This window comes from Denticeps clupeoides, chromosome 2 (genome assembly GCF_900700375.1).
Source record: "Denticeps clupeoides chromosome 2, fDenClu1.1, whole genome shotgun sequence".
Lineage (NCBI taxonomy): Eukaryota > Metazoa > Chordata > Actinopteri > Clupeiformes > Denticipitidae > Denticeps > Denticeps clupeoides.
This window is the reverse complement of record NC_041708.1, coordinates 24,210,335-24,354,513: the sequence shown is the minus strand read 5'-3', so window position 1 is coordinate 24,354,513 and position 144,179 is coordinate 24,210,335. Positions and strand designations below refer to the sequence as shown.

At 42.7% G+C, this 144,179-nt stretch overlaps 3 protein-coding genes, 1 long non-coding RNA gene and 1 pseudogene across 14 annotated transcripts; 2 read left to right on the top strand and 3 right to left on the bottom strand.

The window, feature by feature from the left end:
- Positions 1–6,233: 6,233 nt before the first annotated feature.
- On the top strand, positions 6,234–13,415 carry LOC114784616 (uncharacterized). Of its 2 annotated transcripts, XR_003748889.1 has the most exons (5): positions 6,234–6,392; positions 9,711–9,771; positions 10,067–10,204; positions 10,527–10,880; positions 12,918–13,415. It is a non-coding gene; the product is annotated as an uncharacterized LOC114784616 (long non-coding RNA). The 2 variants fall into 2 exon arrangements; XR_003748888.1 differs by having other exon boundaries at positions 10,067–10,880.
- Positions 13,416–32,720: 19,305 nt separating this feature from the next.
- On the bottom strand, positions 32,721–36,714 carry bambia (BMP and activin membrane-bound inhibitor (Xenopus laevis) homolog a). The gene is made up of 3 exons (XM_028969665.1): positions 36,211–36,714; positions 34,126–34,395; positions 32,721–33,598 (listed from the first exon to the last, which is right to left on the bottom strand). The coding sequence occupies exons 1-3, from the start codon at positions 36,284–36,286 to the stop codon at positions 33,162–33,164; spliced, it is 783 nt and encodes a 260-aa protein (XP_028825498.1). The 5' UTR covers positions 36,287–36,714; the 3' UTR covers positions 32,721–33,161.
- A 6,723-nt stretch (positions 36,715–43,437) lies between these two features.
- LOC114784983 (uncharacterized) lies at positions 43,438–43,584 on the bottom strand (annotated as a pseudogene).
- A 1,608-nt stretch (positions 43,585–45,192) lies between these two features.
- Positions 45,193–68,729, bottom strand: waca (WW domain containing adaptor with coiled-coil a). Of its 2 annotated transcripts, none has more exons than XM_028970543.1 (13): positions 68,401–68,729; positions 68,089–68,122; positions 66,848–67,040; positions 63,437–63,528; positions 60,469–60,584; positions 58,556–58,668; positions 58,011–58,274; positions 50,170–50,292; positions 48,932–49,083; positions 48,218–48,336; positions 47,751–47,946; positions 47,507–47,634; positions 45,193–46,850 (listed from the first exon to the last, which is right to left on the bottom strand). In XM_028970543.1, the coding sequence occupies exons 1-13, from the start codon at positions 68,439–68,441 to the stop codon at positions 46,781–46,783; spliced, it is 1,641 nt and encodes a 546-aa protein (XP_028826376.1). In that variant the 5' UTR covers positions 68,442–68,729; the 3' UTR covers positions 45,193–46,780. The 2 variants fall into 2 exon arrangements, with proteins under 2 accessions (XP_028826376.1, XP_028826377.1); XM_028970544.1 differs by having other exon boundaries at positions 48,932–49,080.
- Positions 68,730–71,862: 3,133 nt separating this feature from the next.
- mpp7a (MAGUK p55 scaffold protein 7a) lies at positions 71,863–118,970 on the top strand. 9 transcript variants are annotated; one of them, XM_028966798.1, is made up of 21 exons: positions 71,863–72,054; positions 94,319–94,393; positions 97,391–97,562; positions 102,765–102,883; positions 103,794–103,871; positions 104,740–104,820; positions 104,938–105,069; positions 107,095–107,176; positions 107,265–107,350; positions 107,503–107,577; positions 108,454–108,650; positions 109,725–109,789; positions 111,667–111,687; positions 111,804–111,815; positions 112,332–112,373; positions 113,657–113,827; positions 114,108–114,188; positions 114,464–114,557; positions 114,798–114,906; positions 115,066–115,209; positions 116,161–118,970. In XM_028966798.1, the coding sequence occupies exons 3-21, from the start codon at positions 97,526–97,528 to the stop codon at positions 116,338–116,340; spliced, it is 1,806 nt and encodes a 601-aa protein (XP_028822631.1). In that variant the 5' UTR covers positions 71,863–72,054; positions 94,319–94,393; positions 97,391–97,525; the 3' UTR covers positions 116,341–118,970. The 9 variants fall into 9 exon arrangements, with proteins under 9 accessions (XP_028822631.1, XP_028822638.1, XP_028822630.1 ...); XM_028966805.1 differs by lacking the exon at positions 94,319–94,393 and adding an exon at positions 86,757–86,827; XM_028966801.1 differs by lacking the exon at positions 71,863–72,054 and adding an exon at positions 79,411–79,428.
- The last annotated feature ends 25,209 nt before the right edge of the window (positions 118,971–144,179 follow it).

Genomic DNA, 144,179 nt, shown 5'->3' with positions numbered 1-144,179 from the left:
CTAAAATTACACTAAAATGCCATCCGTTCTTAGTGACAAAAAATAAACTAAAATATTCATGGATAATTCTTGCTAAAATGCTCAAACTTGACTGAAACTTGACTGGACTAAAATGAGTCTGGGTGTGACTAAGACTAATGATGACTAAAATGACAGCTTGACGAGTTCCTCTGACCAAGGGTATAGGTAAAAATAACGCTGGAAAAGAGAGAAGCGAGAAAGCGATGGACAGAGCAGGGGGAAGAGTGACACGCAAGCGAAGAAGCTACATGTGTCGGCCTGCTCCCTTATCAGCCGTGGCGCTGCTTTATCTGCGTCTGGAACGACTGAGAGGAGCTCTGTTGGGAGATCAGAGTTCGCACATTGATAATATCTGCATCCACATGGCACGCAAACACATGCAGCAGGAGGCTGGGATCATGTGACTCTCACTTCCATTACAAAGACCCAAACTCGCTTACACGACCGGCCAGAAGTTCAGACCCCCAGATCCACCTTTTACCTCCATTTTTTTTTTCACAAGAAAAAGCAGCAAGAATGTGGTTGGAAAAAGCCAAAAGTGTGAAATTTTTCCAGAATACCAATTCATTGGATTTACTTCATTGAATAATGGTCATTGGTTCCACGTGATTCATTTGATTTAGGTTGTTCTAATTTCTATTGCTTTATTACAAACCATACATATTGTGGCGCTCAGGGGCTGCTGGGCTCCTACCGCCAGTGCTGCAGCACCTGATTAGGGCGTCCAGATCAATCCAAGCTGAAGCCAGTTAAAAAGCATTAATGTGGATCTGGACTTTGCTTACCTTGTGTTTGTTCTTTCTGTTTATGTTTAATAGACACACGCCTTCGGCTTGATTTGAGGTCCTTTTATGTGTTTCGGTTTCTTTTTTTTGGCCATCATGCATGTTAAATTCTGTTTTAAATTAAATCCTTATGCCAAGATGACTCGCTTCTGTGCCTCCTACTCCACATGGCCCCAAGCCGTCACAAATATTAAGTTAGTTCATTTGGCATTTAATCCAAATTCAACATGTTATACAGTAAAAAAAAATTACTTCATATATCATACATGGTACAGAAACACTGTCTTAACATAAAATAATGTGCAAATTCCATTTAGCACTGCTGAAGGTTCGAGGAAGACACTCATCTAGACTCTTCTCTGTCTTGGACCCTAGGTGGTGGAATGAACTTCCCCCCGAGGTCAGAACAGCACAGTCGCTGAGTATTTTCAAATGGCATCTTAACACCTTCCTCAATAGACAATAGTTAGACTAAGTTGAAACTTTCTTATAGTCTGAATTATACAAGAAAAACTACGATCGAGCAAATAAAATGATTGTATTAATGATTTGAGTCCTACTGAACCAGAACTGATGGCAACATGAAAGCAAGTTGGATAAGATGAAAGTACATGAAAGTAAGTTGGATAAGGGCATGTGCTAAATGCCATAAATGTAAAAGTAACAATGTAAAATATTTGTAATTTCAGAAATGTTATTGGTCATCGTCATGATAACAAAATATGCAAATAGAGACAAGCACTGTTTAATCCCTCTAAACTGTTTAATTACACTCTCATTCACTCAGATTGTGGCTGAGACCCACAAAATGAACACACTTCTGTGCAACTGTGTGAGATGTACAGAGCAGTCATTTCCCATGGGCAGTAAGAATGAATACAGTGTGTTTTTGCACTGTACGTGTGATTAACTATGTGCGAGCTCCTCTGTACGTTAGCAGCCTGGTGAGTGACTGCTGGCCCCTCATCGGCGTAAGACGAGTACCGTACTCCGGCTGTTTCCGACGCGATCTTTTACGGCTCCCTTCACGGCTTTCACGGCCTCCGCAATGCTCGTAAAACAAGGCGCACTCAAACAATGTGAGCCTTATGAATGAGTGAAAAAACAACTGCCCTGTCAGTACGGAACAATGAACGCAACGTTTCCACTGCTGCCCGAGGTGCGTGTGTTATGTGTGAGGGGATTTTTAGACTATGACCAAACGCTATAATTTCTGTGATCTGGTGACACATTTAGTGTGCGATTATAAACCTTCATGCGTGACATGTAACTGTACTCTGAATTCAGTAGCAGCTGATCTAATTGGGTTCAACATTGTAACAGAATACTTATAATAAAAATTGTTACAGTAAATCTCAGCCGGCACTTTAATTTCTGGCTTTCACAAAGAGAAATATTATCCTGCAATTCATGACATGGAACCTGCCATGATATGGATGCCGTGGGTGCCTCGCAGCTCCAAGGTTGTGAGTTCGAATCCGGATTCGGACCTTGTGTGTCCAGAGTTTAGATGCTCTGCCCGTGTTGGGATGGATTTCCTCAAAGTTCTCTGGTGTCCCATGATGAGTGTGTGCAGCCATGACCATGAGTAGAATGACTGAGGACATGTGGGACTTGGCACTGATTGAGGTATGAGTTGGGCGGGACCCTACGCTCTACAAACTGCATTACGAGATTCTTATCACGGTACAGGTCATGGTGATGTCATGGTGAAGCTTCATCAAAAGACAATCTGCTCCAGCATTAAATGGGAGTAGCAGGACAGTATGAGATGAGATGGTGTTAAGAACAGATTAAGAACAAGAACAGACATCATAACCAGGAAGTAAATAACCATGGGTGGTAGTAGCCTAGTGGGTAACACAATCGCCTATAAACCAGAAGATCCAGGTTCAAACCCCACTTACTACCATTGTGTCCCTGAGCAAGACACTTAACCCTAAATTGCTCCAGGGAGACTGTCCCTGTAAATACTGATTGTAAGTCGCTCTGGATAAGGGTGTCTGATAAATGCTGTAAATGTAAATGTAAATTTAAATGTAATAAATTGGGACATTTAGAGTCTGGTTGTGATGTTGAACTAATAATTATGGCTTATGTGGTTTCACATGTGTTGCTTGTATAAGTATCACCTCTGGTCCTTATGCCTGCATTTGTCCTGTCACCCGGTGAGTGGTCCCAGTTGTACACCCTATCTTGTTATTAAACCCCTTCTTTGTGTTGGGATCGTGCGATTGTGTCCTCCTTGTCCTGCGCTGACATGACAAGAACACATTTTCAGTCAGATCTTAACATTTTTAATGTTCGGAATGATGATGATAAAAATATGTGTTACTAACAGTGTGTTTGTGCCAATTCGAAAACTTTAACTTTAAAGTTTTTTTAGCGCCATCATGAGTGGCACAACTCTTGTACAGAAAAATAAGGGGCTTTGTTATGTCATTACACAGGGTTGTGGCATTAAGAATATATGTGTGTATACCCTGCAAATCACTGAGGGATTTGCGCAAGATGGACAGGAATAAAAAAAACTGCTTCTCTGCCTCGCACACACACGCAATAACACACACACACATACATACACACAGACTGTTGGGATGCAGCCTGTCCGTCGCCTCCTGCTCTGTCATTACAGCGCATTACAACCCCAACCCTGGCTACCGCCAGCCCTGCTGCACCACATCATTACCTGGGTTCAAGACAAAAAGGTGCAGTGTGTATGTGTGTGTGTTTATGTACATGGAGAAAAGAAAAAAAAACGAATAATTGAAGATGAGTTCCAGTCCTGTTTCCGCCTGGAAAACAGAGGAAATAACAACACGGGACTTGGGGGAATGTTTATTGCTTGGGATATGAAACAGAGCGGCATAACGAAGCGGTTTATTATTCTGGGCTTATAATGAACTGTGGAGACAGAGATGATCTCATCATGCACACAAACACACACACACACACACACACAGTTTCAGATCTCAGCAGGTGTGTGTGTGTGAGAAAGAAACAGCGCCTTGTAATTACCGTACATGGTGAGATATATAGAGCAGAGGACAGAAACATCTGGAACGCCAAGGACTCCTCCCTCTACAAGGACAGCAATTTTCTTCAAGTTTTCTGAATTATAACCAGTCATCACGGGTCTGGTGTCTCATCAATTGTTTACAATCACATCATACACACACACACACACACACACACACACACTTGCCTATTAGCCATGCTTGTGACAATCACAAGCAAATAAATGAAAATCAATTCTGAAACTGAAACTTATTAAGATGTTGTGAAGATATCCTTGTAACTGTAGAGCAATGTTCTTCTGTTTTCACATGAGACTCAAACATCAAAACAGCAAGACTTTCACCACGTTGCTTACTGATACACAGTTGGGTAACAATAAATAAGACTATGGAGGTGTTATCGTCTCGAGATTATGTGACCTCTATCTATATTTTTCATTATAGTGTTAGTAATATTTACAGTGTTGTATGGCAACCGTGATTTACCATGTGTATTGTAAAATATCCTGCGATGTATATGGTGATGACTGATGGGTGAGTGCTCCGTATATTCTTTTGGCTTTTAAATAAGTGTTTAAATAAGGTACGGAGTTGTGAAAAGAGAAGGTCATTGTGATTCACTGCAGTACAGCACACGGTGACACAACGAAATGTGTCCTCTGCTTTTAACCATCAGCCTTGGTGAGCAGTGGGCAGCCATGACAGGCGCCCGGCGAGCAGTGTGTGGGGACGGTGTTTTGTTCTGTGGCACCTCAGTGGCACCTTGGCGGATCAGGATTTGAACCGGCAACCTTCTGATTACGGGGCCTGAACCGCTAGGCTACCTACTGTATCTTACGAACCACCACTGCCCAGAGAATATCAATGACCTCTGACATCGTAGCCCAGGACTAAGTCTGATGAGATTTTAATGTGACCCCTGTTATGGATATGACCATGCTCATAAATCAAATTAATTTAGGCTCGGATGGATATATAAACATGCAACGGATGTGTGCGCATTGTGCATCGTGTGCACTGCCTTCAGTCCTGTGTTGTCCAGGTTTCTGCTGTGTTGTCAGTGTGTGTGTCTGTGTGTGTGTGGATGTGAGCTGTGTATACCCTTAAGCCACACTTCTGCAGACAGACGGGGGGACGCTATGTTTCCGGGAACAGAGGTTACTGTTTAACAGTGCGCCTGACCTCTGGGTCCTGTGATCGGTACCGACCTTGGGTCAGAGAGACCCTCAGACCCTGTTGCATAATCATCCAGTCACATGTGTTTGGTTATCGAATTAGGGACAAGTTTGCAAATAGCTTTGTATTAAGAATGACCCATACTTATTATCTGGATGACCTGCAATCAATGCAAGGGAAAAGAATTGAATGAACCGATCATACTGCCCTTCACCACAAACATAAAGGTATCAGGATGGAACTCAAATCACAATTAATCACACAAAACAATTTTCAGTTTTAATTATTTAGTATTTATTAAGTTTATGAACCTGTAAAAAAAAAATCACCATAATCCTTCCTTCCCCCAGAAACATTGTGCAATGCAAAGTGTGGACAGCATAAACAAAAGTGAGTCCAAAAAACAATGTCAACAGTGGAAAAAAATTAGATAATTAGATAAAACATATTAGCCATACCACAGTATATACAAATTGTTGAATTTTGTGCTTACCCTTCAAAAAGCAAAAAAACACAATTGAAAAGAGAAAATTTGATGAAAAACACAATTACTAAAAACAAACATTATAACTAATGTAACATAAATACAATCTAAATTATTAATATAATGAATATAAATATTCATTCATAAATATAAATAAAGTGGAACAGTAAAGTTAAGTTAAACAGTAAAGTGGAACAAACTCTTATTTTTCAGCTGATAACATTTACATTTAAAGCATGTATCAGACGCCCTTTTCCAGAGCAACCTACAATCAGTAGTTACAGGGACAGTCCCCCCCTGGAGACACTCAGGGTTAAGTGTCTTGCTCAGGGACACAATGGTGTAGTAAGTGGGATTTGATCCTGGGTCTTCTGGTTCATAGGCGTGTGTGTTACCTACTTGGCTACTGCCACCCAATAATGAATTCCCATATGATCCCAGTCCCAGATCAAGCTCTGCTGTGTTTTATATGGATTATGAAAGACAAAAAAAAAGGAGAGACAGAGGAAGATGAATAACCAGTGTGCCCGACCGATTGAACACGCATTACAACCAGATGTCACCACAGACATTTATGTTTTCCGTGCTTCGGATGAAAAAAAAAAAAAAGAGAGCGAGAGACGTTTTTGGGGATAGCCAGAGGGGAAAGTCTGCAGTATTCCTTCGATGGAATCCGCTCTCTGCTCCCCCTCCCCTTCCCCCCCTCCCATCCCTCGCTCGCAGAAACGCCAGTCAAATACCAGCCCAAAGGCCGAGGGTAGGAACGGAGCGAGGGGAGCCAGGCTACTTATTTTCTTTTCATTTCACCATGTGTTGGCAGACGCGGGCGCTCGTAAACACGCGCCGGCTGCATCGGCTCCGGGCCGCGGTGGAGATTGCCACTGGGTGATGAGACGTTTGCGATGGCCGGTGAGTCTAAAATAACATCCTCTGCGTCTCTGCGTCTCCTCGCGGCCGGTCACTTCTTTTTTCCTCTAGCACTTTGCCCTTCGTTCACCAACGTTTACTGCCAATCAAACATGAGTAAGGCCTTGTTCTGGGCACGTTTATCCAGGTCTCGATCACATGGGGCCTTGGGCACATGGCAGTAACCAACTCTGGACAGGGCACCAGTCCAACACACACAGGCCGCAGCCAGTGTAGCGTCACCATTTCACATCACCTGTCCATCTCTGAGAGCTGGACGGAAACTGGAGCACCTGGCGGAAATCCACAGGAGCGCTGAGGGAACGTGCAAACTTCACCAAGAGGGAGTCCAACTCAGAAGCCAGACAGGAGACTTTATGGGACGTGCAAAAACCAGAACCATAAACTTGACTTGAACACAGCAGGGATGCTGATGACATTCCAGCACTCCTCCTGGTCATAGCTGAAACATTTTTCTGTACAGTTATTACAGAACGAACATGTCTTGATATACATGATTTATATTTTTTCATGTGAAGGAAAAGGCACATCTTGAAAATGGGTGGTGTTTAATAAAGAAAAAATGGTCACAGCACAGACTATAATGAAGTTACAAGTTAGTCTAAGTATTGTCTAGAGAGGAAGGCCACAAGGTGCCGTCAAACTGAAATTTGACTTGTTCTTAGCTGACAATATTGTGCACATGACACCTTGTACAGCACCTTTGTAAACTTGAACTTGAACTTGAACTTGAAATTACTCCAAATGACTGTGCTGTTCTGACCTCCAGATGAAGTTCATTCCACCACTTAGGGGTCAAGACAGAGAACATAGTCATAGAGACCAATCCAATCTTGGCGGCTCGGGATTCAAACCGGCAACCTTTGGATTACGGGTTCGCTTCCACTTCCTTACCCGCCAGGCCACCACTGCCCGTCCACTGCCTTAAGGACCGGCAATCAGTGTATCACAATTCAGGCATCACAATTCATTAGAAATGAAGTTAAAGTTTTGGATGATGGCTGATTTGGATGATGGCTGAATTGTCAGAACCTTACAGTCAATTTGTAAAAGGATTCAAAGTGCAGTCAACAGTCAACATTTTGTGGGATAATTTTGAAGGGTTGAAGGTTTTCCTTTTGTGCCAAAAAAAATGTCCATCCGTGTGTAAAATCACGACCCCACGTCACACTTATATGCTTAAATGACAGTGCGTCGGATTAGCTGGGTCCTGATCTGTCACTCTGCTACCGGGCAAGTTATGTGGAAGCGGTAACCATGCTGCTAGGTTTAGTAATAATTACACTCTTCACACGTCGCAGGTGACAGACAAGGCGTCAGGGGCGAAGCTGTGTCTGAGAGTGTGTGTGTGTGTGTGTGTGTGTGTGTGTGTAATGGATAACTAAAGCTCATGAACATCCAATCAAAACCAGAGGAGCAAGAAGTGAAGATGTTTTTAAACTGTGGCCTGCAACCCTTAAAGGACTGGCATTACAGGTTGGGCTTGTGGCTGGTCTGTTCATTCACATTGTGGGTCAGTTTGTGCAAAAGTGGAAGATTTGTGTAAGACAACAAGTGTGCAGAAATAGGCAAAAGGTCATCATACAAGTGTCACTGCATGATAATTCTTGCATGAGATCTCTTTTGGGATTCCAGAGGGAGGGGTATGAAAGCTGGAGAACCACTGGAAATGGACAAGAGAGAAAGAGAGAGAGAGATTGAGAGGTGAGGGCAGCAGCTGAAAGGGCCATACTCATGTTCCAAACTAATGACCCGGGGTCAGTTTTCACATTCCACTTATCAGGGTGGAGGTGAGGAAAGAGGCTCCGCTAGCTGATCACTGTCCTGCAGTTGGACAACTGCATTCCTTACCATTTCATTTAGCAATAAAGAAAAGTGGAATGAGACCAGGAGGAGTCACCATGCTTGGACGTTTGGAAGTTGTCAATCCTAATGACACGTATTACAACAAATTTTGCTGTTTTGTTCAGTTGTAAACATGGACCCAGACCACTACTGTTTAAATGCTTCCAATTCATTATGCTCAGACCTCTTCAGTGAGAATCGGGTTCCTCAGTACCTACCTGACTGCACAGACTGTACAATGCTCGTAATTCCACTTTTCCAAGTGGTCATCACAAACAAACCAAGCATTCTGACAGATTATCCATTCTTTCAATCAAGAGCAATCAATCATGGGCAAACCAGAAAAGCCAACATTTGCAAACACATCCAATCCATTTTACACAGCACCTACTCCAATTGTATAATTATGCGATACAATGCCAAAGGGAATCAGATAATGTCACCAGTGACACCTCTTCTTGTCTGATAACTATATCAAACAACAATAACAAAAAACAACAACAATGTGTAAGGATGTGTGTAGGTGTTATTTGTACAAGTTATAGAATGTACAAGTTATAAATATATATACTGAATATAAATCTATGTATGAATGTACATAGGTCTATGTATAGATGAACAATGTGCAGTACAATATAATAGAGAAAAAATTTAATCTTATAAACACAGTGTATATACAGAGTGTACATAAAGTGCAGTGTGCAATGTTAAGGTGATTCGCAGTGTGACAGTTTCAGCTGTTTAGGAGGGTGGTCCTGGTCTGCAGTCTGAATACAAGAACATTCTTGTCCAGAGACGATTACAAACACTAGTTAGAGCAATAGTCCAACTGGAGCAACCCAATATTAATAAGTAGAGTACCACCCGGCAAACGCTTTAATCATCTGGTTCACTAGGCTACTAACAGAATGATATTTAAAGGGACAGTACCATGAAATTTTACCAGGTCATGATCCCTCCAAACATTGCAACCAGAATGTCGTCGTTTTCAAGGTTTTCAGGAGCATTAAAGAACATTAATTAGTGTGACAGTTTCCTACGCGCGAAATACATTAGGAAACTGTATGATATGTGCTAATTAACACAAGCTGGTGCATTGATTCAGAGCTGCCGTGACGTGGTTTATCAATCGGGTGTTTGCATGTGTCAATGGTTCTAAAGGTTGTAATAAGAACTTTTGACTAACCAACCAGCAGACCAACGGAACCAAAAATTCAAACTCAGCTTGCAAATACCATTGTGTAAGGCCCTTGAGCAAGACAGTATTTTATATAAAACATGGGGTTTGAAGCAGTAACAGAACTCTTTGAAGCTCTGAATGGAACAATATTGTCTTTAAATTTTATGAATTTAAGGCTTTCGCAAAATATTGTGTACAGCTGGGTTCTGATTCGTTGTTGAACTCTCTCTGCCTCCCTCTCTCTCTCTCTCTCTCTCTCTCTCTCTCTTCTCCAGAAAAAGAACAGATGATGTCCTTTACCCAGCAACCCCTTCACCCCTCCCCCGCCAGCGCAAGGTCGCAGACGCAGTCTCAGAGATAGGCCCTGGCACCACATGCACAGATAGCTGCACACAATCACTCACACACGCACACACACAGTCACAGATAACCGCTCGCACATACACACACACACACACACACACTGATAGCTGTAGACACACACACACACTCAAACTCACACACATGTAGATAAAATGCATGCATGCGCGCACACACACACACACAGATAATGAGACATAGTTGTCTGGAGCTTCACTTTCCCAAGGTCTGGGGACTTTTTTTGTAAACGCAAATCTGTTTCCATTATCAGGCCAGATAGAACCAGAAAAGACGAAGATGTGAACACGACTGAGACCGTGGGATCCTGGAAGTGACGTGCTGCAGACTGTACATTCGCAAGTACCAGTGAAAATAAGATTTAAAACATAACATGATACACAGTATCACAGTAAATTATGCATGAGACTTGATGTTTTAAAAATACTTTAATTTCTAAATAGCCAACAGTTACATTCATACGTAACAACAATAATGATAGTGATGCGGCTGAATGTCGAACGTATTTTTGCAGCTCAAATTCCTGCATTTTATGTTTCATTCTGATGTCATGTTGTTGTGAATGGATCCACCATTCACATGAATGAATGAATGAAATAACTAATTAATGAGCTAAGACACATCTCTCTTCTAAAGATGATCATGTCTGCCTTGAGCCAGGATTTCATTGCTCCGTTTCCTTTGAGCCGTTCTCTGTCCTTTTCACTTATCAGCCCATCTTTCCGTCTCGCCATCATTTCATCCCCCGCCTCTCTCCTCCCTCCTCACTCTGCAGAGGTCGGCCGGACCTAAAGAGCTGAAAGAAGGCGGGGGGGATCGCCAAAAATGGTAAAATAACAATGGGTTTATTGAGAGATGGAAAGCGAGGGATGAACGCTTTCTCAGGAGGAGGACAATGGGCGCTCTCCTCCACCCACCTCCCTCTTTCATCCTGCTGAGGCACAAGGCAGCCGATTGTTGGGGTTCGGCGTTCCACAGGGCAACACATTGCGTTTAATTACCAGCTTCTAACGATCTCATTACTGCAGACTTCATCCGAGAGGTGAACGGAGGGTCAGTGGAGCAAAGTGAGTATACACACACACACACACACACACACACATGCACATATACATATAAATATACTCAGCCATATACACTGCAGACACACACATACAGTCTACATGTCTGTTTATGTCTATACAGTACAGGCCAAAAGTTTGGACACACCTTCTCATTCAATGAGTTTTCTTTATTTTCATGACCATTTACATTGGCAGATTCTCACTGAAGACATCAAAACTATGAATGAACACATGTGGACTTATGTACATCAACAAAAAGTGGAGACCTGGCCTCCACAGTCACAGGACCTGAACCCAATCGAGATGGTTTGGGGTGAGCTGGACCGCAGAGTGAAGGCAAAGAGGCCAACAAGTCCTAAACACCTCTGGGAACTCCTTCAAGACTGTTGGAAAACCATTTCAGCTTCTTGAAGCTCATCGAGAGAATGCCAAGAGAGTGCAAAGCAGTAATCAGAGCAAAGGGTGGCTATTTTGAAGGAACTAGAATATAAAACATGTTTTCCATTATTTCACCTTTTTTTATCAAGTACATAACTCCACATGTGTTCATTCATAGTTTTGATGCCTTCAGTGAGAATCTACCAACTTAAATGTCATGAAAATAAAGAAAACACATTGAATGAGAAGGTCTGTCCAAACTTTTGGCCTGCACTGTATGTCAGCAGGTTTTGGCCATCATCATTCATCATTCTTTCACTTTTATGTCATTCTGGCTGTAATCTGGTGTAACTGGAACAAACACTGGTGACAGAGTATATTTGATGTGTGTGGATATGAATGTGAGTGGCAAATTAAAAATCTCTCCTTTCAGGGTGTTTTCCCAAGGCGGGCAGTCAGATTCCTGGACAAGACAAATTATTCCTAGGTGGCACGCCTGTTGACACAGACACTAAGTTGCTAGCCTAGGCGTAAGGTTTCTATAGCCATTGAAAAACTATCCGTTTTTCCGCCTGGTCTGGTTCAGGTCTACCACGCTCTGATGGTTTAAGGAGCCAACCACTTATTTATTCCACTATTAAATGGCAAAGCAGGTGAGCGACAGCGGGCGTCAGTAACCCAGGAAGGTCAGGGGCTTTTAGGATAGAACAAAATAAAAGGTGTGGTCAAGACAGCATTCCCCAGAGTGGAAAGAGTCCATTGTATAGGCACAAAATGTGTTAAATTCAATACACTGGGGTGCAGTGTATTGCACCACTAGATGCCCCATGGAGCAGCTGCATCACTTCTCATTTTATTTATTTGTGGCCCCGCCCCTGGTGTCCAGCTATGGAAAGTACAGCCTCAACACATGCCCCTAAAGTGCTTGCATGTAACACTGTGATTTAATGATTTCGGGGGACGTTTCTGAGGTGCTTATAGTATGCTGGGTGCTTGCGAGGGTAACATGCACCAGTTCGCCTATCAGAATGCTTGAATTTAAGCACTGATAATCCATCTGAGTGTATGGTCCTAGTAGATACTGCCGTCTTGGGATAGTTAAAACAGAGGAGAGCTCCTTCCTTTGTTCAAGCAAGCATGTGAAAGTGAAGTGATTGGCATTGTGAAACACTGCAGCACAGCACACGGTGACACAGCAAAATTTGCACTCTGCTTTTAACCCATCACCTAAGTGAGTGGGCAGCCATGACAGGGGAGCAAGTTGTGGATTTGAACCCACAACCTTTCGATTACGGGTCTGCTTCCTTGCCACAAGCATAGTGATTTCTGTTCATCCCAGTGCTTTTTCTAACCGGCTGAAATCCCTCAAATACCATTGCAGGATGCCAAGACGACAGTTTTGTTTTTTCTCACCACTATATTACGATAACACTATGCAAACATTTTTTTACTTTGTTTTTCATAGCTGGGCATGCCTGAAAATGTTTTGCTTTGGTCTGACATCCGAGAAGTCGCCCAGCATCACTTCATATCGAATATCTGTACACGCTGATGTGCGATAGGAGAGACGACATGATGACGAAAGGGCATTTAAAGAAGTGTGTTGTGCCGGGTGTGGTCCTGCTCTGCATATAATCTTTCTTGTCTCTTAATTCATTAAAGGTCGAAAGGCACATCCTGTCTGCGGAGCGGCTGAATAGGGCTCCCAAAAGCCTGATCCAGCGTGACACATCTGCGCTGCCCAGACGCCTGGATCAACAGTCTGTGTTATTATTCCCGAAAAGCGGCGCAGCTCTTATCCAAAAACATTTCCTCTTCTTCCTCAGGAACGGTCGCCATCCTTAATTTGAGTGGCAACTTCGCACCAGCAGCCATGGCTGTATAACCGTGTCTGCTTGTGAGGGTGCTCATAAAACATACTCTGGCAAACCTTTATCACCCCGTTGTGTGTAAAGGAGCGAGCTAATGAGCAGTTTTTGAACAACTATAAATGCTTCACTAACTTTTCTGCATGGCTATAACATATAATTTATGATTAACAAACACACATTTTGAGTAAAGCTGAGATTATTGGGATTTTTTTTCACACTTTTACTTTTCATAACTTCAGATTTGTGCAAATAGCAATACAATGTTGCAATGAAACAAACATTTATATAAATAGAGCAATAAAATGTATTTTGAAACAAACAAGAATGACATTAAAAGAAATGTTTTATAGGAATTAAATTATTAAATTGTAAGTATTAATTAAGTATTAAATTGTAAAACAGAATAAAACAATGCAACCCAAACGCTCATTTAAATAATAAGCATATTATGAAAACTGATGTTTACTTATGTCCCTATCTTGAATAAATGGTGAACAATCATCCTCGACTGCAATATCACAGGGGTTCATGGTTGGTCACAGATGGCCGTTCTGAACCTCAGGAACCTGGGTATAATGTGACCTTTCAATAAATCAATCAGTTAAGCACTCTCTGTTTGAACAGTGGCACGTTGGCATAAAGTGGCTCACGCTGAAACAATGCTGACGACCGAAGGTGGCAATGAAGAAAATCTCCCGGGGAAAAAATTAGGAAGAGGTAATAAGGCTCAGAAGCTGGAAGCCCCACCCTTCTGTGCTCAGCACCACACGGCCCTGGGTTGTCCATGTGAAGATTATACTTATAAGGTCGGTATATGACCCATCTTGGAGTAGAATTCAGATGTGAGGAGGAGAATTCTGGGAGGCCATGGTGTCACAGTACCTAAATCACTCCGTTGGGTCAGTGGGATCTGTCCAGACCACGCCTGTACCTCTTCTTCAGTTCTGGCTGGGCCCAACCCTGCTTAGCGTCTGATGATCGTGAGCGCCAAGGTGTTGACTGAGATCTGCTCTAAAACCCGGGATCGCGCTTTAATCCTTCACAGGCATCATATTGCTGCCGTGCGAGTGTTATTCCCTGTCGCTGCCATTGCCAGGCCCGGCTACGGCGGAATAAAAAAAGAAAAAAAAAAAACGTCGTTTACGCTCTGCCTGCCCTGGCCTGGCGCCAGCGGACCTATTATCGGCTAATGGCGCACGGGCAGGACAGTTACGGCGTAAACACGCACGTATCACACACTCATAAAGGCCAAACAAACGGCGGCTAGTGGCGAGCTAGTTAGCGCGCTGTTCTTCAAAAGCCGGTGTTTACGCGACAGGGCTTTAAGGACCCCAGAGGAGCGTGCGTGCAGCCACTCGCCCACGCAGCGCAGCGTGAGTGGGCCCCGTCGTACGGGTGTGTTTATGTGCACTGGGACAAGCCCGTCTCAGCGCGTGATGGCACACACTTACACACCAGTTCACCCGACAAGAGGGACCACGAGCTTGTCAGTCAGATCAAATGAAGTACAATGTGTAATGGAAGCCATGACATCATCTAGAAGACGGAAGGTCTTGAATTGATTATTTTGTGATCGTGGCTGCTCACCATGCGAAATCTGAAATTGTTGTTATTATAGCATCAACGTTTGGCCACTGTGAGAAAAAATGACATGTGCCTTTAAGAATGCATACACGTCAGTTCACCTGACATTTTAACATGTACTGGAGCAACATTTACTCCGGGTTTGGGCACAAGCAGAAGCCTTTAATGGTGCTGCCTTCAGCAAGGCCACTCCAAAACGCCCGAGGGGGGAAATGTTAATGGCCAGAGTCAACACAGTTGAAATAATGCACCTAAGCCCCCCAACCCAAAACACACACACACACACACACAAACACACATCTTTAAATGGCACTTGTGCCTAAAGCGGTCCAGCCCTTGTTTGTGGTTGTTAATTTAATGTGCATGCTCAGACTAAGAAAGCTTTCATCTGTCGCCACACTGTGTGTGTGTGGGTGGGTGTGTGTCTGCAGGATGTTTGCTGTTCTTTATGTCTAGCTGTCTGTCTTGGTCAGTGAGTCGTCCTATATTGGCGATGCCTGTTGTGTCAGAATATAACTCTTCTCACACAGAAAAAGATCAACCAAAAAACATTATTGATGAATGAGTGTTAATTAAACATTCTTAAAAATCAATATTAGCTGTTGTTAACTGTTTTATTTTTTATTAGGTGGTAGATTATAACTGACAGATGTTTTTTGGTGCTTAATTAATTAATATGTGCCCGAAATTCCATCCAGTTTTAGCGCTTTCTTAAGCTGCTGTCAGATACAATAAATGCCCTTTAACTATACTATGTCTATTAATAAAAAATAAGAAATGGATACAACAATTAAGAAATACATTTTGATTAATGAACTGATTAATGCATATTATATATATTAATAAAATAATAATTAATAATAAAACCTTTGCTTTCTGAGTAGTATCTGCACAGGACCTGTAACATGGAATGTACATCACATGGAGATAATTTCAGTTGTCTTACAACAGCCTGGACATTGAAAGTTTGGACATTGAAGAATGCTAGAATTACTCACATCAACTTGGTGAGGTAGATTATGACTTTAGAATAAAATTAGAATAGTATTACTTGTCTGCGCACATGCTATAAATGAGGACAATAGGAAATTTCCAGGGGTTCAGCCACGCAGAAAGTTTACCTTGGAAGCAGAAACCACTCAAAACCCACAAATGAGTCAAATGAAGGATTTCTCCTTCAACTACGAGGAAAGGGTCTTATAAATACTGCATGTGTAGTGCAAATAGACCCTATACCTCATCATCATATAGCATCAGTATTATCACCATTTTGGCCAAAGATGGAATTGGGTTTGACTGACCTTTAGGGTCAGAGTTCTCTGTGTTTTTTTGAAAGTGAGAACACACACACACACACACATATGCACAGGCTGGTCCAAACCGGTCCAGCGGTGGCAGGCTACAGCAGGCTGAATTGCAACGGTTGCCGGAATGCTAAATTACCCCCGTCATTACTGTCACAATCCTTACGTTTAGCTCTGTGACTGTAACTCTACGCTGAGGACTCACAGGGGGCAACATACAATGGGCCCAATGTCATACATAGCCATAGAGGGGGTGGCAGGGTGGAGAGATTTGAGTGAGCGCCATCGAGGTTACAACGGCATATGGTTGTTCGTTTCTGTCCGAATCAGTCTGAGAGCGAGGCACTCTTTGTCAGACTGTAAGTGGAACGGGGGGGGGGGGGGGGGGGGGGGCAGCATTTCATCCAACAACTTCCCGGCCAAATTCCTTTGAGGTCTAGTGGCGTTTGACACAAAAATTGCCTGATCAAATTCCCCCGAGAACATTAAGATCTAATGATTTTTCTTCGGGGAGGGGGCTGGTTTTTGTCAGCGGATGAGCATGTCTAATGTCATGATGTGCACTGCTGTCACCGAGAGTCTCACCTGACCTATGCGATTCCATGTATATCCCAGTTATGTTTGGGTTTTAAACAGAATTTTCAAAAAACCCCACTCCAGTTTTGAGGGTTATGTTTTCCTGGTTATGGCACCTGGAAAACTGGAATACTTTTGCATTTTGCCGTCAATGTTAGCAACGGTGGCAACAACCATTTTTATTGTTAAGACAAAGTAGTCAATAACCCAAGAACTAGGTTACGTTGGGTTGATATTTTCAGATGAAAATTCCACAAATGAATCACTAACCTTGATACTAGTATTTTATATATACAATGATTTCTCTGTATCCATCTTCACAACATCTCAAAAATAATCAAAAACCAGTATACTGGTCCACACGTCAACACATTCAGGCTTAGAAGTAAAATAACACCCTTACATTATAAAAAGGTGAATGAGGACACAGCAGAACCTTCAAAAAGTACTAAAGTGGTCATCAAAGTTGTTTCTTGTTATTGGGTAACATCTGTTAGAGCACACACGAACACAGATTAGCACAAAACATTGAACCCAGCACTTCTGAAACAGCTGTTGACTGTGTGTGTGTGTGTGTGTGTGTATGCACGCATGCGTGCGTGAGGACCATGACCCAGTCACCAGGTGTGTGCTGATGTTGTTTACTAGCTTTAATTACAGACAGTGAGTTCTCCCAGAGTCTCTCCCAGGGTCGTTCCCACAGCTCTTCCTGGAACCAGCAGGTGCTGCGGTGCAGCTCGGCATGGAGCAGCTTGGCCGAGCGGAGCTACAGCTTTGAGGTCAACGGTCACCAACCCCAGCCAAAGTCCTGTTCTGTCTCACCTGGTCCGAATAATCGGTTCTGATCCCTGTTTGGCCGGATACGTGCGTAACAGAGGCGCCGAGTTCTACACGTTCAGTCTCAGCATACATTCCCACTGATGCTATTGCTTTTCTCCTTTTTCAGCCACAACCATCTATTTACTCATAATGAACACAGCATATATGAAGATTTTCTAATGCCCACAAAACTCTGTGGATATCTTTCTTCTATACAGTTTTGAAAGAAATGTCCCCAAAATGAGTAAGGGTTCAATTTTGATGCCACGTCATCCAGTGCGAAGGGTAAGCGGAACAGAAGGGGGTTTTGTTAAACACAAAAGAAACTGAGGCATGATGGCCCAAATGGTCAACTGATGAATTTGACATTTGCAAACACTTCCCATATTCTATGTCTTCTATAGTGCCTATGAAATATCCCTTTAAACAGGTGGTAGTAGCCTAGTGGGTAACACACTCGCCTACGAACCAGAGACCCAGGTTCAAATCCCACTTACTACCATTGTGTCCCTGAGCAAGATACTTAATCCTAGGTTGCTCCAGGGGGGACTGTCCCTGTAACTACTGATTGTAAGTCGCTCTGGATAAGGACGTCTGATAAATGCTGTAAATGTAAATGAATGCATATGTGTACCACGCATGGCTGCGTGACACGCATATGCACAAGACCCACACACACACTTCTGTCTTTGCCATTGCCTAATCCTCTAGACGCAAAATTGGACTAACCCCCCCGTCTTAGCTGAGCGTCGGGAGCCAGAGAGCTTTCCTTCTCCAAAGAAGACAGCTGGCATTTACTGAAATGAAAATAATCATTTTATCCAATTAGAAAACTTGCAGCTATTCCATGTCATTTATCTGTCCCACAGAGATCACAGAGGCACGGTTTGTTTCTTGGAGGTGGGACACGATCTCTCTGTCGGCTCCCAGGCCTCTGGCTCAAACCAATCTGACATGGCTGGCCCTGAATGTCCTCTACTCAGCACACAGTTACCATTGTGCGTTGTCCTCACATGTGTGTCTTTCTCACCAGTAGAAGGTACTGGAAGGTAAAAAAAAAGTTTTTATTGTGAGTGTTGAGCCCGGGCCAAGTCAAAGAACCTCTGCACAACCTGAACTCAGCAAAATACCATCCCCACACACTGCTCCTCGGGCGCCTTTCATGGCTGCCTACTGCTCACTAAGGTGATGCAATAATAATCACTTCATTTTCACATCAAACTTTCCTGGGACCTTTATACATAGAATACACAAAATGTATTCTAATTTCAGGCCATCAAAGGACAAGCAGTGCCTAAATTTTTTTAAATATTTCTGGAAAAAAAAAGGCCTCGGTTTTTATCAGAAGAGAATAAAACGTGAATATGGATGTGAAAGTGAAAAAGTGAAAAAAGTGAAAGTGAAATGATTGTGATTGACTGCAACACCAGACAAAGTGCACACAATGAAATGTGTCCTCTGCTTTTAACCATCACCCTAAGTGAGCTGTGGGCAGCGATCTTGGTGCCTAATGGCAGTCAGGCTACCTCTGGCGAGCACATGGAGGGCTGTGCGGCCTCCCAAAGAAATGCCACCCCACACCACTACTGACCCACTGCCAAACCGGTCATGCTGGAGGATGTTGCAGACAGCAGAACATTCTCCACGGCATCTCCAATTTCTCACGTTTGTTACATAAGCTTAGTATGAACCTCCTTTCATCTGTGAAGAGCACATGGCGCCAGTGGCGAATTTGCCAATCTCTGCTAAACACGCTGTTCTTTATTGGGCTGCAAGGACAGTCCCCACATGTGGATGTTGGGCCTTCATACCACCCTCATGGGGGTTGTTTGAGCAGACACATGCACATTTGTGGCTTGCTGGAGGTCACTTTGCTCCTCTGTTTCCTCCATGCACAAAGACGGAGGTAGCGGTCCTGCTGCTGGGTTGTTGTTCTCCTACAGCCTCCTCCACGTCTCCTGATGAACTGGCCTGTCTCCTGGTAGCATCTCCATGCTCTGGACACTACACAGACAGACACAGCAAACATTCTTACCACAGCTTGCAATAATGTAGCATCCTGGATGAGCTGCAGTACCTGAGCCATTTTTGTGGGTTGTAGACTCAGTCTCATGCTATCACTAGAGTGTAAGCGCTGCCAGCATTCAAAAGTGATCAGCCAGAAACACAAGGAACTGATATGATATCTGTGATCACCGCCTGTAGAACAGTGTGTGCACAACAGTGTGTGAAATTAACTGTCAATCAGTGTTGCTTCCTAAGTGGACAGTTTGATTTGACAGTATTGTGGGTGATTTGGAGTTACACTGTGTTGTTTAAGAGTTCCCTTAGTTTTTTGAGCAGTGTATATTAAAATATGTGTATATATTACACATATTGCACTCTGTACATATATACATGTATTCTTTGTATACATAGATACAGATGTTTTATATATTCACATATATACATAAATATGACATACACATATATACACTACACTCATATTTATATATATTTACATTTTCAGTATTTTCAGTTATGATTGTTTTTTTGATACTGTATTTTTGGTATAATTTTTACTTACCAATGTCCACGTGCTATGCAAATATGCAAATTTCCCGCTTGTGGGACTAATAAAGTATTATTTTTTCTTATCTTGGAATGAATGGGACCTGAAGGTACTAAAGAAAATGTAACAGCACAGAGATTGAACTGCTCCAAACTATTTTGTTCCCATTGTTACTGGTTACTGTTGTCTTTAAAATCCAATGTAAAAACATAGAATAATAAAAGAGTTACAGCAAGAAGCTGAAGAACAGTTGGTTGGAATGTGTAGAAGGACAAGTTTGGCATGGTGTGTGGTCCTACAAAATTGTGGTGATGGGGTGGCAGGAATGCTGAGGGGTGGGGACTCCTTGCCATCATTTCTGGCACAACCAGCACAACAGTGGCAGACCCGCTCCCTTTAAAGAAAATCTGGGACTGTAATTATCTGCCACCATACGTTCCTGCTAAACGGCCCTCGGTTAGCTTATTAAAAAAATTTTGGGTATCTCAGAAAAGAAGGTGACAGGGGGGTGTGAGGGATAATTTCACCTGCCACTCAAAAGAAATTACCCTTGACCCCCTGCTGCTTCATTCTGTAGCTTGAGTGTTTATAGGTTCTCATCGCCTAGTTACAAAAGTACACCATGAAGAGCCTGTTGAGAGATCCACACCTTTATGTAATCACCCTTTATTTATAAAGATTAATAATGCCTTTTCTTAATCAACTCACTATGCATTAGAACCTTTCGAGGAACCTGATTGAGAGGATGAATGAATCTAAATTAACAGGGCTCTAGACTAACTTTTTGCCCTGGTTGCACTGGTACGTCTAAAATTTTCACCAGCTTCGCAATTAACAAGGCAGTTTGAAATGATTAAATAAAATCTGGTTATAAAGTTCTTTATTTGAAGCACAATTCTACAAGAAAGGTCATTTACTGAAAATGTGTTTGTGCTTAAAGAGCTGAAATTAAAGCAAGATGCATTAAATAAAAAGAAAATCTAAATTAAAAGTGCAAGTATTTTGAACTTGATTATCATCTCGGCCTGATCTGCTTTTATTGATGCATTGTGCTTTTTCTGCATTTAATTTCTATCATTTTAGTCAGGCTTGGCTAGTGCGGAAAATGATTGGTCAGTGATGAATTTAGATTAGTGTAAAAATGGATGCTGATGCCGTGAAACAGATGCAATTATGTTCTGGTTGTACTGGCAAGTCTGAGGTGTGTGTTAAGAAATTCATAAAAGACTAGTAACTAACGTGAAGCATGTTAGTACAGCCATGTTGGCTGCCATATTAATGTCGGGTTTGGGCTTTTAAAAAGCTGTACTTGTCGGACTCATGTCTAATTAAAGCTCTAAGCCGTGTTGACATCTATTCTGTCTATCTGAAGGGTCCAGGCTACTCACCTCTCGCTGTCTTACTGCAGCCCGTGCACTTTCAGAATATCAGGAATATCTGGACCACGGCCCATCAGAGACGGGCCCTGCACGTCACGATCTCTGATTGATTTAGAGTATGATATGGGACTAGCGTGTGTCTGTCGCTTGAGCCACAGGGAGATTACAGAAACATTTTTGCCCCGAGTGGCTGGTCGCACCTCCAATTTGGTTGCACTCCAGAACCCTGATGAAGTGCAAGTGAAAGTGAAGGGATTGTCATTGTGAAACACTGCAGCTCAGCACACAGTGACACAATGAAATGTGTCCTCTGCTTTAACCCATCACCCTTGGTGAGCAGTGGGCAGCCATGACAGGGGAGCACTGTGTCGGGGAGCAGTGTGTGGGGACGGTGCTTTGCTCAGTGGCACCTTAGTGGCACTTTGGCAGATTGGGATTCGAACCGGCAACCTTCTGATTACGGGGCCGCTTCTTTAACCGCTAGGCCACCACTGCCCCTCTTATGATTAACATAAGGTGCAAATTCTCAACTCTTCATGAATCTACTGGAGAGGTGAAAGCCATTCTTCTCAAAACATCTCCCTAATGTGTCTGACATGTTGCCCCAAAATCTCCTACAGGTGTTGGGGTTCAATGATGCTGGGATGCAGCAACCCCATCAGGATAGAGGTGTTTCATCACTTTCATCACGATCCAAAACATTTCTTATGTCGTCAGGAAGAGAATAAATGAAACATGTTTTTCCAGCCAGCTCTCCGGCCCCTCCCCACCCTGACACCCCATCCTGCCTCCTTTACTATGAAAGCAATAAAGAGTCTGCGCAGCCACAATGACACGCAGCCATTCAGGGACGATTAACAGAAAAATAAAAATGAATGAAAGCCGAAGGGCAGAGACAGAGGGAGAGGGAGGACTAAAGGAGGGGAACGCCGGGGCCGTTCGTTGCGTGTCTGGCCGTCCTTCAGGCTGTAACCTGAGAACATAATGAGCTGTGGCTCCCGCTGGTTGCCAGGCCCCCACCCCTGAAACACACTGCCGCGTTTAGCGCCAACATCTGTCTACTCGTCTCGGCACGGCCAGAGACAGAGGAGGACATTCATCGCGTTCTACTTGCTGGTTCCTTCCCTCTTAAGGTGCTGAAAGTGTCTCCTACGGTTCATCATAAAAAAATATTTTCACTTTCTCCTTTCATTTAATATAAAGTATTTAATGTTGGTTAGGTCTCTAATTAAATTCCTGGTTTGAAGGAATTTGGAAGATTGTGAAGTGCAAAGGAAATGTTCATTAAAAACTATATTAGACTGAGCAAAGCTTTTTACCACACTACCAAAAATGACATACTCAACATAGTCAACTTGGTGCTGCTTAGTGTTATCTACTCAGAAAAAGTCCTCCTGCCAATGACAGGCGACTGAAGTTGAACATGGAGTGTGACGCCAACTGAAACAGCACTTTTATCACTGAATATATATGTACGGTACAGGCCAAAAGTTTGGACACACCTTCTCGTTGTGTTTTCTTTATTTTCATGACCATTTAGATTCTCACTGAAGGAATCAAAACTATGAATGAACACATGTGGAGTTATGTACTTAACAAAAAGTGGAGACCTGACCTCCACAGTCACCTGAACCCAATCGAGATGGTTTGGGGTGAGCTGGACCGCAGAGTGAAGGCAAAGGGGCCAACAAGTGCTAAACACCTCTGGGAACTCCTTCAAGACTGATGCAAAATCATTTCAGGAGACGACCTCTTGAAGCTCATCGAGAGAATGCCAAGAATGTGAAAAGCAGTAATCAGAGCAAAGGGTGAAACTAGAATATAAAACATGTTTTCATTTATTTCACCTTGTTTTGTTAAGTACATAACTCCACATGTGTTCATTCATAGTTTTTATGCCTTCAGTGAGAATCTACCAATGTAAATGGTCAATGTAAATGGTCATAAGTGTCTTTGTGAATCAGATTAAGCAAATAAATAAAAAAATTGATTTTCTCCTGCGGATTTAGACAGCTTTGTGCCAAAAGGTAAAGCACATAAGATATTTGGAGCTCCACAAGTGCAAGCGAAGCAACTCTGGACTGGAGCAACTTAAACCCAGGTAACAGAGGAGTGAAGATGAGAATTTAAAATGTCCTCTATGCTCAAATGTCCTCCTTTTCACAACAGAAGAGCCTGGGTGGAGAAGAAACATGTGAATATTCCCCCTCTGCCCCTTGCAGGTCGTGGGAATACTCAAACCCGTCATGGAGACTCCCTGCAAATTCAATTAATTAAAAGTTTCTTCAGGCATTGAGCTGTGTGTGTCAATATGGCCTGCCACAGAGTGTGTGTGGTGTGTGTGTGTGTGTGTGCGTGTGCGTGTGCGTGTGCGTGTGTGTGTGTGTGTGTGTGTGTGTGTGTGTGTGCGTGTGTGTGTGTGTGTGTGTGTGTGTGTTTTAGACTCCATCAGTTCAGCATGAAACTATGGGAATGTGTGAGGACAAAGGGAGGGATATCAGTTCTTAAAATGGCTGGGACTTATTCTTTATGCATCTTTGTCTTAAGCTGTTAACTCAGTAAGACTCAGTTAGTGACATATGCTCAATGTCTAGTGGCAGTAATGTGACACTATGTGAACTGGCGATCCCATGCCATTATTTAAAAATGGCTGCATGTCTAGGTGGCATATGAGAGAGCAAATTATTAATGTGTAAAATAAATGCCACCCATACAATTATTTCCCAACATCACATACTGATATAATGTGATGTTGGTAAATATGATGAAATTTCATTTTGGGCAACTTTGTCACACTTAAAAAAGGTTACTGAGTGACACGCGAACCGGGACCAGAATGAGAGAGGCGTGTAGGAGGAGACGAGAGACCTCGGTGAGGCAGGTAAGTTCCTCCGCGTTACTCTGCGAACGCGGACGGCGCGACCCGCAACACCACGCTGAGCCGGATCTGACAACGGGTGTCATTCAATGACCGAGCAGCCGGCAGCTGCTCTCTCGTCAATTTATAGGAGACACGTTACCTCGTTTCCGTGTTGCTCCTAGTCACATGATGGAATCGTGTGACAATGAGTGGTTTATCTTCAATTATTCCCTTCCATTATTACTCATCCCTAAGGAAGACATAAATAACACGCCATGTTCACACATGTTATTATTGAACAGAACTGAAAAGGACTCCATGACTCCAAAGGAAGTTGTGCTTCTTTGTGCTCTTTGGACCCGACAGACCCCAAATAGCCCCCATGAGTGTGCACAGGTCCGTCTTAGGCCTTTCTTGGAGTTGTGAGGTTTGTGACTTCATTAGTAGGAGCAGTCGTATGATGGAGGTCAGGGGGGCAGACGGTGTCAATGCACCCCTAAACACACAGACTGTATTCTGGGGGTACTGCTCAATTATGAAAATAAAATTGTACTAAAAACCTACAAAAGTACACAAATGTATCTAAGCAGGATAATGGAATCCAGTGCATTTCCCTCCAAGAGAAAGTAAATGTTTTGTAATTCCTCCAGCTGCATTATGGTCATGCAGGCCTTCATAAATCACTTACATGAATGAATAAATACAATATGATTTACAATATGGAAAAAAAATCAAAGCAACCCGACGGCAGACGTCAGCTCAGATCTTGAGGGAAAGCCCATCCTCGCCGCAGGTACGCACTCGCTTCCACACACAGGAATCTCGTTGTGTTTGGGGTAGTGGGGGGGGGGGCACGTTGGACTTTCTGGCATTACAGAAGTATGCTGTCTCCCCACGTCACCATGGTGACCTGCGCTTGATTTCTGCCAGAGAGTGGAAACTGAGACGATGTGTATGAGTGTGTGTGTGTGTGTGTCAGTATGAAGTACAGAATGAAGCCTTACACAGAGCTTTTAGATTTAAAAGCGCTGTCGGTCTCCTCACACTTACCTATATCCAAAGGGTATTAAAATATTTAAGAACAAATCGTCCCGGAGGGCAGCGGAAGATTCCAAACACAATGTGACATGAAGCACCGTGGCTGTGGGTTCCATCACCCTAATCTGCAGAGATGGTTATTTCTTGGTTTTCTGCTGCGGTCTGGTTTTAAGGCACAGATGAAGAGGGGGAGATGAAACGTTTGTGTGGAAAGAGCAGAAGAAACGAGGCAAAGCATCACTTCCTGTCTCAGATGTCTAGTTACAGTGTGACCCTGGGGGTCCTTTACTTCATCCATGCCCACACACAAGCACAGCGGTCTGGCTAGTCTTAAGCAGACAACCTTAATGTGCTTTTCATCATTTAATGCTCCAACGAGGCACGTCCCGACTTGCGAATGCATCGAGATGTTTCCCTGAATTTGTCTCTACTTGATGGAGATTACTTCAGTAAAGTAAAACACACAAGTTCGATGGTGGATGTCCTTGTTGCCACCAATTCTACGTCAAAAAATTTTTGCCTTCTTCTCTTTTCGGCAGTAAAAAGAGTTTCATTGTCATAATGTAATACATCATATCATCGTCGGGGTAGGAATACAAAAATTTAAGTTGTTCTTCACGTGTACATTTGTTTAGTGCCATGTGCTGAACATGGGGCTTGTTCGCTAGTATAAGGCCAAAGGTGTCCTGAGGGTGTATGTGAATGAAACAAGACAGAATCATATTGTGTAGTGATGTCTGCAAATATCCGAAAGCATCGCCCAGAATGAGGAAGCATTGTGCATGGGAGCGTTGTGTAGTCAGGCTCCTCTCATTTTAAAAACATCATTACAAACCGTGTTCCGGGTGTCAGAAATTACTACACACCAAAAAAAAAAAAAAAAAAAAAAGGTGGTTTCTCTTCTTCAACTGTCGACTTCAACTTCTTTCCACTTTCCTCACTGTTCGTGTAAATCCTGAGGACGCCAGGCCGTGGTTAGCATGTAGCGCTGAGCTTAGCGCCAGGCAGAAAGTCGCCTGCATCTGGTCACCAGTATTAACGGAGACAGATGGTCGGGCCGTTAACAGCGCGTGATTCGGAGAAGTTTAGCAGTCGTGTGATTATTATCATTATTTTATTTTTATTTTTTTTCTTCGTACACGCGAGCTGAACTTCACAGAGCCTTCTTCTCGGCTTACAGCCTCCTAATCCAGAGGATCTACACGTTATAACGCACACACACGCACATCGCTCCGACTGCCAAGTCAAGGTGCGTATTCGTGCAGAAAAGCATGAAAAACACACACACACACACACACACACACTCTCTCAGGCAGCGGGCCAGCTGTGCTTTGTCAGGCCCGTGATTAGTGCCTCGCAGGCACACAATTTTATCTTTCCTTTCTTGCGCTCCTATTCTCCGGCTTAAATCCCCCCCTCCCTCTCTCCGGCCTTTTAAACGTTTATTAAAGGCAGGTGTGTGTGCGGTGAGGGGGCCGGGGACAGACGAGCGCCGATGAACCGGAAGCGGCCCGCGGTACGCCGGGCCAGTTGGTTCCGATGGATGTTTGGGTTTGACGTACATACTTTGGCCTGCAGCACGGGCGAGGTCGCGGGGATAAGCGGCGGGGGTTGGGCGGTGTTATCGGAAGATCAGCAGCTCTGGAACCTCTCGCTGCTCCTGTCAAGCGTTGCCTTAACGTTCTGCGGGCCCCTTCGCTGCTGGCCCCTCAGGTCGCCATCCTGGTTCTCCAGCGTGGAGACGAGCGCGGAGGGAGGGGTTCGGAGGTCCCACCACACACCGGCGGAAATAAAAGAAGGGGTAGCTTGGAGGCTGGGTGGGTCTGACTAAAGCCTTTTAGTGTAAAGACAAAGCGCACACACACACACAATCCCAAATTCCCTGGCATTACTCTCTGAACACACACTTTGCATCACACACACTTTGTGCACATAAACAGGCATTAGCAATGGTTTAGGGAAATAGCAAACGCTGGAAACAAAGGCAATGTTGGACGTAATGAACAGTCGTAAAATACATTACGTATTTGTTCTGGTTGCTTTTAATAACTTTATATAATGAAAAAAAAAACATTTACATTGAAGAAGTATCCAATCAAGCTATATTAAAAAGAGCTAAAAGACATTGACAATATTTGTTCCATAACTGTTTGCTGCTCATAAAAGTGAGATAAATAGAATTTCTTACCAATGTGTTATGGCTACAAAATGTAACCGTATAAATTAAGTTATGTGTCATGAAGAGCCATTTAGTACTTAAATTATGCACAATTTCAACCTCAGTGTCAGTTTTGTGTGCCTTCTCATGTTTGTTTCTATACAGAATAAAAAAGAAGGTGGTTTACTGTACCGTAAATTAAAGTAATATGGTTTACTTTTTTTCCGATGTGGGTTTCAGATTTTTCTCTCAAACCTGTACCACTAATCTTTGCAAGGTGTGCCAATTTGTTGTGGAGTACCTTGAAGGGCCAACCTATTGGTGAAGCTCTTTCAAAATGACACAGATGCATTATTTGAGATTGAAAGGCTGATTTTTGTATTATTTTGCACTCCCTGGCACACCCCTGTAAGGCTCCACCCATGTTACCACCGATGGAGTTTCGAATCTCCGTCATTCAAAGTTCACTCCCTTAACCTGCTCGTCTTGAAGAGCCTTCTTCCAGCAACACTGACTCTCGGGCGGGGTCACCGGACCCCTGAAGCCCCTCCCCCTGCACAAGGCTGCATTGGAGGAAAGGGTATTGTAAACACTATTCGATTGTGTTGTTATTTTTTGTCCTTGGCCAATTTATATCTAAATGTTAACATGGCGGCAGGGTAAATGTTTAGACGTGCGGAAGGTGAATGGGCCTGGTGTTTTAGAACAACTCGATGCCCAGAGAGGAAGGGGTGGGGTGGTCCTCTGTCCCATTACCCAAATATTTACTGCTCCTCTGAATTAAATGGATGCCTGACAAGAGAGTGACACATGCCAACAGTTTAATCGTGTTGTCGGCCTGGTCCGACGTCTGTGAACATCTCTTTCCCGTCCTGTCTCCGCTTATTTGAGTTGTAAATAGGATAAATAACCTCAACCTTGAGTTTCACATGTTTTTTTTTTTTTTTGTGGGGTTTTTTTAGGATGTTGAAATATTTGGATTTTTTTTGTCTTGGTTCTGTTAAATCTTCTTTAAATGTGTTCTTCAAACATTTGTTGAGCTCTGCACTAAAATTTTAATTTTGATGACCAGCCATAACATTATGACATTACTTTTTTTCTTCTTACAGTCGAACAGTGTTTTGGGACTGTAAGGACTGGAGTGAATCTGGGACCAGGACCAAATTGTGATGGTTGTGATTGCTTATCGTTTTTCCAGAACTGCAGTTCTAGCAGAACGTTCCTGGTATGCAAAGATCAGAATTTACCAAAGGTGGTCCAAGGGAGGGAAACAGGTGAAACAAGAACAGGGTCATGGGCTGCCAAAGCTCACTTATGCATTTACATTTTTGGCACTTATTTAATATAAAAAAATTATATTTGTCTCAATCAGAGAGCTTTGGCTGTGCTGGCAGCATTTCTCACTCTTGTGTTCTCTCTTGGAGAACAGGGACGGTTTCGAACAGGTTTATGCTGAACACTTTCTTATCATTCCCTCATGTTAATAAGCATCTCATCAAGTGGCTTTCGATGATGACAATACAGCGGCCAAGAGTTTTGACACAAATACTAGTTTCGTTTTTATTATGGCAATTTTGTTTTTATTATGGCAATTTGCATATACTCCAGAATGTTCTGAAGATTGATCAGAAGAATTGCATGGTAACCATGGTTACCTGCAAGGCAACGCGTTCAGTTATTGTTTCGTTGCATAGAAAGGGCTTCACAGGCAAGGATATTGCTGCTACTCAACAAAAACTTGAAGGAGAGAGGTTCAAGGGAGAAGTGAAGAAGGCTTCAGCGTACTAAAGTCCAGCAAGTGGAAAAGTGATAAGTAATTGGCTCAAAACATTGAAATTTTACATTTACAGCATTTATCAGACACCCTTATCCAGAGTGACTTACAATCAGTAGTTACAGGGACAGTCCCCCCTGGGGCAACTTTGGGTTTTTAACTGTCTTGCTCAGGGACACAATGGTAGTAAGTGGGATTTGAACCTGGGTCTTCTGTTTCACAAGCGAGTGTATTACCCCACAGTTTTGGGTCCATGACGAGGAAACTCCCCAGACATTAATTCAATTGACAACTTGTGGTCAATCCTCAAGACAAACAAAAACCCACAAATTCTCCAAACACTGATTTTGAAGGAATGGGTGGCATCAGTCAGGATTTGGCCCAGAGGTTGATTGACAGCATGCCAGGGCGAATTGCAGAGGTCTTGAAAAAAGGGCTTACTTCCATATGCAGCAAACCTATATTTTTTATTTGTGTCAGTATTTGTGTGATTCTGAAAACTTTTGGCCACGACTGTAGAACAAGGCAGCCATGAAGGTAAAAAAAAAAACAACACTGAAGAATAACAGATTCATCAAACATACATTTTTCCTGCCACAACAATATTAAATGTTTCTTCTGCTGTATTCTTCAAATTATATACGTGTACACTTGCTCAGATATTCTTTTCTTTCTCCAGCTCTAAATGAATAAGGATTTGTTGTGTTCACTTGAGGTGTAAACCACTCCTGATGTGTTTGCATGCCCACACATTAACCACTGAATCCGGCGTTTAAGCCCATCACAGGCCCGCGGACGCGGCCCGTGTGGGGCTGCTTTAAATCACGGCCGTTAAGGAGCAGCACGAGTCTGGGAGGGATGATTTGTGGAGACGAGGACGGCTCTGGTGAGATGGGCGTCGTTAAAGTCGGCCATTCGAATTGCAAATGAGCCAGTTTGAAGTCACTGGTAAACAAATTGGGCCTTTGTGCATTAGCATGAGAATACGGCTGCGGAGCGGCCCGGGTTCTGCTGAGAACAGACACCACGCTAAAATGACACAGAACACACAATTTTTCACTTGCCAAATGCTTGCGAAATTTAGGTGCCATTCTGTAACATTTAGACACCATGTGACACCAGTAGTTCTGAATTTGTACGTATAAAAACAAAGCTGAAAGGGAAACCGCTGCACCCCCTCCTTGCAATGGGTTAGAAATGTAATTTTACCTTGATCTTTGATCGTTAATTTGAGAATTTAGGAATATGATTTTATACGTCTTCAGATGAAAAGGTCACATGGTACATGTCCCTGTGTTCACAGGGCTATTCTTCATGCCCCAGGGTGGGATTACAGCAGACACTGGTCATTTGATCACTTTCTGAAGGCTTTATATTCGACACGCTGTAACAGGCATCAAGTATATGTTCACAGAAACAAACAAGACATCACTGCTTGCTAGCTATCTGTATCTTGTAGATCAGGGGACATAAATCCTTTAGGTAATTTTTTTCTCCATTAATGTACACACAGCACCCCATATTGACAGGAAAGCACAGCATTGTTGACATTTTTGCACATTTATTAACAAAGAAAAACTGATATCACATGGTCCTATGTATTCAGACCCTTTGCTCAGTATTTGATAAAAGTGAAAGAAGTGAAAGTGAAGTGATTGTGAAACACTGCAGCACAGCACACTGTGCACAACGAAATGTGTCCTCTGTATTTAACCATCACCCTTGGTGAGCAGTGGACAGCCATGAGTCTTTTTGGGACAAGAAGTTTTTCACACCTGGATCTGGGGAGGTTGGATGATAAAAGTTGGTGGACATTTTTAGGTCTCTCCATAGATGTTCACATAGGTCTCACATGGCTGGGCCACTCAAGAACAGTCACAGAGTTGTTGTGAAGCCACATCTTCTTTATTTTAGCTGTGTGCTTAGGGTAATTCTCTTGTTGGAATGTAAACCTTCAGCCCAGTCTGAGGTCCTGAGCACTCTGGAGAAGGTTTTCATCCAGGATATCCCAGGACTTGTTCGCATTCATCTTTCCCTCAATTGCAACCAGTCGTCCTGTCCCTGCAGCTGCAAAACACCACACAGCATGATGCTGCCACCACCATGCTTCACTGTTGGGACTGTATTGGACAGGTGATGAGCAGTGCCTGGTTTTCTCTACACATGCCACTTAGAGTTAAGGCCAAAAACTTATTTCTCACAGTCTTTGAATCCTTCAGGTGTTTTTTTAACAAGCTCCATGCAGGAGCTTTTCATTTCATGTGTCTTACATTGAGGAGAGGCTTCTGTCAGGTCTTTCGACCACAAAGCCTTGAGTGGTTCACTTTCTACAACTTTCTCCTATCTCCCAACTGCATCTCTGGAGCTTAGCCACAGTGATCTTTGGATTCTTCTTTATCTCTCTTAACAAGGCTCTTCCTTGATAGCTCAGTTTGGCCAGACGGACAGGTCTAGGAAGGGTTCTGATGGTCCCAAACACCTTCCATTTAAGGATTATGGGGGCCACTGTGCTCTTTGGAACTGTAAGAATTTTTTATAACCTTGGCCAGATCTGCGCCTTGCTACAAAAACTTAAGGGAGTTATTTGACCTCAAGATTCTCATTTGCTCTGACCTCCATCGTGAGCTGTATAGACAGGGGTGTGGCTTTCCTAATCAAGTCTAATCATTAAAATCAAACAACGCTGGACTCAAATGAAGGTGTAGAACCATCTCAAGGATGATCAGAAGAAATGGACAGCACCCGAATTAAATATATGAGTGTCACAGCAAAGGGTCTGAATACTTAGGACCATGCGATATTTCAGTTTTTCTTTGTTAATAAATCTGCTGTGTGTACATTAATGAGGGAAAAAATTAACTTAAAGCAAATGGCTACAACATAACAAAGAGTGAGAAATTTAAGGGGTTCTGAATACTTTCCATACCCACTGTAAAGTCAACAGAACATCAGTGTTGGCAAGCACATACCGCTAAATCCATTCTAAAAATATATGCCACTAAACACCTACATAACTGTACCCCATGGTTTTTGTATAATAAATAAATGTGGTCTCACTGTCCCAACGCATAACGAAGTCCGGTAGCAGTCGCCTTTTGTTGCACTCGCTATGCCGGAACCTTCTACAATAAGTAAATGTCATGATGTTCATGTGATTGCTACCGAGCTGTTCATTATCCTCTGTGCAGTTGTTGCAGGTAGTAAAGACTGAAATGGGAAGCAGGCAAGGGAAGCCATATTCGGACTAATCGTTCAGATCCTTCGATATTTAATTCATATTCAGTACAGTTTATGTTCCGAAGAACCCATTAAACTGTTAGCAATGGACATTTTTGAAGATTCGATTTTTTAAACAAAGCCTTTTTATTGTGCAATACATGATGCGACCTAACCTCACCCAGACTCTGTGGGCCCCAGCTACTTTGAGTTTGACACCCCTGTTGCAGACCCACCCAGCCTTATCGAGAGAAAAAGAGACGTATACCCAACAAACTGAATGATGACTGAATTTTTTTTTTTTTTAAATAAATAAATGAACACGCAGACAGATGGCAAGTACATCAACACTGAATCGTTTATTTAATACAACTCCTCAAAAGATAAGGAAAAATGTTTTTTTTTTTTTTTTTTACCCTGGCGTCAGTGTGAAATTATTTAAAGCACAACACCCTATTTTCCATCAGTTTGTGTTCATTTCAGTTTTATACAAATGTGCAAATAAGAGATGCAGGACCCGTTAGGATCCACAGGGCTGAGCGGGAGTGGACGGGTCCAGTCTGCCCGCCACACGCCACTCAAGATTCAAGTAAAGTGCTCCTTAGACAAAAACCACAAGGCTTGCGTCCATCTTCTCCGTGTCCCTCTCTCTTCGGGAACAAAAAACGTAACAGTGGTGGAGAAAGCGTCTCTTTCGACACCGTAAAGACGAAAGGCTCGATGAAGTCTTATTTTCTCGAAAGGAAAAGACATGTAGTAGTCAGAAGTCTGCCCAGTCATACAAACTCCAGCTTTCCGTGTCCACTGTAGACCCCCCAGTGCACTAGAGACAGGAAGCGGTCCCCTCCGGCCGCCGAGGCCCCGCCCCCCAGGTCCGCCTGCCGCATCTTGTCGCACGTGAGGCAGCAGTTCTCGTGTCCGGACACCGGCACCATGCACTCCAGGTCCAGCTTGGCCAGGTGCGGGCCCTTCTTTGTGTGGTTTCCATGGAAACTGTAGTGGAGGCGCGACAGCATCTGCAGCCGCTGTGCCTGCAGGCGCTTGTTCTCGCTGCGGAGCATGCGCAGCGCCAGCATGATCAGCAGGACCAGGATGAGCCCGCCCGCTATCGGCACGGCGATCACCGCCGCGCGAAACCACACCTCCTTCGCTGACGTCAGGTCTGGCACCCGTGTGATTATGTGTTTGCCGTCAGCCGGGTACCGTCCATGATCTGAGGAACAGAGAAGGAAACAGGCATAAGGCTTGAAACTATGTACATTGTTAGGGATGGGGTGGGTGGGGCTTCAAGGTCTTCTTATTACACTACCGCAAAAATTACAAATTGGGGTGTGGCCAGATTTCAGGTAGAGATCAAGAGACAAAGATCACAGGACCGAGAAGCAAAAAAAAAAAAAAAAAATTTTTAATTTAGGTGTTTCCACAAGAGAGTGAAAGATGGACACAGTAGTCATTCAAGTTCCTTTTTTATATATAAGGCATTCACTGGCTCAACTCTGCGGAATATGGGATGCTTGAGAGCCACCGGTAGACGTGGGAAAAGCTCAAATGCAACTCCGCCGCACGGACGGTAGTAAATCTATAATGCAAATGTCCACTCAATTCTATGCCAATCACAACAGCCTGCAGTTTAATATTTGTAGATTTTGGGATTTGCCGACATCGCCATTCCAGTGGTTTTTCCGGAGCGCGGCTGAAAAAAAAGTGTCATATAAAGTAGCTTTATGAACTGTGACTCACCAGCAGGGTCCCCGCGTGGATGCCCGAAGCTCTGCAGCCCCCGGTAATTGCACATGTCCTCGTGACAGCACTCCAGCGAGGACGCGGCGTCCGCGCTCCTGGCCACGCACATGTCCGGCGAGTGGACGTGCGGCTCCACGCAGCCGTGAGTCAGCGGCGAGTTGGCGTTGAGCGGGTCCAGCACCTTGGTGAAGCACGCGCCTCGTTCGGACTTGCACATGTAACCCGTGGCGACGCAGTGGGGCGCGTCACAGTAGCATCGTATCTCTCCTGTGGAAAGTGCAGGTAAAGCAGGGAGTCAGCACAGCGGTCAACAGAGGAGCAGCCAGTGCCGTTAGGAAAAGTGAAGCGACCGTCATTCTGAAACACTGCAGCACAGCACACGTTGACACAATGAAATATGTCCTCTGCTTTTAACCATCACCCTCAGTGAGCAGTGGGCTGCCATGACAGGCGCCCGGGGAGCAGTGTGTGGGGACGGTGCTTCGCTCAGTGGCACCTTGGTGGCTCGGGATTCAAACCATTCGGCAACTTTCTGATTACGGGGCCGCTTCATTAACCGCTACGCCACCACTGACCCCCTTTCATCATCTTTGGCCTAATTGTTGTGTGGAGCTGTTAGAAGAAATTGCGTTTTGCGCCTCTCACCCATTTAACTGGCCAGGGACTAGTAACTCAAGAGAAAGAGAGCAAGTCAGAAGTCGCAGCACCAATTAAAGCACTCAATATAATAACAGGTTGCATTTTTAAGATTAGTATGTGCACATCTGACTATATTTGAGATCCTGCATTGAAAAATAGACATTTTATACCCCTACTTATGACAATTTATCGCATCTAGTAATCATAAACACAGCTTCTATACTGACAGAAGCCGCAGCATTACAAGCCCTGCACGACGCTGCAGCAGGGGTCTATGTCAGTTCCCCGAGGTACAAGAAGGGTGAATTACTCCACCCTGAGGCACCCATGGGTGCCGTGTAACCTGCACATGCCAAAACAGCGCTTCTAAGTGGCATTAAGGTACAGAACCAGCACCAGAAAGGGCACAAGGACCGGCAAAGGTGTAACGGTGCCACTGACAGAAGCTTTGGTCATCCAGCATCAGCACTGCGTCCCGGCTCAGAAGGCCTGGGAAACCGTGCCGTGGACTCCCCATAAAAAGGCTGCGGTGACGGGGGAGGAATGTGAATGGAGTCATTCTCGGGCACTGCGTTTATGGACAAGGAATATTCTGGTGACGTCACTATTTTGGCACCGGCGCTAAATTAAGTGTCAAAAAGTGTCCCTCAAAAAGTAGAGAAGAAGACATCTTTCCCATTTTAGGAGGGGGCTTTTCCTGCAAAAGGGTCTTTTTTTACGTGTTTTTATAATAACAGGAACCCTGTAGCTTATAATTAGTGGTTGGTTTGCCAAAGTCAATTTCTTTCATCCCGAATGGAAACTCGTAAAAAAGGAGGAGGGGGCAGGAGACGGGGCGAAAGAGCGGACAGGGACTCTCCTGCCCCGGTTTGCACGCAAGCTTCCTGGTGGGCCAGACCTGGTGGGGCGGGAGAGGAGAGACCCTCTATTCATCATACATATGAATATGCATAAATCCAAAGCGGTAATGACAGCCGGGAACGAGAAGAAGACTAAAAGCTCCTGGTTTTCATCAAACTGGAGGAAAAGCGGCCAGTTAGAAGGGTGAGAGGCACAAAAACGCAACAATTAGCCCAAAGGTGATTAAATTAACCTGGACTTCATTTTACGAACGTCCCATGTATAAGCGAGTTTATGGTTGTAGGTGTCAGTCGAACATCTCTGAAGCAGGACTGGAACTTTAATAAGAGATGTGGGGCACCAAAAAATAAAAATCTAAAATAAATAAATGCTACACACTTATTACGGTGCCTTGATTAATAATCGCAATTGCCGGTGACGTCTATTTAAAAGTACATTCAAGTGGGAATTGAAGTTACAAATGTGCCGAGCTGTAATACATGAAATTGCTGATGAAACTACGTCACCGCGCTTACGTTATTCAATTAAAAAGATTTAATTGACTTGAAAATAAAAAAAATCCGGATTTTATTTGTTTTTTACCTTTAGTAAGAAGAATCGCCAAGGCGCAGAGCTCCAGCTGAAACCAGAGTGAAATGTAACTGGAATGGCGATCCATTTACGCAAAGGGAGGAAGGAGAGGAAAACGCTGGGAAGTTGGGAATTTTTTCCGTTTAACGTTACTTCGTCCAGTGCGTGGAGTTACATGTGCCCAACTAATGGTGTCGCATTCCTTGTGCCGAAATTCCTCACAAGGGCATGACGCAAATTAAAAAAGGGCGTTTGTTTCCCTTGAAAACGCGTTGAAGTAGCCGCGCTAAAATGGACCCCGGGAAGAAAGTTTGCCGAAAACAGGAAACATAGTCCTTGTGGGTTGAAGGGCGAGAAAACCCACGCTTTCGTAGAGTCCGTGGCACCCCAGAAAAAAGAAGCCCGGGTGGGAGTATGGTCCAACATCAACGCAGCGTGACTCCTTTCGCTCCCATCCCGAAACCGCAGCGACCGCCCGGCAGCCCGTCAACTCGCCCCAGTGGAAGAAATACCTCCGCTCGGCTCCTCAAGCCTGCGGGGCCCCGCCCACCAAAACGCCCATTGGCTGCCGGAGGGGCGCTTCGTTTGCATATCCGGGCGGCTCCGTCGCACCATTGGCTCAAGCGACGGTCACACAACTTGTCCGGGAAAAAAAAAGCGCATTGACGCTGCGCTCGGTGCCAGGTAAAAATAATTACACGGCGCGAGTGTTTTTTTTCTTAAAGGGCTTTATTGAAATAAATAGCGAAAATATTAGCGCAGTTTTTTTTTTCGGCGTGTTGCAGGCCACCCGAGCCGAGGAGAGGTCGAGCGTGTCCGCCGGAGGAGAATGGATGTGGCGGGGCGGGGCGGACAGGCGGTTAAGAGAAATTAGCAATCCAAAAAGGCGCATGGCGCCAGCGAGGCCAGGGAGACAGACAGTGACACTCAATTACTCCCCGACCAACCCCCGCCCTGCAAACCGTCCCATGAAACACGCCGAAGCCCTCCGATCGACGTCGCTCGTCCCGGCCCGCATGCTGAATTTTCAACGTCGTGACGTCACCTGAATAACTTTTGGAAAGGCGGTATTTTTTTTGTTATTATTTTATTCTTCTTTTTTTGTTTTATTTTGAGACGCCAGTCAGCTGAAAGGCGGATTCTCGATAACATCTGACTGTGCTCAGTGACCCTCCTCGCCCCCTTGCTTCTGCCCCGGAGCAGCGCGGACCTCTTCCTATCCCCCCCTGCGCGCACTTTACGCCGACCGGGTGACCGGCTGGCGCCGTCCGACTTTGTGGGATATTAAGCCTTCTAGAGACATTAAGACAATATTTCTCGAGTGTGTGTGTGTGTGTGTGTGTGTGTGTGTATATATATATATATATATATATATGCACGTCATCGCAAATTCTTCATAAGTTCTAAATATTGCATTATTGCGCGTCGTGCATACCCTAATTACGTTTTTTTCGTGCACGCCCCCGGCGACACCTGGTCGCCGTTGCGCCGTGACGCCCACGGCATACCGTGGGACCGAAATCGCCCTTTGATTACCAGGTGTCAGGCCGGGGGAGGCAGACAGACGGACGGACGGGGGGTGGTACCGTCGGGCCGTGCCCGCTTGCGAATCCGCCCGAGGGCACGAGAGCGCGTGCGCGCGCCGAGACGCCAATTAGCGGTAATTGTCGGTAATTCCGCAGAGGCGCCAGTCCCGGACCTGCTTTGCATCAGGAGGGTTGGGTGCGCCGCCCTGTCCAGCCCGTCTGAGTTTCACCCGTGAGCCACGTGATCCCGATACCGACATTTACGTCTCACACTTCATTATCATTGTTATCACGTTTAAAACGATGGCAATTGGGACGCGACGCAGACTTTATTTAAACAGTCCGTTTCTTACGGCACTTGTAGTTCCATATTTGCCGGAATTGGGCTGGTGTCGACCCCTAGTGGCGTCATCGTGACGGTGGCGGATAACATGAGGGGTGCCGAGGCTGTTTGTGGGTGCCGTTTCTGCGCTCAGCAGGATCCCTGAATACAATTTGCTGGCCCAGCTGCACAAAAATGCCAAAGCTCGCAGGTAGCCCTCTCATAACATTTTAATATTCAGATTATAAGTTAAGAAATGCTCTTTTTCTTTGAAAAGATACCAACATATGATGAGAAAAACAACGGCTTTATATTCACTCACCTAAAATAAAGTCAAGTTTTCCTAGACAAGACCTAGAAATACTAATGCATGCATTTATTTTAAATAGGAGACTATAAATGGTATAAAATACTTGCCAAGCACTTTGACTTGCCCCTATGTGAGAATTGTGAGTTAAGGCGCTTCCGCCCCCCCTCCACCATCTGCCTCATTTGCTCTTCAGTGCTAATGTAATGGGCCGGGGTGTTAAAGAGGCAGACGAGAAGGAGGAAAGCAGAGGCAAGGAAGACATATCAAAGCGAACGTGTGGTTGTTTTCATCTGAATGGTGGGCTCGGCCTGGCTCGATGGACAGAGCACCGGCCATTCACACGTCCCAGTTAGGCCATAAGAGGCAGGGGGGTAGTCTCTTCTGCACGCACCCTCCTGGTTATCTTATCTGCCATGGGGGAATACACTGGCGTTGACTACAGAGAGTGCACCCTGAAGTGCTGGATGTAAAGTAATAGGTTGTGAATGCATTGAACATTCAGGGCCTCGGCTCCCTTGTGCTTCAAAGAAAAAAAATGTATCAGGTGGCAAAAAGCTAATTTTTTATATATATATTTTTTAAGGCATTCTGCGGTGCATGCATTTTGTGGAGGGAAATGTGCATGCATGCAAAGCACCATGGACACAAGTTTTTAGCAATTGTTTGAAGGGAGGGGGACGAAATGATCAGCAGTACCGACTCTGGGCGTTACCCCACTCTGATAAGAGCCGTGCTGGAGAGGCGTTGCTCCTTTGATCATCTACCTGGGTGTCTGGGTCAACTCCTTACTGACTCCAAGACTCCGTCTTCTACAATGCATGTGAATTAAGATGACGCCAGGCAGTTGTAATATGAACAATGACTCTACTGAGAATATTAATTATTAATTCGACATCTAGGCCAGATGAATAATTAAATCCAGTTGCGGAGCTGCACATGAGCTGTGGCATTAGTGTGGACCCATCGCACGGATCTATGGTCAGGAGGTTCTTCAAGGTTCTTTAACATTGAAATAATTGTTGGAAATTGCTCATTGTAACTAAGAGACTGCTTTCTTCTTTCCATAGCCATCACTCAGACTGTCATCAAATCCCTGGTTGTCTTACCAGAAATGTAAGTTATCACTGGCCTTTGTATATGTTTCCTATTCCGTTTTGTGTTCCTATGTAGCAGACTTTCTAAAAAATGGCCGATGTGGATGATAGGACTGCTGCCTGCTGACCCACTCCACAACAAGTTCAAGAACTTCAGTGGACCTGGAGCCCGTGCTCAATATCTTATAAGTGGCATGTTTATGTTGACCGGGCTGGAGTCTTAATGCCCATTAATCTTACAGGCAGAGACGTTAAAATACGTTAAAATGTACGTCAGTTTGAAAGATATGCAGTGCTTGAACAAGACCAGGAAAAGTAGTTTGATTTTTCCCTGACAGCAAATAAGAGCTGCTTTTTGAACGATTTTAGGAATGATCATCTGCTAGGTGATCAGCACTTCAGGTTGAGACCTGCACAATAAAACACTGGCTTGTGAATGAAGTATGAAGTCAAACCTAATACTTCTAGGCACATTTCACTATCCTGAACACTGAAGTTCCAAGAACAGTCTGGATTAAATGCTTCCCTCATTGTACCGTTCCTTACTATATTGTAGAAGGACTAATAGGAGAATAATCTGTTCAGAACTTCTTTAAATTCACACGGCACTAGGCTACAGGGGGATTTTATCAGACATTACGGCATTTATCAGACGCCCTTATCCAGAACAACTTACAATCAATAGTTACAGGGACAGTGACCCTCTGGAGCAACTTAGGGTTAAGTGTCTTGCTCAGGGACACAATGGAAGTAAGTGACCTTTGAACCTGGGTCTTCTGTTTCACAGGTGAGTGTGTTACCCTCTAGGATTCTACCACCTAGTTTTGATGCAGCTTTTCTTTTTCACCTCGCAGAGGAACAGAGCAAACTGGTCCAAGCTCCCGTGGTCCCTTTTACTATTTCCTGCACCTATAAATAGTGACATTTTGGTATGTGTACTGTCCCCGTCTCAAGTAAGAGTGGTTACAGCCATTTACCAGGGTGTGGCGGAACTGAGGTGCTGAGAACCTAATAAGGAGAGAGTGATGGAGACCCCAGCAGCGGCGTGAGCTCGTTCTTCCAGGTGGATCTTCCTACTGTGTAAGCGTCACCAGTTTCCTCCACAACACAGACCAAACACATTGAGCATGTGCACAGACCAGGCGGTGTCAGACAACCGATGTTATAAACGTGTTTGTAGCAGCACTTTTTTTTTTGTTTTTCATAAAAACGTGTTTGTTTAAACATAAAGCCATGTGTTAAAATGCAGGCAAATTACGGCCTTGTATCTTTCCTCCACCTCCACTCGTTTTTTTATATTCGCTCAGTCCTGTCTATTAGGCGGCAAACTCTGCAGGCATCAGTGCGTGAGAGATAGGGGTGGGGGAAAAAATCGATACAGCATAGTATCGCGATATTTTGCATGGTGATATTGTATCGATACAGGGACACCAAATATCGATATTTTGTACACAAATTTAAATAAACAAATCAAACTGTTAGTACAATGATTAAAGCAATACATTTTTTACTCCACCGGGTGGTGCTGTTGGGCGTTTTCTTTAGTGAGGTCAGCAAAGGTGAGGAAGTCATGTGGGCTAACAGACTTGCTTGGTCAGATTTATGGAGATGTTGGAGCCCCAACAAAATCATTATCTGCCATAGCTGAAGAGGAGGTAAAAAGATACCAGGAGGTCACATCACTGGCACTCACAGAAGATCCTCTAGACTGGTGGAAATCCCATGAGCAAGTCTATCCTTTCCTTGCCACGCTGGCAAAAAGATACCTTTGTATCCCAGGTACTAGTGTCTCAGCTGAAAGAGTCTTCTCGACAGCTGGAGATATCATCACAGCACAAAGGAGCACTCTGGCATCAGAGCATGTTGATCAGCTCCTCTTTCTGAGCAAGAATGCAGACATTCCTTCACTGTCCAAATGTCTTTAACTGTTCTTTTAATGCATCAACAAACAGGTCATTTTGCTTATCTTAATTTAAGAGAACAGGTTTAATTTTATTGTCGTTTAACATTTTTATTTAGTTAATGCAAATCTACATTTTTAGTTTATTTTCATTTAACAGAGATTTACTTTAAAATTATTAAGCTGCTGAAGTTGCTGCATAACTTTTTGCAATTTATACTGTTCAAAGTACCTGTAATTCTATGTCAGTAACAGTTTGTCAGCAATAAAAATGATGAAAGTGAATGACTAAAGACTATTTTGTAAGATTAAATGTATTTTGACAAAGTTTACCTTTATGGACATAATTTGCAGTTGGAAAAAAACGTGATTATCACAATATATCGTATCGCAATACTTAGCATATCGCAGAATGTTTAAAATCGCAATAATATTGTATCGTGAGTTAAATATCGTGATAATATCGTATCGTGGGGTCTCTGGTGATTCCCACCTCTAGTGAGAGAGGCTGAATATGTTCGCTGGACTCTGTGCTCAACCAATTATTTATTTATTTATTTTTTCAATTATCAAATGTTTCCTCGTCACAACGAATCGATTATGAACTTTATTGCCAACTGTTTTAGTAATCGATTTTATCGGTCCATTTTTGAAGCCCTAGTATTAATAAACCTCTGTGCTGTAGAGGTTATTTATGAGCGACAAACAGAAAAATTCACCAAATGAACCTGGTGAGACAGAGGAGGAACTAGACCTGGCGTTACCTCACGGTGTGTCCAGAGCCTCGAACCTCCACATCCCACACCCTGCAGACCATCGGAACTTCAACAGCTTTTGTGTCCTGCTGCACTGAGGATGTGAATGGAGCCTTCCAAGCAACATCAAGAGGAGAAGTGGACCAGTGACTTCAGCTGATGTGCGGACTGATTGTCAGTAAAGACATTTGGCATCAAGCCTCGAATGACATTGTTTTAAGTATTAAAAACATTTTTTTTTTAAAAGTTTATCAGTTAAATTTACGTTTGCCCACCAACACAGTTGCTTTTTACTATTTTGTATTATTTTGTAATTGCAACTAAATGACTGCTAAAACCTGCCACCACCTCTTGTGCTTGGACAACATTACTTAATTTTATTTGTTATGATTGCAAATAAGGATAGGAATTATTATATACAATTACTAAGAATACTTGCAATTACTAAATACAATTACTAAAATAAGAATTATTTGGAGGACGTAATTTCCGTTTATTTGGTAATCACAAGTAGAAGGTTTATGTAAATATGTGCTGTGTAATGAATTAAGTTTTACCTCGCCACCACCTCCTGTCCTTGGGGGACATTTGTTCTATGTTACATTTAACAAAAAATTCTAACATCTTAAAACCTAGAGAAAACAACTTACCATTGTTCAACTTCTCTCCCTGGTCCAACAGGAAGATGGGAAGTTCACCCAGTCTTACAGTGACGGATCATGAGAGGTGGTGGAGATGGAGGAAGATCTTCCTTCCTCACAAGCCCCAGACTGAGCCCACGCCACCACAGAAGTGTGTAGCTCTTGTAGTAACAGGATCGGGCGAGATGTTTCCTCTTCAATGCTGACGTGTGGATGGAGCTGAGCTCAGTGCTCCAGTAGGGTAAGGGTAATGGAAGTGAAGTGATTGTCACACGTGATACACAGCAGCACAGCACACGATGCACACAGTGAAATTTGTCCTCTGCATTTAACCCATCACCCTGAGTGAGCAGTGGGCAGCCATGACAGGTGCCCGGGGAGCAGTGTGTGGGGACGGTGCTTTGCTCAATGGCACCTCAGTGGTACCTTGGCAGATCGGGATTCGAACCGGCAACCTTCTGATTACGGGGCTGCTTCCTTAACCACTAGGTCACCACTGCCCCAAAAAATGGTGGTGGCCTTAACAATATTGGGTTCCATGACTAGACATCTTAACAGATACTACACTGATCCACTAGGCTGTGAAACCTCCAGTCTGGGACTGGATGGATTCCGATGTGACCAGCGGTCGATGTACTGTCATGTAGACATAATCAGAAGGCTGCCAGTTCGAAGCCGCCAAGATGTCACTGAGCAAAATATCGCTGATACCAGAAATTATGCAGTCGAGATTCCCACATTTGGGGGAATTCACAGGGGTCAGCACAGCCAGAAAATGGCTGAGCCTCGCACTGGGTGAAGTACCTTCATCACGGTATCTCCCCTGCCAGGTAAGTGGGGCGGTGGTGGTCAAGAGTTTAAGGAAGTGGCCCTGTAATCAGAATCAAAAGGTTGCCGGTTCGATGCGCCTGTCATGGCTGCATACTGCTCACCAACGGTGATGGGCAAAAGCAGAGGACACATTTCGTTGTGTCACCATGCGCTGAGAGTGAAAGCAATTTTATTTTTGTCATTTGTATTGTAAATATTGTATTATATGTACATATTAAGTCTGATCATTTTACATTAGTGACATCCTGTCAATTAGCATCCTGGAATTCATGTTATTCTGCTACTTGTAACAAAATCTTCAGAAAATTGTCTTGACCCCATCCATAGGAGCTTCAAGCATCACTTCAAGCACTTAAACGTGGTGGCCTAGCAGTTAAGGAAGCGACCCCGTAATCAGAAGGTTGCCAATTTGAATCCAGACCTGCCAAGGTGCCACTGAGCATAGCGCCATCCCAAAGGGTTCTTACCTGTCATCAGAACTTGAGAGCCCAGGAAAGTTGAAGGTTAAATTTTCATAATCCCTTTTAGAAAAATCTGTTCATGTGTAGAGATATGTGGGAAGAAGTGGGGATCAGTCTCTCCCAAACTAATCTCAAACAAAAGTCTCCAAATTAACTGTCTCTACACACAATTAGCGTTGTGTGGTTCACGAACGACTCGTTCAACAGAACATTTTTAAAAGAACGTACTGAACCGAATCACTCTCAGCTTATTCTTTTGTTTCTCAGTTCAGTTGAGCTGGCAGCTGGCGCACCGCTGGTGGGCAGGGACCATGCTGAAAGACACTTGAACGAACGAGTCACTCAGTGAACTACACTAATGGCAATATATATACCATGGCAAATTCGAAATGGCAACCTTCTGATTACGGGGCCGCTTCATGCTTTGTCACCACTGTCATGCCACTCTCATTAGGAAAATTAGGAAATTCTGAAGTACTCTTTAGGTAAATCATTTGATCAATGTTTGATAATTCTTTTTGCTGCAGTACTATAATTGAGCCATTTTATAATTTTTTGGTTTGTCCTGGCTTGAAGATTGATTAAACACCACATGAATATTAGAGCTGTTCTGTATAACTGTAAAGCCATGGTTTCGCTCCCTGCTTTTCTGTACAGACTGCACCACGTATTAATATACCAGCTCAGGTCCATAAATGAAGTAGACTCAGTGAGGGAACAACTATTTTATGGAACAAAAATATTGGGTCAAACTGCTGAACGCAATATGACGAATGACCACATTTAGCCTGATGAACCATCTCAATGAAAAGCAACAGCCCTTAAGAGGAAGTATTTTTATTATTATTATTATTTAGTTTTGTCCATATATGTCAGGAAACAATACAAAGCAATGACCCGGTCGTCCTGATTGAGCATGTGAAGGATTTAAGGTTACACACTGGTGCTTTCAGGTGACGTCAGACCCGTGGGACGGAGAACACGGGGAACTGGGGTGGAGAAAAAGTGGAGAAACAAAAGTTTGCTGGGAGCGGCGAGAGTTTAGACTTTCAACAAGGCACTAGAAATATCCATACTGATATCCATACTAACTCCAAAATTAAAACAGTAACAATAATAATAATAATAATAATAATCATAGAACCAGTGCTGGCTTCAGTTAGAATGTTTTATTACAATACATACAATTTCACATTTGACCTTGTGACCCCGGGTGACTCTGCCCTGACCCTGGCGATGTGGGGGGGGGGGGCTGCACAGTCCAGTCCTTGCCTGTGAGACCCTCTCTGCACCCACCCCTGCCATATACCTCCACAGCCTTTAACTTCTAGGATGGGGCAAAATGGAAAAAAATAATCTGAAGCAGTTTTAAGTCAACTGCACTATTAATTAAAAAAGAAAAGAAAAACACTGCAACTCTAATAAACCCCCCCACCCCACTGCTGTCCAATATTGCGCAACTGTACAACGGAATGAAAGTGCAAAACCTTCATATTGTAGGTTTAAGAAGATTTCTTCCCCTAAAGCATGGGAAAGCAAACTGCTGGAAAATGTTGTGAGAACTAAGAAGGGGCTGGAAGTGGGGAAAAAAAAAAAAAATACAATTCCACACATGGGACCTGGTTTGTTGGCTGTTCGGTGGGCCGGGGGAGGGTCCAGAACAGAAGCGGCACTCACTGATTCGCTCCTTTCAGGTCACCCAAACAGGCACCAGATGTAGCAGTGATTGCGGCGAGCCACCAGGGGGCAGTCATGAACAACTAACAGACCACTGAACCATTGCAGACAGACGTGGTACAACTCATCCAGGCAGAGAATGCTGCCCATGGAACCATTATAGTGCAAACAAAAGGAAGGAAGGAAAGAAGGAAGAAAGGAAGGTCGAGCTGTTTCCGACTGCTAAGCTGTAATGCGGCATTATTATTATATTTTTTTTTTTTTTAAAAAGACTCGAAGACAAAGTTCTAGACTAGACTGTGTGGGTGTGTACACCTTTAAGTGTGCATGTGACAGATGAAGGGTGTGTGGGGGAATATGTGTCGTGTTCAGGTGGACAGTCAACCTTTCCCATGCATCTCCTTCAACATGCTTGAGGCAATGGTTCACTGATCTATTTCAGTCAGAAGCTTATGGTTTTCTTTTTTTCATCTTTTCCTTTAAAAGTCTGCAGACAAAAAGTTAACATTACAGAGACTGAGGGGAGGAGTTTCCCCAACCCAATCCGGCAACAGATTAGTTTTATGGTTTGGACGTCAAAAGCTTTTTTTTTTTTGTCTGTTTTTAATCTTCCTCTGATAGGCATGGCTTTCAATCTACAAAACATATTTACAACATGGAAATAACATCTACAAGAAATCTACACATAACAGGGCAGCAAGGTGAGCAGGTCCTGTCCCATCTCAATTCCCTGATCCCTCAACTCCGCACACACACACACCACACACTCCTGCCCCCCCCCCCAAAAAAAACAACCCCACCCTCCTCGGTCCAAAAGCCACTGGGCTGCAGCTTTGTGTAAGAGTAAGACTGGGCCCCCATGACAACGGAACACCAACAGAACCAGTGGGGGTTCTATAAGGTTCCGCTTGTGTGTGCAATGGATCAGTCTGCCTTCTTTTCATCTCCACCAATGCCCCCGCACTCACTCACTCACTCACTCACACACACACACCCCATATCTCTTCATCCTCTTCCAACTCTCCCTAAAGCACTCAGACTTCCAATCGCAGCAAACCAGAGTCCTCAAACCATGAAGGAGTTCTGATTCTTCAGCTTTTCAAGTTCTTTAATTTGTTGTCTCAAAAATAGTATCCTGAAAAAGAGAAACAGAAGGTAGTGTGTTAGTTATGTTGATGCCCAATGTAGTCACAGTAAAGTTAGGTCAGCCACCCCGACTGATTATTCTCAACTCAAATGCAATCATGTGGTCAACTGAAGTCAGTATGTGACCACTTCCTAAACAAGACTGTCAGCAAAGGCAAGATTTGCATGACCATGCACTTTTTTGATGGGAAATTGTTTGGTGCATTTAAAAAAAAAAAAAAAAAAAAAAAATGGAATGAGTCCAACTCCAGCTCAGATATTGTTCATGTTGTAAATGACTTATCTGAGAATGGCTGTTAATGAGGAATAGTTGCATACGTGTAGAGGAAATTAAACAATTGCGTACCAATGAAACACTGATCGTTGACCAAAGTATTATAATTAAACAACACACAAACATTCATTGTTAAGAAACCCTTCCAATGATCTAAGTACAGCCAGAAACAGTTGCACTGAATAAATGACCTTCACACTAGTAGTGCAGCATTTAATCATTTAAAAAAAATTGTCAATGACAATTCTATATTTTTTTTCCATATTCAAATCAGTTTCATGCTTTTTTTTTTTATAAATGTATAAATAACCCTAAATGGTAGTTTATGATAACGTGTATGCAATAACATGCAGGCATGGGTGATGCGCTACCTCTGCTCGCGCAGCGTGGCCTGTATCTCACAAACTCTGACAAGAGAACGCAGGTTCTTGAGCTCGGTGCAGTTCTCAGACATGTAGATGCTCCCCATGGTGTGGGCTTCCTCACGCAACCGAGACGCCTGGAAGCAGACGGGGCAATCAGTACCAGACCCAACACACTGGAAAAACTAGCTCTTGCACCACATGCATCAATATACACAGCAGTGATGTGGGACATACTCAGGTGGCAAGGTACCTGTTTCTCTGCGTGTTCTGCAGGCCAGCCCTGGACGTGTTTGATGAGGTTCTCGTTGAAGTAGGCCGCGAGCGAAGGGGTGAAAGAGCACGATCCTCGCCCTGCTGCCACTCCCTGCCCTCCCCCACCACTGCTGTTGCTGTTACTGATGCTTGGGGCCACATGGTTGGGACTGGGTGAAGGGCTTCTTTGACTGCTGTAGAGGAAGGGAGGGGGGGGGGGGGGACTATTAATGTAATTTTATCTATGGATTAAATAAATTTAAAATACAAAATTGCACACTTACAAAAAACTAAAATGAACGGGGAAAAAAAAATAGTTCAGCTGCATGCCACTAGATGGGAGTGTAACACCACTTTTGAGGAAGGGGCACAATAACTCAAAACAAATAATAATATAGCTCCGGTCAACTCAGTTAAAGGCCATTTAGAAGCATACAGTATGATACAGCGAGCACGCTGGCGTACCTCTGTCTCTGCAGCATACGGGGAGAGTTGGCCGTGTCGTGATGTTTGTCTGACGAAAGGGGCTGCTGAGTGGAGGGTTGAGGGAGAGGTCCTGGCTTCACTATAGGCGTACTGCACAGCTGATGGGTCAGTGAGAGAGAAAAAAAAATTAATTGTGTGTCTTTTTTTGGTTTAACATCATATCGACAAGGTTCTTACACATTTCTACAAAAGAAAAAAAGAAAAAAAAATTATTCACGTTTACCAGAAAAATGTGTAACTAAATTTATGACAACACAGAAAAGCTTAACTTCATGAATGTGTTTTCTTCCTTCACGCAAGCCCAAGTAAAATGGAACCGATCATGTTCCGGCATAGATCATCTGTAATTTACATTACTTTTAAAAGGAGACACGCAGCTGCAGAGGTGCTGGAATATGGAAGCCGCTCACGCAGCAACACGTGACGTGGTTCGAAATGTAAAGCCAGCAAAGCTACTATAAACCTGCTCTGGTTTTAAATGTTGTCCGTGTAAACGTAGAAAAACTTCTTGTGCAGACCTACAGGCAATTCATGTCATACATTTGTGTCAGACTTTGTCTGTTTTTCATATTCCAAAAGTTTAAGGCCTGGAAAATTATTTTCAAATTCCATGACTTTTCCAGGTTTTTAATAACACTAAATAGTGTCCGACACTTCATATGCACATGAGTAAAGTGACTAAGGGGGCACTACCTTGGTCTGTGAGGCTACAGGCGGTGTGTTGAGGAGTGGTTTATGTGGGACAGCATTGGTCTGAGGGGTGCTGATCCGTGGAGACACATATGACCGCGGGGACGAGGCATCAGATGTTAACGACATCGGCGACTGGCTGGACTGCTGGGCTGCTTAACGGCAAAGGAAACAAAAGAAAAAAGTAAATTTGCATAATATAATAAAGACGACAAATTTTGTAGCAAACAAAGTACTCCACGAACACAGTTCACTTAATTCGGGTTTATTAATGAGACAGTGGTCAGATCTTTTGATTTGCACCAATTGGCACCAAACATTGTGGTTGGTGAATGGTGTTGATTACGTCATTTCCACGAATGACCCCTCAACGTCTACAAGCCGCTCTCCTCCTGATTAGCATTTAAAGATACAGACAGCAAAACTGCACGTCCTGGGGAAATCTCATTGAAACTGACTAAATGTATCTGAAATTCTGCACCATGGCTGAATTAAAAAATAGGATTAGGTAACCACTAAGACCGAAATAAAATATAACATTTCATAATAGGAGACCTTTAAGTAGTTTTAAGCAATCTTGTCTTATTATTGTTGTGGTCTGCAGTATTAGTAGAACGTCTCATCAAATCCCTGAAAATGTTTCTGAAGGCACATGTATTAAGAGAGCAGGTCCTCTTGTATTACAGGGACCGCTTTACTGACGTCGGCCCCTGATACTGGGCGACTAAGGACTGGATCAGTCATCCCAAAAGAATTCAGCAGGGCTAAAGTTGAGAGCCGACTGGATTTGTTCTGAGCCATTACTGAGAGAAGCTCAGTTCATGGATCTGCTGAATCAGGACAGGGGCCTTTCTCAAAATAGTCTAGAGGCGTGAAGTGCACCCATTACTCTCTTCACACCTTTCTGAAGTAGTTAGCATTCTCCAAGGACCCGCAAATCTAACACCATTTGCATTGCTCTACTAGCAGACACCTGGCTATGGATACTGTGAGAATCTGCTGCAGATGTGGCCACAAAATTCTATATTTTAAAATTTGTGAACGAAAAAAAAACCCCACAAAGGATTACCATATTTTTCCGCCTGCTTTTTCAATTGTTAAGACCAGAAAACAGTCGGCATGTGCGAAACCTTCCATTTGAGGAAAACCTCCATTGTCGCCCAAAGCCTCCAGCAAACTCACGCTTTCAGCATGGCTGAGAGGAGGAAGGACTAAACACATGAGTCAGGCAAAGTCTGTACCTTGGTTAGACAGCTGTGCAGCCTGGGACAGCAGCGTGGTGATGTTGAAGGCGGACGGGCCGGCCGTGAGGATCTTATGAAGCATCGACTGCAGCGACGCCTGAGTTACAGCAGCCGTCAGAACTAGAGAGAAAGAAAGGAATTTTTTTAAGTTAGCATTTTCAATAAGAAACTGTAAAACAGCATATCACTTTCATACAAACAGAAGTCCAAAACTATAACATCTCCATTAACACACATTTTACACTATCTACCTCCACCTACAACATACCTGATAAAGAAAATACCTTCAGTAATAATAATAATAAGGAGTGTTAGCAATATTGTATGTGGTGATATTGGATTAATACTCAATTGCAATTTGCAAGCAGTCACACATTGTTAAATATTCAGTAAACACAACCAATTTGAGTTAATTTCAGCAGGAATTCTTAAGATGTATTGTATCAAAGCCTATAGACACAAAAAAGTACGCTGGATACAAACTCCCGTCCACCTAGTATCACGCTCAAAAAACTACAGAATCGCTTGTGTATTTGTCAGTGCCTCTGTGCCTCTATATCACTGAGTTGGGGTACACAGAGGGGGCAGTGGTGCCCCAGCAGTTAAGGAAGCTGCCCTGTAAATCAGAAGGTTGCCGGTTCGAATCCTGAGCAGCCAAGGTGCCACTTAGCAAAGCACCGTCCCCACACACTGCTCGCCGGGTGTCTCTCATGGCTGCCCACTGCTCACCAAGGGTGATTGTTAAAAGCAGAGGACACATTTCGTTGAGTCACCATGTGCTGTGTATCACAATGACAAAATCACTTCACTTTCACACACACACACACACACACACACACACACACACACACACACACACACACACACACACACACACCATGTGACTCCCAACTCAAAACACATTACGGTGCCAGATACTGCATGAAAACTAAAGTAGTTGACCTTGCCTGAACACAAATTCATCACTCATTCTGTATCCATGTTTATTTGGGGGTTTATGTGGGGGTATAGTGGACACATGCAAATAATTGTTTAATTCAATCATACTGGCTTAGGCCCCATCTACACGAGAACGCTTTTCACCAAAACGGCAAAATTTGTCCAATATGGACTGCCGTTTCAGGGCACCAGAACAATTATTTTCTGAAACTGGTTGCAGAGTGAATTTCTCTTCTCTGTCTCCCCACGTGGACTGAAAAGCCACCTAGAGGTTAAAGCAGCAGAAGGTTGCCATTCGAATCCCGAGCTGCCAAGGTGCCACTGAGCAAAGCACCGTCCCCACACTCTGCTCCCCGGGTGCCTGTCATGGCTGCCCACTGCTCACCAAGGGTGATTGTTAAGAGCAGAGGACACATTTCACCGTGTCACTGTGTGCTGTGCTGCAGTGTTTCACAATGACAATCACTTCACTTACACTGTATTGGTGTCACGCAAGTCATCGGAGGGATGCCCTGGGAAGGTGGAAGCAGGTGATTTCCCACACATCACATCAACAACGACTCAACTCGACCCAGCTCAGCCATATAAAGTAAAGCCACTGTTGGAGCGAGCGTGGCATGCTCTGCGCTCGCTGTGAGGTTGGCGAACGTGGACCGCGGTGAGCGCACAAGACCACCGAGGGGCATGCTGCGTTTCAGAGCAAAGTAAGGCGCATGCCACACTGTCTGAAAGCGCCTTCATTCCAAGTCTCCTGGGCCGCACGTTTCTGACGTGTTAACCCAACCTGACCCACAATCCCAAACAAGTCATACATACAATAACGCCGGATAACATGTTCATGGTTGTGCTGCTTATTTTCTTCAGTTTGTTCACTGATAAGTGCTGCGTGCATATGCACTTTATTTTTTAGATGTTTACATTTCAGCAGGTCCTCTACAAGCGCCACACCAGCTAACTGACCAGGCACTTAAATCTCTCATTTTAAATCTTATGCTTAACATTTTTTCGGTGTCCACTACTTCAGTGTGTCAAAACGCAAAGAGTAGGGCTGCACGATTTGGGGAAAGACATATTGCGATTATTGAGATCAATATTGTGATATGCGATATGATAAAGGGCAGTTGCTTGTATATCAATGAAAAGTCGCATACTAATAGTGAAATGTTTAATTTCTAAGCGAAACATACAAACAACCTGAAATGCCCAGGGCTTTCAAAATACAATATTCTACAAATATAATCACAAAAAATATTAAATAATCACAAAAAACTCTTTACATTACTGTCGAACGACAAACCCTGGTAAGGCTAAACAACTGTTTTGATTATATTTGGCCATTATAAAATCCCGTATCATAGTTCTTACGTTTAACCAAAACGTTGTTTGGAGGCTGACTTGAACACCGGGATGCATAGCTTTGCTAGCTTAGCCTAGCTTAGCTAAGGTTAAGACTTATAAAACGGGATTTTATAATGGCGAAATATATTCAAAACAATTGTCCAACCTTACCTATGAAATGTAATCCCCCGGGATCTGGTTTGGAGCGTTCAGCGGTTTTTACAGCCCCAAGCAGCACAAGAGTGAGGCATTTTTATGCACTTCTCTCCATAGACATGTATATGCTTCACAGTACAGCCTATCGCAATATGGCGGTGACGTTGACGTACGATGCAGTGCGTCATGCGGCGTCTAACCATATGTCTCCGAATCGAAAGTCATGTGACCAAACACATCACATCCGACTGAGATGTGAGACTTCAGTCAGCTTGCCAACTTTGAGAGAATGGATCGGCAACATATCCGATCCAATCCATGTACTAATCATTTAAATCGCAGCTTTTTGCGTTCATGTAAATCGCACAGACTGACATCGCGATTACGATTGTGATTAGATTAATCGTGCAGCACTAGCAAAGATAATATAGTTAAAACTCAGTTCACTTGTTGATTTGGCTGAATTAATGTAAAGTGATCCACTCAGATGGTACACAGAATCTTGTATTTCAGCTCTGTTCTTACTTTCAGTGAACTGTAGAAAACGTACAGTATTGCAATATAATCCTATTGTGATTATCATATCAAGAGATCCTTGCCAATACACAACCCTAATAACATTATTATACTTCTTAATTCAGATGCAACTCATCGGTCAACAACAGAATTGGGGCAGTGGTGGCCTAGCGGTTTAAAAAAAAAAAAAAAAAAAAAAAAGCCCCGTAAACAAAAAGGTTTTCAGTACACACACACACAAAACCTAAAATAACGCACATGTGAACAAAATCAACACCCACAGTAGAATTTTTGCAATAGAGATGTTTGCAATATAATATAAAACAATATTATTGGAGAGCACATTAATTTGGGAAAATTGGAAGCCGTATGAATTGGACAGCACAATAAATGCAAGTATTCAAATCAAGCTTAATCCGATTTTTAGACCGTAGTAGTGAGATTGGACCACCATGCTGTTCACATGTTGGTAATGTTATAGCCCTATGATAACAGGTTGCTCTCCAGGTCTGTTAACAGACAGATGTCCGCCCCAGCTACTGTGAACCCGGAGTCTGGGGTCACAATGTTTAAATGTGCACTATGCTTCCCTCAAGCTGATCAGAAGAGACCTGACAATCTAAAACACAAAGTGGAAAATGCCAACATGTCACTTCTAAACAATCATTTTAAATTATTTGGGTAAATTATTAGAAGGCTGTCAGACTTCATGCAGACACCACAGATGGAAAGAGATGCAATTTTTGCATGAAATCATTAAGGCTACGTGCTGAGACCAAGCCTTGCCTCCCTGTCAGCAGTACATTCTGTGAAATCAGGTCCTACAAGCATCAAATACGATCCAGATCAAGAGTTGGCACAACCAAAGAACAGGACCAATACAAACCACTTGGCCACCGCGACACAATATAAATATCCTACAGTCCGCATGATGCTGCCAGCAGTTTCTAATCCTTGCTTGCAGAGCCCAAGCCCGTGGTTCCCAAATGGCCTTTACAGAGTGTAGATAAGAATATTTTTGGAGCAAACACCAAATCAAAAACACACACACACACACACACACACATATACATATACATATATACATACATACATACATACATATATATAGAGCTATATATAGAGCTTACAAAAGGTCACTGAAGGTTGACTTCAGGCCAAGATGCATGTGTATGTTAGAGAGACTTAACTCTGGTCTGTGGCCTAAACTCAGATACACTGAGAGAAAGTACTAAATAAAAAAAGTGAAGTGATTGTCATTGTGAAACACTGCAGCATGGCAAATGGGGTCACAACACAATGTGTCCTCTGCTTTTAACCATCACCCTTGGTGAGCAGAGGGCAGCCATGACAGGCGCCCGGGGAGCAGTGTGTGGGGACGGTCCTTTGCTCAGTGGCACCTCGGCGGATCAGGATTCGAACAACCAACCTTCAAATTACAGTTCCCCTTCCTTACGCACTAGGCCATCACTACCACAATGTATGTGGCAAAATATTAAATATTTAACCCCTTTGTGCACTGCCCCTGGTGATAGGTTGCTGACAATACTACAGCTTCCATTATTTTTCTAACGCTAGCCACCGATGTTCTCTGTAAGATCCCATGTTTAGTTTCCTCTGCGATTACTTTATTCTGATATAAGCCGCATTTTCAACATGTGCTCCTACTGACAAAACTTTGGCCGGGTCCAAAAAAAAAAAAAAAGAAAAAAAATCCAATTTGATCCCAAACGTGTCAAACTGAGTGATTGCTCTCTCGGCCAATCCTACACACACTAATGATATATGATATGTAACACCCAATGTAACACCAGAACAAAGCCGGGACCTGTGTGCGTCACAGCAGGGGGTGCCTTGCGCAAAATGACCCTGCTGCTGCACTTCGGATAGTTCACTAAAACCAGGCATTGCGCCGTATTTCACTCACGTGTGGATGAATGAATATTTTTCAGCAAAACTGGCTCCGATGTTTATCCTAAACACGCTATAATTAAGCAACGCGATTCTGCCTATGACACGTAAGTGCCTTTGTGGATTGTATATGATAATGATGCTAGAAAAGTATCCTATATTCTGGAAAATTAGTCATCATGGATAATCTGAGCTGCACCTATCCACATATGATAGCCATTTACACACTAGGCTAGCATTTAAATGGCCAGCTAGCAGTTAGCATTTTAATGCTAGTTACATGTTGGCTCATCTGTGGCTTTACAAATGTAGTAATAAATAGTACATTGACCTGGATGTAATATCTATATTGAATTGTAATTTTAGTAGAACATTTGCATTGCTTGATTGTCTACTTATTTCAGGGAGGAACACTATGATGGTGGCATGATGCCTCAGGATTCACAGCCTACACAGTTCTCCTTCCACCCCTAGAAAACCCACTGGTGGGCAGCTGAACTATCATTGGAGGTGTAAAAGTATTTGTTTGTAATCATACCAGACATGAAACTGTGTCTAGAGCCTGTGCAGATTTAAATTAAAGTGCAGATTTTTTTTAATTAAATTGTGCTTAAAAATCAGATTCCTAGCAAAGGAATGTCTGCTTTGCACAACAACGGTAATATTATTGGTGAGAAACTATCTAGCATTGTTAAAAAAAAGCTGTAAGGATAACTTCAAGGATACTTGGGTACGCCTACTGGCATCCCTTCATAAAGCTGCAAATTAAGGCTGCAACTATCGAATATTTTTGGAAGAGTATTCTGTATTTTTTTTCATTGATTAATCAAGTAATCGTATAAATCATACTCTTGCGTTTTTTAACAACTCCTATCAATAGTGTGTGCAAAAATGAGCAAGCAATTGGCTGCTATTCAACACAAACAAAATTCGAACTGAACACTTATTAGATCAAAGCTTAAAACCTTTGGGTTACTGGCTCCAGAATTAAGCCCATTTAAATCAATCTTTCTGTGAAACATTCATGATGTACATGACAAACTATGAAATTCACAAACATAGGGTAAACCTATTTGTCCTTATGTTTTATTTTAATACAAAAGTGGTGTCCCTCTGTGCTACAGCCCATCTGAGAATAACGAAAACATAAAAAGTATAAAAAGGTACTAAATAGTAAAAAGAAAATATTAATAAGCAATTAAAGTATTACTATTAATCCAACTTAGTGCATGTGTGCCCAATGCATGTAAAGTGAAGTGATTGTCACATGTGATAGCAGCACAGCACACGATGCACACAGGGTGATGCATTTAACCCATCACCCTGAGTGAGCAGTGGGCAGCCAGCGCCCGGGGAGCAGTGTGTGGGGACGGTGCTTTGCTCAGTGGCACCTCAGTGGCACCTTGGCGGATCGGGATTCGAACCGGCAACCTTCTGAATACAGGGCCGCTTCCTTAACCGCTAGGCCACTACTGGCAAGCCTGTGCCGCTGTGATATACAACAAATGCTATAAACTCTCCCAAAAGTGAATCTATATGCTAATGAATGTAGATTTGTCCATCTGTTGCATTTATTATTACAACCTTATGCATGGGGAAGGTTACACCTCAAAACACACCTATCAGTGTGTGTGCGTGCTCTCTTGCTATGAGTTGATAGTGACGAGGCATAACACAAATAATGTATATTCTAAGAAGCGCTAATGTTAGTTAGCGGCCATACCTTGTAGAAGAGGATGTAAGGATTTACGTGATTTGTTCGGTTAAGGTGCTGTAGTATTGACGAAGTACTTTTATGGTAAGCCAGATCCGTTTTACAGTGTACACCCTCCACTACGTTGTCCACGCAGCATAAAATGGTCCCACACTTTAGACGTTGTATGCCTTTCACGCACACCGGTATCTTCATTTTCCACCATTGCCATAGAGCTCAAAATAATTCGTGCCTCCTTAAATCTTGAGTTTCCTTAAAAATGGGCTTCAGTTAAAACAGTCCGTGTAAAACAATGATTTCGGTGCTGCGTAGCTCCGCGGGAGCGATACGAAAAGTTGGACTTTGTGACTAATTAAACGAAGCCTCGAGGCAAAGAAATTTCCTCGAACATTTTTTGTAATCGAATCATTAGTTATTCGAATAATCGTTTCAGCCCTACTGCAAATAGTCACTTAAATAAAGGCTTCAAAGTTGCAATGTAGTTTGTCAATGGTATATTGAACCAGAAAATGTTTTAAGAATACGGAAGCAATACAGAAGACCCAGGTTCAAAGTTCACTTACTACCATCGAGTCCCTGAGCAAGACACTTAACCCTAAGTTGCTCCGGGGGAGGGACTGTCCTTGTATATACTGATTGTAAGTAGCTCTGGATAAGGGCGTCTGATAAATGCTTTAAATGTAAACTGCCCTGAAATGACCTCTTTATAAAAAGCTCAAATCTATAGATTTGTAAGCACACGTTTTTCTTTCACCATGTGCACAAAGTTAGAACAAAAATGAAGATAATTGCATTTAAATAAGTAGTTAAAAACAGGCGGAAATGGTGGCCCAGTGCAAAGAGGGTTAAACTGACAAGTAAATGATTAAATAAATCTCATAATTTTGAGAATCATCAGCCGATCTAGGAAAATCCAGCAGTCCAGATGGAACAAATAATATGACCACATATTTATATATACCAGTCATCCAACACTCACAGTCCCACTGCTACTGACTGAACAATATTACATTGGATCTAAAAGAAACACACCTTGCACTCTAAACACAAAGGGTTTCATATTCAGTAGCATAAAATCGAGGACTAGCACTTTAGACGAAGAAGAAGCATCATCATCATCCTTCGGCACGTTACTTGTGAGCAGGAACCACTTGTTCAACTTATTTCAGACAGACACTTGAAAGGTTTCGTGGAGTACAGATCAACTGGGAAAATATTGGCTGGCCGACATCGGATGTGCATCTGTGAGTGCAGACACACTCACCCTCGTTGATCTTGGCCATGTCAACACTCGCGTTGTTCAGTTGCAGGGCAGTCTGCAATGCTGGGAGGAGCTGTCGCAAAAGGGAGGGGTCCTGCAGCAGGGTGGCCGAGGCCGGAGACTGCAGCACCGGGGAAACAGGAACCGTGGAAACGGAGGCTGAGCCAGGGGCACCGGCAGTGCTGGTGGTGGTGCCTGCCACCGAGGAAGAGGAGGATGACTGGGATGTACAGGAGAGCGTGGAAGGCTTCTCAACCGGTACAGACTCTGTGGGCAGAGCGGGATGACTGGTCAAAAATGATTCCAGGGTCCCGCTGAGTAACAGGACACCATCTTTGTACTTATATAACTAAAAGCACAACAGAATCAGGTCTAAAGTCAATTCTAAAAACAGAAACCACAAAAAACATTACATTTGCATTAAAATGTTTAAAAAATGACTACTGTCATCCAAATATGAACTGAAGCAGCACTCCATGTATAAAGGTATAATCACTTAAAAAACATGATTACACCCTTGTATTTTTCAGAAGACCCTGCATACTTACTAGGGGGGTAGCCTGTGGCTGTCGTGGCCTGCATGGCCTCCCGTCTGTAATCCCTATCTTTGGGGAAACTGTTGACTACCGTCGGCTTCGCAGCCTCCTTCTGCCTTTGCTCTCTGATACACACACAGACAAAAAAAAAAACAAAAAAACAAGAGAACAGAATTGTAATTCAGGTCCTTAAAGTGAGGAGAAGTTAAACCCCTTTTTACCACTGTGAGGGTCTCCGTGAGGGGACTGTACCTGAAACTACTGATTGTAAGTCGCTCTGGATAAGGGTGTCTGATAAATGCCATTAATGTAAATGTAAGTATGTTATACTGTAGAAAACTAGGAATGCAGTTCACACCAGTTCTGGTATAATGGTATAGTTAATAGGGATGCAACAATACAGCACTCTCAGTTTCAACACCCTTTATTTACATTTACGTCATTTATCAGACGCCCATGTCCAGAATTACTTCCAACCAGTAGTTACAGGGACATTCCGGGTTTGGCATCTTGCTCAGGGAAACAATGGTAGTAAGTGGTAGTTTAAACAAGGCAAGTGCCTTTGACACTAGACCACTACCATCCTATACAAATACCTGGAGTTTAGATTTCAGCCAATCCAAATACTGATAACAGTATTTCAATCTGTTTATTGTGGGGAGGAGACTTATTGTGTCATTTTAAGGAAACAGGAGACCTAAATATTCACTTAAACACAATTACACAAACTTATGTACACCCTTACTTATATACACAATATTGAAAACTAGTTGCACACCAGCTTTTTCAGAAAACCAAAAAATAAAACACGATAAAATGTAAACAAAGCATCCAATCGAGAATCAATTATTGTTCAGTGTAAAAAGGATGAGCAAATAGACATGAGACTCCTACCAGAAAGCAAGTTTGACCTGTTATAGGCACAGTTTAAGAATCACTCTGAACCACTGAAAAGCAAGTTCTACATGACTATCACACACCATTTCTACAGGGACATATCACAGCTGGCAGGCCTGTAGCATCCGACATTTTTCTTTAGCAGACTGCCTTCCTCGATATCCCGAACATGTTCTGTGTTTCTTCAAATGAACATGTAGTCCCATGTTGCGACAAGACCAGGTTAGAAAGAACACCTTACAGAGGCTGGATGTCCTGGTAAAGAGCAAGGTTGTGTGACGCAAAGGTTGGATGGGATTCGTCTGACCCAGGCCAGCAGCACAATGCTCAGTGAAGTGATTGTGAAACACTGCAGCACAGCAAACGGTGACAACAAAATGTGTCTTCTGCTTTAAACCATCACCCTTAATGAGCAGTGGTCCCGGGGAAAGGGCCCGGGGAGCAGTGTGTGGGGATTTTCCTTGTTCAAGGGGACCTCAGTAGCACCCTGGCAGTTTGATATTTGAACCCACAACCACACCCGCAAGGATCCTACTGCAAAACTTGATAATCTAAGTTACCAATACAAATGAAACTATCAAACTAAATGAAAAGCTAGCAGTAGCCATTCTCTATGATACAGGTTTTATAGTGTTTTAGGGGGGGGGTTCTAGTCCCACATTTGAATGTTTTGTGTGTCAGTTTTTTTTTTTTGGTAATTCCAATAAACAGCAAAAAGGACTTAGGTTCACAGTTCCCACCAATAATTTTCTCTGGGATTGGATAGAGAGGCTGTATCTGGCAACAACATGACAGACTGGGGATACAAGACCCAAGCCGAAAAGAAGGGTACATATGAAGCTCATGTTTGAAAGAGAAGCTACATGACCATGTTAACTTCACGTATGATGAGGTGCAGTATGGTACAATGGAGACCAATAATGATTTTGAATTATTTCATTTATGGTAACATGAAAGCATGTTATAAATCGCTCTGGATAAGGGAGTCTGCCAAATGGCATAAATGTAAAGCCATATGTTGCTCATACCTCTCCAGCCACTCCTTGGGCTTCTCCCACTGCGATACCTCCGTCCTGCAGTTGTAGTAGTACTTCTTCCCAGAGGAGCTGATGTGCTCCGACCAATCATCTGCAGGTTCGTAGGGCTGAGGAGAGTGGGAGGAAGGGAGAAAAACGGAATGAGAGACGGAAGGGGTAAGAGGTGAATACTGATGCAAGAGCAAGCAATCTGGCTGCAGCAGAAACACTTTCTCTGCAGTCAATGAGAATGGAAGAAATCTAAATAAATAAATATACACACACACAAAACTCACACAATCACTAACTGTTTATTTTACACAAGCAATATATTCAGCTTTATCATAAAACTGAACAAAAAGGTAAAAACCAAAAAGAATACCACACTACACACATCTAAAAAAAATAAGTTGGGGACGCCTCAAGACTCGTGTTCCATGGAACAATTCCCATTGCAAAAAAATTAAAATAAATAAATATATATTCTGGATACCCAGCATGCTTTGCAAAACAGGAAGTAACGCACAGAAATTGCCACAGATGTGTTGGGAGTCCCACAAGCTCAAGCGTATCCGGAAAAACATGGACATCTTGCATTCTACTTCATGAGGGTCAAATTTATCCACAATTTAATAAAGCTTATTACACAGTGTGACAGAACAGCCACCGTTTTATCGCATTGACCGTTAATCACCGTTCATTACTGATTACGGAATCAGCAAACAGTCCCCATCTGTATGAAACGTCATCTACGCCCAGGCTTGTCCAAATGTCCAAATGAAATGGCAGCAGCTGATTTCTGACTACTGTCCATCTCAGGTGATGTTTGATGACTCATTTAGGCCAGTACAAGGTTATACTTATTACAGCTCCCAAATCAAGAAAATTATTCATTTTATGACAGACGTGACATTATAAACATGTCTGCCTGTGCAGGATTAAATGTAAGATATTTCTTCACTCCTTTAGATATGAATTTAATATTGCATTGTATATAGTGCACCCATGTGATGCTAACAGCTGGACAGACGCAGATAATTCATACACAGCTTCCATGTATATTCAACAGGACAGCTATCCCCCTGCCTGCAAAACATATACACCTACCCTGAGGGGACACAAACTATCGCAGCCAGAGCCATCTGGCCACGTTCATGACAACCAACGAGCTGACAGGACCTGCAGTGACCCGCCATTAACCCCTTACCCCAGCCTACAACATATATTGTGGCTCAGCAGACAGGCCCATGCAACACAAACAAACACACACACACACACACACACACACACACACACACACACACACACACACACACACACACACACACACACACACACACACACACACACACACACACACACACACACACACACACACACACACACACACACACACACACAGGTGTTTACACATGGAAATGTGATAAATGTGTTTTAATCATTTCATGTTCCCCCATGGCTCCTGATTTATGCTTTATTGGGATACACTTGTTGGAACACTGATTATCTATTTGACCCAGTCCAAGAATGAAAAAGAGGGGACATGACAAATGAAGTCATTCTATGACTCAGTGGTGGCATCAGCCATCTTCTATGCGGCTCCCCGCTCGGGCACTGGCACTGCTGCAGCAGGGGGAGGGGAAAGAGAAAAAGAACCCTCCTCAGGCATGGCATGGGGGTATCCCAGGGTGCTGCCTGGACACCTTGGAGGCGATGATGGAGGGAAACTCTCCCAACCCCCTGCATGGGTCCCTGTGTGCCCTCAGCCGCGCCATCCAAGCTTCAGGCCCTCAGACACCCTCCTGGACCACACAGACTTTGCCACAAGGTCTATTATTGATACTATAATATTCTATATGTACACTGATATAGCCTGATCGTGTCTTCTGTAAATAGAACAATGAAGGATGGGACAACACTGCCTACGAGTGACTACTGCTATTTAGAGTAATTCTATGACAGATCATTCATATATGAATCAAAATCATTATTTTAATGAACAACTGCATCAACTTTTCAAAGCACATATGAATATACTACACAATTTTGTCTCCTTTACATCAAACATTTCTGATCTATGTCTTCCTGCATGTCACAACTGTCTTAACTGCAGAGAACTTTAAAGTTCTTAAAATTTTAATATTGTAAAATTGGCCTCAAATTTTAAATCTGGTTTTGAATTCCCGGTGCATCTTTACTGGATTACAGGAGGGAATGCAAGATTGTCCTAACAAATAGATCAATAAGTAAATAAGTACTAGTGGCATGACAAGACTTTGGCATAGCAGCTTCAGTTCGCCATCACACTGTTCTTGAACTGGAGTGGGTTTTTGAAAACTAGCCCATTATGCTGTTGCCTAGCACAGAACTAAGCCCAATCTCTGCCTCCAGAGTCAAGTTTAGATTTTCATTCGCCGCCCAAGAGCGACTGAAGGTCCGCCAGACAGAGATTCGTGTCTGGGTTTATTAAGCCTATCACAGCCAAAGAAGGTACACTTGATACGAGGAGTAACAAACAGGGACTGTTTCCATTCAAGCGGCATTCTGTGCTCGATTGAGCTGGCCTCAGGAAAGCAAGCTGTAGCAGACTATCCTACCTGGTGGGCAATGCAAACGTTATAGATACCTGAGGTCTTACAAGGTTACAGACATTGTGCGCTTCAGATCGTTCCTGTTGATCATGTGTCCACTTCCCAGGAAACGACACATTTATTACATTTTGCTCCTACTTGTGAAGCATTCTTCCAATTCCTGGGGCATTTCAGGCACCGTCTATATGAGCCCTGTTTCAGAATCACGTTTCAGCCCTAGACTTAAAAAGGTTCTTTGCGATTTTCTAAGAGCCCTAATTTACAAAGCAAATGGGAATCCTTCTAGCCTCCCATTTCTCTACAAACATGGATGCAGTTTGTTATGACAACAGAATGGGTCAGAAACTGTAGACACGGTTTAAACTGCGCGCTCAGGACATGCCGCTTACCGTGTCAGCAGTCTTGCTGGGGTTGGAATGGGAGTTGGAGCTGTGCAGGCTGCTGTGGTTGTGGGAGTTTTCTTGAGGGGAATAACTGGTCCCTGAGCACACAAACAAACAAACAGGGGCAAATCAAAAAGGCAATACATAAAACCCACTATTAAAATTACCATTAACGTCACTGTGACTAGCTTTAAAGGACACAAAATCATAACCACACTTTAGTTCTGCACAAGAGCTTGTGCTGTTAAGGGTAAAGCACTCAGATGGTTCCAAGTCTCCTACAACACAGGGACAATTAAAAATGGAGGTGATCTGTCTATAACAAGGACACACACAAAACAGTACTCTTGGGTTTAAAAAAAAAAAAATCTAATTAGCTTTTGCACTGATGCTATTGTATAGAAAAATATGGATGAAGCGGTCATTGTTATTGGGTCACGCTGGACAGACGCAGGGCAGACAGAAGAGGCTGGATCACCCGGTGAAAGATAGTAAACCATCGCAGGTGCGAAATGGGGGATGGTGTAAGCAACGTGCGAGCAAAGGGGAGGGAGGAAACCCAAGCACCTGCACACTGTGCTGGTTGCACCCTGCCCCAATCATCAGCCACCAGAACATCATCGCTATAGCAACCCACAGCGTACAGAGGTGCCCCTAGGACACCGTTTGCACGAGTACCGGCGGCAAGGAGGGGGAGCACAAGGAGAAAAAAGCGACGCCGAGGGCAAACGAGGGGAAAGTAACCCCAAAAACACAGTGGGCAGAGGTGAATCTTTAGAGTAGTGACAAAAAAAGGGCTGTTAGTTCCACTCGGAGCTCAAAGGCAGCCACAGGTGGTTCTAGCCACCAACAGAGAAATTAGCACTATAACTCATTCAGGGCGCCTACCCACTACAGAGATTCTCTGAAATGGGCTCTGAGAGGAAAGGAAGAGAAAAAAATGTGGCTACTTTTGAGTGCCGAGACACCATGAACTCCCTGTGCAACATTCCAAGCATGACCAAACAATGGCCAAAGGAAACGACAGAGAAATGTGCAAATGGGGGAAACGAACCCGAAAGAGTGAAGAACCTGTTGACCTTGAGGAGTGTAAGTTTAAAATAAAACCATTTTTAATAAAAAACCTAAATTCCAACACACTTCAATATGTGTATCATGATACTATACCAGGAAAATGTTGTGATGTCATTTGACAGCGGTGGAACAAACTAGCACGTACCATACAATCATTACAAGTTAATTTTATTTTTTTTAAAAAGCTTTACGGTTACCTATATTGTGATCTGCAATGTCTATAATTGCACAGACACTTAAACAACCTGTACTCACACACGGTCACACTCATAATTGTGTGCACTTAACTCTCTGGCATTACGTACCTCCAATTATATTAGTCACATATAACAATCTGTATGCACTACTACACTGTACATACTGCATAGAGTAACCATCAGTCTGTTAAATCTAACTTCAGCCCAATTCATCTCCATGCATAACATATCTGTACAAACTGCAGCATATAGCCTAAATTTGCTCTTTTTTGACTGCTACGTAGCACTAATCTTCTGCTCCCCTGGTTAGATGCTTGCTGTATTTCATAGGCTTTGTACAATACTTCTTTTACTTAAGAATTTCCATGACTGCTCAATTACTTTTAATGACATGTTCTCTGACATCTCTGTGCAAATGAGGAAAAAATAAATTTACCAAAAATTGTCTAACTGAATTTATGACAACCCTGAAAACAGTTTTTTCCCCCCTCAAAGTTTGCATAGCCCGAGCAAAATGGACCTGATCATGATCCTGCATAGATCATCAGCTGTAATTTACATGACTTTTCAAAGGAGACACGCAGCTGCAGAGGTGCTGAAAGCAGCACACCCAATTACCACGTGACATGATATTATAGAGCTGCGCTCATTTTTAAATGTTGTAAAAACATAGAAAAACATCTTGGACAGCCTTCAGGAAATATATACAGTACAGTCCAAAAGTTTGGACACCCCTTCTCACTCAATGTGTTTTCTTTATTTTCATGACCATTTACGTTGGTAGATTCTCACTGAAGGGATCGAAACTATTAATGAACACATGTGGAGTTATGTACTTAACAAAAAAAGGTGAAATAACTGAAAACATGTTTTATATTCTAGTTTCTTCAAAATATCCACCCTTTGCTCTGATTACTGCTTTGCACTCTCTTGGCATTCTCTCGATGAGCTTCAAGAGGTCGTCACCTGAAATGGTTTTCCAACAGTCTTGAAGGAGTTCCCAGAGGTGTTTAGCACTTGTTGGCCCCTTTGCCTTCACTCTGCGGTCCAGCTCACCCCAAACCATCTCGATTGGGTTCAGGTCCTGTGACTGTGAAGGTCAGGTCTCCACTTTTTGTTAAGTACATAACTCCACGTGTTCATTCATAGTTTTCATGCCTTCAGTGAGAATCTACCAACGTAAATGGTCATGAAATTAAAGGAAACGCATTGAACGAGAAGGTGTCATAACTTTGGGCCTGTACTGCATTTTATACATACATCCATAAATTTGTATGTTTATTTCATATTCCAAAACTTCTCAAAGCCTGAAATTCTTTCCATGACTTCTCCAGGTTTTTACACAGGAACCCTGTCTCTGGTCCTAAAACATGGTGCAGTGTCTGTAATTCCATTAATTCCACTACACCAAACTGACAGAATGGTGCGGGACCAGGTTTTTAAGCCTGTAAGTAAGTGAGCAAGGTGTAAGGATTTAGGTTAGATAGGGGCAGAATGCCCCTTTGCATATGTAGCCATAAAACGGCTTGCACTGTTCCACCCAAAGGCGCATTTGTCCCTTCCTAACTTACCAAACCACGCTTGGTTAAAGCCTCGCATCCTAGGCTTGATTATGACATAAAGATGGTATCTGGGATGGTATGTGCAATACGGCAGTGCTGCTCAAACCTGTTTACTGCAGCTTAACCACCAAAAAGGTTTCAGTTCCTCAATTAATGAATGCAATTACTGCAAATATTTTGAGGCAAATGGAATTGGTTGCTTGTGCAGTGTATGTGAATCAACTATGGATGCCCATCTAGAAACATAGACAAATAAAGCACATTTATGTACACTATGAATCAGGTGGAAAACTAAGAGACATTTTTTTTCTCGATAAACTAATTAAGAATGACCCTAAAGAGAGGTGGTATTGCCCCCCTCCCAAAACAAGCCTGATAACCAGAAAGGTCTGTTAGAATGATCACCAAAAGTGATCAAAACCACAGATCTAATTTGCATTTGGAGGTATAGTAATAAATGCTCATGCTCAAAAATGCAATTCCAACAGTTATTTTCTATTAATATTTGATTATTATCGGCAACATCAGGAGACATCTAAGGAGCGACGTGTTCAACTTTACGTCTTGATCTGCTTGCGGCTTACCTCCGTCTCTATCTCTGCCTCTGTGTGTGTGTACTGCTTTCGCCCGGCCGTGGCCAGAGCTGTCCAGGTGTTTACTTTCTGGACTGTCAGAACGGCGCAGCATCTTGCTCGGTGGGGTGGCATCGGCGCCGTCTCGCATCTTCTCATGCCGGTGGTCACTGCCCGGGTGACTCTTGGACGAGTATTTAAGAGTCTGCAAGGAACATGCACGTAGAGACACCTGAAACCGCGTTCACGTGGCAAACATGAGTAAAAACTGCTGCTGTGCATGCAGGCTTTCGGTGCCTTTAAAATTGCCTTAGCAGTGTCACTTATAACACGCTTCACCCAAGTCCGCTTTGCACGATGGAGACTGACTGCCACCACTCTCTTGATCTACTGGACAAGACACCTTTGCTGTGATCTACGTTTGATGGTCTTTAAAATAAGAACAGTTACAAACGGCTGTCATGACCTGGGCGCAAATTTAGGTGTTTACAACATAAAGAGAGAGTGTACATTTTCTTCTTTTAACAGCCAGGGTTTACCAGCTCTGGAAACTGTGGATTTTACGTGTCACACTTTCCTAGGCCTGGCCAAGAACCCTAGACAGGGATCAGGGGCTAAAGGATCGGGCCCTGCGTCGATCACTGAATAAAAAGGCGCCATTAAATGGCACCCGCTGACAGCTAATTAATATTCACGCCACAGTGGTTTTGTCGTCCGTACGTGCAAAAAATGAAGGCGTGCGTGTGTTTCCTCCGCTGTCGGGACAGCCATTGGTGACACCATTCATCAGGGCGCAGCTTTAGCACAACTAGCGTTAGCTTAGCATAGGCCAGCTCAACTTCACGTACGTCGCGATTGCTAATAAAACGTCACGTAACTCCTAGAACCAGCTAGCAAACAGCGCCATTATCCGGTTTTATGCGAGTCGACGCGTGTATTTCTGTGGGCTTTGGTCGTTTCGGGCTCCTGTCAGCGGTTTGTTTTTAACTCCTAAAAAAAAAAAAAAAACCCTTATCTGCTGACAGCCAGGCCTCCCGATGCTAACGGGCTAACGCGAAGCTCACTTAAACTCGACACCGCCGCTTCATTCGACGCGCAAACTCGCCCGCGCCGCCGCAGGGCCGGATTTAAAAGCCTAAACCGCGGGCGGCCGTCCGTTTTCGTCCGAAAAAATAGCTTCGTCGCGTCGGTTCCTGTAACATTTGTCCGCCCATCGGCCTACGCTGCCCGCCCGTCCCGGTTTTAATCTCTACCTGGTAGGGCTGGGAGTCCCTTCGGTCGCTGCACCTGGAAAAAAAACACACACACAAAAATAAAATGAAGCAAAAGTCGGCTGGCGAAACCGAAGCAACACTGTCCAGTGGGATAAATTAAAGCACCACCCGGTTAATTTACCCAAAACAGCAAAGGCGGGGGAAAAGCGCCGCCGCCGAAACGGCGTTCAAGTTATTTTTTTCTTAGTTAATTTCTGGTTTGAGTAAAAATGGCGGATGGTGCGGCGCAGGAGAGGAAAGGGGGGAAATGAGAATAGAAAAAGGAGGAAAAAAACGCAGAGAGGTGTTTACCCATCGCCGAGTCGCGCTTGTTTCCTTGCATACATTACCATCAATGCCGTGTTGGTGTGCGTGTGTGTGTGTGTGTGTGGAGCGGACGTGAGAGAATGTCTACGCGTTTGTTCTCGCTCTCTCCCCCTCTCTATCTATCGCTCGCTTTTTCCGTCCGTCTCTGTTTCTTTCTTTTTTTTCTCCTCTCTGCACGGCCTGCTCGCGTCTATTATTTCGGTAGGCTGCAGCTCCGCTGAGTCGCTCCAGGCCTTCAGTGATCGGAAGAGCGCCCCCGGTCCACCATCTCTCACTCACGCAACGCCGAACTCTGCCCCTATCTGCAGAGAGGCGCAGCTCAGCCCGGCGAGCGCTCCGCCCCTTCGCCCGCGATCGCATCCGGGCACTTCGGCTCGACGATCGGCTCCGCTCGGCCGTTTCCGGCGACGCCTGCCTCTGCGTCGGTAAAGTCTGCGTTGGCGTGAGAGCAGCACTGCTCAGCATCCACACTTAAATTCGTCATTCGTCACTTAAAAAAAAAAAAATCTTCACTTAATAACCAGTTTCCCCCCTACTTTTTGTGTACATTGTCGACATTTTCGAATTCGAAAGTATGTTGAAGTGAAATTAAACTGATTGTCATTGTCAAGCAAAGCAGGTGCAGCAAACGGTGCACACAATGAAATGTGTCCTCTGCATTTAACCATCACCCTTGGTGAGCAGTGGGAACCCATGACAGGTGCCCGGGGAGCAGTGTGTGGGGACAGTGATCGGTGGCACCTCGTACGTTCATGTTTACAGCATTTATCAGACACTTTTATCCAAAGCAACTTACAATCAGTAGTTAGAGGGACAGTCAGGGTTAAGTGTCTTGCTCAGGGACACATTGGAAGTAAGTAATGTTTTAACCTGTGAGGTTTGTAGACCACTTCCACCTTGTCTGTGTACATCCAAGTATGTATTTACTTGTTGCAGGATCAGATGTGTAATTTATTTTGCCCTTTAGTCAGACTGGCTGGTATGGGGTTATTAATTAATTAATTGCTGGGGCTATTAACTATTAAATAAACTGTTTCATTTTCAAGTGTGCAAACTGGTTGAAATGTGTTTGAATTGCTCTCTAAATTGCAATATTATAAGCTACGCTGCTCTCTTAGGACATCTGGTGGATAGATGGAATAGGCGGAATATTCTGTCATGTAACATCCAGATGTTTGTGATTCTTTAAGCAGTGTTCAAATAAAACTTTAAATATATAAGAGATCATCTGGGGGCTAATAATTTGTCATCATTATGTGTTTAGTGACGTTTTCCATTATTTATTTCCATTATTTTCCATGCAGGCATATACCAGCACTTTCTAGAGTCCAGGAATTCCCACAGCGGTTTTAAACATGGGTATTGAATCTGTGGGTCACAATATTACAATGTTAATACAATGTCTCCAACAGAAATGGTTTGACTTTGTGAATAAATAAAACAGAAAAGGTGTATCCAATACATGGGAAGTCTATATTCTTTTTTAGCTGTCACATCAAAATTATATACTTCTTGTTGTTTATGAAGTTTATGGTAATTCCCAGGTTCCTCACCCAAAAAGAAAGAAAAGCTTTTCAATATGTGTGTGTTTTTTTATTATTAACTATTATTATCCCAGCAAAATCCACCAAATTATGTAGTAGATTTAATGGGAAAATGTAAAAGCATCCATTGAACACTGTGTAAAAAGCTCTAGAACAAATGACATAGAGGAAAGCAGTGGTCAGCATGTTAATTTACTATTCATTATAGCTGGCAGGTGAAAGGTCACACAGCCAGACCCCTTCGTAAACACATGTTCTAGAAATTATACCCACTGTGATTACTTGCTCTTGACTGTTATGCCAGGACCATTATCACCCATATCCATAATTTAACGTTGAACAAAAGCATCATTTAAAACTTGAAATGACATGCAAATGTATGTAATTTTTCACAGATTCTCATTACACAAATCTCTTTCAATGTAATATTTTTTTTTTCTGATCTACTACCACATTACAAATAACTGCAGAAACAAGCCATAGCAGAACTTCAATTCCAGCATTGGGTGTGACCTCTAGCACACACACCGTGCCACCTAGGAGAGAACACCAAAGAGGGTTGTGAATGGTTGGATTTAGTTAACAGATGTATAGACCATGGAGAGCCCATAAGGCGACTTTTCTCATCATGGTAATGGCTGCATGCATTTCTGGATTTCAGTGAACCATATGCCAACCTATTACTCTTAGAAATTATCGTTCTTTTTAAATATGTACAGTACAGGCCAAAAGTTTGGACACACCTTCTCATTCAATGTGTTTTCTTTTTTTTCATGACCATTGGTAGAATCTCACTGAAGGCATCAGAACTATGAATGAACACATGTGGAGTTATGTAGGGGTGGTAGTAGCCTAGTGGGTAACACTAGGGCAGGGTGCAGGGGCAGGGGTAGTGGTGGCCTAGCGGTTAAGGAAGCGGCCCTGTAATCAGAAGGTTGCTGGTTCGAATCCCGATCCGCCAAGGTGCCACTGAGCAAAGCACTGTCATCACACACTGCTCCCCGGGCACCCTGCTCACTCAGGGTGATGGGTTAAATGCAGAGGACAAATTTCACTGTGTGCACCGTGTGCTGTGCTGCTGTGTATCACATGTGACAATCACTTCACTTCACTCGCCTATGAACCAGAAGTCCCAGGTTCAAATCCCGCTTACTACCATTGTGTCCCTGAGCAAGACACTTAACCCTAAGTTGCTCCTGTCCCCTGTAACTACTGATTGTAAATCGCTCTGGAAAAGGGCGTCTGATAAATGCCGTAAATGTAAATGTACTTAACAAAAAGTGGAGACCTGGCCTCCACAGTCACCGGACCTGAACCCAATCGAGATGGTTTGGGGTGAGCTGGACAGGTTTATTGCTTTTTTAATGTTACATTTAACCAGTAAAGTGATGCACTTTACTTTTACATTACATGAGAAGTAAATATTTTAATTTCAAACATTGTAAACTTGTAAAACTCCTCACGATGCCTACAACCACCACATGGGGGCAGCGCTGCTGTTTGGAACATTAATTATTCGCGTAGCTCTTTAACGCAATGATCGTTATCGTGAAGTCCTGGGCCTGACACGCTATGGTGGTCAAATCTGCTCTGAAGAAAGACACGGCCTTTTGAAGAAACTACAGTATTTATCAAATTCTCAGTTTAACACAACACAACGTTTTCACAACGCTTCAATTTCAAGGTTAGTCATTATTCGCAAACCTGATTCTAAATAATACTCTAACCAAGCCGAAAGCTGCGGCAGAACTCTGTTGAGAACACGTTGACCGCTTTAAAGAGACAGCCGGGCCCATGAAATATGATTGATGATACGAATAGCCAATAGGATCAACTATCTCCAAACTGGGCCCGCCCTTTCCAGAAGTGACGGTCCAATCACGGAAGCTGTCGCTTCCGCAAGGCAACTCTACCGAGCGCGGCTCTGGCTGGGCTTCTGGCGCTGAAAGACCTCGAGTTGTGGGAACTGGGAGGGGGGGAAGCGCGGGGTCCACACGCGGGGATTCAAACTCTGCCCACAACAGGAGTGAAACAGAAGCGGCGCTCCACGTCGAAGACCGGAGCGGTGACAGTCGGGTCCCGCAACAGATGAGGGGTAAGGGAGCAGCAACTCGCGCCGCCGCGACGTCTTGCGTCTTGCTTTGTGCGTTCGTCTCGATGTCTGCATTTCACTCGACGGGAAAGTTTTGAGCGGCGCGGAACTCCGCGTTTTGGCCGGACCGAGGTGTTGCCCCTGCACCTGCCAGAGAGCTTATCGCTTTTTTTTTTACTCAGTTGGGTTTTCTTTTCTTTTTTTTTTAAAGTTGAGTTGGCCCCGTTCGTAAATTATTTGTATGCCGGGAGCATGAACTCGACACCGAGTTCACGTCACCTTGCTGCACCGTCCGCGACAAACGAGGTTCTTCGTTGTGCCCCTGCAGGCCGCGCACCTCCTTCTTCACCAAGTCAACACACGCAGACTAATGCTGTTCGGTGATCGTCTATTAATATACGGTGTATTCTTATAGGGTGTAGGGTGGTAGTAGCCTATGAAGCAGAAGACCCAGGTTCAAAGCCCACTGTGTCCCTGAGCAAGACACTTAACCCTGAGTTGCTCCAGGGGGGGGGGACTGTCCCCTGTAACTACTGACTGTAAGTCGCTCTGCATAAGGGCGTCAGATTAATGCTGTAAATGTAATATCACGTCTCCAAACTCTCGCTGTGTATGTCAGACCAGAGTAATTATTACCAGTGATATTACATGTGGGAGAAGGCGTCCCATGCGGATTCTGACTATTCATTTATCCTTACGATCAATAAGCCCAGGGACACGATGGTGGTGAGTGGGGACAAGCTGCAGACAGAAAACGGTGGTGTGGTAGTAGCAGCCTAGTGGGTGTGTTGGCTGTAAACAAGACGACCACAAAGTCAGGGGATCGAACCCCAGCTACGTTCACATTTACAGCATTTATGAGACGCCCTTATCCAGAGTGCCTTAAAGTCAGTAGTTACAGGGACACTTAGGGTTAAGTGTCTTGCTCAGGGACAAAATGGCAGTAAACGGGTTTTGAACCTGGGCCTTCTGGTTCATAGGTGAGTGTGTTACCCACTAGGCTACTACCACCCCACAACTACTACCGCTGTGACCCTGAGCAAGACCCTTAACCCTGAGTGTCCCTGTCACCACTGGTTGTCAGGGCGTCTGCTAAATGTGCCTCGGTGCCCGTGTCAGTTCACCCCCGAGGGTCCTGGTTCCTTGAGAGTTCAGGCGGCCTTGACCTTCGTAAAGTGCGCGTGCCATAGGTCACCTTCGGGTTATTAAATTCCAAAGCAGATTTCAGATCCACTCTCGGGCCTAATTCTCTCCTGAGCGCTGACGCCGCCGCGAGCTTGGCGAGATGAGCTTAGTACCCTTCCCTGCCGCCTCCCGCCGCATCGTCGGTGTTGAGCAGCGTGGCTGAGTTCTGTTTTTCGCGGCCGCGTTTAAACTCAACTCAGCAGAAAAGACGTGAGACCCCCCCACTTCCTCCTCAGACCTGAAGGTATTAATAGCCTTTCAACCCCCGGGGGCCAGACGCATGCTGTCTTGAGCGAAAGCAGAGAAGGAAGATGTAACCGAGAAGGGGAAGGAGGGGGGTACTGTGATCACTGCAGGCGGTGCATGTAGGGACAAATCAGGCCAATTTTCTCTGCTAATGATTATTTCTCAGAATTGCTGTTAAAATGTTCCACAGATTACACAGTGTTGTTTGAATCTGCAGATAATTGGCCTAAACGTCCCTTATACACACTGTCTCTAGTGGGCATCACACTCGACCACAAAGTCCCAGGTTCCAACCCCACTTACTACCATTGCGTCCCTGAGCAAGACATTTAACCCTGAGTGTCTCCAGGGGGACTGTCCCTGTCACCACTGACTGTAAGGTGTGCTGGATAAGGATATTCTTTCCTTGTAGGGTATGTATAGGCAGCCCCAGGACTTGTATATTGCACCTTTGTGGACTAGCTATGTGTATTACGGACTAGCTAGATTTACAGTACAGGCCAAAAGTTTGGACACACCTTTTCATTCAATGTGTTTTTTATTTTCATGACCATTTACGTTGGTAGATTCTCACTGACTGCATCAAAACTATGAATGAACTCATGTGGAGTTATGTACTTAACAAAAAAAGGTGAAATAACTGAAAACATGTTTTATATTCTAGTTTCTTCAAAATAGCCACCCTTTGCTCTGATTACTGCTTTGCACACTCTTGGCATTCTCTCGATGAGCTTCAAGAGGTCGTCACCTGAAATGGTTTTCCAACAGTCTTGAAGGAGTTCCCAGAGGTGTTTAGCACTTGTTGGTCCCTTTGCCTTCACTCTGCGGTCCAGCTCACCCCAAACCATCTCGACTGGGTTCAGGTCTGGTGACTGTGGAGGCCAGGTCTCCACTTTTTGTTAAGTACATAACTATGAATGAACACGTGGAGTTCTCGAGCTTTGTTCTAAAATCGTTTGCCTCTGTGAAGTGGCCAGAATTACACTGTCGGCTATTTATTAGCCGACAGTGGCAGTGGTGGGCAGTGGTGGCCTAGCGGTTAAGGAAACGGTCCTGTAATCAGAAGGTTGCCGGTTCGATTCCCGATCCGCCAAGGTGCCACTGAGGTGCCACTGAGCAAAGCACCGTCCCCACACACTGCTCCCCGGGCGCTTGTCATGGCTGCCCACTGCTCACTCAGGGTGATGGGTTAAATGCAGAGGACAAATTTCACTGTGTGCATCGTGTGCTGTGCTGCTGTGTATCACATGTGACAATCACTTCACTTTCACTTTATTATTAAAAAGCATGATGCATTTGTTATAAAGTTATAAGAGCAGGCCACCTCCGGTGACAGCATGCAGACCGAGACGCTGAGAAAGAACCCCTCCATTCTTCAGAGGACACAAATGACATTCAGCATGGGAACAGACAAAAGACACCTCAGGCCAGACGTGAACAGCGGAGACGAGACAAGGCACATGTGAAGCCGGTCAGGGTCAAAAGTTCAGTAGCGCTCCACCAGCGTTCAGGGACAGTAGCGCCGGCCAAATGGGGCGTGGCCAGGCTCCTCGATCCTTTGACTGGAGCTCATTACATCAATATGTACCTTCTATACATGTGCGTGCGTTGTACGGAGCAACGTGTGAGTGATTGCGGACGCAGTGCTATTGGTCAGAATATTTCTCTTGTTGTTGTGTGTGTGTGTGTAGTTAGAGGTCGGTGTGGGTGGTGGTGTGTGGACAGGTGCCTGGATGGCGTCTTTCTGGTGTCCTGCATACTGTGCATTCTTGTGGGTGCAGCCTTTTTTTTTTTTTACGGTTCCCAGCATTTGCTGCACACACAGTCCGTCTATGACGTCCTCATCTTTCTGCCACTTGTCTTTTTTTTTTTTTTTAATTGAGGAAGTGATTTCAGATTCTGTTTCCAGCAAACTAATAAAGATATTTATATTCGTCAGCCATAATTAACACTTCTTTTTTTTCCTTAATATTAAACTTCTTAATCATACGCTCACTAGGTGTTTTGAGTAGCATCAAACACCTCTTTAACACTGTAATCCATATTTCTTGCGTAATGTATTGATAATGATATGAAAGCAGCTTGTTCCAAGGAAGGAAAGTCTAGTATAACTTGTGATGTGACTCGTGAAGTTCGCTGACTGGAAGGTCTGAGGGACATTCATAATGGCCTCCTGCTGCCGGATCCCAATCCGGTCCGCAAACGCTGATTTGCCATGGTTGCCGCTGGTTGCATGTTTGCTGCTTTTGGTGTGGATATTGGGTGAGAGAGAGTGAATAATAATGGATTCAAGTGTGAGGGTGGTGGGGGTCACATATTGTTCAAGTACTTTACTCAAACGAAATAGAAATGAAATTAGACCGGCCTACAGAGTGTTCTCCCAAACGGACTTGTGGCCGTTTCTTTGATGTACAACCTGAATGGTTCCTATGGAAAAAAGAGGGCAGCGTTGATCAGGACCTTGAAAGGCAGGAGAACCGTCGGAAATGAAAGCCGAGCCGGGCCGGCGTTAGATCAAAGTCGCCCTGAGTTGAGATAAAGATGCTCGGCGGATTTGTGCAGGACTGCGCTACCAGCTAATCTGTCCGCCCATGTGGTGGCGAAGCCGACGCTGCACAGGAGAAAACAACAGGGGCCAGAAGCCTAAATTAACTCTAAATTAAAAAAAAAAAAACTACAATATTTTCATTTCATTTGTAAAGATGCATCTTTAAAATACATGGCTTCTCTATTTCTAATTGAAATAAAAGCAGCCTTTTGACAACATTTTAATTTAGTTTAAATTAATATATAATTATTTTTCCGACAAAGCTTATTGAACTGAACGCATTCCATTCCTGTGCATGTTGCCGTGAGAGCACAGCCAACACTCACCTTAATTAGATTTAGCCTGCTGCTTCCAGAGGGGGAGGGATTTTATAACAGGACTCCTTAATCAGTTTGATTATGTAATTAGATCCAATCTCGATTGAAATCTCTGTATATACACACACACACACACACACACACAGTCTATCAGATCTGGGGCCATTAGACATCTGGCAGTGACACCATGTCCCTGCTCAGAATAACTCTGGCTTTGAGGACCTGTTATGGGGCACTAATGTGTGGATTGACCAATAAAGAATGGAGGACAGCAGGCGTTTTTATCCAAGGCCGCTACTTCACGAGACAGAAGCAAGTTAAAATCAATGCATCTCGCTTTCGGTGCTGTTTTTACGGTTAAAAACGTGGGCTCCGACATTTTTGGATATGACTTGGATGTCCTACGCCTCTGCAAATGTTGTGAACAGGGCTGTCATTTGATAAAAATGAACGAATGAATCGCACAGAAAAGGATGAATGGTACGCTCAAACAGAGGCGCTTCCCATTCATTTTAAATGGGGTCATTGTATGCGTTGTATGACTGAATTTTGGGTTTGTTGCCTGTGTTACTTGCGTTAAAAAACAATGGAAAAAAAGCAGAGTAAGCACCAACCAATCAAATCCATTTATGCAATTTTCCCAAACGTGAATGCATTGGCCAATCAGTTGGGTTCGTTGCGGGTTAAGAGGCTATGATTGAGCTCTCTGCAATTTTAGACACACCCACCCTCCATCGTTGACGCAACACATAGGAGATTACAGTAAAAAAAATACACAACTACATTATGCCATTAATGTATTTTATTTCAAATGTTTTTAATTAATCATTTTATTAATGACCTCCAGATATGGCCTTTGCACAGAGGTCAGAGGTCACATAGGCATCCTTATATGAGCAGTTTTTTTTATTTCAGTACAGCCAGTGCTTGAATACAAATGCATTCATTCCAGTAGGTAACATGTGAACAGTTGTTGTCTTTAATAGGCAGATCTTTAAAATGTGCCAGAGTTCATCACCCTGCTACACTTCCCTCTTTTATAAATATGCGCAGTTGCCGGGGATCTGAGGGCGGTTTCAGACACCCTATTACCTCAAATCTAGACATTAGTCTTGAGTTTTGCAGCTCTTTGCATAATGTTGCAACTGTTGGCATGGGGCGTGTTCATATCTGTTTAAAGGGACGACGTGTGTCTCACAAGTACAAGGCAGTCTTGTCCGCATGCCTGGTGACTGAGTTCTGAATTGTGCCGTAAAGGCCGTGTTGTGGATCAAGGCAGTTCACAAATGCAGGAAATGGACACTGTGTAATGTGTGGTGTAGATAAATAGTCAAATGCACAAATCATGCCCAATAAAAAAAATTAAATGCAAAAAGAAACCAATAAATGGTTTATTATAGGGTTGGAGAGTATAATAAATTTCATAGGAGTATTTTGCCATAAAAGAGATTATTGTTTGTATAATGATGTTGCTTATATTCTTCTTTCTTTTCGGTATTGATTCCATTTAGTCCAGAGACAGCTTCATTTTTCGAAGTTCTCATCGCTTGCGCTGTATTAATTCTGAAACATTCCGAATGTTTTTGTTGAATACAGGAGAGCTCTATGTGGATGACGCCCATAAATAATTAATCTGCGGTGGGAGGGGTAGCGCAGGGCTGGTGTAATAGTTACCGTGTCAGATTTGGATGTGGTTGTAAACCCACACAGACACGCAACTCGCACGTCGTTTTCTGTACGCCGCTTTCTCCTCCGGTCCTTGTCGGGTCCGCCAGTGTCAGATCAGATACCGATTTCATAGCACATGAATCAGGTTAATGTTGTTGGTGGCGGTGGACTGTGGGTGGGAGTAAATAACGCATTCACTCCTCATTAGCGGATGTCATGTCATTAGGGTGGTAGTAGTCTAGTGGGTAACACACTCGCCTATGAACCAGAAGACCCAGGTTCAAATCTCACTTACTACCATTGTGTCCCTGAGCAAGACACTTAACCCTAAGTTGCTCCAGGGGGGACTGTCCCTGTAACTACTGATTGTAAGTCGCCCTGGATAATGCTGTAAATGTATGTCAGGTGCTTCAGTGGGGAAGTTCTGAAGTGATTAATGAACAGAACCATGCCCAGTTCTTCACTGCCGTTTATTGGCTTATTCAGCTTTTCATCTTGCTTGATGTCTAATACAGTGTCGTGGTGTTCTATAATTATAACGGAGATTTGTAATGTTTTTTATTTATTTATTTATTTTTTTTATGGTGTAGTCTGCAATGGAAAAGCTTTAAGTCCCAAGCAAGCATTGTTCTTGTTTTGCACAACTGTGAAAGAAGGTAAAGAACATTGTGAGCAAGTTTGGACACCCCAGTGTGACATTTATCAAGGCTCCAAAGTTACAATAAAAAAAACAAAAAAAACTAATTCAAATTCAACATTGCTTAGAAATGTTCTGTTGAGCAGGTCCTAATTGCCCCGTCTCAGTTTGGACCTGTTCATCAGGCACAGAGGCACAGGAGGGTCTACCGTGTGTCTGGCCCAGCAGAGGACATTAGGGACACATGAGATATGTTCATTGCATATCTAAAACTAGAGGGATACAACATATGCCTCTGAAAGTGGGGGGGGGCATACGTGCTTATGTGCGTGTGTGTTCTTTGCTAAGTCAGCTGTGTGTCTTATGCAATAGATCTATAATAAGTCACCTGACTGGATCACAAGTAACGTGTTTGTATGTATGTGTGTGTGTGTGTGTGTGTGTGTGTGTGTGTGTGTGTCGGTGCAGGTGAAGTTTTACCCAGACTCAGCTCAGCACCTGGCACCGTGCGCTCCGTCTCTAATTTCTGCTGCTGCGTTCGCTAGAGTGTGTTTACTGGGCACAATCATGCTTCCTCGTGTGTGTGTGTGTGTGTGTGTGTGTGTCCTCCTTGTGTAAGCACTAATTAGAGTGAGTGGGAAGAAGAAAGGACTGAGAGAGTCAAGAGAAGCGTAGAAAGATGAAGGAGGAAGGATTGTGCTGATGGAGAAGATTCTTCTGTTTCTTTCCTTTTTTCCTTTCTTGTGTCCGATCTGGAGGGCTTTGTCTGAATATGCGTGAGAATATTTTTCTGAGACAGTTTCGTTATTGTTTCAGATTTTAAAAATCAGAACTTCCGAGCACAAAGAGAGCAAGGGAAACGTGTGTGTGGTATTCGAGGTCATTCTCGTGAGTCTGTTTCCCATGGACTACTTATGTGGCCATACAGGATTTCATGGGTAGGAATGTGTGTGTGTGTGTGTGTGTGTGTGTGTGTTACTATTGTGCATTTGCAACACTGTAATGTCCTAGAAACCAAAGCACATCAATAGCTACCAATTATTACATACACATGAGTTTAAGAAAGCTGTAAACCACAGGAGGCCTTTTGGCCCATCATGCTCGCTTGGCTAAATCTTGTTGAGATTCGGGGAGGTTTTGGAATGAAGTTCTTCCTCAGATTCAGCTTCTCGACCTGTCAGAACCTTGGATTCCTGGATCACGTCACCACCCATCGGCCGGTCAGACTTTATTCACATAGCACCTTTGTGCGAAACAAGTTGCTTTACAATGCAAATAAACAATACAATACAGAATTTGACTAAACTGTAATTAAAAATGAATATAAATGTTCAATTGTGAAATTAAAGTGATTGTTGTGTATCACAAGCGATGCGCACTGGTCACACAATGAAATGTGTCCTCTGCATTTAAGCCATATGTGAAATCTTGTTGGATGAAGAAGTTTAATGGCGCTGAGGATGAATAGCAGCGTTGGATTTGATCGGCCCGCTGATTGGTTTTATGCGCAGAACTGAAGACTGATGTAAACAAAAGCGGTGGGCTGAAAGGCGAAACGCTCGAAGGCTGCGGCAGCCATAGTGGGAGACGGGCCACATGCCCCCGCCGCCATATCAGAAGGATACGGTTTCATGCGCCTCGGCGAGAGTCCTTGTTTTTTTTTTTTTTTTTTTTTTTTCCGGCCGCCCTTCCAGAACCGGGGGCCGTGACGCGCCACTCACGCTCAGCCTGGGGTAAGCAATCCCCCTGGTGCTGCCGTCGATGCTGATGTCATGTAATTCGAGCGGCTTTGCACACAGGTCCCGTAATTTAAAGCAGACTGATCGAAAATAGAAGAACCCAATACAAAAAAAAAAATTTTTTATAATAAAAAACCAGACCCCACTGTGCTTTTCATGCCTGTCTGTAAAGTTCAGGTCACCGCTAATTATTTACATTTACATTTAAGGCATTTGGCAGACGCCCTTATCCAGAGCGACTTACAACGTGCTTTCAAGTTACCATCGATGAAGAGATCAATTCCGGTTCACTAGGACCCTCAACTATGAATACAACCTTTTTATTCACTCTGTTGTCGATATTGTGCATAAGTTAGACAATAAGAAAGTTACAAGTTAATTCAGGCATGTGTGGAGACAGCAGAGACACACAGTCTGTTTCATAACAATATTAATGTAATACATTTCATCCGAGTTCGACTCATGTAAATATGGTAAAATATGGTGCTGGTTGTGTGAATAACCTGCAGTATGAAGACAAAAATAACACCATTTCAGTTTAGAATTTCAAGTGAGTGTGAATGCAGCCAAGTACAAATGTGTTACTCATGCAAAAGTGTGAATTAAAGGCCAGAATGGAGGAGAGAAACATTCCGGAAATGTCTTTATCTAGTAAACGCTGTGGATGTATTTCTAATAAATGAGCTGTGCCTTTAAATATATGCAACCGAAAAGAATATTTGAAACCTCATTTGTCAAAAAAGACATATGCAGTGAGTAAATTGAACCCCTAAACACACACATTCAAACAATGGAAAAATATGCAAATGTTTTTGCAATTATTTCCACAATGAAGGGAAACATATATATATATATATATATATTTTACATTCCAACTTTTGTTGGAATTTTGTTTTTCTGTCTTTACTGTATATAATAAATCCTTGATGCTGAGCCCCACTGTGTTGGTAAGCTCAAGATTCAAGACATTCAAGGGAGGTTTACAGTCAATACAACAGTGTACAGTGTCTTAAAATGCCCTTTCACACAAACCTGAGTTTTTCACTGGCAATTTGTGTCCAGTGGAAAGCATTCCATTGGACACACACACTCTCTCTCTCACTCACACACACACACACACACAATTTTCTGATTCATTAAGCTTTTCTCTCTTTCATCCATTCTTTTCTAACTGCTTTCCTCTCTGTGTCTCTACACCCCCCTCCCCTTCTCAGTCTCTCTGGAAGACAATGGTCTCCATTCTGATGTCCCCTCCTGTCCCCATAATCACTGACCTGTTTCATAATTAACCAGCCGTGTATGTGTTTGTTCTGTTGGCCTTTGTGTATTCGGCCGGTGATTGGTGATACGGAGGAAGACGCACACAGCAGAAGTGTAGCGAGAAAGGCCAGGTCCTCACAGGTTAATAAAAACAGACAAATCTAACACTTACACAAGCACATGCGTACACATTGAACAAACAAATACAAAATGTATAAATACATTATAATTTTTCTTAGTCTAGCACCCAACAATCTCCGAGCATGCTCTTCAATGACAAGTCTAAGCCTTATCAGGGCTCTTAGTTGGTAGACTCGATATTCTATAGAAATCGAACGAGAATTGCTGGTGTCTTCCTATTGTAAGTCGCTTTGGATAAAAGCGTCTGCTAAATAAAGTAAAGTAAAGTAAAGTAAAGTAAAAACTGGAGCCAAACCAGTGCATAGATGGAAAAAAATAGCTGATCATTTGATATTTATCTCAATTTTGCACACATGGTTTTCATCCCTCTATATACTAAATTATTCTAATTATAATAAGTCCAAACTTTTCCTCCTTTCTTTTGTTTCCCACACTGTCTGCGTAACCTCAGTGAAACCCACTGCCCTCCTTTAGGTGGTTCCCCCAGTGAGCGTCAGTTCTGGGGTCAGGCTGGGAACTCCCGGCGTAGTATTCCGACTGTAAGCCCACAAAGCTCCTTATGGCGCTGCTTTACAGCAGGGCAGATGGCTGCGGGCGGGGCAGTCAGACCTTCTCCCAACACAGTACAACTTTTTCCTAAAAATGTGTAACAGGAGAGCTTCCCCCTTCTCATACCCTTCTAATGTTTTCTTTTTTTCCCCTTCTGAAGTAATATATAGAGGGCCTTTCAAAAGAAGACGCCGCAGGGCCTGTCAGCAAGATTTGTAGTTTCGTTGCTGAAGCCTCCATTAGTATCTGTTGGTACATTTTTTATTTTTTTTTTTATTGGAAGCCCTATAGTAATGCTTCCCATTTAAGTCCGTTTCCCTCATTTCAGCAAACAGCTTATTAAGTGTAATTTACACCACGACGAGCCCCCCCCGTTGCCTGAATTTGAAGAAGGTGCTACTCAGCAGTGCTACCGTTCCTTAAACTCTCAGAAACAGGGGGACAGTTGTAGTCCATTCCTGCCCCTCAAGGTACAATCGGCCAGGAAGGTACTGCTAAGGGGAATTATTAGATCCGAGGGTACATCGTAAAGGCATGGTGGTGATCTTTATTTCATAGCACGGATACTAATTGTGTTTGTTCCTTGGCTCCCCCGGGTGCTGGTTGCGTCCTTGGTGACTGGGCGACGTTTCTCACCTTTCACTTCCGCAAAGGTTTATTGCTTGACAACAAGCAGGGTGTGTTTTACAGTCTGTACGCAACAGCGAAGCGACTGGAATCCTCACAGCGGGACCGATAAAATGTTTTTTTTTTTTTTTTTTTTTGCACTAAACCGGTTTGTGAGGCGACGGCGTAATCACATAATCGCGTCTTTGTTGTCGTCAAAGTCTTTTCTTTTTCCTGATCCCGTCAGAAAGGAGCATCTTAATTCCACAAATCTCCTCCGAACGAGACGGCGCCTCACGCTCAACAGATCGCTGATTTACACGCGTTCCTGTGCTCGCTGCAGGACGGGGGAACCGCGTCGCCCGTCGCAAGTTGGGGCCGAGACGCCGCGGGGTGAGCGTTCCGGTTACGGCCCGGGGGCGATCTGCTATGGAAGAGCGTTTATTTCTGGTCCGAGCTTTCCTGGCGTCAGTAGAGCGCATTTATGGACCGCTGACAGCGAAGCTTTTCCAGAGACAATGTGGGGACAAGCGGTTCCTGCGGAAAAACCTGTTAGCCGTGGGGCAAGACATCAAACTATACAATTCTCAGATGTGACAATAGCAAACTGGAGCAAATCCGCTTCAGCAGTTACTGCTCAATAGTTTAGCATCTTCCCGTTAAGACAGAGTTCCTCTGATATAATGTAGGTCTATTAGAATGTTTAATATGCAATGCGCAATAATATAGTCAATCAGGACATACCAGAAGATTCATGGTTCATACGCCACTTACTACTATTGTGTCCCTGAGCAAGACACTTAACCCAGAGTGTCTCCAGCGGGACGGTCCCTCTAACTACTGATTGTAAGTCGAATTGGATAATGGCGTCTGATAAATGCTATAAAAAATGTGTAAAGGTGATCGAGTTGTTTCTACTGTCACGATCTCGCGGGACATTGATGTGACCCTCTCGGACAACTGACGGAATCTAGACCGTCTAGTAGCTGCATGAAAACAAATCAGCTGAGCACAGGATACAACAGTGTGGAGTCTTCACTACGGAGCCGATAGATCTAGCTGTTCGAAACAAAACTGGCAACAGTGCAACGTGCAAAAGCACAGTGCAAAAGCAGTGTGATAAATGTGAATATGTGATGTAGGTAATAAAACCAGTGAAAGACACACTTGGAAATGAGTGTAGAAGAAAATAACAGATGTGCATGCTGAAAAGAATCAGAAGTGAGTGAGAGAATGGGAAGAAGAGAGAGAAGTTGACACTGTGTGTCACATATGAAGAAATGCTAAACATACATGCCGAATCTGGACTGAATGGAAACTGCCTTCACACACACATGCATACAGCGCAAGCTTGTATCTATTCAGAAACTGGAATAATTGTGGCATCCGTATACAGTTCATCGCGTCGTGGAGAAACAATGAAGTTCTCAGTTGCGCCGCGGCTCACTGGCAGATTAAAGCATTCCCCTCATCACGCTGCCTCAGCTCCTCTCACGCGGACAACTAGCCCAAAAAACCTGCGTTGAAGTCTATCGCAGAGAAGCAATTATGAAAGTGCACCAGTCTTTTCTGCTTTAGAACAAACCTTTTGGAATCTCGTGCTTTCAACGTATGCTGCGGCTCTTAACGTTTTCTGGGACTTGCTCAGTTTATTCAAACATCTGAGCGGCGGCCAAAAAATGTCAGCAGTGAAATGACATTTTTTTTTCTTCGCGTAGAGTCGTCAACAGACCCTTGGGCTCTGATTGTTCTCTTCTGTTCTGAGGGGTCAACGTGTGACCTTGTTTCAAGCTTCATTCACAAGTTAAATCAGGTTTGGGAGGACACTGAACCTTTCCGACCCCTCGTGCCCTGGGATAGAAGTTTGTCCGTTCTGTCATGTTCATATACATGTTGTAAATGACTCTGGAAAGCAGGAGATGGCTGTTCATGAATGGAATATCTTTAGAAGTTGTACGAAGGCACATTTTCAGCTATTATTAGTCTTTCGTTCCACTGGACCATTCACTGATTATTAGAATTAGATCCACAAACTGGTACATAAAATGCAGATGGTCTGTCAGACTGTAAAACGTGAAAAATCTATTATTATTTCAAATAGAATTGTTATTTCAGACTTTTCATTTCATTTCTTATTCATTTTGAATTTGAGAGAATTTCTGATTTCATGTTTTTAATAATAAATTTAATAAATCACATTTTTTAAAATACAAGTGAATGAATAAATGAAATATATTGGAATTGCTTGGCAGTATTTCTTGATATTGCTGATATTGTGAGTATAATTGAACTTTCCCCCACTAAAGCACTCCCTGCATGTGTTTTATGCGAGCATGACTGATAAGAATCCATAGCAAAATGTGAATTGCTCTGTGTATATTTGAAAGATTTCAGATTCTGTGTCTTGGTTTTGAAGCCAAACAACAATAACTTGATATGCATAAAAAATAAAAAGAAGGGCACCTCACGATATCTCTCTCTTTATCTTTCTAATGTGTGTGAGTGTGTGTGTGTCCATGGTTCATAAATCCAAAATCAAGTCTGTGCAGATTTTTTGTACCTCACATTTTCCTCAGTCCTACACAAACAAACCCCCCCCCCCACAAAAAAGTGAGAGTGGACATATAACTGGATCATTGTTTTTCTGCCATGTCTAGTGAGACAAAGCCCTTGTAACCCTACACAAGTACAAGGAAGGCATGGCTAATGAAGTTTTGGGCGGTGGTACTTTCAGGTTCAATCTCAAATGAGGCGCTTCCTGTTTGGGTCGCTCACACACATTTTAATCCAATATAGCCATTGGCTTGCTGTCGTGTTGACTAGTACAACGGACGATTGCATCTTTCCTCTACCCCCGCCCTGTCCAGGAGGCGCCGAACTCTGCAGGCGCCATTGCGAGTGCGAGAGATTGAGTGTGTTCACTCCACTCCTCCTTAATTCTCAAATTTCTCCGCCTCACACCACAGAATGAATGAATTATGAAATTCGTTGCAGACTCTTTTAGTAAATAAGTTAATTTTTATTGATTTAATCGATTCGTTGTTGCAATCCTAATCAGTATGCTTTCTATAAGAATTAAGAGTAAAAGACATTTTTTTTATCCATAAAGTGTTTAACTTTTGCTCGTTTTATTTATTTAAAATGGGCTCAAAATGTGCCAAAGCGGGGGAGGACGTCAAGTATGGCGCCAATCTCCTCACTTTTAGAGCAGCACAGAGATGCTGCTACCGAGTTCAGAACGTCAATGGAAACTAAACTCGACGAAGTTCGGTCTGCAGTGCAAGGACACGGGCAACGGCTCGGGTCCCTCGAGCTGGTTTCGGAGGATCTAAGCCAGCGTGTCGCAGCACTTAGCAATGCTAAACTACTGGCCAAAGTTACCGATTTGGAGAGCTGAAGCAGACCGAAAAAATTGCGGGATTGGCGGAGTCTGTTTTTTGCGGGTCTGCTATGCGATGTTTTTGGAAATTAAACGCTACCGACTCCACCTCCCTCGTTGTGATCCGAGAAGCGTGACGGAGGGGTAAGGTTGAGTATCATGGTCAGGACTATTGCCCGGAGGCTTTGGGTCAACGCGGCAGAGTATACAGAGAAGTGATGGCCGAGTTGTATAAACGTGGACCCAAACCTGCTCTGCTGTATCCTGCACGACTCCGCATCCGCACTCCCAGCGGTGACTAGAAGTGGCTATGTTCGGTTGCCGAGGCGAGGAGATTTGTGGATGGCCTGCCCGCTACATCGGAATCTTCGTGAACGATCCTATTAAACTGATTATTACTACCTCATTCGTGTTCTCCTTTATTGTACAGTATTTGGATGACTGCGGCGGACTCGCTCAGACTGCTGTGGTAGTTACCATGTTTTTCCGCATGATAGTTACGTGAGTACTTTACACTGCCTACATTTATTTACTTATTATCTTCCTGTTGTTTTTGGATTGTGCAAGGACGCTTATGGGTAATCTCGAACTTAACTGTTTGTATTTCTGTTATTTCTGTACATTATTAATAATCTTTTGCTAATTTTCGTCAGTTTGTAAACTTTGTAATATATTTAGCATTGGTTCTGTTATGGTTATGTTTTCAAGAAGTTCATAGTTAATCTCAAGGTGTGTTTGTCTATCCAAAATTTATTTGGGATCTTAAGGTTTTTTGAGTAACACAGGAAGAGTTTTTTTTTTTTTTTTTTTTTTTAAGGGTACACAATGGGTGTTTTGGGGAGCTTGCTGCTCTTTCTTTTGGCGGGGCAACATTTTCATTCTACTTTTCATGCTAAGGCTAGACGTGTTTCAATTCTTATCAGCCAAAACATTCCCTTTGAGGAAAAAGTAGTTTTGGATGACAATGGTCAGTATGTTTTTGTCTCAGGAAAACTATATAAAACCAAAGTAATACCGGCCAATGCATATGCCCCCAATACTGATATTTTTTTGAGCGTGTTTTCTTTTCACTACCCGATCTGAGTTTATACTCTCTCATACTTGGCGGAGATCTTAACTGTTGGCTGAATCCTGTGCTAGACCGATCATCTTCTAACCCTATTACAATTAGTAAATCTGCTTCATTTATTCAGTCATTTTTATCTAATTATGGTGTCTCTGATGTATGGCGTTCTCTCCACCCTAATGGAAGACGGTACTCCTTTTTTTTTTTTTTTTTTTTTTTTCTCACAGGTCCACCACACTTATTCGACAATTGGTTATTTTCTAATTGATAATCAGTTGATCTCACTAATCCTCTCTTGTGACGACCAGAGCATAGTGAAATCCCCCTGTTGTGCTATCCATAACCTTACCCGATATCTCCCAGTACAAGAGACATTGGTGTTTTAATTCAACCCTCTTGGCAGACAAGACCAAATAATATTCTGTTATCAAACAAACACTACCCCTGGGATCTCCAGCCTGATAATATGGAATACATTAAAAGACTACCTTATGGGACAAAGAAGAAAAAGGCACATACAGAGAGGCTTGAGTTGGCCAATCAAATGAAAGAAATAGATCAACTTTATGTTAAGGTAAAAAATCCAGAGTTGTATAATAAACGAGTGGCGCTTCAGACTAAATTTGATGACCTCTCGGCACATTTAATTTAACGTCAACTTTTGAGGAGTAAAAGCTGATTGTATATTCATAGTGATAAATCTGGTAAGATGCTAGCCATCCAGATGTCGGATAATTGTAACATCACCTCTGACCATTTTAAAATCAATTATACTTTCCGGACTTTCTTCTCCCAGCTCTATACTTCTGAATTTCCTCAAGATAGTACTCTGATGGAGAATTTTAATTCTCTGAATATTCCTATGCTTTTCTCTGACAATAAAAAGAGATTAGATTAACCTATATCACATAGAGGCAGCCATTTCCTCTCTGAAGTGTGGTAAATCCCCAGGATCTGACGTATTTCCTAAAGCATTTTCATCATTGCTATCACCTCAATTATGTTTAGTTTTGACTGAGTATGGTAAACTACCTTCATGTTTTAATGAAGCATGCATCACCCTTGTCCCAAAAAAAGGTAAAGATCCAGTTGAATGTTCATCTTAAAGGCCAATTTCCTTATTAAATGTTGACGTTAATAAGTTTTAGCCCGCAGGATGGAAAATATTATACCCTCAATTATATCTGAAGATCAAACCGGCTTTATATAAAATCGTTATTCCTATTTAAATATGCGTTGTTTATTTGATATACTTGCCTTCCAGTCAGACTTCTGAATGTATCCTCTGTCTAGAAGCAGAAAAGGCATTTGATTGTGTGGAATGGAAATTTTTATTTGCAACTTCAGAAAAAAATCAATTTTGGATCCAAATTTATTTCAAGGATAAAATTATTAAATCTGTGCACTTATGCTTCTATTCTTAATAATTTACAACAGTCACAAGCCTTTAATCTTCAACAGGGAAGATGTCAAGGGTACCCCTTAAGTCCATTCTTTTTGGTCAGGGATAAAGTCAGGTCAGGAAGAAATTTAAAGCAGGCTTAGGCTACAAAAAGATTTCCCAAGCCTTGAACATCCCACTGAGCAATGTTCAAGTGATCATTCAGAAATGGAAGGAGTATGGCACAACTGTAAACCTACCAAGACAAGGCCGTCCACCTAAACACAGGCCGAATAAGGACAGCGCTGATCAGAAATGCAGCCAAGAGGCTCATGATGACTCTGAACGAGCGGCAGAGATCTACAGCTCAGGTGGGGGAATCTGTCCATAGGACAACTATTAGTCGTGTACTGCACAAAGTTGGCCTTTATGGAAGAGTGGCAAGAAGAAAGCCATTGTTAAAAGAAAACCATAAGAAGTCAAATGCTCTGGGGGTGCTTCTCTTCAGCAGGGACAGGGAAGCTGGTCAGAGTTGATGGGAAGATGGAAGGAGCCAAATACAGGGCAATCTTGGAAGAAAACCTCTTGTAGTCTGCAAAAGACTTGCAACTGGGGCAGATGTTCACCATCCAGAAATGACCCTAAACATAAAGCCAGGGCATCAGTGGAATGGTTTAAACAAAACATATCCATGTGTTAGAACGGCCCAGTCAAAGTCCAGATCTAAATCCAATAGAGAATCTGTGGTAGGATCTGAAAAACGCTGTTAACAAATGCTGTCCATCTAATCTGACTGAGCTGGAGCAAAGAAGAATGGGCAAGAATTACAGTCTCTAGATGTGCAAAGCTGGTAGAGACATACCCTAAAAGACTGGCAGCTGTAATTGCAGCAAAAGGTGGTTCTACAAAGTATTGACTCAAGGGGCTGAATAATTACACACACCCCACTTTTCAGTTATTTATTTGTAAAAAATGTTTGGAATCATGTATGATTTTTTGTTCCACTTCTCAAGTGTACACCATTTTGTATTGGTCTTTTACGTGGAATTCCAATACAATCAATTCATGTTTGTGGCTGTAATGTGACAAAATGCGGAAAAGTTCAAGGGGGCCGAATACTTTTGCAACCCACTGTATGGAGAGGAAGACATCCTTGTTTGAATAAAGCTCATCTCCAGAAATCTAGGAATTATGGAGGCCTGGCTTTGCCTAATTTCCGTTATTACTATTGGGCAGCTAATATACGCTGTATTGCATTTTGGTTCTATTGGGTGTCCATCTTGGGTGTCATTGGAATTGAATTCAGCTAAAGAATTTTCTGTTTTGGCACTTTTTGGATCTCCACTTTCTGTAGCCCGAAACAAGTCAATTGATAATCCAGTTGTTTGGCATACTGTGAGAGTATGGGCTCAGATGAGAACACTTTGATTAAACTGGTTTCTCTCTTTTGAGTCCAATTATATCAAATAATATCTTTCAAATCTGTTTATCTGACCCTGTATTTTATGACTGGTATAGGAAGGGAATTGTGAGTTTTATTGACTTGTTTTTTTAACAAAAACTTTCTGATTAATTTAATCTCCCACATATACATTTTTTAGATATCTGCAAATTAGACACTTTCTTCAATCTCCAATTCAGAATTTCCCTGAGACACCAGTTATGAATACAGCTGATATATTTCTTGCTTTGCAACCAAAGCGTAAAGGGCGACTATCCCTTTATTTATGACAAACTGGCTGGTATGAAATGTCCCTCTATTAATAGAATCAAACTGCTTGGGAACAGGGTTTTATTTTTCTATGTCATTATTTGAGGACACATGGGACTCTATATTTAAACTGGTTAATTCAATATCTTTATGTGCCCGTCATTGTGTTTAAAGTTGTGCACAGAGTTCATATGTCCAAAGTCAAACTATTGCGTATTTACCCAAATGTGGATCCCTGCTGTGATAAATGTGGAAGTGAGGATGCTTTGTTTATCCATATGTATTGGTTGTGTCCTAGCCTTGAAAAAATATTGCAGGGAGATATTTCAAACCCTTTCTTCAGTCCTCAAACAGCGTATACAACCTAATCCTTTGACTGCGCTTTTTGCATCAGTGATGACCCTGATCAGTTTGATCCTGGTAAAAAAATCCCTTTTAGCCAGACGTGCAGTCCTGCTCGGATGGAAAGGTGCTGCTCCTCCAACCCTTGCTCAATGGATGAGGGACCTTATGTCCTGTCTAAGCCTCAAATAGATATGCTACTCAATTAGTGGGTTTAGAGTTGCACACGTTATTATCATTATTGCTCTTCAAATATGACTAAATTTCCCTTTTTTCATATAATACTCTACTGCAATGTTACCCGATCTTTGTATGTAACTTTTACAGAATTGATTTACTTAGTGAGATCATTTTTATAGGATAACTTTGCATACGTTATGTATGTGACCATACGTGACTACGAATATACCCATAATTCTTTCTCAAAGGAAGGGAATGGGTTCGGGTTCGTACCCTTAATTTTTTATACAGTCCAAAACATCTTATTGTTAAGTAGAAGGACTTGTGCATGTGCTCAGCGTAGAGCAATAATGAACAGTGAGGACTGTGAAGGTTTGTTTCTTGTCTTTTGCACTTTCGCCACCCCTGACCTTTTGTCCCTGTAGGCAAATTTGATAAAGTTACGCCTCTGAACCACGGTTGTGCGTCTTCAGCTCTCCTTTATCAGGAGACAATAAGCCTGAGTGGGAACGCTGCTGTGCCTTTAATTCAAATCGGATCCGGTTACCCAAAACCAGTTCCCACCCTGTCTGTTTTCACTAGCCGTTTGTCTGCCAGAGTCCAATACTGTACGTGACGTCTTGCTCCTTCGAGCTGCCGATCACCAGGGCGACCTGAAAGAATGTTTTAGGAGACCTTCATTGAGTTTCCTGCCCAGTTGATTCAGTCGGGGACCCGAGGGAGCCTAAAACGACTGTGAATGGGTAAAGAGGGGCACTTGCTGAAGTTGTATCTCTCACTTCATTAATGGGTTTTGGTGCAGTGGACCCTTTAAATCAGCAGTGAATGGCTAAGTCAGTCATCTGAGTTTGTGTGTGTGTGTGTGTGTGTGGTTATGTTGTTTGGCCTTGAGAGAAAAGGGACTATGGTTTCTGTGGGAGGTCTGGAGGAATAGTGCGTTTGTTTTAAAGTCACGGGCCTACAAGATAAAACCTTACGCACACTTCATATTGAACTGCGGCCCACCTTCAGCATATCTCAGTAAGCCCCGCCCCCCAAACCTTTACAGGAGACTGAAATCAATGTTGATTAGATCTTGATTAGAATCCTACCCCTAGCGGCTAAGAAGAAATTCAATAGAAAACGCGGCTGTTTTAGATTATGGTGGTTTTGTTGAATGCTACACTGTCATATCCTGGGCTCTTGGCAATTGCAGTAAATTCAAGCAGTTTACATGAAAGCAGCTCATAATGAGAGCCGCTGCCATGCGTATGTAGCAATGTGAACCCTGACTAGTGGAAGGGTGGGGGTGTGCTGTAGTGTAATACATGGTCACTATTATTTGGACCATTGATAATGACACAGTTCCTTTGGTTGCTTTGTTCTGGTCACTTTCAAGATGATTCTTCTCATGTGTTTAAATTTAAAATTGTATTTTTTTGCTGTTTATGAAGCGTGCATTTGTTGCCTGCGGACATAATTTTTTTTTGCTGCACTCATTGCGAGGATGCAAATCCCTGGTTGCTCACGTGCCCCTATGAAGTCTTGCTGTTTGACCACCTGTGGGTTCTTTGGTTTAGGATGGCAGGTGCAACATGGGTCGGGGAACTTAACAAACCTGACTGTGTGTGTGTGTGTGTGTGTGTGTGCGTGCATGGATGTATGTGTGTAACTTGACCCTGTGGTCAGAGCTGACCTTCGTTCCCAGTGACTGTAAGAGAGAGATATGGGGTCAGGGGCTGTTATTCTGCCAAAGAACATCCTTCCACCGGTGTGTAAGTGCACTCTGTTTTTTTTTTTTTTTTTTTTTTTTTTTCACACTCATGTGAGCACACACACATTAAAGTGGGATGACCTCTCACCTCTCTGGGGTTGTTTCAGGCCATGAAGAGGGCTGCTGACCCATTATGCACTCGCTGCTTAGATAAAATGTGTGTGTGTGTGTGTGTGTGTGTGTGTGTGTGTGTCTTTGTGTGTGTCTTTGTGTGTGTATGTGTATAAAATACTGTTTCTACTTGGCAGGAAAGTGGCTGGATGGACTGAAAGCTGTCCTTCAGAGCTGCATGAATAATGCATGCGCTAATGGCACACACACTCACAAACACACACAGTATTCCCAGTACCCAGTAATGCAAGAACCTAGTTCCTACTTCACAAGCTTAAAAGTGTGTGTGTGTGTGTGTGTGTGTGTGAGTGATTCCCTTCCCTTTTCTTTTTTTTTTTAACCACGTGAACTACAGTAAACATGCTGAAATGCGGTAACACAAGGCGTTCTGTTTTCTTGATGGTTGAAAAATGGTCAGTGATACCAGTCCATCTCCATGGAGATATTTTAGGCTCCTGCCGTACGTGCAAGGCAATAACGTGAGCAAATTGACTCAAAACAAAGAAAAACAAAAAATGCTTACACAGGCATACTGAAGGTGGCGTCATCGCCCCACAGATTTCCCCTGCATTTCAGACCAGAGTCCTTCATCATCTTCCCAGGCAAAATACGCAGATTCTGTAAAACAACACACACATTCGGTCAGTGGGGTTGTGGAGGTCCGAGTCGCTACATCTCTGCGCTGCCTTGGTTCACAGTGATGTCACTGAGCGTCTGTCCATCACAGCTCCCCTGGACCTCAATTGCAGCTGTGTTGCGTTGTGTCCTCGGTCACTGGAGTTTGGCGCTGCCAGTCCACTCAGTGACTCAGTGAATCCACTAGATCTGAGTCTGGCTTTGAAAGAAGAAGCTTCTGGGCTTCGTCCATATCACACAGCATAGAACTGCCATTAATTGGGACTGTGTGTGGAATGTAGATAATTAATATGAAGATCATGTTTTTTTTCCCCCAAATGCAATATAATAATGGTGTTTTAAGGACGACATGTATGTGCTCTTTTTGTTGCATAAATGAAATGGTCGTTCATTTGTCTGCTGCTTGTTTTAAAGTTAACAAGTTATTTTAAAATATTGTTAAAGATATATCAGCATATCTTCAAAAAAATAGTTTGTATAAAAACTCCATTGAGTACCTGTACAAAGTAGAAATAATTGACTACAAGTAAAACAATAAAAAAAAATCGTAGCAAAAATTAAGAGATAAATTCCTGTTAATGTTGGTTTTGCTTTGATAATTACCTTGATAATGTATGTAGGTATTTAATTAGTCTCGCACCAGTACAGCTTTTAAAGAGTTTCGAGGTTAATCACGTTGTCTAATTTATGTGGATGTAGTGCTTTCTAGTGGCCACTGGTGGACCTGACTTTATACAGTTGAGCGTGATTATTGTTAGAATGTTCTTCATTTTCTCTCTCTCTCTCTCTCTCTCTCTCTCTCTCTTTTGCAGGTGTGTTTTTGTCTACTGTATTGTGTCATGATCTACGCCACACAATGAATGAACCAGCTTTTCTGGTTTGATCAGGTCAGTTTTACGTGTGCCGGGGTGTAAGGAGGAGGTAAAACTCTCAGCAGTACAATTGCATTATTTAGACGATTTTACTTGTGCACAGTTATAAGTTGTACAGGAATGGTGTGAAAAGTTGCAGCAAAATTGTGGGCACTTACCATCTTTCTACAAAAAAAAACTTTGAGTTCCTATAAAAAAAGTTATGCTTTTCAACCCTCATATGGGCAGTTCTGAGCCGCCAGTTTGCCTGGTGTACAGGAGAAACAGGAGAACCCAGAGGAAACCCAAACCAACACAGGGACATGGTCCGAGCCAAGATTAAAATTCACAACCTTGGAGGTTGAGGCCACGTCGCTTCCCGCCATAGCACCATGCCGCCCCACTTTGTGTCTGTGGTGTAGTAAAGACCCAGTTATCCTCTGTGGGTCATGGGCCATGACTAGTCTTGCCAGTTGGAGTAAGAGCCGGTGTGATGAAGTGCTGCATCAGATGATCTGGCCGCAACAGTCACACCACTTGAACATGGCAGGGGAAAATTGGAACGAGGCGGCTCAGACAGCCAAGGAAAAACAGCCTACAAGTGCGGAGCATATGTGGGGACTACTGTCTCAGATGGGCTACCACAACACAGGGATTACCAAAAGCAAGGAACCAAGGAACAATTGGAAAAGTAGTAGCGTTTTCACACTTTTACTTTAACAGGTTCAGCTGTTCAGTAGCCTGGGAAAGTACCAGGGTAACCAAGAACAAAAAAAAACAAATCTGGGTCTCTGTTCCCTCTCCTAATTAACCCATCAGGGCATTTACACCCCCGTTTTCACCTTTAATCCAAAAAGAAGTTAAAAAAAGTTAGGGCTCATATTTCAGTCACCATTGGTAAGATTTAAATACTTTTTTTACTTGTTTTATACATGTTTCTTTATTAGTAAGTAGTTAAATGTAACTTGAATGTATTTATTTTGTGGACCTTGTTTTTAAATGTGCTCAGTGGGATCTGTTTGGAAGCTCCTTGTTGGGCGGGGGGGGTGGGGGGTGGGGTGGGACATGGAGTCTTTTCCATTCTATCTCCAAACACTAACAATTTAGAATCTTTACAGAAGAGCGCTGGAGACAGACTGGTTTTAGAGCATGACCGGAGCGTCTGATTGGCCGGTGGCACGTGGGCTGCGTCGCCTCTGGTTTTTATGGAGGCTGTGCAGTGGCAGGTTTTATAGTCGCCAGTAATCGCTGTGTGTGTGCCTAAGAGGGGAAAAAATGGAAATTCAGTCGAAAGTCTTTCAAAGTGATGTCATGGTGAGGACCTCTGGGAGATAAGGATCCGAATCCAGAGAGAGGAACAGAGACGGAGGACTGAGGCGATTTTGAGGAGAGGAATGTCCAGTGAAGAGACAGAAATGAGTTAACGTCACCCCTGCTTAACACCATACGGAGGCCTTTTACCCTGAACATCTGGAGCTGCTCCGCAGTCGGCTCCACTGTCATTGTTACAGCTGTGGGACGACCACAATTAGACCACTGACCTCGTGTGGACAGACCAGGAGGGTCGACATTAAATAAATCCCTTCAGTTTAACACAGCAGTGGAGAATAGAGGCTGTAGGCCGTAGTTTCAATTTTCATCCTCACATGTTACACAATTTAAATGCTAAATAACAGAGGACCTGGCATTAATACATTTGAAAAGTCATTAAAAAATATATAGGGCTGGGGCTCTTTTCAAACCCCATCTTCATAAGCTGGCCTTCTTTTAAAATCAGATTGTGACACCATTAAGATATTCACCTATGAGATCTGAAAATAAGACAGATTTGAAGTAATAGTAATTGTACCTAAACCCGAAGGAACAGATTCATGACCAGAAGCAAAAAGGCTCTGGATCTTGGCTGGCCAATCACAAGTGTAAAACTATGCTGGTCATAAACAAAAGCGCTTCTTTTACCACAACCACATTTTACTTCCTTTGTGCCCTTTTTTACTTGTTTTTTTTTACCACTGTTCTATAATCCAAAGGCAAAATGCAGTGGAATCTGGCCTAGTTTTGGCTGCAATAATGAAGTGTTGCCAATAGATGGCAGCATAGGATTGACAAACACAAATACACAAATGTATTTCTTTCTCCAGAGCAACAAGGTGTTTCTGTTCCTGACTATTTGCACATTAGGTGACTCCCACAGCCAGTTCTATTAGACGAGTCGGGGTCTCAGGCCACTGGGGTGGAATGAAGCTCAAAGATTCCAAGCATTTTAGTATATTCTCTTTTCAGTGCAATGGCTGTAAAATTTTCTTTTTTAAATTTATTTAGACCGTCTGGTATTTTGTTTTTCCATATCTTTGCCCTCTTAACCATGATATATTTTTAATTACTTATTTTTTATAATTATTATGAAATGCTGTGTTTTCTGCCATCTCTGCTGCAAGCTGTATTAATTCATACCATGAATAATAAGAATGCAGGTAATCCCCCAGGTACCATTTGGATTCAGTATGTGGTTTCTGTTTCTTTTTAGGGGAGGGTCACTTGTTTAAGATACACAGGCCCATCTTTGTAAGGTGACACACACCTGCGTGAGGGCAGGACAGGATCTCATCTCCGTGTCCCATATGTTTTTTTTTTTTTTTCCTGTGTAAAGGGTGCGTGTAAAAGACTGAAACGGAGACCCTATTACTATTGGATGGAGAGGTTTGCTTTATACGGGACGAGCCGCTCATCTCTCTGGGAAAGACAATCCGTCGTTCTTTGTTCTTTTTCCTCAGCCTCTTTCCGTTCTCTCTGCAATATGTCTGCTCGGTCTACCCTGTGTGTGTGTGTGGTGTCTAGTGTGTAGATGGCAGGTGGGATGAGTGCAGCAGGTCAAAGGTCACATTCCAGTGGACTGGCAAGTCACGCTGAAGATTTATTCAATAATGAATAGCTTCCTGCCTTAATTTAAGTTTAAGGAAGTAAACCAAAATAAATATTAAATGATGTTGGACATGAAATGTAATTTTTCTTTTTTCCATCCATGTGTTGCAGATCCTACTGTTTGGTCATGGCGTAACTACAGGGGGTTAAGAGCTCTTGCCTGAGGTGTGGTATTCCCGTCTGATACTGCCCGTGTCACCACTGACCCCCCGACGTTGAGATTTCCACTGTGGGAACACTGTGACCATGCCAGCCCTCTCCACAGGAGCAGGCGGTGAGACAGGTGGGATCACACTCGCAACCCATCTATCCAGAGTGACATTCATTCACTACTTGCAGGGTCCAATCGCCTCGACTGATACAGGATTTAGGGTGCCACCCTGCAGAATTTAAACTCCATCCAATAGGGGGCAGTATTAATTTCCCCAGAACACAGTACGGTTATCTGTTTTGGGGCAGCGTTATTATTGCTGGAATTGTGCACACTTGTAGTCTAATCTGTCGTTGAATTAATCTGTCAGCGGCATGTAGCGGCATGTCTGCGCTTGTTTGTGTGTCCTGTTGTTGTGTTGTTGTCACACTGCGGTCATGGAGGATGTCCAAGTGGTTGAGGTTTATCCCTGAGTGCATCCCTTAGTGCAAATATCCAAATTGTGCCCAATTAGCCATTTTCCCTCCCTGGTGTCACTAGTATTACATGATCTTGGGTGTGCAGGTGTGTTAAAGATGGTGTTATCACTCTCACACACGGTCATACACTTTCAAAAATTCATTGTCATTGTGTAGATGGGTGGTAGTAGCCTAGTGGGTAAGACACACACCTGTGAACCAGAAGACCCGGGTTGAAATCCCACTTACTGCCATTGTGTCCCTGAGCAAGACACTTAACCTTAAGTTGCTCCAGGGAGACTGTCCCTGTAACTACTGATTGTAAGTCGCTCTGGATAAGGGCGTCTGATAAATGCTGTAAATGTAAAATGTAAATGTAAATGTAGTCGTTGGTGTGCCAAGACTCATGATATGTGTGTACACTTCAGGCAGGGGTAAAAACTGATGGATAAAGAGTGTGTGGGTCTTTGGCCTGTGGTCCCGCTCTGAGACAGTGATTACATGCTCACGCTGGAAAATCACAGAGACAAAGTGAAATGGCAGACCATCAATTACCATTATGACCATTTCAGCCAATTACTGACTGCAGCCAAATCAAACATGTGCCCGTCCCAGACCAGCAATGACCGCTTTTTAAAATGTATGGATGATACGTACGTACTCTTGTCTTGGGGTGATGTCTGTAAAAGCTACAGGGTCTTGATTGGTGACCGTAAGGTAATGCTTCTGGTTTCTAACTCTGCCCTGAGTAAAATAATGTACTTGCATGTGTGTGTGCTTTCCCTCATGGCTGTATTTTGCCTCATTCCTGCATGAATACATTCAGTTGTACCCAAACTGGCTGCAACTATTGAATATTTTTGGAATCTGTCGATTTTTTTCATCAATTAATTGAGTAATCGTATAAATCTTTTAGGTTTTTAAACAACTCCTATCAAGAGTGTGTTATGCAACATGAAAATCCTCTTAAAATGAGCAAGCAATTATTCATCACAAAAAAATAAATTTATTCATTAGATCAAAGCTTAAAACCTTTGGGTTTGTGGCTCCAGAATTAAGCCCATTTAATCAATCTTTCTGTGAAACGTTCATGATGTACATGAAAAAAACTATTTTTTCACAAACATAGGTTAGCCTATTTGTCCTTGTGATGTTGTTACGAGCCGGTTTAGGGGTTCCGTCCCATAACAAAAGAACTGACAAAAATGAAAACCTACTAAGACGAAAGTATTTTATTAACAAATAAGTATATAAATAAAGAATAAATACATACGAAATGAAATACAACAAATAACGACAAACAAAATGGGAAAACAGAAAAACAGACCAATACACGAAGCAGGGATAGTGCAGGGGAAACCGGAAGTGATGCAATCGGGAAAAGCTAGGGTGGCTACCCATCATCCCATACAGTGTCATCACTGTATGTACGAAACATGGTCTGATGAAATCTTTCCAAGGCTCACTCAACACTTCCTTAAACAGGCGTGATAGAAAGCTAGAGCCCTGATCTGTCTGTACTATCTTTGGCAGTCCAAATGTAGAAAAGAACCGGATCTGTGCGCGTAACACAGGTTTAGCCTTGAGTGAACGTAATGGGATGGCATGTTGCAGCACACATAATAGTCAGCAGATACCGATGCCCAGACTTTGGCGTAGGTCCTACACAATCCAAAATAATTCCCTCAAATGGCTCACAAATCACTGGGATGGGACGGAGCGAATCACCTGATTTGGTTTTCCTGCTATCTGGCACCGATGGCATGACCGGCAGTATTTAACCACATCAGACTTTAAACCTGGCCAAAAGAAGTGGCGTAATATACGGTGGTATGTCTTATTTACCCCCAAATGACCAGCAAAGACTGGTCGTGCCCTACGGCCACAAGCTGAATAACCGCATTCCACCCCAAATCTTCACGGTGTGGTGGAGTCCACTTCCAGCATTATGGCACCGGGCCAGAGAAGGACCGGCCTTTTGTTCATCAGCAGCCAACTCTTCATCTCCGCTCAGCCGCACGTCATCAGCGGCTGCTGCACCACCCGATGTGGACATCGCCTCAGGTACATGCGCAGAAGAGGCAGGTGCAGATATCACAGGCGAGGGGTCGAATGACATAAACGTGTCAGATAGCCCGACTGCATCTTGATACCTACGAGCTTGAGCTCGCGTAACGACACACGCAGGAAAGACTGAAGCCAGACTTGAGTCCACGTCCGTAACCGGCATCGGTACTTCTACGACTTCGGGAACTGGAAGGACCTTTCCTCCAGCGCCATCATTTCCCAGAAGAAAGGAAACCCCATTCACTGGAAGCCGAGAACAAAACGCAACCCTGAAAACACCAGAGACCAACTCACTTTTTAAGTGCGGAGTGCGCAACGGGACTCAAGCGAACCCCATTTCAATTCCCTGCACCAGCATGTTGGAATCACAGCAACTCTCCGTAGAGAAGGGGAGAACCGAAGTCAAAGTCTGCACTAGCCCAACTACTGCACACTATGCTAGATTCTTTTTCTGTAACCGAGGACATGCAGCAATTAAATGACCCGGCTCATGATAAAAAAACACCCACAAGGGTCTTTGGAGGGGGTTAAGATTTTCGGGAATTCCTCCAGTTCTGTTTTGGGCTGGAAGGTGGCGAGCGAATGCAGCGTGAGGGAGACGAAGAGAATGGGACGAAGAGCATACTCATCAGCACAAACAGCAGCTTGAGCCAACATAGTCACCTGTCCATCATGCAGATAGGTAGCAACAGCATCAGGAACACAGTTTTTAAACTCTTCCAACAGTACTTACTCTCTCAACGGTTCGCGGGTTGTAACATGTTCTGACGTACACCAGCGGTCGAACGGGTTCTCCTTCTCACGTGCAAATTCAACATAAGTAATTCTTTCATTCTTCCCCCAGTCGGCGGAATTTTTGTCTGTATGCTTCAGGTACCAGTTCATATGAATTTACGAATTTGCAGCTCCTTCCCGATTTCCTTCTCCCGCACAGCACGGCTGTCACGTTCAGATCTCCACTTGGCTGGTTCGTATTGCACCCGCCGCTCCCGAAAAGAGAACTCACGCATCTTTAATTCCATTTCAGAGACTCTACTGGCTGCAGATTGCGGAGACGCTGGACCATCGGTCCGCGCCGCTAACACATTAATGGCCATTAAACCCCGTTCTACTGCTTTAAACAGAGATTCCTTCAACTTTTTATCTTCGCTCGTTAATTCAATCCTGTAATTTTCTGAAAAGTTCTCTTTGGTGAAATGCGACAGAAGTTCGTACGAAGGGCTCTGAACAAAATTGTCTGCCAATGACATGATACCAAGAGACACAAGCAGAACGATATGCAGCACCAAAAAGATAAGACTGCGAACAGAAACACTCCAAAATACCAGGACGTAACAGATGTTCTGTGGGGAATAAAAAAAAATTGATTTGTGCAACAAATGCTATAAACTCTCCCAAAAGTAAATCTATATGCTAATGAATGTAGATTTGTCCATATGTTGCATTTATTATTACTACCTTGTTTATGGGGGAAGGCGTGTTTTGAGATGTGTGTGTGTGTGGCACACGCGGGAGGGAGAGATGAGTTGGGATGAATTATGCGAGTGAGATCTTTGTGTATTTGCTCTCTTGCTACTTATCAAGCCACATTACTCTCGACTCATAACACAAATAATTACAAATAATGTATGTTCGCTTGGAGAAGTGCGGTTTACGGGATGATTTGTTCGGTTAAGGTGCTGTAGTATTGACGAAGTACTTTTATGGTAAGCCAGGTCCGTTTTACAGTGTTTACACTGCACTACGTTGTCCACGCAGCGTAAAATGGTCCCACACTTTAGACGTTTTATGCCTTTTTTCGCACACCGGTAAAGGAAGGGATGGGATAACAGCAGGGATAACTAAAACACGCACAAGTTACCAAAAAGGGCACCTAATAGGCTAACCGCTAACAGGCTAACAACAAAGGGTCTATCACACAAAGCAATAAGAAACACGAATGAGATCCCCAACGGAGCTCCATGCAGATCTCCGTGGACCCTGGGGACCTCCCGAAAGCATAAGGGCCTAGCAGACCCTGGGGACCTCCCGAACACCATCTGAAGTCTCTTTATATAGGTGGAGGTGACCAACGGCAGATGGTAGGTGGAGCTGGAAGGCTTCAACTCCTCCCATGAAGTCAACCTAAAAGAGACAGGACGCAAAAACAGCCAGACACACAGAACATGTGGGAGCATACGTCCAGGGACGTAACAGTAAAGGAAGGGATGGGATAACAGCAGGGATAACACGGATCACAAAACACGCACAAGTAAACAAAAAGGGCACATAACAGGCTAACAGCTAACCAACATCAAAACAGCCTAAAGGAAGGGATGGGATAACAGCAGGGATAACTAAAACACGCACAAGTTACCAAAAAGGGCACATAACAGGCTAACAGCTAACCAACATCAAAACAGCCTAAAGGAAGGGATGGGATAACAGCAGGGATAACTAAAACACGCACAAGTTACCAAAAAGGGCATATAACAGGTACACACTGAGGTACACCTTAGTGGTAAGTGGGGTTTGAACCTGTGACTTTGAGGCGAGTGTGTTACCACCGCATCCCGGTTTTCTCTTTTTTTTTTTCTCTTTTGGAAACCTGGGCCGTTTGGTCTGAAGTGTGTGGGTGTGGGTGGGTTTATGGGCAGCTCTGAGTTTCTCTCTGTAAATTTCGACTAATATCCTGGAAAAACAGGATATACGAAGACAAAGCATGGAAGTGCATTCTGAGAAAGGGAACGATCAGCCCTTACTGTCACTGTCATGCTGCGTGGTCACCGTCCGGCCTGCGTCTGTGTGTAACGGCTGTTCCCCTTCCCAGGCCTGTATGAGTTGCTGTTGGCGTTGCCGTCGCAGCTGCAGCCGCATGTCCAGAGTCCGGAGGACCATTATTTTCTGCACAACATGTTTGGCGAGAAGAGCCTTCACTCGCTGGTCAAGGTAAGCGCGAGACCGACCGCCTGACAAAAAAATAGAGCGAGAAAAGGTCGTGCGGCTTTACAAACGCTGCCACTCGGTCACCAAACATCCTGCGGCGATGTTACTGGATATACTCGCTCTTGCAGATATCTGGTCTACTCTATACTTACTTGCATTTGACGCTACCTATAGCATGTAGCATTTTCTGCTCATGCACTGTGAAAACTTTTTTTTTTTTAGTTTGTGTTCCTTAAGATAAAGAAATCATCTATCGTTCTTGATCCATCCTGAGGGCGGCATTGATTTTACGTTAGCTGTTCGCATCACGTTTTGATCACATTCTTATCACAAACCCGAGTTTGTTATATCCAGATTAAAATGTTCAGTGATGATGCTGAGATTGATACTAATAAGATTCATAACTTTTAAACGATTTCATCATTTAGCAAAAAAAATTGGCCTCAACCTGACATTCTAGCCTCCATTACTCCCACTTGCAGATTTTCCTATCTGTTTATCCATTTCTCTCGGGTTCGGCCATTGTTCCTATCTGCCTGAACAGAGGAATGTGTATATACATGATGTGTTGAGGACAGTAAAGGTTTCCATATGCAAGTGGTCGCTTGGACGCAGGCAGACAGCTGATTGGCTGGGGATGAGCTGCAAATAAATTTGTGCTTTAATCTCACGTTCCCTTTCAGAGCCACCACAAGTACCTAAGCAAATGTCCCATGCCACAAACACTCAAGATCAGACGCTACCATTGCCTCAAAATTCAGGAAAAGTCTAGACCATCTTTTTGACAAATACTGTTACTTATTTGATGTTGGCTTTGCACTAGTGTGCGGCGTTAATATGGACATGCTGCTGGGTAACACTGACTTGACTCAGTTTCAATTGTATTTAAATGCATTTGACCTCTCTTCTCCAGATCCACGAGAAACTAAAACACTATGAGGACCGGAGCCCAACGCCAGTCGTAAATAGCGCAGAGACCCTCGTCTCTGATGTGAGTACACACACGTGGTCCACACTAAGACATAAACAACCAAACACAGACTCGTGAACAACTGCTTGGAGGTTTGGATGGTGTGATGATGAGAGTGTGTAGAGCTCTTACATACTAACAAGTTGAGAGAGGCACTCAGACATCATTGAACAAAGTCCCCAACTTCTCCGTGTCCAGCGGATTAGTCACCTTAGAACGTTTAGGACTGATTACATATGATTTCATTTGCAATCAATTCACGTTGTTCATAATAATTTAGAACCTACAAACAAAATGAACCTGTGATTCAAATTCCTTTAATCATTTTTAATTAAACATTGCAAGTTTCATGGTTGTTTTTAGAGTCTAACTTGGTTTGCTTGTATTTCAGTCTTAGAAAATAAAAAAAACCACATTTAATTTATTTCCCAAAAGCCACCAAATGACTGGGATTTTCCTGTCAGAACCAGGCTAGAACAAGGACTCTGGAGGCTGAGGGTTTGTCTGGTAGTATTGGGTTTTGATAGATGTAAGTTGAATCTCAGAGTTGTGCTTTAGGCCTCAAATTAGTTCCGCTTTATGTTTTCTGTCATTATTGAGGACTAAAGTAGGGCACTGGCCAATCAGCTTCTCGGCCAGACTTCCTGTTGACCAATCGTATCGAGGCCCATGCACTAAATCACATCAGCCACAATGGAAGAAAAAATACCTGGTCCAGTTATAACTTTGAAGGGAAATCCAAAATACTTGTGGTCTCTTTCTTGTACATGTTTTTTGTGTTTCGCTGTGATGACTATTTGTCGACATGATGTAATCTCTTTAGACATGGTTTAGACATTGCTTGTGTGTGTCGTGCTTTTTAATTTTTCTCCCCCCCCGTCACTTCTAGTTAGCGAATGATCTGCAGAGTAAGATGGTGAGTGTGGAGATCAGGGAGCTGCTCAAGCTGCTGTCCAAACCCCATGTCAAGGTGTGCACATTCGTATAAGTACAAACACACATACATACACACAGACTTACACATATGGGCTTCTCCATTCATTCTCCATTCATTTCTGTAACTGTATTGTTTGTCTGTTAAATACAGAGTCTGCTCTCGGTGCACGACACGGTCGCCCAGGGGAGTTACGACCCCGAGCTTCCTCCCCTGCCCGACGACATGGGTGATGAGGAGGATTCGGTGAAAATTATTAGACTTGTGAAGAACAAAGAGCCTCTGGTGTGTGTGAGCTCATCACGCACAAAATCCTGCACAGACACCTTGACCATTTTGCACCCACAAATATGTAATATCTGTTTTTGGGCATGACCAACTGACCTTCTGCTCTGTCCTCATTGGTTCTGTTGTGTTTGATCTGTGTGTGAGTGTTCAAACATTCAGACTTTTGTGTATGTGTGTGTGTGTGTGTGTGTGTGTGTGTGTGTAATATATATATAATCATGTGACTGGGTCATGTAGATGTAAGTCTTCTTGCACCCTTCTTGAACATCTGGACATTTTTGCCCCAACTTTTTTTATCCCCACTCTCTGTCTATTGCTGCTTCCTTACACCCGCTGCTGATTTCACCGTAGTCATGTTGGGTCGTCAGTTGGCGCTGTGAAATGTGCAACTGGCAATTTCATAGATCCAGTGGTGGGTCAGGGCTGCAGCTAGCATGCCTGCGTCTCCCAATCGCACATTAATCGTGATTAGCCGAGCAGCAAGTCGTCTGTAGTGATGATTAGTTGCTGACATCATGACATGGAAGTAAAAAAAAATACTTTGGCTGGAAGGCAAGAGCCCGAGCCTCCACCGCTGATTAATCACTAAGACTGGCAAGACTGCAGTAAGTGGTTTTGGAGAAGTTACAGCGTACAAAGACTGAGGGGAGGCTGACTTTCAGAACTCAGTTTAGTATAAAATCACACAGATGAATCACAGGAGGGATGGGACAGGAAAATTTCCTCTTGTCACTTTCTCTCTCTTGCGTGCAAGAGTAACATTTTTTTTTATTAATAGGAGAGAAAATGAGATTAGACTTTCTGCAGGGAGCACATCTCTTGGCAGTTTTCAGTGCTTGGAGATAGCTGGCTGATCATTTTATGGCTTCTCCGGGGACTGAAGGCTGAGAGAATGTGTGGCAGTCACCTGAACCCAGGTCAACATGGTTCAGTTCTCATGGACATCTATACTTGTATTAACTGTCACCTGAATTTGGTGCCTTCTTCTGACCTTTGCTTGTGTGCCACTGAGGTTATATTAGGGGTGGGGTTTAGAGTTCACAATGTGAAAATATTCAGGACTATATGTTGATACATATAGGTTGGCCCTGTGGGCAGTGGTGACCTGCTCACCAAGGTGATTGCTTAAAAGCAGACGTCACATTTCGTTGTGCATCAAAATGATGATCAGGGTGGTCCTAGCCCATTCGGTGCCATGGGCGAACCCCCAATATTATATGGAATTATATATTAACACATATTATTCTAAAACCTTATGTCGAAATCATACTGAATTCAACCAGGTAAACATATATAGGGCTTTGTGCCCTTGTCAATCTCCTATCAGTGTTAATTTTGCACTTAAGTATAACCACCCATCCACAAACCGAGGATCAGCACAATATAAATGAATAGACACTTTAGTACGCACGTTCGGTTCATATTTGGTTTGCACAATCAATGAAAAATTTATTGTGACATAATGAGGTTATTTTACAGTGAAAAATGTTTTGGGCCAGGAAGGTATTAACAAGTGCGCTTTTAGTGGCCCTGTAGGGTTTTTTTTGTAAAAGAATGCCATTCATCAATCCAGTGAACAGTCCCCATGTTACATTTTCAGTGAAAAGTGTTGGGCCAGACATGTAACACTGGATGCCATTTCTAATAGTTCAGAAACAGATTTCCTGGCCTCGCTGAACTGAACTACAGGTATTGCAGCCTGCTGAGCAGTATTTAAGGTGGAACAGACTATTCGAATAAGGAGATATCTTCAGCATTGTGCTTTACTTTGTGAGCTGGTTATTAGATGCCAGCCAATCAGAGAGTGCACCCTTACTTCCCACAAACGGGGAACAGAAAACTGATATATGGCTATTCAGTCATGATGTCAAGGAAGCATGTGTGCGCAAAAAGCACCCATCTTGCCCATAGCAAAAACCACCACTGATGATGATGACAATCACTTCACTTTCTCTGACCTCCGTGTGTGTGTGTGTGTGTGTGTGTGTGTGTGTGTGTGTGTGTGTGTGTGTGTGTTAAAAGGGAGCGACAATCAAGCGTGATGACCGCACAGGTGCCATCATTGTTGCACGAATCATGAAGGGTGGAGCAGCAGACAGAAGCGGTGAGTGACTGTTTACAGACTGCTGAAGGGCTGCTTTATGCCAATTTCTAATTGTGTGGGTGTGGGTGTGGGGGTGTGCATGTTCTAGGTCTGATCCACGTTGGTGATGAGCTTAAAGAAGTAAATGGGACTCCTGTGGACGGCAAAAAGCCAGAGGAGGTCATCCTTATTCTGGTGTGTGTTTTTATACTTAAATATGCTCAGTGGGGTTAAATTATTAGCCTTTGTTCAAGTTTTTGGGTAACGTTAAGTTTGTAGTTAATTGCACATTTACTACTTACACATGATGTTGATGTGTGACTGACCTAAAGCTCCTCTGTGTTCAGTCTGAGTCAGAGGGAGCAATCACCTTCAAGATCGCCCCTGCAGTCAAAGATGAGCCATCAACTAAGGAGCCCAAGGTAGAGTACTGTGTGACCTGAGTAATGCAGGTGTGTACACACACTCCCGTCTGGCGGTCGTTTTTCTCCTGCTGGAGAGGGGCTGCACGTGTTTTAAGGAGGTGAAAAGCTGAATGATGGAGCAAGAGCAGCAGATGAGAAATGAAGGTCCCTTGTCAGTGACGAGTGTGTACGGTTTGTCAGGGCCAGACGTCTGGGTCCCCTCCAGACCCAAAACACACTGTTCTCCACTGTAACATAATTTCAGCACATGGCACCTTCAGACCACTAAATCAACCCAAAGCTGACAGACCAAATCTCACCTTCTATCTCCTTTCCTCCTTTTTCATATTGTTATTTACACTGAAACATTACAAATATTGTAATGCTTGGTGAGTGGACTATTTTCTGCAATAAAAATAGGTATCCTTCTTAGATTAGACAAATAATGTTCATACGTTGATTTGTTCCAAAAATGGATTGATCATTTTCAGTTTTGTAACAGTGCTTGCTTACTAGTGCCATAGATGGACAAATGTTTTGTTTTTCTTACCACTACAAAAAACTGCCTTTTAAATAGGAATATAAGGGATAGAAAGAATTATAGCACAATACATTACATTAGGGGACTATGCAAATGATCATTTAGAATGAATAAAGATATAAAGCATATGAGGTAAATCCAGATGGTTGTCAGAAGCTCCAGTTTGTTGCATGATTGGATTATATTCTCTTAAACAGACAATAACTTTTAGAAATGATTTGTTTGTACGGATTAGGCATTAAAAAAAAGTTTATTTTTATTGTCTGTCTGTGTCTCTGTTAAAAGACATTTTGGCTTCTATCAAAAACCACCATTTCTTTTCCACTCACTCCTGTGTGATTCTCTCTTTTTAGATGTTTGTCAGGGCACTGTTTGATTACGACCCACAGGACGACAGGGCGATCCCCTGTAAAGAGGCAGGAGTGTCCTTCCGCAGAGGTGACATCCTGCAGGTCATGTGCCAAGATGATGGCACCTGGTGGCAGGCGCGACACCACACTGATGCCAACCCTCGTGCCGGCCTCATCCCGTCCAAACAGTTTCAGGAAAGGTGAGATGCAGTTTCACTCACTGAATTGATTTTTATTGGTAATGTTATAGAACAGGTAGCTGAAAAAACTAAATAACTTTTAAAAACTTTTAATAACCTAAAAATATAAATAACAGTAACAGTAAGGACACAATAAACAATGGAAAAAAATGTGATAACATATGAATACTGTGTATGTCGGGCTGAAACGTTTGTTCGTGGTTTCAACTGTTATAACAATGTAAAGAACTGTTAACACTGTTACTCTGTAAAATCTCTACTTGTCATGCACACACGTTTGAAATGTCAGCCTTCTGGGTGGACGCTGGTGTGCAGATGTGTAGCTGTATACAGATGTTGACTAGAACAACATGAACGTGTGTATTAAGGAATCTGTCCTGTCTGCAGTCAGAAAAAGGGATTAAGGACGTTTCAGACAAAGCTGAAACTTTCTCAATGTTCCATTTCTTATTTGCTTTATTTACCTATTTTAATGCACTTATCACTTTTTCTTGTTCTGTTTCTTTTCTACAAAACTCCGGTCTGTTTCCCCTGTCTGTTTGAGTGCCAGTGGCCCGGAATGAGTAATGACAGAAAATGATAGTGCTGCTTTTGATCCACTTTGGATTAAGTGCATGGAAATATTGCACATCAGTGACACACAGTCCACAGTGTGTGTGTAGTATGAACATTCATGGCCCAGATAGGGACCTTTTTTCTTTTACATTTACAGCATTTAGCAGACGCCCTTATCCAGAGCGACTTACAATCAGTAGTTACAGGGACAGTTCCCCCCTGGAGACACTCTGGGTTAAGTGTCTTATGTCTCGATGGTAACTTGAATGCATGTTGTAAGTCACTCTGGATAAGGGCATCTGCAAAAAGCCGTAAATGTAAACATGTCTTGCTCAGGGACACAATGGTAGTAAGTGGGATTTGAACCTGGGTCTTCTGGTTCATAGGCAAGTGTGTTACCCACTAGGCTACTGCCACCCACTTTTAAGTAATCCAGTATGTTCTGTGTATGTTTCAGCATGGTTTTGACCGTCTTTTCTCTAATATTGGGCCAAGTTGATTCACTCTCTTCTCTCTCAGGAGGTTTGCACAGCGCCAATCTGCCACGTTGCTCCAGCCACAGAAGATATCCAGCAGAAGATCCTGTAAGTGCATTCTTAATAAAGTGTGCTTTACAGTCTTGTGATGTAGTCGCTCTGGATAAGGGCGTATGATAAATGCTGTAAATGTAAAGCTGTGGCTGGCAGGTCGGTTCTGGTGTCAGTTTTGACCTCACCACCATGATGGGTTGTACTTGTGGTGCATTGCGAGCAGTACAGTGCGTTGTGGGAAGCGTTGTGGTAATACAACAGGGGTCCCATTGGCCTGAATTAAGAACATATGAGACACAGGAAGCTCTTTAAGTGGTTCCAAATGTTTGGTCGTCCCCTCCGTTCACCTACTTACCACCTCCATCTGTAACATCATCCCTCGATTTTTTCTTCTTCTCCTCCTCTACTAATTGCTCCCTTGCTTCAGCTCATTTGCTCCTCTCTTTCGCTCATTACTTTATTTCCCGCTGCTGCACATCACACACACACACACCTGCACCTCATCAGCGTCACACAGGACTGATCACATGATCTGATGACACACCGACATCACGCACCACACCTGAGCACCCTTCTGATTGTACCCTTTAAAACTCCGGTTCACCCGCTAGCGACATTGTGTGTAGAAGCTGTTTAGAGGAGTCTGACCTCCCCACAAGTTGAAACACCGACAGCTCTTATGTTTCTTGACGGGCCTCGCCTTCCTCACCTCATCTGGTTTGGAGAATCTGCACTTGTGGCCTTTGTCTTCGCTCCCTCCCCTCTACATTACATCCCATTTTTGTGTTTTCACACAAAAATATTGTACTTTTGTTTTTCCGTTATTTTGCCAAATAAAATCTTGTATGCTTCAATTAATGCTAAATATATTACAATTTGAATCCAAAATTAAAACTATTGTTTAATGCTAAATATAAATATTGTTTAATTTCCTCCAATATAATTAAATGTTCTGATTCTGAGTATACATTATTATATTGATTAAGTAAAACATTGTGTACGTCAGGATTTTTATTGTTCATTACAACAAATAGAATAAAACAGAGAAAAATCAAGCTGAATTTCCCCTATTATAAAAATTTTATTTTGTGAGATAATTTTACAGTAATAGGAGCTCCCCCAGCCTGTCTATGGTTCTGCAGTGGCTAGAATTGGCGATAGGTGGAAAGAGAGATTTGGTCATTCTGCTTCACCGTTCAGAGAGCGGCAGCTCAGATGGTCGGATCTGGAATTTGTCCCTTTATGTTGTCATAAGGGGAAAGGTTACCTCCCATTTCTCATGCTTTTTCCACCCAGAGAATTTCCCACCCTTCCCCTAGAAAATCAAATCCACAGACCATAATAAAAACATGCAAAACATTCCAATTGCTCGGTGATTGGATGTAAAAATGAGAAAAATGGAAAAACAGACAGGTAAAACTCTCCGCCTCTCTCCTCCTCATTAACACTTAAAGCTACAGACACCAAAACCACGTGTCCTGGGGAAATCTCATCTCATTGTGTGACTGGCTAAAAGTGGCTGTATTTCTGCACCAATTCTGATTTTTGGAAAGAGACCTCTGATACAGTATTAGGGGACCAATAAGACCGAAATAAAAGCAAAAAATATTTAATAATGGGGGACCTTTAAGAAGTAGGTAATTGGTAATTCCCAGTTTTTTTTTTTTTTTATAACACTTTCATTATTATTTACTGTAAAGTGAGTTGATTAACCAATGCTTTCAGAATGTATTTACATTTGTGACTATTCAACATTATTCTGAATACTTTAATTTTTTTATTTAGTGGAAAATTGACATTAAAAAACATTAAAAAATGTGTATTCAAGACTGATTTTTTTGTTTTAGGTCAAGTCCTGGTTTTATTTTCAAGCTTTGTACAGTTTTTCAACATTAAATTATTTTCTTTTTCCTTTGATTTGCTTTTCTAAGATGATGAGGCGGTTGACCTTGGTAGGTGATGTTCTTCTCTCGTTTGTGTTTTTTTTTTATTTTTTTAAATTATTTGTTTAATATTTTTTCATTCCTATTTTTTCCCCTTTTTCTTTATTGCGCTGCATCCGCCACAGACGAAAATGAAGGTACAGGAGCCTGTGTGTTTGTTAGGGGTCCCAACCAAATAGCGATGGGACGGACCAATGTCTTGAGTGAAGGACCGTAACACACCCGGTTATTATACACAGGGTCAGAGGTCACACGGCTGCGTTCAGTCAGAAATGTCTTTGCAACTGGGAGATGTCTGCATTCTGAGCTTCAAAGAATAATGAATAGCTGGAAGTATTTTTCCACAGTCCTGCCCATGAAAACCCCCTGTTAGATTGTATTTTATTTTTCTACTAAACTTTGAAGCTCATTAATCGGCATTATTAATGTGTCTATTTGGGACCAGTGGCCTTTATATTAAAAAAAATAGGTGCAGAATTAGGTCATAACATTGGCAATTTTTCTCTCCATGTGTAATTATTTCTGACACCTAGAAGATGAACTGGGTGGACTGAGGTGATGTTCTGCCTTTTCCTCTTCCCTTGTATTTACCCTTTTTCTTTCCTGTCCTCCTCTTTCTCTCTCTCTCCGCTTGCTCTCCACTTTTTTTACAGGTGACAGTGACTATGGGTCACATTTAGGTGGATTCCATATAGGTGAGGTGGTGTCTGCATTATGCTGCCAACCTCTTCATAGTCTAGAGCTGCTGTGTGTTTGTGTATTATAAAAATGCTTAGGAATGTATTTCTTGTGCTTAAAGCTTAACTGAATGCAGAGTTAAGTTCATGCTTAAACCTTAAACCTCACAAATATACAATCAAGAGTGTACTAAAAGATTTTCACTTCAGACAGAATAGTGCTACATGGTTATGGTATTTTGATATTATGCAAAAAAAAATTATCCACAAATTTGCATGCAATCTCAAAAAAAGCTGGAGATGTATGAGGTTATGGAAAGGATATAATGCATGAATGAATAGTAACCCAATACAATCACGACCACAAGTAATGTAGGTTATTTGCAGTTATGTAGCAACACATCAGTAAAGGTCAAATAAAGTCACAGACTTGATCACAAGTCTGTGATTATTCAGTCTTTTATAAAGGCTGTGAACGTGGCATTCCGTGTTCTGTGTGTTTTTGCATGCTAGTCAAGTTCTCCAAATAGAACATGTGAACATTGTATGCACCTTCATGGACTCGTCTTGCCCTGCTTGATGTGGCCTATCATGCCCAGCTTGTTTTTATTGCAGTACCAGCAAATTATGCGTTAGGGATGATCATATGTTTGGAATGCTGGGATGTCACTGTAAACCAGTTTTCACTTTCTCTCTTCCTTCACTTTGTTTTATCTTTAATCTTTGTCTTATCTTTCTCCTTGAACACTGTTGTCCCTAATAGAAACAGTCTCTTTTAGAAACTCACTAGCTGAAATTTATGGTGACAGCCAACTAGGCATCATCAACTGTAAAGTCTAATGGGCAGATAAATGTGTTCAAACGTCCCCACTGTAGGGGCTTGTGTGTGTCGTTTGCCTGCTCTAGCACTTCCTTGCCACTAGTGGCCACCACCTGAACAGATCACTCGGGACTGGGTCTTTTGTGGTTCCTGTGTCATGCTATTGTGTCCATGCCCTTTGCCTGTGCCTTGTTTTTTTTCTCATGCATTGCTTTATAAATGAATTTAGACCATTTGTCCTGTGGTTCTCCCTTTGTCCTCCCTTTTTGGGGCCTTGTTTCATAGAGCAAATTTATGCAATAAGTTACACATGTAATATAAAGTAAGATGTGGTTACTCCTGCTCTTGGAGCCAAGAATACAGATGCAGGGCATCTGGAAGAAAATGTTCAGTGCAGGACCACTCAGTGTCATGTACTCAGTGTCAACACTTCTATTGAAGTGTTTCATTAAAGAATCATCTTTCTCTCTTCCACTTTCAGCTGCCCTGAGGAGGAGTTTCCGTCTCAGTCGGAGAGATAAGAAGACGAATAAGTCCATGTATGAATGTAAAAAGAGCGATTTGTATGACACGGCTGATGTGCCAACTTATGAAGAGGTGGCATCGTACCAGCGCCAGTCTGGCACCAAACACAGATTGGTGGTGCTAGTTGGTAGGTGTGTTTATGAATGTTTTTAAGATTTGATTTGTATATGTATTCCTCAGAAAGACTGAAAACTAAAACACAGAATCCAAGTAATAAATAAGTAATAATTAATAAAGGATTGCAAAAACACTGGATTTTTCATGCCTTTTGAATGTATATATTGCTTTTGGTAAATCTTGAATTACGTTATTCTGCACTTGTCAGTGCATTCCATGTAATAAAACAGTCTTACACCATTTTTTTTCACGAAATTTTTGTTCACTAAATTTTCCCCCTCTCTCTGCAGGTCCCACCGGAGTGGGTTTAAATGAATTGAAGAGGAAGTTACTGATTTCTGACCCACAGCACTTTGGTCTCACTATACCACGTACGTGTTCACATGCTGAAACCTGTTTTATATGCATTTGTTGAGTCATATTTTTTAAATAAGTTACGTAAAAAAAGAAGAAACGGCTGTTTGAAGATTTCTGAGCTAAAATTAGATATAAAAAAAAACATTAAAACAATTTATTATGATTATTGCATTTATTATATGAGTTTGTGCTTGTGACAACCAAATATTTTTACCCCTATTTTTTTAATTCAAAGGTTTAAGAATATATTCTCCTGAAATGTTCATTAATCATCATTCATCTCACACAGACACATCCAGACAGAAAAGAATGCAGGAGAGTGATGGAGTGGAGTACCACTTCATTTCCAGACACCTGTTTGAGGCAGACATCCACAACAACAAGTGAGTCTTACAGCTGGTGTGTGTGTGTGTGTGTGTGTGTGTGTGGAAAAGAAGAAAGGAGGAATATTACATTGTTTGATTTTATTTTTGATAATCCTCAGTATATCATATCAAACAATTTTTATTTTGGTCCACCTGTAATGATGGTTAAGTGTCTCTTGCTCCCTTCTGGTTCTCACTTCTCGATGTAAAACAATTAAAGTTTAAATATTAGCTTCTGACTCCATCACTGCCTCTCAGGTTTGTGGAGTACGGTGAATATAAGGGACACTACTATGGAACCAGTTTGGAATCGGTCCGTTCCGTTTTATCCAAGAATAAGGTGTGCCTTCTGGATGTTCAGCTTCATGTGAGTGTTTCTATGTTCCTACATCTCTGTAAATACAACATTGTTTCATGTATGCTATTAACTTATAATTACTATTTTTCCTGGAGCACCAGATAATGATCAACTTTTTGCCAATTCTCACCTCATCTTTCCATTTCTGATTCCGCCTTTCATCCTCAGACTATCAAGCATCTGCGCTCGGCTGAGTTTAAGCCCTTTGTTGTGTTTGTGAAGCCGCCTTCCATCGAACGTCTGAGAGAAACTCGAAAGAACGCCAAGATCATCTCCAGCAAAGAAGACAAGAACTCTGCTAAAGCACTCACGGTAACACACACGTACACTACAGTATCCCAGACATTCCCTCACGCACAATTGTGATTTGTGTTTGCACTGTGTGTTTTACATTAGTAAAATGAGTCTGTAGGACGGCAATCTGATCCCTGTCAGCTCATCCCACACATCTGGATGGAGCCACAGACACATTAAAGCAATTAGCACATTTACACGTGTGTGTATTATACTTCATTTTACTTGCATGTTTTACGGTGGTGTTGGCTGATGTCGTTCCTAGATAACATGACATTAAATCATGATGCTCAGTCGGACCTCCCATGACCTCACTTTCATGCCCATTCTGTCATGCTGCTTCCATTGCACTCAACTACAAAATGCCAGTGTGCAGTGTGTCTAACCCCTTTTACATGGGTTAGGGGCTTAAACAGACCAGAGTGCTTCTTCTGTTTTTACAAGTGGAACGTTCTCTTCTTATGTCTTCTTTTCTGTCATTAGTAAAAGAATCAGTCAAGAATCTTAGCGATATTTTAAAAGCAGAAGTCAGCGGTGGATCAGCAGCGTCTTCGCAGCCCTGCCTGCACTTTATATGAACCAATAAAACAGATTTTCCTTTGAGGGACTGATCTGCTCTTTAATATCCGTAGTGAGTGAGGAAAAACAGGACAGAAAAAGAGTAGAGAATGAAATAAAATCAAATCAAATCCGAAAATAGAGAACATATAAGATGGGATGAAAAATATGGGACAAAAAGATCTGACTGGATCATGCGTTATGACAACAGAACTCATATAATATGTTGTCATGGAGACAACATATCTGATTGCGTGTCTCGACCCTGACCTGTTCCTTGTCTTCCCTCCATTCATGACCTCCACTGTTTTGTCTCGTTGTTGTTTGTGTCTCTTCTTTACTCCCGTGTGTATGTGAAATAAGAATATAGAATGAAATTCGAATAAAAGAGATTTTGGCTTTGTGCTTCAGGAAGAGGACTTCCAGGAGATGATCAGCGCCGCCCGGCAGATGGAAGCTCAGTACGGGCACCTGTTTGAGAAAGTGATTGTGAACGATGACCTCACCACAGCCTTCGCACAGCTCAGGGAGGCGCTGAAGAAGGTGGAGGCCGAGACACACTGGATCCCAGTCAGCTGGACACATTCATAGCGGAGGACGAGAGAGTGGGGAAAAAAAGTAGAGATTTAAGAGAGAGTCAAGCCCAAAAATGATTCATGCGCCTAGCAAATTTAGATTTCAAGTGATCCTTTATTTAATAATTTTCTTCTGACTGGAAAGAATATGGATGTGTGTCAGAATATGTTATTACAATGTGCCATAAATTATAGTTAAAAAGTTCCAGACTTTTTAAATAGCATGTCCAAAGTATTCATACCCATTGACAATTATCACAGTCTTTGGGAAAATGTAAGCCTTGTTACCATTCCAAAGTTCTAAAGAATCCTATTAACCCTGGTTAATTGTCAATGGCTGTTTTAATGAACTCAATAGAGGAAGAAGAGCAATGTTAAAACAAAAGAGCTCAGTGCGGACCTGCAGACGCACATTATGGCTGCACACAATTCAGGAAAGGGCTACAAGGTGCCAACATCTCAAGGCAGTCGGTCCAACAGACACTGCATACTGCAGTTTCCACAGATTCCACAGATGCAGACCATGGAGGACACCACTTCTCCAAATAGGGCACACAAAAGCATGCTTGACCTTTAAAAAATCTCATCTGGACAAAGAAGAAGACTTCTGGTCTTCTGTTCTGTGATCAGTTAAAACAAAAATGGAATTGATTGGCCACGATGTAGCCTTCATTTTGCATGCACAAAGGTGAAGCATTCAACCCCAAGAACACAATCAGGCATGGTGGTAGGATCATAATGCTTTTGTGGTGTTTTTCAGCCAATTGTCCAGGCAACCTAATCAAAGTCAAAACCGAAAAAAGAGGACTACATCACGATTCTCAGGCAATCTGCAGAGAAACCTGGTCTTAGCTGGCAAAAATATTAAAGTGAAGTGATTGTCATTGTGATACAGTGGCGCACACAAAGAAATGTGTCCTCCGCTGGTAACCCATGGCCCTTAGTGAGCAGTTGGCAGCCATGAAAGGTGCTCGTGGAGCAGTGTGTTGGGACCTCAGTGACACCTTGATGGTTCGGGATTTGAACTCGCAACCTACCAATTACGAGTACGCTTCTTTACTCGCTAGAACACGTTTTTAATGTTTTGGAGCGGCCCAGTCAGAGTCCTGACTTGTGGAGGGACCTGAACATCAGGTTGATGAAGAAATGGAGCTTATTTCAAAAGGTGAATGGTCATAAATACCTGTTGAGGCATGCAAAAAAAAATTTTGATTACTGTGCTAGCCAACAAAGACTTTCCCATTGATTATTGAGAAGCTATATGAATAATTATGGACATGACATTTTTGACAATGATACTCCTTTTACATAATCTTACTTCTTCAAAATTTGCCAGGCATGTCGACAGATTTGGGCTTAACTGTATATTAAATTAATATCAAAGAAGAATGAAGGACTCATGGAGGAGCAGACCAGCCATGTGTTTTATATTTTTGTAGTTTGACTCTGTTAGCAGTAAAATGTGCCTCATTGTACCAACTGGTGATATGACACAAGTGGCTAGTTGGGCCGCACTGACAGACATTAATAAGCACTAAACTGCATGAGCCGAGTCCCAGGGGATTCCGGTCCGTCTGTTTTTATTGTGTAGTCCATAGAAACCAAAGGGATGAAAAATCTTTTATTGTGTTATTGATTTTTTTTTTTTTTTTTTTTAACCATGTGGTGTGGTTCATGGTTTACATGTACATATCTAACCTCGTATCTGCAGAGTCAGTTTTACTATGATTTTTGGGAACTTCATGTCTAGATCCTGTGGCGTTTTAATTTCACTGTGATTCTTCTCAAGCCAAGTGCCCACAACCTGACTCAGCGGTGAAGGGAGGAAGCACAACTGGAACGTAACCTAGAACATGCAAAACTGCATCACAGGCTTATAATAATGAGATGAGTATTTTAAATGGGATTGTTTCTTTTTGGTTAAGTGTTATTTAATTTGAAACATACACTGCCAGTCATAAGTTTGGACTCACCTACTCATTTATTTGGCTTGAATTCTTTACATTATTGAATGGAAGACACAGGGCTATGAAACAACACACACAATAGCAGACCACACTCTTGTCTTCTCTCCACCACATTAAATTAGACAACAGGGACGGTTTCCAGCAGTCCTGAAGGTTTATGCTGAGCACTTTCTTATTCTCCTGAATAAATACTAAAAAATACTAAATATGTTTCTTGCATTGAATTCATCAAAACAGTCACCATTTTAGTTTCCATAACTACTACAGAGTAAGTGCGTCCAAACTTTTGACTGGTAGTATATTTATAATATATTTTCTTGTGTTATTTTTTTTATTACATTTTTTTGGATCTAAAATTTTTAGAGGCTTTGTTACCCTGTGAACAGAGAAATGCGCTTTTCATACTTTTCATACCCAGACCGGAGATGAATAACATTCTTCTCCACCAGCCTGGGTAGAGTGAGCATTTTCAAGGTCCTTTTACTGAAAAATAATTCAAGAATGTAAAAGTCCAGGTCAAGACACCTCATTTGACCTCTATGTATCGCCCCTCTGGCTTTTGTTTTCTCTTCTCTTATAGAAAGTTTGTATATTAGTTCATTAATGTAAATTAAAACATATTTTCTTCCTGGTTTCTTGCTTCAGTCAAATCTTCAAATAAGATAATTATTTGTCTAAATGTGTTTGTACATACCTTATTCTTACCAACACTCAGCCACAACCTCAATAATCTCTAAGGTCTGATTAGGACAGGCCACTATTAATTAAATATTGATGGAGTGATCATTCACATCACTGCTAATTTCAATCAATACCAAAGATATTCAAAGATTTTCATGGTTTGAAATAAGATGTAAACCTCTTGTCATATTTTATCATTCTTTTTTTCAGAAATTTGTGAACACTAGAACCTGTCTTGCTTGGAACATTCCATCATTCTGTCTACCCATAGTCTTCCTCTTTCCCTTCCCATCTTGATGAATATTTTAGCATAAATATGTCTGTATGTTTTTTTTTTTTTTTGCAGACTGTCTTTTATATATATATATTAAATTTGTTATATGATGCTTTCTTTGTCTTAATGTTAATGAAACATACACAGGTATTTACAGAAATAATGTACAGGTGGTCACCCACAGCCGCGACCTGACACAATCGCGTCAAACAAGGGCGGATATCATGTACGTGGCTGTGCTGCAGAACCTCACAAAGCAGCTACAAGAAGTCACCTCTACGGTGCACATTTCTTATGAGAAGACAAGGCTGGAGAACAATGACCTGGTCCGGATGTTGTATGAAAGGACCACACCAGCATAAATTGCCTGCATTTTAACGTGTGGTTTTACGCAAAAATTACGCAAAATTTTTATGAAAAAAACACCACTTTGAACGGCGTTTATAAAGAATAAAACTAGCGCTGTTAAATTCAGAGCTCTTTACGCATAAAGAAAGATAAGAATGTGTTAAGTGCTGAAAAATAAAATGGCTGAGTGCTGTTGCTTGGATGGGTCCTGCAGGTTTCCAGGAAACCTCCTCCCCCAAATGGTGCAGGTCACAGAATCCCAAAAGTGTTTTCTAACAGGAAAACATACACTACACACAATATGTTAGGGATATTGTGAGAGACTTGGTGACGAAATACAGGCGTGAGGCCTGGTCCTGAGCAGGTATTCCCGATGTCGTTATAAATGATGTTCAAAGCAATGCTTAACACCACATGTTAAAATTCAGGCAATTTATGGCCCGTTTGGCCTTCCATAGAGGAGAACAAGGCGTGACGCAAGGAGAGCATTTTTGGTGAGACCGGGGAGAACCAGCGCTTGGTGGGACAATTTCATTAATGCCGTTGTGGTGGACAAAGAAAGGAGTGAACTTCTGCATGCCTAGAGCAACATTCCTTGCCATGGTTGAAGAACTTTGTCCAAACATCGAAGGGCAGACGACCAAATTGAGAGCACCAATTGAGTGTATAAAAAAGTCGCAATGATGACAAAGGGAAGCTAACACGTTACCCAACAATCACGGCGAAGCCATACCACAGTGGTTGGGGGCAGTTGACGGTACTCACATTGAAATCAAGCCGCCAACAAGCAGCGCCACGTAGTACATTAACAGGAAAGCTCAAAAAGAGGTTATTCTAATATCAACTGAATTTTTTTGGTCCCTTGACAACATTAATCAGGGCCTGATTCTGGATGTTGTGTGTACAGTAACCCACAAGACATGAGGGTGATGTATGTCCCGTAGAGGGACATACCCATTCTTCACAATGTTCTCAAGAAGATTGACAGGTTATTTAAGTGAGATTTTGGCCGGATACAAGGAGATCAGGGTCCGGCTTTTTCAGTCAGAGGAGATGTGTGACAACGCCACATCACACCCTGAATAACCAGCCAGACATATTTAGTAAATGTGCATGGGCCTGTATTTTAAAAAACGAGAGGAGCCGAGGTGACTAGGGCATTTGAAACTATTCTGAAGGACTGTAGAGAACCGCAAAAATTGCAGAACCAACCAGGGAAGAGTTTTCAAAACTTAAGGGCTAATTATGGGATCCACCATTTTGTCACCGGAAGTGAGCTAAAAGCTAGCATGGTCGAGCGTTTAGAATTATTAAGGGCAGGATGTTTCAGTATCTGACATTTACATTTACAGCATTTATCAGATGCCTTTATCCAATCAGTAGTAACAGGGACATTCCCCCCCTGGAGACACTCAGGGTTAAGTGTCTTGCTCAAAGACACAATGGTAGCAAGTGGGTCTTCTGGGTCTTCTGAGTGTGTTACCCACTAGGCTACTACCATCTGATCAATTGTAATAGATATATAAACGTGCTCCCTAATTTAATAAAATCCTACAACGGTAGTTACTACCAAAGGATTAGGCTGACCTCTGAAAATGAAGATCTGGTGTTTAAATTACTATATTGCACAAATGATGCAAAGCAGAAAAATACAAAACCGGTGATGTTGTAAGAGTTTCTACTCTTGGTTTCTACTCTTGGGTGAGTGTCTACTCACCCAAGCGGGTGAAATTGTCTCGAAGACCTTTCCAAATGTTTTTGGAGACGTTAAAGCTAACCAACCGCGATCACACTGGCAACCCAGAGAAAATTGGGAGAAACAACATTTTTAAAGATCTACTGAACACCACAAGCAAAAAAAACACTCTGGTATATCCTGCTTACCAGAGCTAATAAACTGTCCGTGTTGATTATGTTGTAAGAGTTATGTGTGAAATAAAATTCATGGTGTGGGACATCATGAACAAAAATCTGTGCGTCCACCATGTAATTATTTGTCTTCCTATACAGAGTCTTTAAAACAGCTATGAGAACAAGTAGCGTCCAATTATAGCATTGTATATTTACCTTAAAATAAAACACATTATATGCACATTAGTAAACATTCATTTATTAAACGTTCATGAACTGAAATGTGTTCATTTTAATTGCTTTCGCATTGCCAGTTTCCCTGCTAATGGTTCTATGACCCCCTCTTTGAATTCATTCACTTTTTTTCCCAAGTGGCCATGCCCAAACTCCTCTTTTTCATCCCTTCCTTTTTCCCTTTCACTCATAATGACTAATTTAACCTGTCCTCCGTTCCTCACATTTCAACATTCATTCAAAATTTCACGACACATCTTGGCCATGCCATCTTAGCATTTTTGATGATAGCATGCTAATTTTTCAAATGCTCCAGACATTACCCAATTTCATGTAGCACATTGTGACAGCATGTTGCTCTCACACCTCTGTAACTGGACTAGGTGTGATTAGGGCCTGTTAGTCTTATATGCTGGACTGGTAAAACTCATCTTAAACAACCATGGGGATAAACCTCAGTAAAATATCTTTTATTTGTATTAATTTATCTGAAATATATTTATACATATATGTAAATATTCATTTGTGTGTGTGGGGATGGTGCTTTGCTCAGTGGCACATCAGAGGATCGGGATTCAAACCAGCAACCTTCTTATTATGCTGATAAATGCTGTAAATGTTATTATGGGGCCGCTTCCTTAACCGCTAGGCCACCACTGCCCCAGTAGTAATGGCAGAGGGAATGAAGTGATTGTCATTGTGAAACACAGCACACGCTGATACAACAAAATGTGTCCTCTGCTTTTAACCATCACCCTTGGTGAGCAGTAGGCAGCCAAGACAGGCACCCTGGGAGCAGTGTGTGGGGACGGTACTTTGTACAGTGGCACCTCGGGGTGCCACCTTGGTGGCTGGGGATTGGCCAATTATGGGTCCGTTTCCTTTACCTGGTAGGCCACCACTGCCACCACCACCACTGTGTTAGTGGGAGGGGGTGTGGGGCGTGTCAAAAGTCACCAAATTGCTCCCTACACACAAATCTGAGAGTCTGAGAGAATCTGAAGCCAACATTCCAGCAGCAGGGATTTATCAGAGTGGATGGTGAGGAGCTGAGCCTTATATGAGAGAGGATGGGGTGCGGGGTGTGTCAAACAGTGCTGTGTCCAAGGGGGGAAGAACAGAAATGTGTTAAACAATGATCAAACTTAAGCAATGAAAAGGTTTTTTTTTTTATCATATTTGATCATATGCATTGTTTCCTGATTAAATCTAAAATAAAAAAGCATAATAATGTTTATAATTAACACCATGGTTCTTTTGTCTGCTTTTAGACCTTTTAAAGAAATGCATAAAAACAGTTGCATTAAAAATAGCAAGAAAAACAATAAATAGAAGAAAAACACAGTATTATGAACATTTGGGATGAACTCATGGGTAATAATGCATAAGGCTCAGCTTCTTGACCAGGTTTTGAGGAATGATGTTGTTGAATGCTGAACTGAAGTCTATGAACAGTATTTGTGCGTAGGTGTCCTTATTGTCCAGGTGGGTGAGGGTCAGATGCAGGGTTGTGGGGATGGTATGTCCGTGAAGCGGTTCAGATGATCCATGGGTCCAGGGAGGAGGGCAACAGGGTCTTTGTATGTTTCATGACCAGCCTCTCAAAGCCCTTCATCATGATGGGTGTAAGTGCAACAGGATGATAATCATCGAGACACGACACTGAAGACTTCATCGGCACGTGCACGATGGTGGTGGACTTGAGACAAGTTGGAACTATAGTGGTGCTCAGTGAGATGTTGAAGGTGTCAGTGAGAACATCTGGCAGCTGTTCTGCACATTCTCTGAGCATCTACCAGGGATGTTGTCTGGTCCAGCAGCCTTTTGAGGGTCAACTCTTTGAAGAGTTTTCCTCACGTCTGCACCTCATCACTGTTCTGTGTGTCAAATCGTGCATAGAAGTCATTCAGAGCATCTGGTAGGGTGAGGTCACTCTCACATGCAGAGGTTTTTGTCATGTAGTGGCTCGAGACGGTTTGAAGCAGTTGAGGAAGATGTAAAACACACAAATAATAATGATTAAAAAGAGAACATGTCAACAATGTTCATGTTGATATGTGGTGGAAGTACTGGGCGTTGGTCTCTACCAGCGAGTTTCTCAACACACATCATGTCATTGGTTCATGAAAATTAGGAGATTCTGCAATACATTCATAGCATTTGCCAGATGCTCTTGTACAGAACGGTTTCCATAAGTGGTTTAAAATGTCCATCATTTGAACCCCCCAACGTCTGTTGACTCACAGCTGGCTAAATATGTGTTTTTGTGTCTGAGAAAGTGTTTTATTAAAAATCCTTCCTAATTTCTTTGAGTCGGATTCAAACCAGCAACCTAAGGATGAAAGTATTAGACTCTACAGTCCACCACTCTACCAACTGAGCTACCTCTGCCTGGAGGCCATATAAAGTATTTCATATAATACAACATGTGGTTTGCGCATATTTAGCATGTAATTATTCGTTTTTATTCATTTCTTTGGCCACATGAGTTTTTTGCTCACACCTCGCTCATTTACTCTCTCACCTGTGAGACTTTTGCTTTTGCTGTTGGCTTTGCAAGTTACACCGCCCCCTTTCTCTCTGCGCTGCCAGTATGGAATTATATTTGCGCCACATTATAATCCGAGTAAACAAAGATGTAAACCGAGCAAACAAAAATGTATTCTGTGCATTTTATTCATTTCTTCTATCACAAAATGCTGCTGTTTTTTTGCTCTCTTTAGCTCGCTTGCTCGGTGTCTCACTTGAAAGCAAATTTGATTAGTTGTGACACCCCACAGCACAACACCCAGTGAAATGTGGTCAGTGCTTTTAACAGCATGACAGGTGCCTGGGGAGCAGTGTGTGGGGACGGTGCTTTGCTCAGTGGCACCTTGGCGGCTGGGAATTCGGACCGGCAACCTTCTGATTATGGGTCTGTTTCCTTATCCTGCTGCCCCACTTCTGTGTTCGCTCAACTGAAAAAAAAAGCCCTAAAGCTGGGCAACCCATAGAGGTGTTCTCTTGTTCTCCACTCTGAGTATCAGTTTTAACTCTGGGCTTTGTATAGCCCCCTCACTCTGTGAGGCTTACAATTACAATTCACCATGCAAGAAACAACTTCAAATGTTAAATGTCTAAAAGTCGACATGACATTCTTTACTGTACGACGTGTATAAGTCTCGAAAAGCTGGGCTGAATACGTCTTCAGTTCTTCCACTCCATCAACTGAGCTATCAAAGGGATTAAAGATGACTTTCCACAGGCCGGAGCTCCACCGTGAATACATTTGCATGCCATTGTCACCACGTTTCTTAAGGTAATTTACCTTTCTTTCTTAAGGTAAAATAGAACTTCATCTAATCGACTTTTTTAAAATGTCAGCGTACATTAAAAATGAATACCTCTTTCAAGTCGGATTTGAACCAGTGACCTAAGGATATCAGTAGAAACTCTACAGTCTTCCGCTCTACCAGCTGTGCTGTTGAAGGGATTGTGACAAGCTAAATAGTACACGCCCCGAGAATACTGCCTCTGCCGGGTGGCAGGACGCAGTGTTTAGTTCACTGCTTTTGTCTCACACTGTAATAAACAGACCCGCCGAAAACGCAAGATCAAAGAAATTTTGAGATTTTGAACAGTGAGATGTTTGAGAGAGGAAAAGAATCCACTTCCTTTGAGCGACTTAAGGAGGAGAGCATAGGCCCTACAGGCCTCTGCTCTTCCAACTGAGCTGTCGAAGGGGTTAAATTGTGAGCACAAACACATCTACAAATACGCAGTGTTTCTGTAAATTGTAAATTACAGTTACTTATCAGATGAGCGTGTAATCTGTTTGTCTGGTGCTCTGCACACCACTGCCTCCTGGTGTCCTTGTGCAGCAATTTGTATAGGGGTGCCAGCACCTTGGAGAGATCCTGGAGAACTTTTGCATAATACTTCACCATGCACATAAAGGATGTCAGTTCTGTGGTATCTTTATAGCTCTCACCTTCTTCTCTACTGGGCAGAGCCCTTCAGCTGTGATATTACGTTCCATATGTTCCTCTTCCAAGATGGCGCCGGTGAGGTCGGCACCATTTTTGTCTCCAAAGCATTTCACTGCATATCATGCCTGTGTCAGTAATTTAAACAATTTTTGAAGAATTCTAAGACATTCATAGCCTTGGACACTCTCATGTATTCTCAAAATTGACATTCCTCAACATTCCTGATTCTACTGTAAATAATAATAATTGATGAGCTTCAAAAACAAGATCCTCTTCAGGCCTGCAACAGTCTTTTAAAAACCAATCAATGCAAAAAGACAAGCTTTGCACAATACATTCCCATAAAAGAAACTAGGGTGACTAGGGTGATGGGTTAAAAGCAGAGGACACATGACAATCACTTCACTTTACTACACTCATGTAGACAACACACTATCTACAATGTTAAGAAATAAATGCTAATCCAGCACTATCCATAATGGAGCTAATTAGTAATTATTTCAAAAAACTTACTGATATTTCCATACTTGGAGATGTCGGTGGAAAGATGATGTTGCGTTTTTTGCAGAGAAACTGAAAAAAATGAAGAGATGAAACAAGCCCTCTCAAGTGAAAGACTGCAGCACAGCGCACAGTGACACAACGAAATGTGTCCTCTGCTTTTAACCATCACCCTTGGTGAGCAGTGGGCAACCATGACAGGCGCCCGGGGAGCAGTGTGTGGGCTGAGCAGTTGCTCAGTGGCACCTCGGCCAGATCGGTATTCGAACCGGCAACCTTCTGATTACGGGGCCCGCTTCCTTATAACCGCTAGGCCACTAGGCCACCACTGCCCCTACATTGATGCCACTGGATCTTCCCTCCCTCCAATTTAGATATCATTTCCAGCGTTAAAATGACATAGGACCATCCTTGAATGGCCACACTGTCATTAGTTTTAACGTGTACAACCAATATTTCTGGCATCAGCCACACCTGCAGATGTGGTGGGGTTCAGTGAAATGTCACTCTTACCTGTCTTCAAACATCGAGAGGAATGTCAGTGTCTCATTAATAATTTGTTGTTATTATTTGCTCATACTTGTGGAAGAAAAGATTTGATATATGGCACAGATATTTCAATAAACTGATTTAGCTTATTTGGAGAGAGAGGTCACTATAATGTGAGAATGTCAGTCATACTGTGGTAATGAAATATGACTGAGACTACTTGTTCTGTATCAAGTGCTCCTCCACACTGCTGGTACTCATGCCTATTGGAGAACTAGTAGTATACTAGTATACTGTGTTCTTTTTTTTTCTTTAATCTAATGACCCCGCACAGTCAGGCACATTACAGGCACTGCTTTTCTCTACTTAAAAAAGATAACCCGCAGCACTCCTGCACTCACATTCATTTCCGTTGTCAGAGCTCCCTCTAGCTACAAAGCAAGAACATGCTTATCAATAAAACAAATGGTGGGCAGAAAACAGAAAAAACTGAATGGAAATGCAAATATTACTATGACAAGATCTAATTAACTTATTAACTGAATAAGTTAACAATGGATAAGGAAATTCTGTTTTTTATTCTAGTCTGAATTGTATTCATTTTGATTTCTGATTTTAATGAACTAATGAACGTTTGACTTTAATTTAGCACTAAGCTAAAATAATTTAATAACACTGTGTTCCTGTTTCTGTGAATTTGTGTTCAGCCATTAGATGAAAACAAGCTGGTGAAGGACCATTATCCACAGGGTTGTGGGAGTTTGGGGTAAAATTACCACTTTCCTTCGTGTGTAATATTTCCCAATTATTTGAGTGTTATTCACATATTACTGTTGTTCTGAAATGTGATAAAACTGGCCAATGTACCATCGCCTGACAGTTGGGATCAATGTTGCTCCTGTCAAAACCAATGGGTGCCACATCATAATATGACATTTTGCATCATCCAATTAATTGCTGTGGTAAAGGTTGCAGGGAATATCAGGATGGGCCTCCGCAACCTTGAAAGAATTGTGTTTTGCTCCAACCAGCAGCGTATGTGAAGAAGTGAAGTGAAGAAGTACGTTTAGAGAAAGACCCTGACGGACTTACAAAGGCCATCTTAGTGCATTTTGTAATGGTAGCTCACCTTACTCTGTCCAATTGAGCTGGAGCTCACATCGATCCTGATGATGACATCTGGCACTGACCAGGCACGTGCATTCAACACAACATGTGCTCAAAAACCCTTGCAAAGATAATGCTTAGTGTCTTTATGTGTGTGTGTTTACACACTAATGCCAGGTCAAGGGGTGCTTTTTTATTTATAATTTTTTTATTTATATTTAACAGAAATTTCACTTATTGTAGTGTTATGGCCACTAGTGGCTGCCACTCATCTTTGTGACCTGCGGTTCACCTACTGCCTGTGTATTTTTGGTGCTATAGAATGAGCCTCAGTATCCAGACAAAACTGGTACACTTTACTCAAAATTGAGTTTGCCGCTGTTGAAAATGCATACATGAAAATTTCCATTGATATTTGCATCAGGTAATGACGCTAAATTGACTCATACATAACCTCCTCTGGCCAGTCAGAGTACCAACAACCTATCTGAGATAGAATCAAGTCTCTCTCACACATCCGCACTTCCTTAAGGTGTTTGGCCATAGAACCTGTATATGCATGAGAAAAAAACTCAAATGTGGTACAAATGTGAAACTAAAATGTGCAACATCCTGGGAAGACAACATTTTAAAGCCCAAGGCCAAGGCAACGCCGAGATGGCTTGCAAATAAAAAAAAAAAGTCAGGGTCTCAGTGATTTCTGTCCTGTTAGGATTCTGCAGAATATTTGCCGCCAGCAGCTTTCATTCAACCAAGCCAAACTAATCAGGAGGCAGCTGCTCTGCCAAGCAGGGACCATCAACCAAATGTTTTTCATTCTGCTACATTGTGAAGTGAGGGCATGTTCCACAACCTCTGTGATATATAATGCCCTTTACATAAATATAAACCGGTGGTAAATTAATTTCATATTTGGGGAATTTAAAAGGCATCAATCCTTTATGAATATGAACAAAATTATACAATAGCATTTTGAAATGACTATTTCTGATTTGTTGAGCATGATACTCTTCCTTTTTGAAAGCATTTCGGTGAATTGTAAGACAAATAACACGTGGAATGAAATAGTTGGTTTCTAACCACAGTCTGTATGTGTGAGACAGAGAAGGTCAGACTCTTTAAATTTCTTTTGGTAGTTTTATTCAGTGAAAGGGAGATAATCATAGAAAGCAGGGTGCCTGTGGAAACAGATCATATCATCTGGAGCTACACGGAGTGAACTGACAACGCAAGGGTATAGAATCTCATTGCTATTGAACCATCTTATAATAACCATCTTATAATAATTATACTAGCACATTTTATGAAAGGATTGGGCATACTTTTCAGACATTCAGACATTAGACATTGCTTCTCTGCATTTAACCCTTCACCCTTGGTGGGCGGTTAACAGTGGGCAGCCATGACAGGCGTCCGGGGAACAGTGTGTGGGGACGGCACCTTGGTGGACCGGGATTCGAACTGGCAACCTTCTGACTACTGGACCGCTTCCTTAACCGCTAGGTCGCCACTGCCCCAATACTAATCCCAACAATGAGCTACACATGTCACCATCCACCTTTACAATTATGAGACCTCTCCGCCAATTTGAGGCAGTAAACCCAATTCTCATAAAATCATGAAGTTTAATGTTGTTTTTGCCAAACAATTATATGGCACATTGAAGTTCCACTTCAATGTGCCAAATTCACAACTTCTCGCTGCTGCTTTATTTTCAATCCATGTGCCCCATGTGCTCCAGTGCACCCATTATTTTTACCATTATAGATTAGCAATTTAAATGATAGAGAACTCCTTAGTGCTTCTTTTTATTTAAAGACAACCTAAGAGGAATAAACAGCCTCCCCTGGATCCTTCTGGGCCAATGAAGTGAAAATGAGGAAGTTTCATTTCAATAGCTGGAGGAATAATCCCATAATTCTGCCTTTGCTGGTTATCTTGTCTGAATGACTGAGGGCACACAGACCACTATATAAATGGAGACTTAGGTCTAGATCTTGAGTTACCTGAGAACTTTTTGGGGGTGCCCAAACTTCTGTGTGGTGTTCAAGATGAAATCCACAGAAACAGCGATTCAACAGCTTCTACTATTTTATCTCACCACCTACATTCACCTGCTCATCCACTGACAGCCCTGGGTGGGACTACAGCCTGCTACTGGGCGCACACCCTCACACCGACAGGCTATTCAGAGACACCAACCCACTCTGTGTACATACTTTGTATAAAGTGAAGTGTCACTTGTGATACACAGCAGCACAGCACACGGTGCACACAGTGAAATTTGTCCTCTGCGTTTAACCCATCACCTTGAGTGAACAGTGGGCAGCCATGACAGGCACCCAGGGAGTGGTGTGTGCGGACGATGCTTTGCTCAGTGGCACCTTGGCAGACCGGGATTCGAACCAGCAACCTTCTGATTACAGGGTCGCTTCCTTAACTGCTAGTCCACCACTGTATGGTGAGAGGAATCTGAGAAACCGAAGAAGACCCACATGGGGAGAGCATGCGGGACCTGTATTAAATCCCTGGAGCATATTGGCTTGATAATAATAAAATAGAGATATTAATTGTAAGAATACATTTTATCCAACAGATGTCAGTATGGCACCAGGTTCCAGACTTCTGTATTAGAAAGAATCATAAAGTGATTCATGAACATAAGTTTGGCCTCTGACTAGAATTGAATAAAGAATGCACCTAGTAATTGGCATCTCATTAATCAGTCATGTCTACAGGCCCTTTTGGCCTCTGACTTGACGTTCAGTTTCTAAATCAGGGGAGCTTCTTCAAGCATGCTTTGAGAAAATTGCAATTTTAACCTGTTTATAGTTGTTGTTTTTCTCTCTTGCTTTGAGGGCTGGTTTGTATCTGAGCCAAAACATTCAATAATAATAAGTATGTGTGTAGTATGTAGCATTGTCAACCCCTGCCTCCCCACAAAGTATCATATTGAGGAGTTTGAGGACAAAGCCAGTATATATTTCTTAATATGGCATGACACACTTTTTAATATCGTTTTTGTGGGTTGTCGTTGCCTTCTCAATGTGTGACATGGCTAGTAGATGGGGATATTTGACAAAGATATTTGAATGTTGATCTGGTCGAACAAGCAAAGAAATTTTATAAAATGTAATGAATAAATTAGCATTGGTTAGACCAATGACATGTCAACTGCATTAAAAACAGTGTCTGTAACATCACTATGCGGAGGTACGGCCTCCTGTGTTGAAAGTGAAAGTGACTGTCATTGTGAGGCACAGCACACAGTGCACACAACAAAATGTGTCCTCTGCTTTTAACCCATCTCCCTAGTCAGCAGTGGGCAGCCATGAAAGGTGCCCGGGGAGCAGTGTGTTGGGATGGTGATTTGCTCAGTGGAACCTCAACCTTGTATCGGGGTTCTAACCAGCAACCTTCTGATTATGGGGCCTCTTCCTTAACTTCTAGGCCACCACTGCCCCATGTTAGCTGTCAGACTAAAGTCAGGGCTGAAGGTGAATGTGTGTGTGTGTGTGTGTTTGTTCCTGAACACAGCCTCCTCACCAGCCTAGTTGGTAAATCTTTCACTGTTCCTACTGGATGCTTCATGCTATCCTTGCATTTGAGCCTGCATCTGCAGAATTTGATGCAGTTTGCCACAAGGCTCCTCCCTCAGATGTACATGCTTCCTCCATGATCTCTGCATGTCTGACTAACATTTAAATCTAGAATTGCGGCCCATCATCAAAATTTCAATCATCAAAAGAGGCACTCTGCGTGCTGTACAGAGTTATTAGCAATCTGCAGAATGTACACCCTGACTGACAGTTCATTGTCACCGGAATTGTAACCAGCTGCATCACTAGCTGGTTTGGGAACTGCACCATTCATTCCACAGGCATCCAGACACCTGAACACTCAGGGACTGTCCACTCTGCACTGACACGCACACTACCTCTGTTATATTGAGTAATATTATCTGTCTGAAATATTATCTATTAATGCATTGTTCCAGTATTTACACTATTTTACTTTTCACATTTATAATTTTTTGTCTTGCACTCTTGCACTGCCTGAGTCCCCTGTTTGAACTTTATATAGCCCAGTTTGTATGTGTTGCACATGTGAAACTTTGTGTAACTTTGTTTAGTTGTTTAAATGTTGCATGTAGCACCAGGTTCCAGAGAAACGTTGTTTTGTTTCACTATGTCTAACATGTATGTGGCTGAAATGACAATAAAGCTCAACTTCAACTTCTATCAGCTACCTCTGAGTGCCATCAAACCTCTACAACAAATACAGAATGCAGCATCATGACTGGTTTTCAACCTTCCCAAATTCCCAAACAGCACCCCACTGCTACCTGGTGGCAATGGTTCCTTGGCAGGTAAGGAAGTGGACCCGTAATCTGAATCCCACTGAGCAAAAGTATCATCCCCGCACACTGCTCTCCGGGCGCCACACTCCTATCATCACTGTCCTTTGTTCCATTTTTAACTCTCCTGCCAGACCTCTCTTAGCATTTATTAGACAGGCTGCTCCCCGCAGTGCTGTAAATTGGAAGGGGCTTTAAAACGGAGAGCCCTGGGTTCCCGCTCGGATCGCACTCTGAGTGGACCATTGTCAGGTCTCCTGTGTGTTAATCCCATCAAGAGATGCACTCATGCAGAGGCATTTATGTGTCAAGAGGCAGCTCTTGTGCTGTTTATTTACCACACATCAGTTCAAAATGCATGAACTTTCCTCTAGATCCAAGCAGAACATGCCTGTGCAGTAAAAGCCTTTTTAAAACAGGGCCTTTAAAAACATGCTTAAACTGTTCTGGCACTGATGTGCAAGCAGGGTAGCAATTCCTGATACAAATATTTTATAGTGACTTCAGTGGATGTTCGTCTGTTTGTACCATTCTTGTATATGATAAATATTCACTGAACATGTGGTGCTAATTTTGTTAGTTTGCTGATCAGAGGTCAAGGTCATTGTGGCCTCCAATGGATCGGATTAGAATTAAGTTTTGTCCCCTCATATTCTCGTCACAGGACGTCTCAGGAATTCCCTGAGGCATGTACCTCAGACTGAGAACGAACAATCACTTGAACTCAAGAAAGACTTGAATGGATCGTGGAGGTTGGTTACCAGGTTGGTTTCCAGCATTGTGCTGGAACCATTCAAAACAAAAAAAGGCAGTGCCATTATAGTCCACATGGGTCAAGTTCGACTGAAACATGTACATGTACATGTGGCAGAGGAAACTTTCTAATCTACAAAACCAGACAACTGTGACCATGTCTGAGACTTACTCTAAAAGAAACAGCCTTGCCAAGATAGCGGTCATGCTGGTATGTGTGCACGTGTCATGTCTCTGGTTGTGAAGCAGGAATGCTGACTTCCTTATCTTCACAATTCCTCGGCCCGTGTTATCTTAATTTCCCAGACATATCATTAACTTTCTGGAGCTCCTTCATCTTTTTTTGCACTTAAAAACAAGCAAGCTGTATCTAGTCCAAGGCTAACATTGCTGTATCGCAGGTGTGTGTGTGTGTATGTGTCTATGTGTGAGCATGGTAGATAGAGATTGTGGCATGTGTGTCTTCAGTGGATGTTTCAGGCCCCGGTGGTTGTGGGTAATTACAGCTTTCTCTGGACTCTTGGTTATTTCTACACTGTATTCTACTTCTTCCTTTTTTTTTATCTCCCCACATCTTTCAACATTTCAGGATACTTGAACTCGGTTCGTGTTCTATTTCTACATCTGTTCTCTCACCCACATAGATAAGCTACACAGAGTGCAAAAATCCTAACCCGACCTTTGACTTGACAGTCCTACCACACATCAAGATGCCCGCCCTGCTCATCCTGTCCATCAGCTACGGGACTTTTAAATGGTCATTTTCATTTCCTCATTCATGTGTATTTTTTATTATTTTAGGGAGCAGATTGCAGCCATGAAAGGCGCATGGGGAGCAGTGTGTGGGGACGGTACCTTGAACCTCAGCGGTATCCCCTTTATTGGGGATGTCTTACTAATTGCCTATAATTTCCACCTGTTGTCTATTCCATTTGCACAACAGCGTGTGAAATTGATTGTCAATCAGTGTTGCTTCCTAAGTGGACAGTTTGATTTTACAGTATTGTGATTGATTTGGTGGAACTTCTTACTAAAGTGATTAATTGTCACATGTGATACAGCACCGCACCCAGTGCACAGAGTGAAATGTGTCCTCTGCTTTTAACCCAGCAGTGAGGTAGCAGTGGGCAGCCATGACAGGCTTTGGTCAGTGGCACCTCAGTGGAACCTTGGCGGTTCAGGATTCAAACCAGCATTGTTCTGATTACTGGCCTTCCTTACCCAGTAGGCCGCCACAGTCCTCCTTCTCATTGTTCTAAAGGTGCTTGGGGAGTAAGCATCCCTTTCTGTCCTCCACCAGCAACAGTTTAATCATGCTTGGCCCTTTTTTTCATTGTTTATCCACAACAGGCAAAAAGTTTTTTTGGCAGAACAATGCAGGCACGGTTCCTGGTTAGAGAATCTATGTTTACATTCATGTGATTGAATATTTCTGACAATCAGACGTGAAGTAGACCATAAGGAGAGCGCTGGAACACTTACACCCGTGACACGCCGAGGCGCGTTGGCAGAGAGTCGGCTCACGCTCTCTCCTCCTTGGGCGGAGTGGAGGATCTGCAGCATGCGCGTTGCGTCAGCGCAGGCGATGATATTAGCAGATGCCGCCGGGGGTCTGAGGAGGAGGAGGAGGAGGAGGAGGAGTGGTACAGGCTCAGCCGCTGAGCACTTTTCCCCATGCCTGCCCACCCTCGTCACCCTACGCTGCCGGCGCTGCTGCCTGGGGCTCTCGCTGGTGTTCCTTCAGCCTGGTCCAACTTCTGCAGAGCTTCTCCTCCAGCATCAACAGAACAGCGGCAGGAGGAAAATCATCAGTCCAGAATTCAAAGCAGAAATTCATGCTTTGGTTTAAATAGGGGAAAATGTTTCATCTTTTGGTAGCAATATATATTATGTATAAATGAGATGTAGAGATGGCTTTAAATGAAAAAAAAACTTTAATAAGATTTATAATAAAAAAAAATAGAAAGCTAAGAGATGCCTTGCCTTGTTTGAACAGGTTTGTTTCAAGTTTTCAAATGTTATGGTCACCAGTGTAACATTTTTAGCCACAATGCAATTCTCAGATCCAGCTCTCAGAATGAGAATGAATTTATAAAAAAAAATAAAAGTAACTACTTACAAAACATTTTTCCAGCATATATTTACAAGAAAGAATATTGAATGAGAACACACACACACATTCTAGGCCTGACATGACATGAGTGTGGGAAATATTGGAGGGGCTCTGATGTGAAGGAGAGAACAATGTCATTAGGTGCCTCTCATCTCACATCTGGTCAGTTTCAAGTCATCATGTGCCCTCCCCCCTTGCCTGGTCCTAATAAAAATAGATGCTTTACATTGATCTGATGGGCTGGATGAGTAAAAAATTGTTCTGGGCAGAATGTCTCAGGACGGAAGCTGAGAAGCGCTGCTCATCACAGCCTACTGTGAATCGTGACTCATGGCTCTTTTCACATTTTATACGTTCTTGTAAACCATGACCCACTTTGTTCTGTGTTCCCTCCTTTGGAATGTCTTTCTTCTTAAAGTAGTTCCAAGTGGCCAGTGTAATTGAGATTGAGGTTCAATTTGTTAAAAAATTATTATTGTTTGAAGATGAATATAGGCTGATGTTGCTCTCTGATCAGCGGGTTTTCTCAGAATGGAACAAAATGGAAAGAGTGCTGCATTAATGGACCCTGCTTTGTTGGGATGGTCAGTAGATGTTCTCACCACCGTCCCACAGTGTGAGAGAAAACCGAGTGGACTCGGCCCGTCTCTACTGTGAGTCACATGGCGGGTGTGTCATTACAGACCCAACCCAACACAGACAAGGGGGAAGATTGATGGAAGAGAAATGTTCTGCTTTTACTTCACTCGCCACTTCCACAGTAACTTTGAAGTGTGTTTCAGCCGCTCCAAAAGTGTGTTTAATTATTTAATTCTTAATTATTTTTATAAATAATAATAAAATTAGCATCTAACTTATAAGATTTATTACACAGAGATTATAATAATGAACTGCCACATTAATAGTGTATTATATTACATTTTTTTAAATAAATTTTTTTAAATAAAAATTAATTCGTTTTAGCATTTCAAGTTTTCACATTTACAGGGTTGATACCCTGAAATGAACATGTAATTGGATTTTTTAGCTGGCAAATGACTTTTTTTCATTGCGTTTTAAGATTTTGAGGACTGCCCAGGCACGGTTCCTCCATCCTGCATGAGAGTCCAGACGCCTGTTGCCATGACAATAAGTGGGTTTGACTGGGATATGTGTAATGTGAGCATGAAAAGTCTTGCTGGATGCCGTTGCCGTGGACCCGACTTGGCGAGAGCGGGCAGTTTTATGAAAATATGTCTCGGTCAAACACCAACTGCGTCCTACATGGCACACGCATAGCAACTCTCATGTGGCCCCCTCTGTAATGGACTGCTGGAAGAGGACCACACTGTTTCAGACAGAAGCATCTTTTTCTGCGGGTTGTTTCTCGGGGACCTGAAGAATTCGGCCCTCCAAGTCTAAAAACTCCCTTTTTTTTCCATTCGCAACAATCCTCCGCGGCCCGGTCCAGGGAAACAGGCTGCATGTCGGATCTGTGCAGCGTGCAAAGATCAACCCAGAAAATGAATCATCCGGCGGAGGAAGATATATTTTCAATATATTTTCACACACTCAACATGTGGCAGCATGCGTTCTGAATTCTTGTTCAAACATAAAACCGGAGCTTTCTGGAGACACATCTCCATCCTCTACGACGTGAAAGAAGAAAAGGGATCCAGTTCATCTCAAACCTTACTGGTACGTCCAAAACCAGTAACGTGCAGCCTTTACAACAGTAACTGTCTACAGGGATCTTGAAGCAGAACATCCCAAATTGGCTCCAAACTGTTGAAAAGAACTAAGGCAAAGACACGAAGAAGATCATTTTTGTCTATCAGGTTCTTTAAAGCGATCTGTTCTGAGACCCTGTTTCATCTTATTTTTGTTCAAACTTTTTAAACAGCTGAGTGTCCAACAACCAGAATTCTTTCCATTACACGTTGAACCTCTGCTGCAAAAATCGACCTGGACCTGCTTCCCTCTCATCTCCTCTCTTTGCCGTGCCGGTGCGTGTAAAACTGTTACGAGACGCCGGGCTTCGTTTCATGAGGTGTCAGGTTCTCCGAAGTGTGACCTCCTTCACCCATCCTCTCGCCGTCGACCAGATGGATTTGCCACGTTAACCAAAGCCGTCTGGGGGGAATTTTGCTTACTGTACTTCACAGTGTCGCCTGTGATTTCAAATTGACTGGAATGCAAACACGACAACTTCAATGAGAAGCGAGTAAAAGAGAAGCAGGTCCACTTCCAGCAGCCCACAGGAAGTGGGCCAAACAAGGCAAATTCTCTCTGAGTTGACAATGAGATCTTTTCCCACTCTATAAATTCGCCACAATTTCAGGCTAACGTACATCGTGGACAACCATCTGTGACCTTTATTCATTAGTCCAAACTTTTGATTAAATTCACAATTTTCTTTAGAATGTTAGGTCACAGTGGCCTTCACCTTTGACCACCTGGTTCTGATATGGATCCAATGAAGCAATGGAACCAAATTTGAAAAAGTTCCCTCGAGCTAAGAAAGCGCACAGACGTTCTGAAACCCCAAAGACAGATGATCTGTGCCACTCTGCAGGTCAGTTGAAGATCTGATGCTGCAGAGTTTAAAATTCTCAATAGATTAAAACGTCACATCATCTACTAATTCAACTAAACGACTAATTCAGTCTTACTGCAGTGCTCGAGCTCGGAATGCTTTCCAGAAAGACCTTCTTGAGTAAGCGGGTGGAGCTCTGCAGTCACACCATGAGCTTCAAGGTGCTCTGGGCAGATCCCTCAGAAAACGGATGGTTCTGTCAGCACCACTGGAAACACGTTAATTGCGCCCGCTTGCCTGTTTGGAGTCAGTGGCGTTCGGGTAGGTTTGCGCTCAGAAGTTACGTCACATGCTTCCGATTTCCCTGTTTGAAAAGCGCTGTGATGGATACGTCTAGACTTCCTCCTTTACCCCTTTCCCTCCACTGCTGTGTGAAGTGTTCCTAGGAGACGATGAATTTACGGTAAGTCCTGGGCATTAACGGTTTGCCATTTCCCTTTTTTGATTTGCTTTATTCACTTTTTAACCTGTAACCATTAAAAGAAATTTTACAAATAACATCGTCTCTGTACACTGAACCTACCTGACTAACGTGTTTTCAGCGTTTCAGGCCCATGTTTCTTATTCAAATTGAACTACTGTATGATTCCTGATGCCAAGATCGGCCTCATTGTCTGCAATTTAATGTGCACGAGAAATGTTGGATTTCCTACACCAATGACTTAAAGTGAGAAGGACATGAAAGAAATGAAAACTTTCTGCTGGATTAGCACCACGCTAACTGACAACTAATCTTACTCTTTGTCATGTCCCTGTCAAGGGTAGGGACATGGACAGGTTACTGTTGTGACTGCGGGTCAACAAAGTCATGGGGAGAGGGGAAGGAATATCTGACAAACTGTTTTTTACATGGATGTGATATAAAAGACCAGGAATCACACACAGCACACTAGACATGACCACAAGCAAGCGCTTTGCTCCAAAATGTCCACACACCAACTGCTAAGTGCCGCCCCAAACTCCTGTTGCACCCAGAACACTGGAAATAGACCAGTGTGCCAATCACTGCATGGGGCCGGAGCCATTCATTTAGTGGAGTTTTATTATAAATTGTATAAATAAAAAAGTTTAAATATGCTGGATATAACAAATGTAATAAGATGTAGATTGGTATTGTTCATGGTAATTTAGGTGAGAAACGAAGAACCAGACTTTCTGGAAAAATTCTATTGTTTCCAGAAGGTCTGAACCAATCACAGTCAGATGAAGAAACAAACAATGAACAAGGGGCTGAAGTTTTGGGTCGAGGTTTGTGACCTGAATTGGCAGAGTTCTCTTCCTTCCCCACACACACAATCACCAAAACCACTTCCTGCATGGCACGTTTCAGGCCGTGTCCTCACCACACAAGGTTCCTGCCTACACTTTCATCCATTGCTCATAAAAGAAATAAATGCTTCTAGCTCGGGCTACCAGAGCAACAGAAAGCTGAACACACGGCACTGCCATACAGGCTCCTATAATAAACTAATCACACTGTATCAACACGGCGTGGGTGTAAACTTACCGCCTGCCGAAGACGCACTTCCACAGAAAAACCGCATGTTTCGCCCCGGCACCTCCGTTTGTGCTTCGAGGAGCAGCGGGAGAACGGAACAGCAGATCCTGGTTCCGATTTGGGGGCGAGATGATTGACGTGCGGACAGGCTCATTATTTTGCTTAAGCAATTGCAGGCCGCTTTATAATTACCGTGTTTATTTCTCTTCTCCTGGCTGATCCATCACCCGGGATTTCAGCAGGAATTACGAGAGGACCAAATGAAACCAGCGGATCGAGGACAGGTTGGGACTCTGGGTTCCTCGTGCAGGATGAGATTTAGGCCTTTTGAGCACAATGATTTTGAATGGGAGGCATCAAAACATTAATGGGCAGTGGTGGCCTAGCGGTTAAGGTTGCCGATCTGCCAATCCTGATCTGCCACTGAGCACAGCACCCTCCCCACACACTGCTCCCCGGGCACCTGTCATGGCTGCCCACCGCTCACTCAGGGTGATGGCTTAAATGCAGAGGACAAATTTCACAGTGTGCACTGTGCTGCTGTGTATCACAAGTGACAATTAAATAATTTGATTTAAACATTTTGCAAAAGTTTTATGGTGTGTCCTGTGTGACCAATATCTGCTGAAATCATTTGGAAATTTTGAATCTGTGATATGATCCCAAAATAACATCAACAAAATTATCAAATTGCAAGAAAAATAGTGTCAATGGTAGTTAAACTAAGTATCTGGTTGAATATAATCAAATTAAAGTTAAATATTTGCGCCAGTTTGTGCTTTCTTTTCTTTAAAAAATAGTACAGAACGTACAGAAATAAATCTGAAATAACTTTCTGAATTTTTTTTTTTTTAAATAAATCTGGAATAACGTTCAGATTTTTTTTTTTTACTAATATCATGTCACTCTCCATGCTAAGATTCTTATTTTGCACAGATTTAGATGAAAGGGGGTATTTTAAGACGTTTTTTTTTTTTGTTTTGTGTGACCATTGGGGACCATGAGAGTGTGTGTTTGATTGAGTGTGTATTTCTGTCTGTTGGAACAGCTCCTTGTGGCCGGGGTGTTTTGTCCTAACATTTCCACAGTTTACAGTAAATCACTTAGCAAAATTATAATCTCCCAGGAACAAACAGTCCGCTCAGAATATCCCTTTGATGGGAGATCCAGTTCTTTCACTCCCTTTATCTGACAGGGAGAGTGTCGGTTTAGGCATTTCTCGCTCAGTTTCAGGGCCTTGCTCATTAGGCTTGAGGTCAGGAAAATTACTTTAGCTCTATTTCTAGACCCGTTGGTCAAGCTTTGGGTTCAGTTGTTTGTTTGTTTGTTTGTTGCCTTTGACTGGGTTGATGGGTTGCTTGTCTTCCATTTCCATCCATTTTTATTTATGGCAAATATCAGATGCCTTTAACACAGAGCCTTACAATCAGCAGTTACAAGGACCTTCGGCCTGGAGACACTCAAAGTTAAGTGTCTTGCTCAGGAACACAATGGTAGGTAGTAAGTGGATTTCGAACCTGTGATGTTCATAGGCAAGTGTCTTACCCACTATGTTAATACTACCATTTAAATACATTGAACATTGAGCTTTGATAATATAGACTAAATAGTTTTCGCCACTTCTGTTTCATGATAAAAAGGTCCTCTGTTTTCAGCCAGTTGATCTGTACTTATTGACAATAAATTGGTCGTCATTATCAGAAATAGGTTATAAATCATTGGTCATGGCGATTATATCTAATTTCATTTTATGGTTCATTGTTCAAATTCTGTCTGTCTGTCTGTCTTCTCTAATGATTTCATCATGCTCCTCAGAGATCTTTAGTCAGGTTAAGGCCAGAACTTCTCTTGGAAGTGGGATTTGGATTCTGGGTTAGGTCAGGAACCAGGTCCGGAGCCAGCGTCTCCTCTCCGAGATCCTCCTGGTGAAATGGAAAGAAGCGGTGGTGGACTGCCAGCACCATATATCACTGTTCATGTATGACTCCCAGGCAAATCTCTGTTTTTATTGTCTTTTTACTGCTCTGGCCAGCAGACGAAAGGGGAGAGGGGGAATGAGGACGGGCGTGTGATGGGATGAGCATGTGTATCATGATAAATTCAGAGCCGACTCAATTAGGCAATGTGCTCAGTCACTCGCTCAAAAAAAAAAAAAAAAAAAAAAAATGCCGAGTATCTTTGCATGCTAAATCATCCTCAAATTAATTCTGAATAAGGATGAATTCTGTTTTTCCTGCAGTCTGTCTCTTTCTTAGCTACATTTAACTGTTTGAGAATGTTGGAAATAGCTGATAAGGGACTGGGTATTCACGGACCAGCAATCAGTCTGAGACGAACTGGGAGGTGCCCTCGTCCAAACGCTTACAGCCGGGCCATAAATTCAGACGACTATCAAAACAGGTTTATCATATCAGAGGCAATGACGGAAGGCGGGGTTATCGTGGGTAAATAAGAGGTGCATTTTGGAATTCTAGGGCCGCCCCATGGCCAGGAACGTATCCATACGTTAAACACGTTTGTTAAATTAGAGCATCGGACTCCTCTTGGGGCGAGTGACCAGTTGTTTGCAACATTTAGCGTTTCATGCTTTGCAAATGTTGACTTTTAAGTTGATAATTAAGTTGCGTGGAGTTTGCGTAGTTTATGTTTTCAGTTTGAAATAAATTTCGCTTTTGTTTAACATAAACTCGCTCTTGGTTCCTCCGTCCCAGATTACACTCACTTAAACTGGTTCCTAGTTTGGGGAGGCCCATCAATGTACCCCATTTCTGCCTAACAGTGGGCGAATGCCCGCTGACACCCCCACGAAATGCATGCTGGTACTAATCCACACTTTACTCTGACGTTCAGAGTTGGTTTGCTAAGTTAAAATAGGTTTACTCATAAACTGACCTGGATCGCTGGCTGTAAGGTGAGGAAATTAAAAAATGAATGAAAAATTCACATTCGATTTCAAAGTGTGATAAGATAAAAGCTAATCATGTGTTTGTGACATTGCTAAAATCCTGTAGCGTACAGCTCATACAAAAAGTATGAGCCAAGACTGTGTAAAACCCAGATTATATGACCCCCCACGAGACTTTTATTTTCTGAGCAGCTACCAGGGTCAGAATCATTTCACTGACGCTTCGTTTTTGATGTGACCCTTCCAGACGTGTGTGTTGGCATGGGTTCGTGTTTGACAGCGGCCATTTCAGGTGACGACCTCTTGAAGCTCATCGAGAGAATGCCAAGAGAGTGCAAAGCAGCAATCAGAGCAAAGGGTGGCTATTTTGAAGAAACTAGAATATAAAACATGTTTTCAGTTATTAAGTACATAACTCCACATGTGTTCATTCATAGTGTTGATGCCTTCAGTGAGAATCTACCAACGTAAATGGTCATGAAAATAAAGAAAACACATTGAATGAGAAGGTTTGTCCAAACTTTTGGCCTGTACTGTAAATATACACATACATATATGCAAACACACACACAAGTACACCAGGACGTAACAAGCAGCAGATCTGAGATGAAGACGATGTAATCTAGACGCAAATCCAGACCTGACACTGACCCGAGTCTTAAAAAGCTCCGGTGTAGCTAGATCTCCACCTCCCTCGTCCCCAACCCCCTCTCGCCGGTCCCAACGAGCCAAACCGCATTCCAGCAGCCGCTGCCATTTTCAGCATCTGCTGCATTGACGCGGTTTCACTTGACTGTACTGGGGAATTTATTTAACTTTCTCCTCAGAAATATCACACGAGGCGACGCGACCCTCTGTGTTTTTCCGTCCGACTCCCGCTTTTTTATTTGCGATCCCCTCAGCTGTCGTTACATTATGAGCGGTTTTGGGCCCATCGTTCGCTACCGCTGTTGTGGAATGGCATCTCTGACCCACGCCAACACAGCAAAGCCAAATATTTTGCTAAAAAACACTGGAGCAGAAATGCATCTCGGCATGTCAGCTTCCTCTAATTTTAGAAAACTCTGCCTCTCCAGGAAAGATGAGGGAAGGTGTTAGTTTAAAGGTGCGGCGTTGCTGTCCCATGCTTATTTGTGTATCGCTTTTTGGGGTTGGTGCGGGGGGCGGGTAGTGAGACTTAATAACATTTAATGTTTGGAACAAGATGCAGTCGTATGCTGCGAGAAGAACGCTGACGCTGGTCCACTTACGATGAATTTGCTCCACTTGTTTCAAGAACCTGTTTAATTGTTTTGTGTTGTTGCTGTATGAATGAAAATTCTAACTTGGAACTGCACGCATCTGATTTTCCCTCCATGATAATATGCACAACGTCACGCATGCGCAGCCACAGATTACAAATCAACACTGATGCCGATGGCAAGTTCACCAGAGCACTCTGAGTCCAATAGAGGCCGAGCTGTTTGGGATTTGTGGACTTTATAGCTCTCTATAAAATTTTATAGTGTATAGTGATGATATAGTCAAATATAATAATATTAATAATTAATAAAAAAGTTATTGCAAGGAATGCAATAAAAATATTAACTAACATGTCTACTGTACTGCAAAAATGCACTATGGTCTAAAAAATATTGCAGCAATGCAGTTATGTGCAGCTTTTCAACATGTAGTATTTGTATATAAATGACAATATTATTATCTTATCATGTAAATATTTGCATGCTCCTAGCCCTCTGAAGATGATATAGTACAGAACATGAAAAAATATACCAATGCAAAATTATCTGCAGATAATTTCAGTAATTTGAGACTTGACTTGTGAAAACTGATCATCTCAGCATCAATACCAATGCACACGTTCATGCAAATGTACACACCCCCTAAACCCTGTGCGTTCTCTGAATGTTAGGAAGGAACGTTTTCCAGCCTCTGATGGACGACCTTCAAAGGAGGCATCTTAAACTTTAAGAAGGACCCTCACATTCACCATGAAATCCTGTTCCTCTGGGATGTCAGTAACCTCTCAACAAGAACGACCAAACCATGGGTCAAATAGAAAGACCAGCCTCCTACTGGACCACTTCGTATCACTCGAGTACAATTGGGAATCGAATCCAAAATAAGACTTTGAGGTGGGACTGGGCTGCTGATGGGCTGGGACAGCTGAGAGACATAACAAACTCTCTGCTTCCAGGGAAGGTTCATTTCGATTCAATTTGGATAAATTAAAT

Bases quoted from the DNA above. Each gene is read 5' to 3' on its own strand.
- bambia (XM_028969665.1), bottom strand. From the start codon at position 36,286: ATGGATCGCCATTCCAGTTACATTTCACTCTGGTTTCAGCTGGAGCTC. The intron at 34,396-36,210 runs GTAAAAAACAAA...CACTTTCCACAG, and splicing joins GGCGATTCTTCTTACTAAAG to GAGAGATACGATGCTACTGT. The intron at 33,599-34,125 runs GTGAGTCACAGT...TCTGTTCCTCAG, and splicing joins TCCACGCGGGGACCCTGCTG to ATCATGGACGGTACCCGGCT.
- waca (XM_028970543.1), bottom strand. From the start codon at position 68,441: ATGGTAATGTATGCAAGGAAACAAGCGCGACTCGGCGATGG. The intron at 68,123-68,400 runs GTAAACACCTCT...TTTTTTTTCCAG, and splicing joins CAAGCGCGACTCGGCGATGG to GTGCAGCGACCGAAGGGACT. The intron at 48,337-48,931 runs GTAGTGCCCCCT...CTGACCCATCAG, and splicing joins CTGTAGCCTCACAGACCAAG to CTGTGCAGTACGCCTATAGT.
- mpp7a (XM_028966797.1), top strand. From the start codon at position 97,526: ATGCCAGCCCTCTCCACAGGAGCAGGCGGTGAGACAG. The intron at 107,351-107,502 runs GTGTGTGTTTTT...CTCTGTGTTCAG, and splicing joins AGGAGGTCATCCTTATTCTG to TCTGAGTCAGAGGGAGCAAT. The intron at 114,558-114,797 runs GTGAGTCTTACA...ACTGCCTCTCAG, and splicing joins GCAGACATCCACAACAACAA to GTTTGTGGAGTACGGTGAAT.